The sequence below is a fragment of the Crinia signifera genome, chromosome 12, assembly GCF_055691185.1.
Source record: "Crinia signifera chromosome 12, ASM5569118v1, whole genome shotgun sequence".
Lineage (NCBI taxonomy): Eukaryota > Metazoa > Chordata > Amphibia > Anura > Myobatrachidae > Crinia > Crinia signifera.
In genome coordinates, this window is record NC_139228.1 from 43,188,902 (window position 1) to 43,333,080 (window position 144,179).

Consider the following 144,179-nt stretch of genomic DNA (forward strand, 5'->3'; position numbering starts at 1 on the left):
GCCTGCATAGCTCGTGTATAATAGAGAATGCACACACACCTGCCGATATTAAGGCATTTTGTAAGCGACTTTGCTAGTTTGGTAAAGTTGCTTAGAAAATGCCCCTACATCGGTGTGTGTACGGGCTATAGTGACAGCAATGTGTGTCCCCCCCGAAATTGGGCAGTGTCCACCAATCTCGCTGGTTGCCAGTGTTCTCCACCGGAGAATACAGGCACTGTCAGCTTGCACAGCACTGACAGCTCGCTCTGTGGGCCTTATTCTGGTTGAGTCGGACAGATGCGTATTTCGGACGGGCACCGAGTGTTCTTAGCCCCGCCTACCGTACGGATCGCTCATGCTGTCTGAGTGTAGTAAGTGAATGGACCGCGACCATTCACTTGCTACAGACCACTCGGACATTTTTCTGTGTGAAAGCAGGGATTTGGGCGGGCAGTTGACTTCCGGCTATGTCAGCTGTCTGCCCCCCACACATGCGTCACGGCCGGATTACCATACGTACGCCCAGCGCTTTCATGTTTTCATGAGAATAATATATCGTTAACAGTTCGTGCTCCCGCGCATAGTTAACGGCCTCCGTTGTCGGAACAAACAGGTACATTTTGGCTAAGTAGCCATTTACCTGCATGTTCAGTGGCCATAGGTGACTTCACTGAACAATATCTGAAACCGCACTCTCTAGTTTCACCAGCCGCACCGCCGATATAGTCAACTGTTTCGGCGGTGCCCCTAGTTGTCTAATGTGTATAAGACTTAATAGTGGGTTCATCCTGTGATTCACTCCAGTATCGTAGGCAATGGGGACCCAGCAACAGCCTTGCTGGTTTCTGTGAATCCTTCATTGCTCAGTCCCTGCCAGGTGACAGTCATGCACATTTGCAGACTGAATGACATACTTGACAAAACAGCTGGTCTCCTGCAGCGACTAGCCGCCATCGTTAGAGCATCAGAAAGAGGGTGATATCCAAGAGAGGATATCGAAAAAGTCTCCCGGGTGGGGCACATTCTTCTTAGTAGTATAGTATCAGTTAAGATTAAACTTTATTAATACTAAAAATGATCCTATAGGTGGATCAAATGACGGACATAAGACAAAGACATACAGATAACATATATTAATATATACAATGAGAAAAGTAGTGAAATATAATGTTGTGGAAGTCTGAAATGTGAGCTGGAATGCCTCTATGTTTTAAATATAAGGGTAAGTTTCAATGTATTTCCACATTTATCAGACAAAAACACGCCTTCACTGACCAGAATTGGTCTTCACGTAGATAAATATCAATAAGTAATTATATCAGAAAAAGGGGCTCCCTGTCAGACAACACAGTATTTCCTTGTATAAGTCAGATATAAAAAGAGAATAGGGTTTAGATAGGGATGAAGTATTTGAGCTGTTGGTACTCACAAAGTGGCTGCTGCCTGTGCATATGGCGGGTGTCAGATAAGTGCACAGTTGAGCGGACCCTGCGAGCGTCACAGGTACAGGAATCTAGAAAAAGGGGGTTTCTGCTGTTTTCAGGGGTGACCAAACTGGCTCTGTTATACAAAGACAGCGCAGAGTCAGATATTGGGTCCCCAGGGAATGCGAGAACCCTGATTCAAAGAATAAAAGGTAAAGAGAGCACGTTCACTCTATTCCTTGGTATATGCTGCTGTCCACTGTGTACGTGAATTTGCGTAGTGAACAGTCGTTAGAGCAGAGTGCCGCTGTACCTTACGGAGGGGTAAGTAATGTTAAATACCTACAGCCTGTGATACTAAATTAAATATGCTGCTGGGTAATAAGGATCAGTGTTTAATGGACATTTAAAATTAAAACTTTATTTTCACTACTTTCAAAATTACTATTGTTAATTTTTAACTTATTTTACAGCAGAGGTTCCCAAATGCAGTCTTCAAGGCATCCCAATGGCCCAGATTCTAAGTATATCCATGGCTCCACACAAATGATTAAATCAAATTGACTGAGGTACTAATTAAGCCAAATATGGCTAAGAATGGATATACCTAAAACCTGGACTGTTGGGTTGTCTTAAGGATTGGCTTTGGGAACCTAGAGTTTACAGTATCATTTGTATACAATACAAATGACAGAAAAGCTAACAAAAATCTATATAAATAAAGCCTGCTATACCAGTACATAGCTGGGTACAGCAGGCCAGGTGGGAAGAGGCAACCATCTAATTGCCGAATCAGCCCATAGAAGCTGGGGACCAGCACTGAGGAAGCTACTACTCATGTGCGGAGGTGGGAGTAATGGTGGCAGCGGCAGTCCCCCTCCTACATCGAGGTAGGAGCCGCCGCTGTAATAGCCCCTTGAACCTTTTCAGCACCAGGCCCATTAGGGCCTTAATCCAGCCATGGCTATCCTGTGGAATGTAGTACAGTCCCCGCTCTCCCTCTGCTGTCACTTGTCGTGGCTGGCATCGGCAGGTATGTATGCACTTGGCGAAGCTGGGTCCCTGCCGCTGTCTGTCTTGCTGGGTACATGTCATTCAGTGTTCCAGCTTTTATTTACACTGATAAATTGACTTTAAATGTTATCTCCTGTATCTGGGGTCTGGCATCTATGTAATATACTCTACTGGTCAAGATTTGCTGTGGCACAGGGGCACCAGTATTCGTTACACATTCCTCTTCACAAAATGGTGCTGGTCTTGAGGCCCCCATACACTATGTGATTTCTTCCCGATCGGGTGGTGAAATCGGGCCAAATCGCATGTCTAGACACCCGGTCCGACCCGATGCGCGGTCTCATGCGCATCAGATCGGAGTCGGGTGGTCGGACCGGCTGCACATAACATTTGCGGCATGTGCGGCTGGGCAGGGGACTCTGTGAGGTGGCTGGCGGGGGACACAGAGGCGGCGGCGGATCCGGAGCAGGTAGGCAGTGTCAGCGCTCCTGGCAGGTGGAGGGAGTAGGGGGGTGCGTACATGGAGGGCGGGGGACGCTGCTAGTAGGGCAGAGGCAGTGGGCAGGGTCATTAACTGTAAAGGTGGCCATACACTGCTGTGATGTCTCGCAGCAGTCTACAGCCAGCCAATACCTTGTGAGCCCCCCGGGACCTTTCCGGGTGACAGGGACACATGCGATCCATCACCATTTGTTGTCATGGATTACATGTGACCCTGCTCCCCAATGGGAGGGAGGTCTGAGGTTGGGTGGTCAGACGGCCAGCAGGACTGACCACCGGCTCAGGACCATGCATTGCACCTGAGGGGACATCAAACTGGGCCAATTTGACGGTCTGATTCGTCGAAATAGGCCCAGTGTATGAGGGCCTTTAGGTGAGACCTACGGCTATGGCAGTAGCAATACTAGTGCCAGGTTTTCTTTTATGTTACATCTCAAACATGGGTTATTGCCCGGTTGACCTGGGCTCATCTCTGCAATTGTGTGATTAAGTGCATTTGTGCCTCCACAATGCGGCCGTGCATGTGCGGTCTGCTGACGACATATGTAGCAGCCGTTTTGCGGTTTCCTGTAATCATTTTTACGGTCTGATGGGTTCCAGAGCAAAATAGTTTAAGAACCCTTAAGTTAATCATTTTACAAACACATCCTCCATATAAATGCTTTGTACACATAAAGCTGTGTAATACATTACATTGCATCTATCTGACTTTATACTACAGCCATGTACAAAGAAAGGTGACAATCACTATTTACAGACTGCATGCGTATCACATAATAGCAATATACACGGTGTATTGCAGGCGTATTATGAGGTGCGTATTACACAGCCTAATACACATTTACAACTCTGCGGATTGCAATTTGACGATTCAGCACGCAGGCCACTGTAGCTGTATCACGTGGTGCTGGGAAGTGATACACCATGAAGGCCGGTAACCTAGCAACAGTGGACGCTGCTGCAGACAGGCTGGAGGACGGCTGTGGTGGATTTTGCATAGTAGGTGAGTCCCGAGTGTGACTTACAGCTGGGCATGTGGACAGCTGTACGGAGTGACGTCACCGACGTTAATGATTAGCCCCTGAAGCATGCACGCTGTGAGTTGTGGTTCAGCAGCAGGTTCCATTGTAACATATGGAGGGATCTGGTATACATGCCTCCCAACATGACCCTCTCCAGGAGGGACAGAATGCTCTATTCCTGGACCTCCCTCTTAATTTAGGATTGCCATCACCTGTGGTGAAGCACCTTTGTTATCAATTAACCTGTTTAAAACGTGATGGTAATCATAAATTTGGAAGAAGTCCAGTAAAAGAGCAATGTGTCCCTCCTGGAGAGGGTCATGTTGGGAGGCATAGGCGTGCGCCCAGGGGGTGCCAGGGGTGCACAGGCACCTCCTAATGATGGGCACCCCCTGACAATTGCAGCGAGAGCCGACATCAGGGGGAGCGGAGCAAGCTCGGCTGCAGTGTGTGTGACAGACGTGGCAGAGCCGGGCTGCTGCAGCAGGATACAGTACAATCTGTATCTATTGAGGCCCCTGGCTGCCTCTAGGGGGAGCTGACGTACACAGCTTCGCTGCCTGGGTGAGGAGGGACTGAGGACTTCCTGCCTGCTGCAGGTCTGCTCTGCTCTGCTTACCTGGACTCAGGAGGTGCTGGAACAGGGGGGTTTGTATATCATCTGGCAGTCTATGGCTTTGTTTTATTGGGAAGGGGGGGGGGGGGGGTATAAAAAGTTGTTTTATATTTGTCTTTAATGATGCTGCCTGTTTTTTATTGTTATGCCAAAAGGGTGTGTGTGTGTGTGTGTGTATGTATCAGATTTTTGTATGTATACTGCATGTGTGTGTGCATAGAGGGGCTGTGTATATGTATGCTGTGTGTGTGTGTGTGTGTGTGAGGGGGCTCTGTGTATACTACAGTACATCTATGTGTGTGTGTGTGTGTGTGTGTGTATATATATATATATATATATATATATATATATATATATATATATATATATATATATATATATATATAATTTTCTTATGCAGGGTCCGGCACTCCTCATTCAAACGTGCGTCTATTTTGCCCAGGTGCCCATCCGGAGAGAAAGTACTTTCCACCATATACACTGCAAATAAGGATGTCACTCCGGGTCTTTCTTTGTGCAAAAAAAGGTGCTTTACTGCTGCCTACGGCGTTTCGGGACTAGCCCGTCGTGTACGTCCTGAAGACGGGCTAGTCCTGAAACGCCGTAGGCAGCAGTAAAGCACCTTTTTTTGCACAAAGAAAGACCCGGAGTGACATCCTTATTTGCAGTGTGTGTGTATATATGTATATATATATATATATATATATATATATATATATATATATATATATATATATATATATATACTGTAGGGGGCTGTGTATATGTATACTATGTGTGTGGGGGTTCTGTATGTATATACCTGTGTCCTGCGTGTGCATAGGGGGCTGTGTATATGTATACTGGATCCGATATGATTTCCCGGCGGTCGGGATCCCGGCGGTCGGAATCCCGACACTGGAATCCCGACCGCCGAAATCCCGACAAGGGGGGGACATGGATCGCCCCCCCTTGCGGGCTCGCTGCGCTCGCCACGCAGCGGGCCCGGTGCCTCGCTACGCTCGGCACGCTATTTTATTCTCCCTCTATGGGTGTCGTGGACACCCACGGAGGGAGAAAGTTTCGGGATTTCGGCGGTCGGGATTCCAGTGTCGGGATTCCGACCGCCGGGATCCCGACCGCCGGGAAATTAACCGCATCCCATCTATACTATGTGCGGGGGGACGGACGACTCTGTATGTGTATACTATGAGTGTGTATGTGTTGGCTGTTTGTATGTATACTATGTGTGTGTATCAGCTGTGCGTATGTATACTGTGTCCTACTTGCCTACAGTCTCAGAATGGATGGGAGGCTCATAAAAATTACAGTGTGTGGCATAACGTGTAATGGGCATTATGGAATGTGGTATACTATGTAATGGCTGTGTGATGTGTAATATGCATTACGGTGTAAATTTTTGGCGCGCACCGTCCCTATTATGCGAAGATTTGTCAAGTCCTGACATAATGTGGAATGGGCATAACTGTGAGATGGCATTACTGTGTGTGGCATGTGTGATAGGCATTATTGTGTGTGGCATTATGTCTAATGGGCGTTACAGTGTGTGGCATTATGTATAATAATACGCAATGATGAACACGCCCAGTAGGCGTGATGGACACGCCCTTCCAATGGTGCACGCCTATGTTGGGAGGTATGGGTATATACTGTACGTAGCATACTTGCCTACCTGACCCTCTCCATGAGGGAGAAAATACTCCTGGTCTTCTCTGGTAATGTAGGATTACCATCACCTGTGGTGAGCTAGGAAATTGATAAGAAAGTTTTTTCACCACAGGTGATGGCAATCCTACATTACCAGAGAAGTCCAGGAACAGAACATTTTCTCCTTCATGGAGAGGGTCAGGTAGGCAAGTATGGTACGCAGTAAGGTGTGCAAGCATGCAGTGTTGGCAGCCAGCCAGTCACTTTGTATGGGTTAAGGGTTTTACATTACTGGTATTTGACGGATGTGTGATACCATTATAGCTGCTGCTGTTATGTTATTTTTAACCATTTTATGCAACCTCTAATGTAGGACCTAATATATGGCCCATGTAATCAGGTACACAATGCTCTGCACCTGGACTTCTCCCTCCATTTAATGATTGCAGTCACTGATAGCGGGCCTTGCAACATGGCCCATTTAATCAGGTACCTTTAATGATTGCAGTCACCAGTGGCAGGCCCTCCAATATGGCGCATTTCATCAGGTACACAATGCACTGCCCAGGTGTTCCATTAATGACTGCAGTCACCAGTGGCAGGCCATGCAACATGGCCAATTACATAAGATACATTACACCATGCTCTGCACCTGGACTTCCGCCTCCATTAAATGATTGCAGTTACCGGTGGTGAAACCCCTTTCTTGTCAGTTGGTGAGTGCAATCATCAGTGGAGGGAAAAGCCCTGGTGCAGAGCATTCTGTATATGATGGAAGGGGATAATAACAGAAAATGCGTCCATTACAGTTATCACTTATATGCTGTACAGCTTTTTTATTTACATGTTGTTAACTTTTTTGGTAATATTCTAAACTCACGATTTTACCAGATCTATTATTTGTATCCAAAATGACACATTGTGCACCTGCAGCTGTTCCTCTTCAGGGCCCAGTCTTCCTGATCCCTTTTCATTCCAAATGATTATTATTGTTATAATTATTAATGGTTTGTAAGGCTCTGCATGACTTTCAGCAACAGACAGTGGGGGAAGCAACTGGGACATAGCGTTTAGACAAAATACTGTAAATTCTGAAATGAAAACAAAGGGCGAGGAGGGTTCCCAGCTCATGACAGATTCCAGGTCAGGCACGAATCACCAGTGTGGCTCCCGGTGGATATTTGGACAGCGAGTATGTACTAGGGGTGCCAGATGACGCTCCAAAAGTCGAGATTCCAGTGATTGTTTCTCCAATATTGGAATCCCAACTGCTTAATGCCCGACAGACGGGATCCCAACTGATGGGGGCTGTTTTTCCTCGTGGGAGTCCACAACCCCCATATAGTTAGAATAGAACCTGTGCCAAGCACAGCGAGCCGCCAAGCCTGCACCGTGGCGAGCCCAATGCGCCCGCAAGGGGCTCCGATGTGCTTTCACCCCCCCCCCCCCCCGTCGGACTACTGACAGTCAGGATTCCAATGTTGAAGGACCGTTGCAATCCTGACTGTTGGGTATGCATACCACACCCACGTACTAGAGTGAGCTGTATGAAGGTATTGATACTATATTATACCTTGGCATCAAACACCTAGAGTATGTGATGTTTGGACACACACGTGGGTGACCACACTGAATGGACCTGTAGGTCAGCTCAAAGTGGTGGATAATCATTGACCACACGTATGGGCAGATCACTGTTAAAGTACAAGGTAACAGATTATTTTGGAATTCCTATGTTGAAGTTATAACCAGTGACATAGCTACATATGTGGAAGACCCCGCGGCAGCTTGGGCGAGCGGTGCCAACGGGGTCTGTGGTGGCCGCCGCTGGCTGAACTGACAGGCAACCCAAGCAGCAGTGAGCGCTGATCTGGTCCCGCCCTGTACATAGCTAATGAGCGGGGACCCAGTGCAGTGCATATTGGGGGAGGGGGGGGGGGGGGGCTATATTTACTACGTGGTAAATTTTCAACACGATTTTCAGCAATTCTGGCTACCAAATATAAAATACTGAACGCAAAATCATAACATTTTATATTTTGCCATTTTCATTCCTGCAGGCAATGTTGCTGAAAATAGGTGGCTTTGCACTCTCAACACTTTTTAGTATATGTAGCCCAGGGCTGGGCAATTGCGGCCCACCAGATGTTGATGAACTACACATCCCAGGATGCTTTGCATTAGTTTTGCTATGTAACCATGCTGAAACTGATGCAAGGCATGCTGGGATGTGTAGTTCATCAACATCTGGAGGGCCGCAATTGCCCAGCCCTGATGTAGCCTGTAAACCATGCATATCCAAACTATAGCCCTCCAGCTGTTGTGAAACTACAAGTCCCATCATGCCTTGCCACAGTTTTGCTATTAGGGAATGCTAAAACTATGGCAAGGCATGCTGGGATGTCTAGTTTCACAAAAGTTGGGGGGCCACAGTTGGGACATGCCTGCTGTAAACTTTTCTTCATATAGATTTTTGTTTAATATATGTAGTTGCTGTGTCTTTCAGCTTTGGCGCTGCTACCTTGTGTGTGTTGTGAACATTCTAGTGTTCCAGTTGTTAGCTACAGGTTGGGCCATTGCTATAATTGTTCTAATGCGCTGGCTGCAGCGTGGTTCTCTTCTACCCAGTTTAATGTTACTTCGCTTATGACAGAAACATCTGGATCATTCCTTTCAGCTGAAGCCTGGTTGCTGGAGATGGATATAGTGAAAGGAAGTCTGGATGACATTTCCAGGCCCGCCTCAGTGTCTCGTTCCCGTACTGGAAGTCGCATCTCCGGTTCCTTTCAAGTGGATAAACCAAAAATATATTCCACAGTCCGATCTTTGGAAGTGCTGACTCCAGAGTCTGTGGTTTCACAGGTAAAGTGGATGTTTTATATACAAAGTATCTTGTTTGTCCTGTCATTGTGAGGTAATGGTTTGGCAAAGTATTGATGTTGAATGTCATTTTATGGATGGTAAATAGCCATAAATATCTGAAAAAAGTGTTATTTGCTGTTTTGTGTAGTTATCAGGACAGTAACTATAACAAAGCGTACAGGATCCTGGTGGTGGCACCATTACTGCTATATGATGCCTGCAGAGTGCCTGGAACAGTACATTCAATGGATGCTCTTGGCAGGTACCGTTCTGTCCTTAGAATGCTCTACTTCCCAAAGGAGGTGTCCAAAACCGTTAGGCATGATGTTATGATGTCACTGCTTAGGGGGTGAGCCTGGCACAGGATGCACTGCCACCCTGCTATGCCACTGATAGTTATAGCCAAGCCCCAAATTATAATAGTTGCTCAAGGTGCTAATATAAGCTTCTTCGAAGGGCTCTACTGAGAATGTGTGGTCCGGCATAGATAAGTGATGGCCTTAGCGTGTGAGGCCACTTGGCCAAGGTTGGGAGCCTTGAAACAAGCATAAATGACTGTGGTTGGGCACGGAATGTTGACAGTCATAGGAGGAAATTTACTAAGATTTGAGTTCTACTTCACATGGAATGTTGTTTTGGGCAACCAATCAGAAGCTACTGCTTATTTATTTAGCACCTTCTAGAACAGGGGTGTCAAATTCATCGGGGGCCGCATCAAAAGTACAAATGACAGAAAACTTGTACAAGGTGTACTTTAGAGCAGTATGAAACAGGACATGCATATAACAATAATGCGATAACAAAAATGGTGGGCCATCAAACACAGAGCTATGCTGCAGAAATTTAATTCCACATCCAGTACTAATTATATTGAGGTGCAGGGTTCAGTGGTAGACAGGGACAGAAGGTACAGAGCTGCCTTAGGGATGCTAGAGGAGGTGACACCATGTTGGGAAAGACATTTTAATGTGGGCTAGCAAGATAGACACGCAGTGACTAGAGGAGAGCATGGCCTGGTGTGTAAATGTCACCCTCAGTGACAGAGATCCCCACGTACAGCGACCAGCCCGAGCTATACACTACTAACCTATTTCAGTCAGCCGCCTCGCACACACGGTTACCGCTACTACCAGCAGTCCAGCACGGATCGCCAGCTGCGTGACGTCCCAGTTCCAGCAACCAACCCCGCAGATCCGGCGAGTGTGCGCGGGGTGGGGGGTGGGTGAGAGGAGGTGGCCTAGGCAGGAGCTGGGACACACTGCCCCTGCGTGCTGTCTCCTCGCGCGGGCCACATGACGAGGTCTGGCGGGCCGGATTTGGCCTGCGGGCCTTGTGTTTGACACCCGTGTTCTAGAAGTTAATTGATAGTAGCTGATTTTCTGGAGCCTGTACAATGTACCCATTGTATAACAGGAAATGTCACTGTTGTGTGGTTGCAAGTTCTGGCCTGTGATGTAATTGTAGCAGCTTTCTCTTCTCAGAGCACCCTATTCCTATATCCCTGTTTACTAGAATTATGATCCACAAAGACAGACTATTTATTATGCATTTTCTGCCATTCAGCAAGTAAATGACCCGCCTACAATTCGAATTAAGAAGCCCTTGGCTGAATTTTATAGGTACTTCACACGTAGCGAAGTAGGGGTGTTTTCTGAGCGGTGTACTTAAGTAAAATCACACAGAAAATGCCTGCATATCGCTATGTGTAGGCCCTATTATTCATTGGGTTTTCCCTCTAAATGCCCCCATACATTAGGCCAACCCTAAGGTCCCTCGGCAGCTCCCCGGGAGAGGTCAAATACAATTAGGAACATTTTATTTACATGTGATAAATCGCATGTGTTTTACCACATGCAAAATCCCGGGGAGCTGCAGGTGGGGTAAGCAGGGCGGGGGGACGGCAAGAGCCGGGAGCAGGCAGGGGGTGCTGGGAGCTGGGCTGCAAGAGAATAAAAAAATACCCATAGAAATGAATGGGCATCCACGATGTGCCACTGATGGCTGCACATAAGATGTATCTTATGTGCAGCCCGTCCGACCTCCGGACTCTGATCCGATGTGCACGGGATGTCAAACGCCTGAGATTTGTTCCGATTTATCCTTGATAATCATACATTTTAGATCGCTCAGCACACAGCGCTGCTGCAGTGATGTGCTGAGCGATCTGTCACTCAATTGAGAGAACACTGGTGATGACTAGATTTGTACTGCATGCAGCATAAATGTAGTCAGGCGATAGTGACGTGTGGGACCGCGAATCGCCATCGCCCATACAACAGGGGGATCCGTGCTTCATTTCTAAGTGATTGAGATTCTAGAGAGATCGCTTAGAAATAGGGCTGTATTTGCCCTGTGTGTATGGCCTAAAAGCCTAGGATGGAGATAAAGAACCAACCAGCTCCTGACTGTCATTTTTCATACACTGTGTTGTGATCCTGACTAATATTATTATGTGAATCTGCCATCTGTCCTGTATCTCAGGAGTTGTCTATTGGGTTTAGCCCAGATCACCAGTATCATGATTTTTCTGTCTACTGAGTTCTGCTCTGCATATAAACTGCAGTCTGTGCTGCTAGCTGCTGATTAGCCGTCTATGTTCTGAATTCAGCAAGTCTCTCCATGCTGTTCCTGCACATTTTATTTGAGACAGTCAGGAAGTGGGGTATGGGCAGGGCCGGCACCACCACTAGACGGCTTTAGGCATTTGCCTGTGGGCGCCAGCCACTGGAGGGCGGCACTTGGGAGCAGCCCCCCCCCCCCCCTGTGGAGTCAGGTGAGCAGCCGTGGATCTGGTGAGCGGCGGGGCACCCTTCCCCCGTGGAACGGCACGTCGGCGGCCGCATCCAATCATCTCCCCCCGCAGAGCCAGGTAAGTGCGCCCACCTCAATACCTCCCACGCCATGTGTGTGAAGCAGGTTGGCCACACACCCCCCACTCCCCCTGGACTGATACAGCGGTGGACGCATCCAACCCCCCCCCTCCCCGTGGAGCAGGACAGTGGGGCGCTTGCAAGCCCCCCACCCCTGGAGCAGGACATCGGCGGCCGCATCGACACCCGCTCCCCCTCCCCACCTGAGGTGTGGGGTAGTGATGGCCATCTGCCATAGATGGTTTATGGCCGAGTTCTTATGATTTTTCCATCAATGGTAGAGAACCAGATGGTTTCCCTCCATTGATGCCATAGATTTTTATTTTTAAAAAGGTGTTGGGACACAAAGCATAGCTCCTCACCTGACACCCATGAAGCCCTGTGCCCTGCTGCGATTGGCCTACGCATGGGCGGATTGGCCTGCCGGGAAACCGGGGATTTTCCCGGTGGGCCGGCTCAATTAACTAATATGAGGCCGCTCGCCCTCCCTTGCTGGGCCGCAGATCGCCATCTACGCGGTTTGCGGCCGCTGCAGTATGCCCACTTTGAAGATGGCCGTGGCCAGCCCGGCTCGCCCAAACTTAAAATGGCCGTGGGAGGCTGGTGCGCATGCGCGGCCGCACACAGCTGCTCCCGCGGCACTCAGGACAAGGATGACGCATGATCCTCCTGTCCTTAGTAGGTAGGCAGCAAGCGGCGGCAGCGCACAGCACTGGGGACCCAAATGGCGGCGGCGGTAGGCGGCGCTAAAAACATGAATGAGCAGCAGCAAGGGTACAGTAGTAATAATAGCCTGCTGTGCTGTGTGTGTATATATATATATATATATATATATATATATATATATATATATTGTATATGTGTGTGTGTATATACTACCACAATAGTGTCAGGCGCCCTGTATTACAATGATTATTTCTGTCTTTCCATACGCACAATACTATTCCATAAGAACCATACATATATTTACGTGTATAAAAATGCTGTTTATTAAAACATGAATTGCTTAAAATCGGGTTCTTTTTATCATAGGAGTACACTCTTTGTTTTTACAGATGAAACCCTATATATGTGTGTGTGTGTGTGTATGTATATATATACATACATACATACATACATACATACATACATACATACTTTGGGGTCCGGCACTCCACGTCGAATAAGACTTGTACTACCCTGGTTCCTTCCAGCACGGACACAAACAGTCCCTTTGTAGCCAAGAAATTTCAAACACACAGGATTTTTTGAAAAGCAAAATAAGTGTTTTAATCCGACAGGTTTTCGGGCAACACAGGCCCATCCAGGGATCAACATGAACATTACCAGTGATACACATAAATACCCCCACAAGAACCCGCCCCCACACAATAAATTAATACAGGTGAACGCTCACCTGCGGCGTGCGGCACAGGCTAATGACGTTGATTGGAAGGGCTGGGTATCTGGATGGATGCAGGGCCTACTGATGACATCAGAAGCGGCGCAGTGTGACAGCCAGCGATGGCCGCCGCCTGTATTAATAAATTGTATGGGGGCGGGTTCTTGTGGGGGTATTTGTGTATCACTGTTAATGTTCATGTTGATCCCTGAGGGCAGGACTGTGTTGCCTGAAACATGTCGGATTAAAACACTTATTTTGCTTTTCAAAAAATCCTGTGAGTGCCGTCTGAAATTTCTTGGCCAAGCGGGGGGAACGCCTGTGTCTCTGTGAAATTTCTTGGCCAAGCGGGGGGAACGCCTGTGTCTCTGTGAAATTTCTTGGCCAAGCGGGGGGAACGCCTGTGTCTCTTCCGGCTGCCGCTGAGTGCCCCAACAGGGAGCACCTGTGTCTCTTCCCTCACACCACCGGGCGCCCAGGTGGGGTGCACTCAGATCCCTTCCCTGCCGCCAGCAGGTGCTCAGGTGAGGTGCTCCCAGTCCCTTGCTGGCTGCCGCTGGACCTTGCTGAAATAGACCATGCCCCCACACCGCTAGGCCACACCCCCAAAAAATGCACGCGCCTTCGGCGCGCAATAGGTCCCCCCCCGCGCATTAGGGATGCTTCATGATATTTCCCGGGCTGGTTTTAATCTCCAATCCGCCCCTGGGCCTACGGGTCATTTACTGAAAGAACAGGGATTGCCAGTGATGGCCAAAATCATCGCTGGCATCCCATAGCATATTTGGTTACTATTGATGGACACTTGCAATTTCATCATCAATGGCAACTCTTGATGATAAACCCATGTCTAGCTGCAGTACTGACAGGTGGCCAACCTGGTATGGATAAGGGCCAAATATATTGGTAGTTCTGCACTCAGCTCCTAATGGGCGCTGCGTGGGAATATTATATGCAAATGTATATTAGTGTAACACCTTTTTCCAAGGAAATGGAGAATAGATGAGTGACAAAATGATTTTTATTAATGATCACACTATAATTCTAGGTCACAATGCCAAATTATGTGTGCAATGTAAATTTTTTAATTTTTTTTGGGGGGGGGGGGGAGAAGGGGGATAATATAGTGGGCTGTCCACTATTTGTTCCCAGAGGGGCTGTGGGTGACTGGGGGTAAACAGATTATCAGTTCGCCTCGACGGTGGTATAAGGGGTCTGTTTGTACAGACAGTCACTGGATGGAAAAGGCACAAGGTGGTGGTGCTGGGGGCTGGCGTCCCGTCCCCCCGCGATGCACCTCTCACCTGTGTTCAGTATTGTAGTCCTGTGGAGGGTCCTGATGCTATCAGCAATGTGCTAGATGGTCCTCTTCGCTCCAGCCGCGGCTCAGTCAGCATGGCAGCTGCACAGCGAGCTCGGCTCCACAGTGCGCGGCGAGACACGACTTCTAGGGGAATGGGATCATCAGACTGCATTTAGGTCTACAAGCATTAGGTCTACACCATTAGGTCGACTTGCATTTAGGTCGACCTGACTGAAGGTCGACATGGGTTAGGTCGACAGGGTCATTAGGTCGACATGTGTTAGGTCGACAGGTGTTATGTCGACATGGTCATTAGGTCGACAGGTATAAGGTCAACAGTGAAAAATTTGACATTTTTTTCCCTTTTGACTGTCGACCTTCCCCATGTTGACCTAATGACCCTGACGACCTTCAGTCATGTCGACCTAAATGCTTGTCGACCTTAATGCAGGTCGACCTAGTGGTGTAGACCTAATGCTTGTAGACCTAAATGCTGTAGACAATATGCCCGTATCCCCTTCTGGGTACCGTCTCCCGGGGTCATGATCTCGGCATCGCTGCTGTGAAGGAACTTCGGCTTGCTTAGGATACACTCATTGCCCTTTAGATTACAGCCAGGACACAAGGTTGTGTCCTGGCTGTAATGCTTTTTAATCTTTGGGATTAATTGCACCACAATGCCATATTTGCATCGTGTTATGTAGTTGTGTTTTGAGCAGACTCACCATTTAAAGTCTTTATGCCCTGATTTTTTAAATGGGAAATACTGTATATGTTTTACATTTACAATCCATTCTGCACGTATACCCGAGTGCCCCAAAACAGAATCATGTTTATTAGATTAGGCTGATTTGTTGACCAGCTGAAGTACCCAGCGTTGCCTGGTTTTAAATCAGGCATAGGGAACCTTTGGCCCTGCAGCTGTTGTTAAACTACACATCCAAGCATGCCCTGCAACAGGTTTAGCATGGCTAAATAGCAAAACTGTAGCAGGGCAGGCTGGGATGTGTAGTTCAACAACAGCTGGAGGGTCAAAGGTTCCCCATGCCTGGTTTAAATCTTCAAGTTAATAAGTGAGTTTAACTTAATGAGTTAGATGCCACTGTCATCATGTTAAGAATAATTATCAATTTAGCAGCTCTTCCAACACACCCGTGAGGTGGCTGCCTGGTGTCGTTTTTGTTTTTGGGGTGTCGCCAGTAGCCCTAATCCCCAGTTGTCATTCCTGTTCCGTCTGAGCAGGTATTATCACAGACGAGTAGCAGTCCCAGCATCTGAAGCAACCGCAGGATCTGAGCTATGGTATCGGCTTGCTGGAGTTAGAAGCAGGTGACCAGTCTCACCAATACCAGCTCTAGGAAGCCACAGCAGCACCAGGATTAAGATTAGAGATGTGCAGGCTAGGATTTACTCGGATTTACACGGATCTCAAAACGGGATTTTATTGGCTATATGCTGTCACATGTGACAGCTGGAAAGCCAATAATATCCTGTTTTGAGATCTGTGTGAATCAGGGTAAATCCAAGCCTATTCCGACTTCTTGGCTCTCTGTTTAGCGCCTGGATTTTTTGGCGGCTTTGGATTTCTTTGCTTTTGTCGGTTTCTTTGGCGCTGCTTTTTTTATGTGTTGCTTCTGGGCGGGCTTCTTTACCATCTGGCTTGTCACAGGCTTTTTTTCTTTTTTAGCTGGCTTTTGTTCTTTTTTGCCGCGCTCTGTGTGATGTTCTGCCTCGTGTTCTCTGTGCTGGTTCACTTTTTGGTGGTGTTCTCCGTGCTGGTAATCTCTATGGTGGTGTGCCACATCATGTTGTCTTTGGTAATGCTGCACTTCATCTTCCACATGATATTTATCTTCCGCATAATATTCTGCGTCATGATGTTTAAATAGAGAGTCCACCAGCATCGCCTCAATGTCTGTTTCTGGGCCTGCCACCTTTTCCGGCACTTCCTGTTCTATGTCATCCAGCTGTTGGCATCTTTCTTGGTAGCTGAAATATAACAATAATGAGAAGATGTTAGTTGATAATAGCGCACACAGCCCAGCCCAGAGACCTGTCCCCCCCCCAGTGTATCCATCACTGTAGTAAATATTTCAGGCCAGAGACCTGTGTAATGTGTAGAGAACGTTAGTAACTTACAATGCATGGATGCTCTTGTACAGTTTGTACAGTCCCACCAGGATCAGGATGCATACAAAGATATATCCACATGTTGATACTATGTCTAGGATTGATGTTGCTGTTCAGGAAAGAAAGAAAGACAGATGAGATAAGCACGTGATACATGTATGTATAGAAACATTTCATATGGGTAAGGCTGGGATGTCTGTACGGAGCTTACATGTGCTGTGATACTGCAGCCGCTATCCAGCCATTGGCCAGTATCACAGCATACGTAGTCTGAGCACAGCTGTGGGGAAGGAGTCAATGTGCACATGACTGCTGTCAGCCTATCACGTGCGGTTATCTAAGGTTGAGAATGGCTGACGCTTGTGTAATGCACAACCTGCCCAATATTCACAGGCCTGTGCGTGCGTGTGTGTGTGTGTGTGTGTGTGTGTGTGTGTGTATATATCTATAATCTATATCCTGTTGTGCTGATCTGTAGTGCATTATAGGCAATTCTGTTGTGTAATATACTAATATTACTATTAATGTAATTTCCAGCCAGAAATGTAACAATCTCTTTTAGACTTTTACATCAAAACATTTGTTACAGGAGAAACATTAAACAAGTTCTGTACCTGATCTCCAGCTCCTTTGCTCCATAGAACTGGTCTCTGTAGCACCTTTAAAAATAAACAAATACATAGAAATGTTACTTTCCTAATAAAGATGCACACATACATGTTATTGTATACAGTGCGTTTATAGTATTTTAATAATTAGACATAATTAAAATGCTATCACATAAAAAAAAATCCTAGGCCTGGAATAAAGCAGTGTTAGTCCTCCTACTCTGGCAATGACATTATAAGATGTTGCTACCAGAACAGGTAACACCATGTAATATGTAATAATTAAACGCTGTGATACATAGGTCTGTCTCATCAGCAATAGGAATGTCCTACCATAAATATACCTGTTATGTTCTATATATTCCTTACTAAATTAATAGAATTATTCCCCAGTCCCCATTACCTTCCGGTGTACCTGTAGTCTGGCCTTGGATTCTCATGGTGACCAATGTCACCAGAAGAAAATTCATTAAATGTAGATTATTCATCTCAAATCTATTCTCACTCCTCTCCTCTCTACCACTACTTCACCTATCAAAGCCTCCCCTCCCAGGAGCTGCAATTTATTCCCTTCTATTGTCTGTGACATCATAATTACATCATGTCTATGACCACAGACACCACTGCATGGTACCAGCTACCTGGGATTAGACCCAGTAGGTTTATATGGTTGGCTTTAAATTGCTAATAAAACTGAAAACATGTTTCACATCCATCTACTAATATTTTTTTTCCAATTTGCTAATTCCTTTTACAAAATTGTGGGCACTTTTCTTCCTCACTTGAAGGTGTAGAAAGAGAACAAAGTCACTATTATTAATATTGGATGCATTGTTTATGTATTATCATTGTGTTTATATTATTTAATAATTAAACATAATTATAATACTAACACAGTAAAAACCATCCTATGACCAGAATAAAGCAGTGTTCGTACTCTTTCCCTGGTAATGGCATTATAGATGGTGTTACCAGAGCAGGAATTACGGCGGTACTTGTATTGTAGCGACATGAAATGTGGGAGGCTAAACACTGTGATACAGCAGTATGGCTCTCCAAAGGTAAATACACCCGTTATCCTATATAAATTAGTTTAGCTATTCTTACTTATAGAAATTCATAGAAATAATTCTCCATTACCTTCCGGTGTACCTGTAGTCTGGCCTTGGGATCTCATGGTGAGCAATGTCACCAGAACAAAAATCATTAAATGTAGATTATTCATCTCAAATCTATTCTCACTCCTCTCCTCTCAACCACTACTTCACCTATCAAAGCCTCACCTCCCAGGAGCTGCAATTTATAACCTTCTATTGTTTGTGACATCATAATCCTGATGACATCACAATCACTGCTGCATGGAGCCAGCTAGCAGGGACTAGATTCAATAGGTTTCTATGGTGGCTTTAAAAGTGCTAAGAAAACATCCATCTGTTAAATTGTAGTCCCAAGTTACTAATTCCATTTTCACACTAAAGGCAACATTTCTTCCGCTCTTGGAGGTTTGGAAAGAAAATGAAGTAATTAGTATTAACTTTGGATAGATGTTTTGTGCCAGTGACTGTAGTTTATTCCCAGGATCCTAATCTTTCATGTAAATATATGTAGAAAAATTGATTTATATATATTTTTTTTTTTATGAAAACTACTTCAGCATAGCATTTTGTACGCAGATACAGCTCAGTCCCAAACAGAATGCAGGCATGCCTCATATAATTTAAATAGGCAAAAGCTACGCCTGTGTCATATTTGCATTGTTTTGTGAATAAAAGGGATGTTTAATGTGCTGGGATGCTGGATGTAAGTGGACACCATATGCGCACATAGGGGGGGTGTACTGAGTACCTGGAAACCCACCCCCCATGCATCAATCCATCAGCCTTGTTTAGGCCTCCAGATCAGTGGGCCCCTCTTGGGCGGCTGCCAGAGGTGTTTCTATTCAACAGCTTTTTAGAGCGGCCACCTGGACTGTACAAAAGGTTCTTCCGGCTTGACATCTTTGCGGCTCAGGCTTCTCAGTTTGGCCGAGTGGTGTTAGGGGACCCGTGATGGGAGCTCTGGACGTCCCCACTGTAAACTCCAGTGCCACCTGGTGGATGAAGGAGAAAATGGGATTTTGTACTTACTGATAAATCCTTTTCTCCGAGTTGTTAAAGTCGAGTTGCACACACGCCATTTTAGGATAGTATGGCCGCCATCTTGGTTCGCAGAGTTGCGCAAATAAAGTATTATACCGAGTCTGTGTAGCAAAGTGGACCATAAGCGCAGCCATACTAATACACATAAATTCATAATACCAAACTTACACTAAATAAAATATAGTTTATTAAAGGTTTATTGCACCACACATAGATTAATCAGCAATACACGATTGTTTCTGTACATGTTTGGTATCTTTATGTTCTGTGTCCCGTGCGCAGCATTCCGGTCGCAGCCAAATATTCGCATGTCCTATGGTTTGATAATTACGGACAAAATACTTATTATATGTACTTTTGCCATGTGTCCTGTGTAAGACAAAGGAATCAAGTTGTAACCAGTTCTTGTTGCTGATTTACGACCCTGGCGACGATGCTAACAAACAAAGGACACCAAAGTACCCTCCCCCCTGCACCAATCCAAACCAGGTGCAATACCTTGCCCCAATCACTGAAGACTGGACATTTGAACCCTTGACCAATTACAACGGCCTTTGACCCCCCTTCTTGGACCCTATAAAATAGCTATCCCTGAGCTGGCTCGGTCACTTTGGCACTGCATCTATCCCTTCACCATTGCCCGGGCTATAGTTCAATCTGAATATAGCGAGCTCCGACCGGACTGCGCTGCGATATTCTCTTTACGGTAACATTTGTATTCCTGTTTGTTCAATGTGGCTGATTATATTATGTATCTGTTTCTGTCCCCTTGTTAGTTTAAAGTATAGTTATTATTGTTAGTTTAACTGTATCAAGTGTAACGCTGTGTTCTTACTTTCTGTAATCCCCTTTTGTCCGCTAGGGACTAAATACACTATTTGGAGAATCTATCTCCTCACTTTGTTATATCTTTGTCTTGTCTATTATTCGCATCTAGCGATAAGGTATATTACGGACATTGTCCATAAAAGGTATTCTATACTAAGTACTGCGAAGGGATTTCTTATTACTGGAACTGATCCAGCGTGTACAACACACGGAAAAGGTCCGCTACATTGCGCTACGCTTTGTTTGCACGTAGCTAGAGATAAAGGGTACGCAAGTTAAGGAAAGAGTACGTAAACTGCGCATTTCACTTATTGTTCTTCTGGTTATATAAATATCGGTATTAACAGAGTCCACATGTGGCACTGGACGTCCTCCCGGTGCTGCCTCCTATCAGTTCAGGTTACTTCAGTTCAGTTACAAAGAAGTGGTAAAAGAACCTGCGCTCTAAACAAAGGGTGCAGCCTTATCATAAAAGATAGTCACAAACTATCCAGCAATAGTAGATAAAAAAACAGAAGGGTCTGATAGGGCGCTCCCACTTGAGATATGAAGGATTTCAATGTTGGTAAGTCCTGTAGAAATGCGAAACCTCAAAAAAAGAACAAACAAATCGCCACCTTCATAGTGTAGATATTAAAATAAACCTATAATAAAAATCTCTCTGGTCAAAGAATATTCTCCGTACCACAAATGAGCCTTTCCTTAGGCCACAAGATATCTCGTCTGATGTTCAAAATAAGATTCCCTTTCTCCTTCACTTGTATACCTCGGTTTAAGATTCAATATTGCACATAGCGTAACAATTTATTCAAAAACAATAATACACACAATAAATTGGCATAGTACCGAGTCTGGTGAAATCTGGCATACAGTTTGTGAATCTGAATACTGATAGGAAGTGGAGCACTACAGAGAAGCACACTTTGGGGCTGGCAGATAGTGATTGTTTAAGGGGGGAGCTTCCTGCTTTTCCTCAGGATGTACCATGCAAGTACATCTGCTGTCTCTCTGTGGGTGGGTTCTATCCATAAGTGGGCTTTCTCCGTAACCAAGCTTCCCATATACATGTGTAGAAAATGAAATACTGGTCTCCTTCACACTCATTTACATAAGAATAAGAGGATTGTGATTCTCAACTGTGGTCTGACTGAAAGCATTGTATGTGTAAATGCCAGATTGTCCTCTTATAACTTCATTCTTTACATACATTCTGAACAACAGTGGGATCTAGATATGGATTCAGATGATGATCAAATGAGCTTTCCTGAAGATGACGAGTCAATCATTATCGGAAATATGAAGCTGACCCACTCACGAGAGGAACCAGGTAGGAAATATTTAAAAAGAATGTATTGAGTGTAAACACTTTTTTGTTTTATTAAACCTTAATATATGGTCAGGACAAGCAGGACAGATTAAGGCGCTATGTCTCGATACCTGGCAGGCATCACTGGGTATGTATGAGCATGGGATGCCAACAGCTCTACTAGACCCCAGTAGAGGCACACCCTCTCAGGGAGAGAGAAGCGACAGGCTGCAGCTGCCTCTCTCCCAGCTCGGCACACAGCACTGAGCAGTTTGAGCTGGGCTGGGGAGAAAGGCTGCTGCTGTGGCATTTAGTTCACTCTCTCTCTCTCTGTGCCCAGGTATGAATCATTGGATAGGCAACAACTAGGTTGACATGACTGAAGGTCACCATGGGGTTAGGTCGTCAGGTTCATTAGATTGACATGGGCATGGTCGACATGGGATTTTTCACTTTTTTTTTCGACCTGAAAGTCAATATTGACACTTAAAAAGTGCACAGCTGCACTCGCCATGCTTCGGCATGGTGCCCCGCTACGCTTGGTACACTATTTTATTCTCCCACCATGCCCTAGTTGATGGTAGGACATGAAATACCGCCTGTCGGCACATGTCGGCTCAAGAAAAAGTGAAAAACCCCACGTGGACATTTTGACTGTTGACATTCCCAATGTTGACCTAATGCTTGTGTCGACCTAATGACCCTGTTGACCTTCAGTCATGTCGATCTAATGCTAGGTATTTCCGTGTGCCCAGCTATCTGCAATGGGAAGGGAGTAGTGGGCCCTGGGCCCCCATCGGGCCCTCCATCAGACTTGGCCTGAAGTACCAGAACCCCCCTTTCGGCACCACTGTGCACAAGATCTCATGAGTAACCCAAGATCTTCTTTGCAGCCTGCGGACGCCGCAGCGAGGGACAGCGCTCTCCCTGCTGTGGTGGATGGGCAACGATAACTGCAGCTGTCGATATTGATATCTGCAGGTGTCCAAACAGTCTTTTAGATAGCAGCGCCGATAATGACAGGCACCGTTCTCCTTCATACATGGGCGAGACGCAGTATCAATGCAGATGCTGGTGCTGATACTGCTTCGCCCCCATAACAATCCTTATTATGTACTAAGCCTTGGAGAAAAATACAATTTACTGAGAAAAAAGTACCATCCAGCAAGCTCCTAACTGCCATATTACAGGCTGTGGGGGAGATTCAATCGCCGTCGAGCATCTCCCGTGGGGGAGATGCTCGACGGGCCCTATTCAATGCTGTCTTCCCCGACAGCAATGAACAGGGTTTCCTGTCAGAACGAGCCCGACAGCTCTAGCTGTCGGGCTCGTTCTGCCGAGAACAGCCAGGAAGTGACGAGCTGCCGGCTGCAGCTCGTCACTTCCCGGCCGCAACTCGCAGCCACGCCCCCTTCTCACCGCTCGGCGGCCGGGACATTGAATCCTGACTGCCGAGCTCCAGGCGAGCTCACCGAGAACGGGACAGGGGCACGGCTGTCACGCTAGCTCGACAGCCGTGCCCCTGACATTGAATACCCCCGTGTATCTGAAAAATGACAGGAGCTGATTGGTTGGTATCTTCTTTATCTTCTTCCACTTTATCTCTCTCCAAGGGTTAGTGCATGGACCCCTTTGTGTCTGTTTAAAACTTGTGTGTGCGGAACATTGACACTCCGTTGGTGTAAGTACTAATTAAAGGGCTTATTTATTGAAGTAGAGCTGTGGTCTGCGCTCTGGAAAAGATTTGAAGCCCTTTAAGTGAATTTGTCAAAATAGGTGTGAGAATGGCCAAGTAAACCTATTTATTCATCACAATGGCCTGTAATGTTTATCTTATATCGGAAATATCTTCTTTTTTTTTTTTTACACAGCAGTTTTTTTCAAGATTCAATTTTTATTAAGGCTACACAGCAGTTTTTATTTTAATTGATATAACAAGTGTGAGCGACGCTGTCATTTTTAGCAGATACTTTGCACATTTCTCACAGAGATGGGGTTACATTTTTATTATGAGGGTGCTGCGCGATTTACCAAGCAATGAAAACATATCTGTACGGCATCTATGGGCTTTGGGATCACGGTCTCAATTAAAATAACGACTTCACATTCTTCTTTTAATTCAGAAATGGATGAGGAATTTCAAAACGAGTTGTATGGTAATCCTGTGACTGAGAATAACGAGAGAGCTGAGAGAGTCAGAGAACACTGTACAGAAGGTAATTAGCTTGATGGGCTTAGCATGGTGGTTGTAGTCCTTGATGTCCTGTATCAGTAGAATGTCTGTATGCCGGATGGTGAAGTGAGCTCAGATAAACCCTCATGGTTCAGGTGAACCCCCAAGATATATGTAGCTCTTTAACCCCACTAACAGTACATATGGGAATAATCTGTGCAGTAGAACGTCATAATAATGTATGGCAGTATCATTTCTTTCAGTTTCCGCACTCGTTGAGTCGGCAGATAAAAAATATCTGTAACTTTGAAATCTATAAAATATCCTTAGACTGCGTTCAGAGGGCTTTACACATTAAAGAAGGAATATGTTTGTAATAAGATGTTTGGCAGCTGGGTCACAGAATGAAACCTTTCCTAATGTTATCAGAATGTTCATTCAGTCTGATCTGTAGTGAACACATGTGATCTTCTAAATGTGGCACCAGACTGTTCTCCGCAGACCACATCAGGATGTTTGTGATAAGCGGCCTCCTAGGGAATAGTAATTGTTTCATTCTCTTTGTGGGTTGGGTTTAACTTCTTCATTGTTTTCCTCTTGCAATGTACTAGAACTGCTTTGCTCTCTGTAGAGTCCTCCAACCACAGCCAGAGACTTTCTAAGGTTTTCCTAGCATCAGATTGTGCGGCTTAAGATGACATCAACAGTCTGCTCTAGTTCATTTCTTTTAAACTCTAGGAATGGAAACAAGTGACCTTGTAGGTTTGAGTTCAATCGCTTTGGCTCTGGAGATATTAGTGAAAAAAACATAGTATGGCTCGGTTTAATTAGATACATATGTGTGGAAGAAATCCTATAGACAGTGACTGCCAATTGCTCAGATCTGACACAGCGCTACTGAGTACATATTGCCATAAATTCTTGTAGCCACTAGGTGGCGGTCCTGTCAAAAGTAAAACCTAAAACCACAGAATGAAGTTACACAACCATGAATTGTTTCACCTTTTTCAGTCCAATTTTTTTTCTGCGATTCAAACAGTCTGGTTTAAATGTTTCAAATCATAGTAATCTTTTTTTTTTTTTTTTTTTTATCAAAAATGGTCTTTACATTGGATGTTGAACAAAAAGTGGTATGTGGTGATAAGTAGTATCACCACCAGATGGCGCCGCTCCACTCAAAATACAAATTATAGTGAGTCAATCAATAAAATAAATCCTTCTTTTAATAAAAATTTACCAAATGTCACAATAAAATATGCAATACATATATAATCACACTCAAATATGACACAAGACCCACAATATATAACATAAAAAGGCATGGGCTGGCTATGAGGCTTGTTTGGCTATAATTGTGCGGTTATAAGGCAATAGTTCAACTATTGGGGCTGTAAATGAGCAATATTTACCAGTCCCGTATAGGTATAGTGGGTCTCTTTACGTGGAAGTTCATATAGGCACCATATCTTTTATCCGAGCTCTGCAATTATTCCCTTTTCAGGGGGTATAGCTTTCTCCTTTTGTAGCATTTTGTTTATAAGAGCATTACTAATGTGTGGTATAACAATACTGTGTGGCATTATGTCTACAAGGGTTGCTATTACTCTGTGGCACTATGTGCATGATGTGCACTATTGTGTGGTTTAATGTGTATAACGGACACTACTGTGTGGTGCAATATTAATAAGGAACAATACAGTATGGTGTGTTGTGAATAAGGAGCAATATGATGTGGTGTAATGTGATAAGAAGCATTGGGTCGGGGCAAAAAGAACGACGGCTCTAGGGGGACCAACCAAAATCTTGCCTAGGGCATTATATAAGCCAAAGACCGCTCTGAGCATGAGGGCTGTGAACCCATTTTAATTTTGCTCCTTTCTGGCTTAAATTTTTACCCCATCTCACTTGCACAAGTGCACATAATGCAGCTTCAAAACACTGGATTCCTCATATACAGTGTTTATTGTTTACATTGAAGGATATGTAGTGTATGTCCTTAAAAGTAGAGTCATAACATAATAGAAATGCTAATACCAGAGTTTCCTAATTATTTACCCTTACTGAAGATGCTGGACAACCCCATGGATGGACCATAAGGAGGATAAGCACCAATCATGACTTATTTACCCACTGGTCATCAATTCTACGTGCATTTGTGCATAGCCATATTATAGTTAAGCAGCAACGTCTGATTTGCTTATTTCTTATTTTAACTTTTTTATTCTATAGTAACTCACAATAGTACCCAAATTACTCCTCACTTCTATATTCATTGATTGCTGTACTAAATCCTATTTATTTTGTTTCCATACTTGTTTCAAATACTGTAGCAATACAGGTCGGGTCTCCCTTATCCGTGTATTCCAAAAACCAAAATATTCAGAAAACCGTGTTTTTTTCAGAATATTTTTTTTCCCCAGCCCTTTTTTTCATACTTACCTCATCCCCCAATGTCCACGGTGGCCTCCGGTATCCTCTCCAGCGGCATCTTCGGTCCTGGGAAGAGGATCCTGAAGACCACCGGGGACGTCGGGAGACCATCGGGGCACCAACAGGGGACTAGGTAAGTGTGTGTCTGTGTATGCATGTAGGTGTATGTGTGTGTGTGTGTGTGTGTGTGTGTGTGTGTGTGTATATATATATATATATATATATATATATATATAGTCCAGGAATCCACACACAAGGTGTAGAAAGGAGAGCACTCTCCAATCACAAATATAATTTTGTGAAAATCCAAATGAGTTAAATAATGAAATAAAGAGACATCACAATCCTTGGAGGTAAAGGTGATATAATAGTATGATAGCCCCGACGTTTCGGTCCAAATCAAGGACCATTATCAAGGAGCCTAAGGCATACAGAAAACATAGGTCATATACACATTAACATTACAGCAGAAATGTGCATGAATACAGCAAAGTAAAGGTAAAGTCTTACATTGTCATCAAAGTATACAGGTAGTCAGCGATGAGGTAATCTCTGCCTTGTAGGACAGGACAAGATCAGCTACCTAGTGAGTGCAGTCCGGGTCCCGCTATATATACCCATAGGAAGGGGTTAAGGAGCAGGAGATCGCGCCATAATAGCCTGCGTGTCAGGCTGCTGGAGCGCAAGGCGATTTCCGGAAATACCGGAAGTCAAGTGGTCGGTGGAACGCACTTGACCCGCACAGCTTCCGGGTAGCCGGGAGCTGTGTCATAGTTGCATGAGTACGGAGCGGCGAATGAAAATACTGCGCTAATGGGGACTTGTTAAACAATGCAAACGGATGATCAAGGGTCAATCAGGACCCATTAGAGAGACAATTAGTCAAATGGGATTAGGAGGGATCGCGCATGGCAGGGTAAATAGCGAGAGCCGGAGCCAGAAGCAGGAGAGTGCTGGGGAGGCAGATAAGACGGCGAATGGTTACAGATAATACTGAAGGGTCAAAGTTAGTGCCAGAGGGCACTGTATAGTAGTCTAACGAGTAACCAGGCAAAACTGGGTGGAAATTAAATGAAAATAAATCATAAATGTCCGGGAGTGCTAAAGGTGAGAGAGATAAAATTTTGAAAGTAACTTAAAAACTGAACAAGAGGAGATGGTAGTGTGCAAAAGAGGGGTACAATGGGGCTGACATGATATTGCAAAGGTGAATAATTACACAAACAAAAGGGCGTGGCTACACATATGGAAAAATGCTGAAGACAATTATGCGGTGAATACAGAGCATACATATGGATGGGATAGAGCATAAATGCATGTTGGTCCAGCGGCATCAACAATGTATACATAGGTGTCACAAGAACAACAGATAATATATATAGACATATAGGTAGAGGATGGATACATCAACATGGTCTCAGAAAAATGGACAGGGGGTTGTTTTCATTAAGACCCCTGGGTGCGATTGTGTCAAGTCTATGAATCCAGCGGCTCTCAAGTTTTTTAAGTCTCAGGCCCCTGTCACCTCCACGGGGTGATGGGGGTACCCAGTCAATGAGTCGGCATCGGAGGTTGGCGTTCTGATGACCTGCTGCAAGGAAATGTCTAGGGATGGGCAAATCTGCTTTCTTAGATTCAAGTGCACTACGGATGGAATTCCTGTGGTTCGCCATCCTCTCTCTAAATTTCCTGGAGGTCATGCCAACATAGGCCAGTCCACAAGGGCAGTTCAGGAGATAAATAATATGGTCCATTTGGCAATGGAGGCGGTATTTGATTTTTATTGGTTTACCCGCCCACTCGGGTAAACCAATAAAAATCAAATACCGCCTCCATTGCCAAATGGACCATATTATTTATCTCCTGAACTGCCCTTGTGGACTGGCCTATGTTGGCATGACCTCCAGGAAATTTAGAGAGAGGATGGCGAACCACAGGAATTCCATCCGTAGTGCACTTGAATCTAAGAAAGCAGATTTGCCCATCCCTAGACATTTCCTTGCAGCAGGTCATCAGAACGCCAACCTCCGATGCCGACTCATTGCCCATCCCTAGACATTTCCTTGCAGCAGGTCATCAGAACGCCAACCTCCGATGCCGACTCATTGACTGGGTACCCCCATCACCCCGTGGAGGTGACAGGGGCCTGAGACTTAAAAAACTTGAGAGCCGCTGGATTCATAGACTTGACACAATCGCACCCAGGGGTCTTAATGAAAACAACCCCCTGTCCATTTTTCTGAGACCATGTTGATGTATCCATCCTCTACCTATATGTCTATATATATTATCTGTTGTTCTTGTGACACCTATGTATACATTGTTGATGCCGCTGGACCAACATGCATTTATGCTCTATCCCATCCATATGTATGCTCTGTATTCACCGCATAATTGTCTTCAGCATTTTTCCATATGTGTAGCCACGCCCTTTTGTTTGTGTAATTATTCACCTTTGCAATATCATGTCAGCCCCATTGTACCCCTCTTTTGCACACTACCATCTCCTCTTGTTCAGTTTTTAAGTTACTTTCACAATTTTATCTCTCTCACCTTTAGCACTCCCGGACATTTATGATTTATTTTCATTTAATTTCCACCCAGTTTTGCCTGGTTACTCGTTAGACTACTATACAGTGCCCTCTGGCACTAACTTTGACCCTTCAGTATTATCTGTAACCATTCGCCGTCTTATCTGCCTCCCCAGCACTCTCCTGCTTCTGGCTCCGGCTCTCGCTATTTACCCTGCCATGCGCGATCCCTCCTAATCCCATTTGACTAATTGTCTCTCTAATGGGTCCTGATTGACCCTTGATCATCCGTTTGCATTGTTTAACAAGTCCCCATTAGCGCAGTATTTTCATTCGCCGCTCCGTACTCATGCAACTATGACACAGCTCCCGGCTACCCGGAAGCTGTGCGGGTCAAGTGCGTTCCACCGACCACTTGACTTCCGGTATTTCCGGAAATCGCCTTGCGCTCCAGCAGCCTGACACGCAGGCTATTATGGCGCGATCTCCTGCTCCTTAACCCCTTCCTATGGGTATATATAGCGGGACCCGGACTGCACTCACTAGGTAGCTGATCTTGTCCTGTCCTACAAGGCAGAGATTACCTCATCGCTGACTACCTGTATACTTTGATGACAATGTAAGACTTTACCTTTACTTTGCTGTATTCATGCACATTTCTGCTGTAATGTTAATGTGTATATGACCTATGTTTTCTGTATGCCTTAGGCTCCTTGATAATGGTCCTTGATTTGGACCGAAACGTCGGGGCTATCATACTATTATATCACCTTTACCTCCAAGGATTGTGATGTCTCTTTATTTCATTATTTAACTCATTTGGATTTTCACAAAATTATATTTGTGATTGGAGAGTGCTCTCCTTTCTACACCTTGTGTGTGGATTCCTGGACTATTTTTGAGTACCAGCCTTTTGGCCGGTGCTTTTGGTTGGGCACCCCACTGTTGCTACTTTGGGTGAGAGTGCGGTCATTTGTATCTGTATATATATATATATATATATATATATATATATATATATATATATATATATATATATATATATATATATATATATATATATATATATATATATATATACTGAAAAATCCCTTATCCAAAATGCTTGTGGTCCCAAGCATTTTGAATAAGGAATACTCAACCTGTACAAGCACATTGCATGCTCCTGACTAGCTACCCCCCCCCCCCGACCATTTGTACCTGTTAAGCTTAAGCACCGTTAACAATTCACCTGTCAACCTTTTAACCCTTCCTTCCTTTTGTCCATGATGACCAAGAGCATGTTGACCAAGTGGTGTCGACCTTTTTATTGTTTACCTAGACATTGTCGATATTCAGTATTAATCCACAAAATACTAACCTTAACCTTAAAGGCAACTCTAATGCTAGGTTGCCATTAGTTTATTTTTTTTTGAAAGGGGCAATAATTTACAAGGCATAGTTTTATTGGCTGTGTACGCAGCCAATAATTACACAGAACACTTAATAAAAACAAGTAAGAACACACATTTTATTTATATATTTATTTATAACACCAAGAAGTAATCACAAGAAGATTTCACAAAAGCTCTATAAAACGGGAGCCACAAAGACCACTATCACAGGAAAAAGACACAATAGGGTTAAGTAAACCAACACACTATAACTCCTCCCTAGTAGGTAGAGAACTACCATTGGAGTAATTTTAACATAAAATATATAAAGGTAACAAGAAATGCAGAAGGGAATAGAAATAAATAGGTGAAAGTGGTTAAGAAAAGGGTGAGGGGAAACAGATTAGTTAAACATAAGAGATGATTAAAATATCTAATAGTATTCCTAATTGTTTATATGAAGATGTATATTGTTTATGATTATATTGATTAAATTAAACTATGTATATAAAGAATGGAACAATGACCTGTAAACTAAGATAACGAATTCTGTTTATGTAAGGTTGCCTATATCTTTTGAAAAATAATAATAAAAAAAAAAACAGGGCATAGTTTTGCCATATAAATGAATGCTCCTTTAAATAAAACCTCAGAGTTCGACAAGCTACAGAACTCGGAGGCTATTATATTTGGTCAATAGTCTGCATTTAGAGTGAAACCACTATAAAGGCCCCCATAAACTATATGATTTGAGCCCGATTTGGGCCTGATTTCCCCAGATTCTGGCAGATCGGGCTGAGAAATTGGTTGAAATCGCCACAAATTGCATGTGTATGACATCCAATACGATGCGCGGCACTGTGCGCATCAGGGCGGAGGTCGGACAAGCTGCACATAAGATAAGTTGTATGTGCAGCCATCAGCGGCACATCGCTGGTGCTTTTTATCACCCGCAATGTATTGCATCCTATATGGTTTGTAGGTGTGTGCCAGCGGTGCTGCACCGCTGGCACACACACCTATCTGCAGAGCGAGGAAGAGGCTCTCTATCTGCTCTGCATCCCTGGCGAATGGTGGGTAGGAAATAAAAAAGACCTATACAGAAAAATCAGTGGCCGCCTATTCTTTTGAATGTTTTTTTAATTCTCCATCTCCCTGGGAGTTACATGCGATAAATTACAATCAAGTGCCAAATCGTACATGAGCCCCCGGGATTTTCCAGGGGAGCGCAAGAGAAATCGGGTCCGACTTGTCTTTAGGACAAGTTGGACTAGTGTATTGGGGTCTTTAGTTGTCTTGAGCTGTCCTTGCATATGATTTGAAACAGTGATTATTATTTATTGGATCTATGTCTCAATTCAAGCTATAATGGAATGGTGTATAATTATCAGGGCCGGCTCTACCACTAGGCAGCTTTAGGCATGTGCCTAGGGCGCCGGGATCTGGGGGCGCCACCAAGTCTGCAAATCAAAAAATCAAGGATGTCTATGAGGATCCTTGTAGTATTTAATGCAGGCAGCGGCTGTGGAACTTCTAAGACCTCACCTCTATACTTTCCCTTGAGTCATACTTCCTACATTGCTGCCCCTTCTCCTTGTACTCTGTTGTGGGTGCAGAGGACCTCCAGGAAAAGGGGGGGGGGAGTAGGTTGAAGTTTTGCCTAGGGTGCTAAGAAGCCTTGCACCGGCCCTGATAATTATACTTATACAGGTCACCCTAATTGCTACATTTATATTTGCATAATTTATTGTATCATTTTTGTCACTTGAAAGAAAAGTAGAATGTGAAGGATTACACCAGAAGGCAGATTAATATGCAAAGCCCCTGATTTATGATGGCTAATTCCAAATCCTGACATGTGACAAAATGATCCCAAAGCTCAAATGTAGAGGAAATGAGAATTTGTAAGGGGTTAATAGAATCTAATCTGCGAATAGAGATACTATATAAATTATATCACCCTACTGGAATCCCCGTTATGTCGTGGCAAATGTAAGTATGAGGCACATGGAGAGGGTGGCGTGAGGGACATTCTCAGAGAGCCTATCAAATGGATTGTAGCTTTAGGGTGGACATATAATACTATAATGCTATTTTCTGTAGTTTTGAACTCGGCTTTTCTATTTAAGATCCTCTTAGCGTCATTGTTGGTTTACAGCCTGGGAATTAGTTAAGGTTTGTATTTACAAAGACAACAAGTTAGTTTTCCAGTTCTGGTTCTCCAGATATCATAATTCCTCCAAGAGTTGCTTTAACAGCTAATAAGAGCAAGAAGCCAGTTTTATAGTACAATGGGCCTAATTCAGTCCTGATCGCTGGGCTGCTAATTTGCGAACAGGTATACTATGCCCAGCCAGTGTAAAATCCTGCCCCTTACAAGCCTACAAATTGCTTAGCACAGCTTTTTGCACTTTGTGCAGTCTGTGCATAGACCAGGACCTACTCAGCGGCTGCAATAGAAGTGGGCTGATCGGGGCCAGAGCTAACGTCACATGACTTCTCAAACACCTGGGCACACCTGCATTTTCCCTGACACTCCCAGAAATCATCAGGTTTCTGTCAATCAACTTGAGAAGGGGCCAGTGATCAAAAAAGTAGCATGATTTAATCACAGGATGGCTTTGCACATGTGTACATATGCATGCGCAGTCTATCGATAATTGCCCGGCCTGCAGATTTGCAACAGGTCTTAATTAAGTCTCAGAAGTGTCAGAAGCTTTTCTGTTCTCAGAGAAAGGCCTGGAGGTTGCGTACGGTTGGACGTCGAGGGTAGGTTAAATTGGGTTTCATCTCATAGGTGAAGTGAAACTTATTTATTGATAAAGGCACACATAAATGTAGAGATCTGAGAATGCACAGTATTACAATCACTGACATAGGTGAATCTAAGGGGTGGTCCAGGGGTGCACCGGACCACCCATTAGACCGCCAGTTGCATAACATTTAAAGAAATGACAGCCGGACAGAGAGAGAGAGAGCTGTGTGCTGCCCTGCTGTTTAGTCTAAGGGAATTGCTCATTGCCAAGGGGGATGTCTCACGGGATTCAGTATTGAATCCCGGCGGTCTGGATCCCGGCGTTCAGAATCCCGACGCCGGAATCCCGACAGCCGAAATGCCGACAAGGGGGGGACGTGGATCGCCCCCCCTTGCGGGCTCGCTGCGCTCGCCACGCAGCGGGCCCGGTGCCTCGCTACGCTCGGCACGCTATTTTATTCTCCCTCCAAGGGTGTCGTGGACACCCCAGGAGGGAGAAAGTGTCGGCATTTCGGCGGTCAGGATTCCGGCGTCGGGATTCTGAACGCCGGGATCCCGACCGCCGGGATCCCGACCGCCGGGATCTTAACTGCATCCCGTATCACGCCACTGGACGCAGCTAATTGAAAGAAATGACAGCCGGGCAGAGAGTGCTGTGTGCTGCCCGGCTGTAGTCTAAGCAGTGGCATCGATGTTTTCAGTTCTCCCTCTGGATCGCCGGTAGCCAATCAGGAGCGGCATAGGTGGTATTGGTAGCCGCTCCTGATTGGCTGCCGGACCCCAGCAGAAGAACTGAAAATATCGATGCTTAGACTACAGCTGGGCAGCGCACAGCGCTCTCTGCCGGGCTGTCATTTCTTTCAATTAGGTGGGTCTAGCGGCGTGAGACATCCCCCTTAGCAACGAGCAATTCCCTTAGACTAAGCAGCCTGGCAGCAAACAGCTCTCTCTGCCTGGCTGTCATTTCTTTAAATTAGGTGCCAGGAGGCAGTAATTGCAGTAACCTGGAGTGGTAAAGGGAATATAAGATCCTGCAGGTTCCATTAAATATTTTGGTACTGTATGTGGGGGTCAGTAATACAAGGGAAGAATAGAGCTACAGATATAAACCAAACTTTCTGTAGATGTTCTGCTTGTGCGGTAAGATCTACTCGGACGGGACAACTGCTGAGCGTTTTCACCCTAGACCACCAGGGAAAAATAATTAATAGATCAACTGCTCATTTTAAAACCAATTTAATATGCTTAACTAAAACCACACAAATTAATATATATATATATATATATATATATATATATATATATATATATATATATATATATATATATACACATATACATACAGTGTCGGACTGGGGCATGAAGGGCCCACCAGGGAAATGCACTCACAGGGGCCCACCAAGGGGGGTGGCTTTTTTGAAGGGGTGTGGCCACCTGACCAGAGAGGAGTGGCTATACACTATGCGATTTTGGGCCAATTTCATCCGATTTCGGCACTTTGGGCCGATAATCAGGCAAAATCGGGCCAAAATCGCAGGTGTGTTACATCTGATCCGTAAATCCCCCACCCTGATAATAAAGCACATAGGTCCCACAGATAATAATACAGCAAATAGCCCCCCCAGATATTACAGCACATAGGTCCTCCACACACAGATGATAGTAGAGCACGTAGGTCCCCCCACATATAATACAGCACATAGGTCCAGGGCCGTTTCTAGACAATTCAGCTCCCAGGGCGAAGAAATAAAAATGCCGCCCCCCCCCCCCCCCAAACACATAACATGGTAGTGAATAAATTGCGTGCGCCGCAGGCGCGCCAAAATAGGGGGTTTGGCGTAATTCTTGCACTTAAGTTGGCGGGCTGAAGGCCACACAGTGACTTAGTACGCCTCACAGATAAAGACCAAACAATGACATGCTACTTAAATCATTATACACTGTTTATCCCTGATACCAATTACACATTACGCCGCACTCTGTGATGACAATTACATATTACGCCGCACACTGTGATGACAATTGCACAATATGTCGCACACATGATGCCCATGACATACTATATAACACTCCGCAATGCCCATGACATACTATATAACACTCCGCAATGCCCATGACATACTAAATAACACTCCGCAATGCCCATGACATACTAAATAACACTCCGCAATGCCCATGACATACTAAATATCACTCCGCAATGCCCATGACATTATATATAACACTCCGCAATGCCCATGACATTATATATAACACTCCGCAATGCCCATGACATTATATATAACACTCCGCAATGCCCATGACATTATATATAACACTCCGCAATGCCCATGACATTATATATAACACTCCGCAATGCCCATGACATTATATATAACACTCCGCAATGCCCATGACATTATATATAACACTCCGCAATGCCCATGACATACTATATAACACACTGCAATGCCCATGACATACTATATAACACACCGCAACGCCCATTACACATTTGACACATAAGTGCCACTTACCTACATGCTCAATGCCAGGGGCTTCATGCTCGATGCCAAGGGGGTCTGAATTTGCTTGTTGCCAAGGTGGACAGAACTGTGCAGCGGCCTGCTCCCGGCCGGTATTTTCAATTCAGTACACCGCCGGTGGTGTGCAGCAGGGAGGGAGGATGGTGTGCAGCAGGGAGGGAGGGTGGGAGCGGTGGTGATGTGCAACAGGGAGGGAGGGAGGGAGGGAGCGGTGGTGGTGGTGGTGTGCAACAGAGAGGGAGGGTGGTAGCGGTGGTGGTGTGCAACAGGGAGGGAGGGTGGGAGCGGTAGTGTGCAGCATGGAGGGAGCGGTAGTGTGCAGCAGGGAGGGTGGGTTGCAGTCATGTGCAGCAGGGTGGGTTGCAGCAGGGTGGGTGGGTGCAGCAGGGTGGGTAGGTGGGTGGGTGCAGCTTGGTGCAGGGTGGGTGGGTGCAGCTTGGTGCAGAGTGGGTAGGTGGGTGCAGCTTGGAGCAGGGTGGTTGGGTGCAGCTTGGTGCAGGGTGGGTGGGTGCAGCAGGGTGGGTGGGTGCAGGGTGGGTAGGTGGGTGCAGCAGGGTGGGTAGGTGCAGGGTGGGTAGTTGGGTGGGTGCAGTGTGGGTAGGTGGATGTGTGCAGGGTGGGTAGGTGCAGCAGGGTGGGTAGGTGCAGGGTGGGTAGGTGGATGGGTGCAGGGTGGATAGGTGCAGCAGGGTGGGTAGGTGGATGGGTGCAGGGTGGGTAGGTGGGTGCAGCTTGGAGCAGGGTGGGTGCAGCTTGCAGCAGGGTGGGTGGGTGAGCCAGCCGCCGGTTAGCTGCTCACTTCACCTCTCCCCCTGCCTGTGCTGCGTGCTGCGCCCGGCCCCTGAGTCCCCCGCTCCCCACTGTGTCTGGGAGAGACTGACAGGGAGAGACGTGCTGCTGCTATGTAAAATTCACATCTCCCGCTGGACCGCTAGCCAATAGGCGCTCACGGTCCAGCAGCCACCAGTTGATTGGCTGCTGGACCACAAGCGCCCATTGGCTAGCGGTCCAGCGTGAGACGTGAATTTTACTTGGCAGCAGCACGTCTCACTGCCCGCACCCTCCGCCTCCAGCTGCCCACCCCGCCGCCTCCATCTGCACGCCCCCCACCCTTCGCCTCCAGCTGCCTGCCCCGCCGCCGGGTAAGTCATCCGCTAGCTTTTGACTACCCGGCGGCATAGGAAGCGTTAGGCCCCGCCCCACTGTAAAAGTGGGCGGGGTCTCAGATGACAGGGGCCCACCGGGGAATCCCCCGGTTCCCCCCCCCCCCAGGCCAGTCCGGGCCTGTATGTATATATATATATATATATATATATATATATATATATATATATATATATATATATATAATGTCCGTCATTTAAGTTTTACTTAAGCATATTAAATTGAAATTGTTTTTAAAGATACATTTATGTATATGTGTGTGTGTGTGTGTGTGTATATATACACAACAATGAGGCCGGCACTCAGGTCTGAAGGTGGATGCCAGTAGCTTGCTCCGGTGCCCTCTTTCAAAAGGGGTGTCCTTAGGTAATATACAGCAATAAAATAAGTGGCACTTTGAACAAGCCTCCGAGTGCCACTTATTTTATTGTTGTATATATATATATATATATATATATATATATATATATATATATATATATATATATATATATATATATATATATATATATATATATATATATATATATATATATATATATATATATATAGTGTGTGTGGAATAATATGTAATGGACATTATGGCAGAATATATATTGGTCATTACAGCGTGTGGCATAATATGTAATGGGCAGTATGACGTGGCATAATATGTAATGGGCATAACGGTGTGTGGTATAATGTGTAATTATGTGGCATTACGATGTGTGACATAATGTATAACGGGCAATAGGGTATACATTTTTGACGCACTATCCCTGGTTTAGTCTTGTGTGTGTGTGGGAAATGGAGTGTGGGAAGCAGGTACAGAGCAAGTAAAATCTCTAGATACATCATTGCGGCTACTGGGCACATTATTTGTATAAGAGGCACTACTACTATGGGCATATACATACTTTTATTCAGCCTGCACCTTTGGCAAGCGCTGTCTCTTTGTAAAGTATTGGAGGGCGCAAATTTATAGTTTGCAGGGGGGGCAGACACCCTAGCACCGGCTCCGGCTACAAGGGGCGTTAGATAGAAGCAGGGGCTGAACAGTAGCAGGAAGGGAGAGGTGTAGGGACTTTGAGCACTATATATACTGTGTGTGTGTGTGTGTGAATGTATATATATTATATATACAGTGCATATATATATATATATATTTAACTTCACAAAATGAGGAATGTGGTCTCCTTCTGACAGGATAATATACGTGTCTATGTGTGTGTTTTGGATCAGTACATGAAGTTCGGTTTTGTACTCTAATCAGATTCCGCTGCTGAGCAGACACAGAGCACAGAAGGTGCGATTGACCCTAAATTGGAAAAAGCCATCAAGAGGATGAAGGCTCTGGATGAAATTTTACATAAGAAGATTGAAAGGGAGAAGGAGGTCAAGGCTCAGAGCTTAGAAATCCGAAAACAACTGTGGGAAGGCCTCCAGGTAGAGGAATATGTAATCTGTAATATGTTGTTCTTTATGTCTCCTGGAAATTCTGCTATTTCTATCATTTAAAGCGTTTAGCATTCAAATATAAAGTGGGAAGGGGGATGACATTCTAGTTATCAATGTAAAGGTACCCTTGCGATATTAGTCTGTGATTAAGCAACTGCTGGTTTGGGTGATGGGGGTTCCTCTCTTCTTGGCAGCAAAAGAAAAAAAAAAGAATAATAATTTAAAAGAATCAATCATTCTGGATCATTGATCCCTTTACGTAACAACAGGGGGCATATGCCAGCGTGCCCTAACAGCAAAACTCTATCTTCTCTACTCTATTCTCTATATCTAAAATGCTAACACGCTGCTCCTCACCTCTGTGGAGGACCCAGCATGTCCCAGGTGGCACGTCAACAGGGCTATTTAATAGCACTTGTGCAAATAAACTTCAAAACATTACCCCTATCGCCTACAAGCCAGCATTTTTTGGTCACCATTCATAATAGGGTGTGGTATGGGGTTCAGACAGTTGGGATCCCGGCAGTCATTAGCCTCGCCACGCTGCGGGCACGGTGGCTCGCTACGCGAGCCACCTATTCTATTCTCCCTCTATAGGGGTTGTGGACCCCCATGAGGGAAAATAGCGGGTGGCCATCGGGCACCCGGCTGTCAGCGTTTTGACAGTCGGGATCCCGACGTCGGGTAAATGACTGTCGGGAACGCGTCCGGCACCGTCATAATAATACTTTTCCACCAGGACAGCTCTTCTGGAATAGAGGTGTTCTGGTAATGCAGTTACTCCTGGCTTTATAACCCAGGAGTTCAAATGTGCATGTGCAGCACTCATGGTTCCAAACCTACAGGCTTCTATAGACAATGCTATCTCTTGCTGGTGTTCCCTAGAAAGCACAAGCACACGAAAGTTTTCTGGAGCATGCTGCATGAGGGCATGATGGGAGGAATAGGGGAGCCAGAAGCAATAGGGGGGAGTGTCTTCTCCTGGCACCTCCTGTGTCACTCCACTGCTGGGATTACTTCTGCTTATCCTATAGAGCTGCCACCAATTGGCTGGAACCTTCAAAAGAGTAGCACTGACTGGAGCAGCATTAGCCTTACTTTTTTACTTTCCCGGCCGGACAGCACCCCCAACCTGCCTTCACCTGGAGCTTGTGCCCTAGGAGCTCCACACCCACTAGGGGGAAGTGCCACCCTGAGACACAATGCTGCATATGACACTGGACAAAGAAGTGACAGAAATATTATATGGCGCTATGCAGCCCTGTTGTAACAATTCACGTAAGTGTCACCACACTTGGATTACTATACAAACAAAAAAGATGTGAAATCGATATACAGTGAGGCGCAAATAATACTTAGAGATATAACAAGGTTAGATCTTCCTTTTTGCTAGTAGAATTCTTTTCAGTGGTCTTGGGGTCGTTTTTTTGTCCGATAGAAATGTTGATCCCAAAAAAAAAGAAGCAAATAAACAATTTTTTATAATGTGTACAGTGTCCCAATAAATTATTCCATTGGAAAATATGTGTATATTTAGAACAAGGTGACGTATGCGTACCAAACTCACGTTTGTATACGAAAATGTAAACTCATAAAGGTATCTTTCTTGGTAATTCTCCGAGGAGTGTTTGCTAGAAGCAGGTGATTTTTATCAATTTTTTCTTTGTTCAAAGTGTACTCGGAAAAAAGGAAACAAAAAAAAAGTGCAATGTGTAGATCTGTTGTGTAGCAACAGAAAAAAATTTTTTTTTTCTGAGGATTTGTGTGTGAGGGGCTTTAATTGGCGTACCTCACTCACCCAAAAGTGAAGAAGAAAACATGCATAAAGGTTTCTTTAACTAAAGGACGGGCGTACCCCAACTCACGGTGTTCAAAATGTTATCCAGGCGCATAAAGGTATCTTTTTCTCTCTCCCTTTCTCTCTTCCTCAAGCAATAATACAGATGTTTTCCAGTTTGTCTCGGAGAAAGAAGGTTTGATAAAGCATCAGAACTCCATCATCTCTCCACAGTTACAACCAAGAATATAAAATATAGTATTTATTAGTGGGCGTACCCAAACTTACACTTCGTGTGCTGGGCAGTCCACCTATAAAGGTTTCTTTCAAATCCACCAGGGTATGGGCCTATTAGATTTTCTCACCACATATCATCCGGGAAACATATAAAGAAAGAGAGGTATATCTCCAATGTAGATGTCTCTTTAGTATATATAAAAACTCTATTAAACCAAGAGATCTTGGCGTACCTTACTCACCACTTTAGGTGGTAACGCCAAGCCTGTAGCGGTTTCTTTTTATCCTCCCAAAGTGACAAATGCCAGATGAACAAATATTTTTATAAAAATATCAAAAAAGTTTTTAATCCAGTAGATACAAGAACAACAGAAAGGCCCACCATGGGCTCGAAAAAGTTAAAAACAGTCCAATGTAACAATCCAATCAGGCACCAAAACGGTGTAAAAACAAAATATAAAAGCAAAGAAAAAACAGAGCTAAGTCTGATACATACATCCAAGGTTTGTGTGGCTGTTCACTCCTCTCCAATTCATCATTAGCCTCGCCACGCTGCGGGCACGGTGGCTCGCTACGCGAGCCACCTATTCTATTCTCCCTCTATAGGGGTTGTGGACCCCCATGAGGGAAAATAGCGGGTGGCCATCGGGCACCCGGCTGTCAGCGTTTTGACAGTCGGGATCCCGACGTCGGGTAAATGTCCGGCACCGTCATAATAATACTTTTCCACCAGGACAGCTCTTCTGGAATAGAGGTGTTCTGGTAATGCAGTTACTCCTGGCTTTATAACCCAGGAGTTCAAATGTGCATGTGCAGCACTCATGGTTCCAAACCTACAGGCTTCTATAGACAATGCTATCTCTTGCTGGTGTTCCCTAGAAAGCACAAGCACACGAAAGTTTTCTGGAGCATGCTGCATGAGGGCATGATGGGAGGAATAGGGGAGCCAGAAGCAATAGGGGGGAGTGTCTTCTCCTGGCACCTCCTGTGTCACTCCACTGCTGGGATTACTTCTGCTTATCCTATAGAGCTGCCACCAATTGGCTGGAACCTTCAAAAGAGTAGCACTGACTGGAGCAGCATTAGCCTTACTTTTTTACTTTCCCGGCCGGACAGCACCCCCAACCTGCCTTCACCTGGAGCTTGTGCCCTAGGAGCTCCACACCCACTAGGGGGAAGTGCCACCCTGAGACACAATGCTGCATATGACACTGGACAAAGAAGTGACAGAAATATTATATGGCGCTATGCAGCCCTGTTGTAACAATTCACGTAAGTGTCACCACACTTGGATTACTATACAAACAAAAAAGATGTGAAATCGATATACAGTGAGGCGCAAATAATACTTAGAGATATAACAAGGTTAGATCTTCCTTTTTGCTAGTAGAATTCTTTTCAGTGGTCTTGGGGTCGTTTTTTTGTCCGATATAAATGTTGATCCCAAAAAAAAAGAAGCAAATAAACAATTTTTTATAATGTGTACAGTGTCCCAATAAATTATTCCATTGGAAAATATGTGTATATTTAGAACAAGGTGACGTATGCGTACCAAACTCACGTTTGTATACGAAAATGTAAACTCATAAAGGTATCTTTCTTGGTAATTCTCCGAGGAGTGTTTGCTAGAAGCAGGTGATTTTTATCAATTTTTTCTTTGTTCAAAGTGTACTCGGAAAAAAGGAAACAAAAAAAAAGTGCAATGTGTAGATCTGTTGTGTAGCAACAGAAAAAAAATTTTTTTTCTGAGGATTTGTGTGTGAGGGGCTTTAATTGGCGTACCTCACTCACCCAAAAGTGAAGAAGAAAACATGCATAAAGGTTTCTTTAACTAAAGGACGGGCGTACCCCAACTCACGGTGTTCAAAATGTTATCCAGGCGCATAAAGGTATCTTTTTCTCTCTCCCTTTCTCTCTTCCTCAAGCAATAATACAGATGTTTTCCAGTTTGTCTCGGAGAAAGAAGGTTTGATAAAGCATCAGAACTCCATCATCTCTCCACAGTTACAACCAAGAATATAAAATATAGTATTTATTAGTGGGCGTACCCAAACTCACACTTCGTGTGCTGGGCAGTCCACCTATAAAGGTTTCTTTCAAATCCACCAGGGTATGGGCCTATTAGATTTTCTCACCACATATCATCCGGGAAACATATAAAGAAAGAGAGGTATATCTCCAATGTAGATGTCTCTTTAGTATATATAAAAACTCTATTAAACCAAGAGATCTTGGCGTACCTTACTCACCACTTTAGGTGGTAACGCCAAGCCTGTAGCGGTTTCTTTTTATCCTCCCAAAGTGAAAAATGCCAGATGAACAAATATTTTTATAAAAATATCAAAAAAGTTTTTAATCCAGTAGATACAAGAACAACAGAAAGGCCCACCATGGGCTCGAAAAAGTTAAAAACAGTCCAATGTAACAATCCAATCAGGCACCAAAACGGTGTAAAAACAAAATATAAAAGCAAAGAAAAAACAGAGCTAAGTCTGATACATACATCCAAGGTTTGTGTGGCTGTTCACTCCTCTCCAATTCATCATGAATTGGAGAGGAGTGAACAGCCACACAAACCTTGGATGTATGTATCAGACTTAGCTCTGTTTTTTCTTTGCTTTTATATTTTGTTTTTACACCGTTTTGGTGCCTGATTGGATTGTTACATTGGACTGTTTTTAACTTTTTCGAGCCCATGGTGGGCCTTTCTGTTGTTCTTGTATCTACTGGATTAAAAACTTTTTTGATATTTTTATAAAAATATTTGTTCATCTGGCATTTGTCACTTTGGGAGGATAAAAAGAAACCGCTACAGGCTTGGCGTTACCACCTAAAGTGGTGAGTAAGGTACGCCAAGATCTCTTGGTTTAATAGAGTTTTTATATATACTAAAGAGACATCTACATTGGAGATATACCTCTCTTTCTTTATATGTTTCCCGGATGATATGTGGTGAGAAAATCTAATAGGCCCATACCCTGGTGGATTTGAAAGAAACCTTTATAGGTGGACTGCCCAGCACACGAAGTGTGAGTTTGGGTACGCCCACTAATAAATACTATATTTTATATTCTTGGTTGTAACTGTGGAGAGATGATGGAGTTCTGATGCTTTATCAAACCTTCTTTCTCCGAGACAAACTGGAAAACATCTGTATTATTGCTTGAGGAAGAGAGAAAGGGAGAGAGAAAAAGATACCTTTATGCGCCTGGATAACATTTTGAACACCGTGAGTTGGGGTACGCCCGTCCTTTAGTTAAAGAAACCTTTATGCATGTTTTCTTCTTCACTTTTGGGTGAGTGAGGTACGCCAATTAAAGCCCCTCACACACAAATCCTCAGAAAAAAAAATAAAAAATTCTGTTGCTACACAACAGATCTACACATTGCACTTTTTTTTTGTTTCCTTTTTTCCGAGTACACTTTGAACAAAGAAAAAATTGATAAAAATCACCTGCTTCTAGCAAACACTCCTCGGAGAATTACCAAGAAAGATACCTTTATGAGTTTACATTTTCGTATACAAACGTGAGTTTGGTACGCATACGTCACCTTGTTCTAAATATACACATATTTTCCAATGGAATAATTTATTGGGACACTGTACACATTATAAAAAATTGTTTATTTGCTTCTTTTTTTTTGGGATCAACATTTCTATCGGACAAAAAAACGACCCCAAGACCACTGAAAAGAATTCTACTAGCAAAAAGGAAGATCTAACCTTGTTATATCTCTAAGTATTATTTGCGCCTCACTGTATATCGATTTCACATCTTTTTTGTTTGTACAATGCTGCATATGGTTATGAAGCCTTCCAATGTGCCGTGGGCATATGTGAGTCAATGTCCTAGTATACTGGTGCACCACCTCCACAGTCACACCACAACTGTCAGGCAAAAGGCTGTAACAGGCAAAAAGTCTTGTATACAGCAATATAGAAGATACTCTGGGCCTATTTTGATGGAAGGCCTGTGACTGGGACTGCAGCTCCATCAGCCCCATTGTTAATCCGGCCCTGGTCAAGGGGCCCTGATTTGCTCTATCTATCTAGCTATCTAGCTATCTATCTATCCCTTAAATCAGGCATTCCCAACCATGGTCCTCAAGGCACACCAACAGTGCAGGTTTTAGTGATATCCAGGCTTCAGCACAGATGGTTTAATCAGAATCACTCAGGTACTAATTAAGTCACCTGTGCTCAAGCCTGGATATAACTAAAACCTGCACTGTTGGTGTGCCTTGAGGACCGTGGTTGGGAATGCCTGCCTTAAATGCTGCTGGTATAAACCTTAGTATAAGCTCCTAGCAGTAGATGCTCCTCCCACTGGCCACTTCCGCTGTATCCGCAGCTGTGTCCTGGAGAGTTGTACAAGTCACTCAGTTCCAGCAACCCACCGTCCTCTTTGAGTAGCACCTGCCTCCCCTATAATCCAACCCTGGTGTCCATCGGTTTCAATAGAATACATTATACAATATTCATTATGATCTGTTAACCAATACATGTTGTATAGGTACATAAAACAACACAAATATGCATTTAAGCACATAAATCAATAGTAATGTGGCTAGCTAAGACTGCACCATCTGCAGCCATGAAAAACAAGAGCTTATATAAAGCATAATTCAGTATTTCATTGTAAACCACAGGGAGAGACAGCTGTAATGTAAAATCTTATTTGGATTCACGTTACAGGACGGCTCTTGGTCTCCGCCTGGGGTTTAGGAGGTTTATTGAACATGTAACGCAGTATGATTCATAGCTGAAAAGTCCTGGCTGATCACAGTGTTACATCTACCCATCGCCAAGACTGTCATTGGCACAGTCTTATGTGTGTGTGTGCAGTCCGTGATAGAAGCAGATGTTTTCCCATTACAAAATAACCATTGTAAAGTGTCAATGGAATTCCTGTACCACATTGGTTGCAGGAACAGAGGGTTAGATTTATTCATCTCAGTGAAGTGATAATGTCGCTGATACTTTATCACAAGCAAATCAGCTCCCAACTGTCAAGTTACATACTGGACTTGAAAAATGACAGTTGTCAGTGAGGTGATAAAGTACCAGCCCCATTATCCCTCCTCTGGGCTTAATAAATCTGCCCCAGAGTTGGCTACAGAACTGTAGCTATTTGAGAAGTAAAACTTCAGGTCCACTGGAGATTTCCCTGATTTGCTTGGCAAAATGTTTCAGTGTATGGATTTTGAGGGTGGATACATTCTATAATCCAGTAATATAGTACAGTAATTATTTGTAAATTGATGAACTCCATGTTCTCTAGAAGATAATCCATAATGTTCTGAGTGGTGTAGTTACAAACCATTACAGTACAGTATGTCCTTTGGCTCTAAAACAAAACATATTTCAGTTCACAAATTAAGAGTAACTTTGAACTTATGCACATTTCATGAAACCGCTCTTTTCCATTTTGGTATGTCTAGAAGTCGTTGGATCAGCGTTGTCGACTTTTGGGCTGCCCTCTCCGGGAGAGGTCAGCCAGCACCAGGAAGTAGGGGGTAGGGCCGACAGGTGTGATGAGAAAGGGGCGGAGCCAAAGGTGAATCTCAGCAAAGAAACATGTCCGTTCAGTACAATAGCAATACGCTCATCGCTGCTCGTACCACTTCTCCCACTGCCACTGCTCATGCTGCTCCTGATCTCCATACTGCTGCCACTGTGTAATGAGTAGCTGCTGTATGCTGCGTTCATCACTACCCACAGAGCCCTGCAGTGGCTTGTATTTACATAATAGGTCAGCGACGCCATGACGTCATGCTTGTAGGACCCAGCACTTCATGATTTGCGCATGCACAGTCCGACTTTTCAGGCTGAAAATCCGTGTGGATCCTGGGTATTGCTGTGAATGAGTCAAAAAAGTGGGAGACTCCAGCAAAATCCAGGAGGGTGGGCAACCCTGCATTAGATCATAAAATATTACATTAAGTTACATTTGAAGGTCTGTATTGCTGGTTGTAGTTGAATACAAATCAGCCACAATTTCTTACCGCTTTACGTGTATGGAGATAATTGTGTGTATTCACTGTACACAGAGTGGTATGCTGCTGTGCTGCCTGTATACAAGAAGGGGGGTTACTACTCGCACAGGACCCTCATAGTAGTTTGAGGACTATGGGTGGACCCCCAATATTTTGTATACACTTGAAATTATGTAACGTATACTATAGGGGGTGTGCTACCTCTGGACATCAAAATTGACACATAAACAAGGAAGAGAAAAGTATGTCCTGATGTGGTGCACCTATTTAGGACTCAACGAATAAAAATTAACTTTTATTAAACATTCTTAAAGATAGCGAAGTATAAAAACACACAAACAAAAAACATGAACGTGTTTAAAAAACGGCGGCTCCCTAATCCCACACTTTGTTTGGGCTGTAAATAGTGTTGATACAGGAATAACGTTGCCGGCACCATTCGTAATATTGTAAATCTTAATATCTTGGTGTCTATCGGCTGTAATCCTCTGTGCATAGGCGCATCGCTGTAGTCTTAGTGTGATAATAATATTACCGTGAGGTGGCACAATATTGTGGTGCAAACCACACAATCAGAGGTGTTAACCTTGTATGCCTGTCCGGGTTACTCCTATTAGTACAGATGCAGGTATGACTCGATCTACTCTAAACGAGTTGACACTAGAGTCGACCACAATTTTGGCCCACTCTCATGCTTGAATTAAGGTAATGGCAGGTCATGTTCAGTGGCAAGATCAAATATCTAGAGCTCTCCAAGTACATGTGGGAGAGAAATCCTCTTTTTGAAATATGTCAACACCGATGTCGACCAAATATCAGCCAGCACTTTGTGTCAGTATCAAATGGCTATGACGAAGCCTGAGTCAATTTATAGCATCTATAGGATATCAGAGACAGAAGGAAAGCCTCTGATAAGATACACTTGTGTTATGTGTCCAATCCGAGGACTATTGATAATATAGAGTGTAATGGGGGGGTTTTATATATCGAGAGACAAGCGTTATAGATATTAGGCAGTAGATAACTGCTAAAAATACCAGTCTAAGTATAATCTGCACATACAATGCATAGAGTGTGTTAGCAAAGTCTCTTTATAGTTGTTCTGTATAAAGTATTAATTTGCAACAACAATAGTATAGTCACGTGGGAGTGATAAACCTGCCTGTATACCCCTGTACAAGTTCTTGATTTACTACCCTTCTTCTGGGTTGCGGTATATATTATATGTTGACATTCACAATATAACATGGTTGTAATGTTGACATTAGCCATGATGTGGACAGTATCTTCCCTGTATTCCAGTGATGAGTTACTTGCTCTTGCTCGCTGAACTGACTCCAGCTGTGTCTTCTGGGCCCCAGTGGTCATTTGACTGTATGTTGCAGCGTGGTTACCTCTAACCACCCCCGTAGTTTAAAGGTGGCCATATACTACTGCAAGAAGTCGCAGCAGTGTATTGCCTCCAATCCCCCTTGAACTTATTAGGACCTTCATGGGCGGCTGGACCACATGCAATACATTGGAGGTAGGATGCACAGCAGGTCCACCCTCCAACTCCAATCCGATGCACATGGGACTTGGATGGATTGGATGTCAAACACATGTGATTTGGCCACTTTTCACCCGATTTCTTGGCCCGATCAGTTGGAATTGGGTGAAAAGTAACAAATCGGACTAGTGTACGAGGGGCCTAATCCTCCTCTAATGTTTAAATCTAGTCCTCACCTAGAGCCTTAAGGACCATACACACTGGGTTATTTTGCCCAACATGTATGGACAGCGATGATTGGGAAAATCACTGTGCTGAAAATTGCTCAGTGCATACATGCTGAGCGATTTTTGGGTGCCTAAGCGATTTTCCCAGGGGAAGACATAGAAGAACGCTATCGTAAGACGTCAACCCCATCGCTCGTCTGCTGGTAAAACCAACAGGTGATCGCCGACCACTGGGGATGATGCGGGAGTGCTCATCGCTGGCCTATACACACTGGGCGGCTTTCTGCTCAAAATCTCCCTGTGTATGAGCCTTTACCCTTCCATCCCGAACCTATTCCTCATGACCACATTTTGAGAATGTTGGAATTTCACGTCAGCATTTCAGATTGTCGACAATGTGAACATGTCATTGTGTTGCCTGATGACATTTAAACATGTCTACACCATGACACACCAATATGGTACCAACATTATGAATATTGGCATAGCTGTTGTCGCCCTAATGACTGCACCCCGTTCTTCTATGTTGGAGAGCACTCACCTGTCATTGTTGCAGATTGTGCACCTGGAAACGTCACGCTTGTGTAACATACATACATAGTTGTTATGGCTGAAAAAAGACGTTAGTCTATCGAGTTCAACCAATCTAACTTGTAACTACTGACTTCAGTAAGTCCTATCTATAGGATTCCCTTAGTGGCCAATAATGCTTCCAGTTTTGATTTAAATTCATCAACAGTAATTGTTGTAACCACCCCCACTGGCAATGAGTTCCAGAATGTTACTGCTCTAATGGTGAAGAATCCTCTTCTTAATTCAGTATGGAATTCTTTTCCTCAAGCCTCAGTACATGCCCACGTGTCCTAAGTATAGGCCTGTTAGTGAACAAATCATCTCCCAGTTCCACGATTCCCAATCCTGTATTTGAACATACTAATCATATCACCTCTCAACCTCCGTTTCTCCAGTGAAAACATATTCAGCCTGGTTAGTCTATCTTTGTATTCTAGTGATTCAAGACCTTTTACTAGCTTAGTCGCCCTTCTCTGTACCTGTTCCAATTCATTTATGTCCTTCTTAAGGTGCGGTGCCCAGAACTGAACACAATATTCCAAGTGTGGTCTCACCAATGCCTTGTAAAGAGGCACTATCACATTGGCATCCCTTGAATCCATTCCCCTTTTAATGCATGCCAGTGTCTGGTTTGCTTTTGCTGCTGCACTTGAGCAGTGTGAACTATTACCCAATTTCTCATCTATGATGACCCCCAAGTCCTTTTCTACCGCAGAATTCCCTATAATAACTCCATTTAGCCTATAAGTAGCTTGTTCATTTTTGTTCCCATAATGAATTACTTTACATTTATCAACGTTAAACTGAATTTTCCACCTTTCAAGTTTATTTAAGTCACTTTGTTGTGCTGACATCCAACTCTGCATGGCCCATAGTTATGTCAGCTCACCTTTGCCTACATGACCATGCCCCATTGCAGCCTAGTTATGCCTCTTCGGCGGTGAATGGAAATGTGGCAGAAATGTGAAGCACTGTGCAGTGCGCATACGTGCATACTCCCGGCTGTCGAGCATGCTCTGTGTGACTGCAAATACACAAGTGATGCTCCGCCAATGGACATGTGTTCAGTGCTTGACCATTATGATGTCAGACTATTCATATGGCTTTATACAGTGTATGTTCTCCTGTATAGGGGACACCTTAGCGCTATGAAGAAGCGATGCTACACACATTATTTGCTTCCTAATTATTTTGCTGGAAGGACATTCTTAGTTCTCTGCCAAAGCTTTGTTCTGACTTTGGGCTTTCAGTAAGGGCATGATTCCGACCAAGCTGCATATAATCGGAGCATGGTGAGCAGGTTAACACCCACTGTGCCCCTCCCGGTGCCTGAATCCCCTCGCTACGCTGCAAGGGGATGTGTACACTTACACATCGGCTCGCATGTGCCTGCGTTGAGAAATGGCTACACACCATGGAATGATTTTTCCTCTGTTCGCAGCTGAAAGTAAGCGAAATGGTGTTCTGTGAACTAGGAGTGAGCGCTGACGTCGTGTGATGTCATCCACCCGCCCCGAGCAGGCAGGTAATGCCTGCATCTGCTGTGGTCCGCCAAGCTTTTCTATGGGCGTGCCCACCGTTTTTTACCTGCATTCCCATGAAACACCGGGGGCCCACCCCAGGAACGCCCCCTGCCTGCCAATCAGGCAGGGAGTGCCCCGGTGAATGACATTTTTGCAGAAGGTGCTCGTCTATGCGCAGTCCATCACCATCGGGGACTGTACCACATTTGGACCTGTGTACAGGTCTGAATAAGCCCCTTAGTGATACACAGCATAGAAATGGACTTGATTATCAGCATGTATGGTTCTCATCTGGTGTCCTCTGCGCTCCTTGGGTCTCTCCCCTGCTCCCACACCCTGTAAAGTCAGAGGTTTGTCACGTTGTGTAATACCCCATTGATTTTTGGCTTTTGTCTCTTGTCCAGCTTGTAGCTCCGTCTTCAGCCCGCAGCCATGAGGAAGATGTAAATACGATCACATTTCTGGCCCTGACCCCACAGCTGGATGATGGGAAAGGTAAGTTCTGCAATATTGCTCAATGTAGGAAAGCCTGGTGCACATCCAGTGCCGGTTACCTGAGTAGGGTAGTTCTATCATGTTCTATCATATTCTAAATGGCGATAAATACGTAGCTATCGCAACATCCAATCTTCAATAGAATTCCCATGTTAGTAAATGTATCTCTGTGAATACAGCTCTTAAATGTGACCACAGAATATGGAGCCAGGCTGCCGGCATATCACTGCCATAGAGGAGCAGTAGCCACTTGCTTCATATGTAACTGCCTACGTCTTCTCTATGTCAGCAGCCAGTGTGAGGGCGGTAAACGCATTGGGTGAGTGGCCTAGTGCCATGAAAACAATGGGAATAGAAAACCTTTGGAAATCTAAGATAAGAAAATAAAGGGGGTGATTCAGGTTGGTTTTCAAAAGCGAACTCCTTCTTTAATCGACACAACTATGTGCACTGCAGGTGGGGCAGATGTAACATGTATAGAGAGAGAGTTAGATTTGGGTGAGTTATTTTGTTTCAGTGCAGAGTAAATACTGACTGCTTAATTTGAACACTGTAATTTAGATTTCAGTTTGAACACACCACACCCAAATGTAACTCTCTCTGCACGTTACATCTGCCCCACCTGCAGTGCACATGGGTTTGTCCATTAAAGAAGGAGTTTGCTTTTGAAAACCAACTTGAATTAGGCCCAAAGTGTTGGTTTACTAAAACTTTTACAGGAAGGTGAGACCTTGAAAGATAGTCTCATGTTTAGCACTGGATTGTACAATTCTGGAACTAGCCCCACTAGTGAAATATATGGTCGGTACTAATATGCTTGGGTATTTACAATAGGTAAGTGGCTATATATAATGACAGGCCGGCTTCTATATGTATCAGACTCTTTACTTCTCCTAGTGGTAAGAGTCTAGGCAGGTCCGGATTTCTCACTTGGCCCATGAGGGACAGGCCTATGGGCGGCACCTGCTGGGGTGCGGCAAGCAGTGGCTTATTTATTTTTTGTATTTTTTTTCTTTTAAAAATACTGTTCGTAATACGGGAAGTTCCCCTTTGAGCTGTGCCTGCAGCATCTGTGAACCGGCGCCAGGGATCAAGTGCTGAAAACCCAGCGCTGTAGAGAGGCAGCCCTGTAATGACAGCGAGTCAGTGACAGGAGCTTTGCACTTCCGGTGTCGGGGGTCGAGTGCTGCTGACCTGTCAAGCTACAGGTTCCGGGGACCAGGAGATAGAGGAGCAATGGCAGGTGCCGGGGACCACAAGAGGTGCAGCAGCAGTTTCTAGGAGCAGCAACAGTGGCAGGTGCTGGGGGCCACAAGAGGAGCAGCAGCAGTCTGTAGGAGCAGCAGTGGCGGCAGGTGCCGGGGACCACAAAAGGTGCAGCGACGGCAGGTGCTGGAAATGAGGAGAAAGAGGAGCAGAGGCAGGCAGCCCTGTGATGCGTAGGGCATCGGGAATCAACTGCTGCTGAAGACCCAGCATAGGGGGGATTCCACCCTGCTATGCTGGGGAGAGGGAGCTTTTGTGCTGCCAAATATCGGGCGCTGAAGACCCGGGATCAGCAGTTCTGCTGTGCATTTGACGTTACCTGCGCTGCTTTGGAGTGGAGAAAGCCCCCCCCCTCTTATCCTCTACCCCCCTCTCTCTCTTTTATCTCCCTCCCTATAATAGGCAAAAAATGCGATGCCTAGGGGCGGTCTGACACTTAAATCCAGCCCTGGGTCTCTGGGGGATAATTTGAGTAAAGCTTCTAGAAATGTTTATCAGATGTTTGTCCGGCCCTGCATCTACAGTAGTTTCAGATTGGATTATTCATTCTTAACTGGGGCAGCTTTAAAATGATATACAACACTTTTGTTCCTTATATATATACATGCACTCCACTGAGCACAGTGTGGGCATTGCAGTTACAGTACATTTACATTTTGGGTCTTATTCAGGTGATCGCTATTTTGATATTTACACAGTTGAGCCATAATCATTGGCCAATTGCGCATGTGTCCTATTGGGAATGTGCGCATACAACATTTGAATTGCAAGAAAATATGGCTACTCTTGCAGTAAGAATTTATTTGCTAGACTTGGGTAGTTTTTTGGGAGAGGCAACTAAAATGTGGACCTGTTCATTTTTGGGACGCCTACTTCTGTGAGGCCATACACACAAAACATATCATCAGCATCTCCGTTCCTGCAGCCATTTTGTGTGACCATAGGGTTGCTTATATAGTCATTTATCTGTCACCATTGCTGCGTATTTGGACACTGTTGAATCGGTGAGGCTGCCGGTGGGCACCTTAAAACATTTCCAGAATATTTGGGCTATGGGGACAACTAATTGTGCATACAGTATGGTCGAAGTACGTACTGTAGCAGGCCAGACTTGGATTAACAAAATGGCTACCAGGTTTAAGCCAGGGCTTCCCACATCTATGGAGCTAGCAACATTTATGTGTACATATAGTGTATGTGTACACATTAAAAGCAAATAAAAGAAAGGGAGAGGCTCCTTGGGGTAATTAGAAAAGTGAAGCAAAATTACACCCTATAGTTGGAGGGGTGAAAATAGGAAGTTAATGTGCATTCAATTATACGGTGGAGCTCCCTAACGATTGTTTTAGAGTTGGAACTGGATAATGGTAAGTTGTCTGATAGTAGTAAAGTTCAGGTATATTTCCCAGCAATGGGGTCAGTATTTACCCAGTTAGCCAGTCACATCCCTTTGGAATAGTCTGTAAATTGGCAAGTGGTCCTCACAAAAGCTAGTGAATTGAGACGGTGAGGGTGGCAGCCCGGGTGGTAAGAATGCTGGTCTGGAACAGTGGAGAATGGTGACTCAACGCGTTTCAGTGTGTTAGCTCACACCGTCCAGACCATCCTGCGCACAATGCAGACCCCTGGCCAGAGCATCCCGCACGCCGTGCAGACCTCTGGCCAGAGCATCCCACACACAATGCAGACCCCTGGCCAGAGCATCCCACACACAATGCAGACCCCTGGCCAGAGCATCCCACACACAATGCAGACCCCTGGCCCGAGCATCCCGCACACAATGCAGACCCCTGGCCCGAGCATCCCGCACACAATGCAGACCCCTGGCCCGAGCATCCCGCACACAATGTAGACCCCTGGCCAGAGCATCCCGCACGCAGTGCAGACCTCTGGCCAGAGCATCCCACACACAATGCAGACCCCCGGCCAGAGCATCCCGCACACAATGCAGACCCCTGGCCAGAGCATCCCGCACACACTGCAGACCCCTGGCCAGAGCATCCCGCACACACTGCAGACCCCTGGCCAGAGCATCCCGCACACAATGCAGACCCCTGGCCAGAGCATCCCGCACGCAGTGCAGACCCCTGGCCAGAGCATCCGCACGCAGTGCAGACCCCTGGCCCGAGCATCCCGCACACAATGCAGACCCCTGGCCCGAGCATCCCGCACACAATGTAGACCCCTGGCCAGAGCATCCCGCACACAATGCAGACCCCTGGCCAAAGCATCCCGGACACAATGCAGACCCCCGGCCAGACCATCCCTCACACAATGCAGACCCTCAGCCAGACCATTCCATGCACAAGGAAGACCCCCGGCCAGACCGTCCCGTGCACAATGCAGACCCCCGGCCAGACCGTCCCGTGCACAATGCAGACCCCAGGCCAGACCATCCCGCGCACAATGCAGACCCCCGGCCAGACCGTCCCGTGCACAATGCAGACCCCAGGCCAGACCATCCCGCGCACAATGCAGTCCCCCGGGCCAGACCATCCCGCGCACAATGCAGACCCCGGGCCAGACCATCCCGCGCACAATGCAGACCCCGGGCCAGACCATCCCGCGCACAATGCAGACCCCGGGCCAGACCATCCCGCGCACAATGCAGACCCCGGGCCAGACCATCCCGCGCACAATGCAGACCCCGGGCCAGACCATCCCGCGCACAATGCAGACCCCCGGCCAGACCATCCCACGCACAATGCAGACCCCGGGCCAGACCATCCCACGCACAATGCAGACCCCGGGCCAGACCATCCCGCGCACAATGCAGACCCCGGGCCAGATCATCCCGCGCACAATGCAGACCCAAATAAATGGAATTCTCACATAGAGAGTTCCTGAGATGGGGCATGGTGTTTGAGGGGCTATAATTCAGAAGTGTTTGGACATACTGAGCTGAAATTTGGCAGGGGCACATGCAATATATGTATATAAATATACATTTAAGGGAATGGGGCATAACAATTATAGTAGAAAAGGAAGAGAATTTAATAATGGAGAGCGAAGGCTTCTTAACTGTTTAGCTAAAGATCTGTGTCTTCATGTTCGTGCCACAGCTGATGATATTCATACTGAAATTCCCATTTACAGCTACGCTATTCCATAGTGTTGCGTACACAGACCTTATGGCAGGTAAAGTGGTTTCCTCTGTCATACTTACAGCCCCACCTGCAGTGCATATGGTTTTGTCCATCTGAGAGTGAATTTGCCATTGCGAGTGAACCAGAATAACCCTCATAGTGTTAACTTTAGCAGTATGACTTCTTACCTCGTCACTGAATTGCCCCCAGATTTACAGTATGTTTTCAATTCCACAATGGTCAATATAATAAAGACAATGTCCAACAGGTGGCAGCATCTGGTTAAATAACAGCAAATGTATGAACTTTTGCAGGAGTCACAATTTTTGTGGCTTTTTTTTTTATCCCTTGTTTATTACAGATTTTTTAGTTGATCACAGCCTCCCTTTATATAAGCGTATACAGTATATGAGCTGTTTTTTTTTTATTGTATGTTACATATGCGATTTTCATACTAATTCTTCTGAGATATTTGAGCAGCTTTATTTTCGCCAAACAAGTTATTACTTCACTCTTGATTACTGCATTTTTTACATGCCTGCTATATACATTCCTTACGTACAAGCCACAAATTGTTGGTAATTAAACCTGAACATACAGTATTGCTTATTCAGCAAAGTGCGGTGTGTATGAAGCAAATGTTTGCATTCTTTTTGTTACTTTTCTTTTTTATTATTATTTTTATTATAATTTATTTATATGGCGCCACAAGGGATCCGTAGCGCTTGACAATACATAGATGAGCAAAAAAACAACAACAAGAAAATAACAATTTACAGTACAAATGCAAAATAGGACATGGTAAATAAAAGACTTGCAGCAGCAGACACTGACGCTATTAGCATCCTCTAGATCAGGCATGTCCAAAGTCAGGCCCGGGGGCCAATTGCAGCCCGTGCTGTCATTTCAAGCGGCCCGCAGCCTCCAGCTGGAAGTGGGCAGAGCATCAGATGTGGGAAGCACTGCACAGGACACTGAAGGTGGGGCCTTGGCAAGCGCGCCTTTACCTTGCTGTCTGCTGCAGTGAGGAGGTGCCGGCCACCACAGTCAGATGTTTTTGGTGTCCTACCCCTGCTGTTGCAATTGTATATCACCCTACTCCACAATCACAGTGACAGCAGTGTTTGGGGAGGGGGGCAGCAAGGGGGAAGCTTGCTCCCGTAACATGCAGAGCGGAGGAGGGCAGCAGCGGGAGCCCAAGCATCTCCTGTCCTTGCAGTGCCTGCTTTGCCTCTCCTTCCTCTGGCTCAAACAAGGGGCTGGGAAACATACAGAGAAGGGAGGGGGCAGAGTGGGGGACATACAGTGAAGGAGGGTCAGGCTGGGGGACATACAGTGAATGGAGGCAGTGATGGCCATTCAGAGAAGGGGGAGCAGGGTCAGGCTGGGGGACATACAGGGAATGGGGGCAGAGTGGGGTACATAGTGAATTGAAGTCATACAGTGAAGGAGCGTCAAGCTTGGGGACATACAATGAATGGAGGCACTGATAGACCTTAAGAGAAGGGGGGCAGGCTGGGGGACAGAGTGAATCGGTGCAGAGTGGGTCCCATACAGTGAATGGTGCAGGCTGGGGGAAATACAGTGAAGGGGCAGGCTGGGGGACATAGAGTGAATGGGGCAGAGTGGGGGACCATTCTTATGTGATTAATGATTCAAAGAATGTCCGGCTGAATGGTCGGCCCCCACACATTTACACTTCAACAAATCTGGCCCTCGTCGCAAAAAATTTGGACACCCCTGCTCTAGATCATGTAAGGACGGATGCTTTCTTTAGTGCCTGGAGATTGCATTGTTCGGAAATATCTTGCAGTAATGCTGGGAATAGAAGCCAGTGACTTTATGTCAGTATGATGAGAGTTCCTGCTTCTCTTCCCCTAGGAAGGCTCTTATTACAGGTTCTGAGAAGGAAATTATTACTAACTGAATTATCTAAAATACTTTAAAATAAAGCACCCCTAAAAGGGAAACTTATTTTAAGGGTACCATTGTGGTTAACCTCGATGGCATGGAACCATCCACAGAATCATTATTGGTTTCGTCCAGCAAAGGTTATCCCTACGCTATTACTCACTAGGCAGCAGGCCAATTACATCAGGGGGTGGGTCTAGGCTCTGTGATGATAAAACAAAAAATACCATTTGGGGGCATTGTGCCAATGATGGCTCTCCACTCTGGCAAAATGATGTAACATTTGTGGGTAAGCTTTGATGGCCATTCCTACATTTGGGGAGCGATTCAGACCTGCTATGTGAGCACCGAATTCGCTCCCCCGGCCGATGGTGGAAGTTTGCGCATGTGGAAACCCCCCAAGCGAATACCTTCAGCGAGCTTAACACTCACCAGGGCGTTCGCTCAATGATAGATGGGCAATGGTCGGCCGCTGGGGCCGGCCAACGTTTTATGGTTATGCCCACAAAAATGGAGGGTGCGCCCATAGAAACATTGGGAGGACACCTGTGGTGTGTCCATTCCTGCTTGGGGCAGGAGACTGACTTCACATGACATCGGGGCCCGCCTCCATCTTGGCCATCTACGTCCAGGATAAAAGTAAGTTTAGACTGGTGAGCGACTATTGAATGCTCTTTCCTCTGTGAGGCTGCATGCGAGCCGACGTGTAAGCATACACATCCGTTTGCATGGTAGTGAGGGGATTCGCTTGTTATGGGGACGGATTTGCTTTGGTGGGCAGCATTACCAGATCTGAATCGGGCCCTTGATGTGTTCCTTGTCAGTTAATGAGGAGCTTCAGCACCTTCAGAGTGTGTTCTCCTGCACAGAAAAGGAACCAAATGTTCTGCAGGGAGCCACCTCGCCCTTGCTTGCACCCTGAGGTGTGTTGTGCAGGTCATCAAGACTTTCCTAGACCAGACAAGCAACTCTACAGCAGACAAAAAGAACTAAACCATCCTACGAACACGTATACATAGCGCCTTACTGAGCTGAGAGACGGCAGACAGATGCCAGGGAAAGGAGTCGTCGCACTGTATACCTTCTACAGACGTTTCCTGTCTCTCTCTCTGATTAAGGGTATACCCATATATTATGGCTGACAGAGATTGAGAACTGAAAGTGTTTTCTCTTGCTGCTGTGAAATATGCTGGCTCTATGTAAATAAAAAAGTAAAAAAAAAAAAAAATAATGAATTTAAATAAAATGAAGCAAATGTTGAACATGATTACCATGTGAATTCACACTTTATATATATGGCTCAGCATTATAGTATGAGAGTGGATATGAGAGCAGTAGTTTATGTAGAATGTAACCTCAGGTTTTTTACAGCCGATGTCTCCAAATTCCAGCTCACCGTATAAGCATGTAAGCAGATTTTTGTAAAGGAGCCAGTCCTGGCCTTATACCAAAATGGTGCAAGTATGCTACTTTCAACTGAGGATCTGTTCTCCTAACCTAATATGTATTTGTGAGCAGAAACAGTGGTTTCTCATTTTTCCTTTTTTTTACAGCTATATTGCCACTATAGCTGGAGTGATTTTTTTGTATCCTTATAAACCCCAAAAATTTAAAAACAAAAACATTTCAAACTAGTTCTCTGAAAATTCCAATGCGTTGATCATAAAAGTGAGATTTATACTGCTAAATTTGGATCTTGATCACCCTCCTAAAACAGCATTACATACATTTCCTTTCTGCGTTCATGGCCTTCAATCAGAATTTTATTAGTTTTAAAGGTTGCAATTCCGTTCCAAGGTAATGCTCTGGTGAACAACACCACATTGTACAGCGGTACACATATTGGCCTATTACCGTAGGCTGAGAGGCCGTAGTTTCCATGTGCACCTCTATGGGGTGTGCAGGGAGAAGCAGTGTTGCTGCTTTTGATGTGCTGGGTCTTGGACAGAGGGCATTCAATCCCAGGCACTGGATGCAGAAATAGCATTCAGCCTAGTGTAATAGGAAAATATGTGCAGAGCTGGACATCATATGTCCTATGTAGACTATCACCAGAACATGTAGAAAGCTAATATTTCAAAATTGTTCCGATGTATGGCCAGCTTTATATTGCCCCATTGTATGACAGGCTGGTAACCAAGGCAAACGTGGTACTCTGCCAAAAAACAGAAGTAGGTAGAAGCAGCTTAGGGTCTGGTGTGCACAGAAACATTGGTACAAAATGGGGGTGTAATGTTGTAAATTCTCGTTCCATGGGTAAGGGCCAATAAACCGTTTCTAAGAGAGTTGCGTCATTTCGGCCCTTCACACTCTTCATAGACTCGTGATTCGCAGCATTATGCCGCTGGCTGACAGGTTCTAATGAGGAGAGAAAGGATTGGTACGTAAATATATTTTGGTAACCGCTAAAGTAACAAAATTGTATCAGTGTCCAAATACATATGGACCTAACTGTAGATCTTAGTTTGGTTTTTAGAAACGTTCATTCTTTGCATAGCTCAGTCAGTAAAAGAGGACCTGCTTCAGAGGTAGGCTCAGTGCCTATGTCAGAGCAGTTGCACGATTATTTGCCACTGCACGTGTGCAAACAGTTCTGAAAGCTACATATGGCTCATGCGCTACCCTGTTGGACGCCATATGCTGTTGAGTACGGGCTCACCGGTGTTAGGAATGGCATGGCAAAAACATGGGCATTCCTGGGTGGTAGCTGGAAGGCGGCATGAAGTGAACTCAAAATAAGGCATTCTCATGGGCATTTTATGGGTGTGTTGTCGGCGTGTTAAAGGAAGCTGTTGCATTCTCGGATGCATTAGTGCAGCCACAGAGACCATCTTTAGCTGAAGTTGAGAAGGAGTGTTGCGGGGACACACAAAAAGTCTAGATGATAATCGCTTGATCGCAAATTCACTGATAAGCAATCAACTCTGAATCAGGCCCAAAGCGGAGAATATTAAAAAACTAAAGAAATATTATATTAGTTTATTATGTTACCGTTTATGGCATGCTACATTTTGACCATCATGTTGCTTTGCTTAGGAGATATTGCTGTCTTTGAGAGAACATTTCTTCCAGTGTTTTCAACTCAACTTCCTCCTGAGGACTCTGCTGCTGACCCAGATGCCTTACAAGGTAATCGCCTCCATTTATCGGCCTGAGTAGCACTACTATATTTACTAATCTTATTCATTTAGAATATGTAATCTTTTTTGACCCTTTGCAGCAAGACAGATGTATAGACAATTCATTAATGTGAGTTTTACCTCACCTAATGAAAGAAGTGTAAAGGAAATCCAAAAATGCTACCAAACAAATTGTGTTATCCTAAGCTAGGCCAGTGGATCCTAAACTGGTTGGAGGTCTAGTGCCAAATGATCTTGTTTATGGTTAATATGATAAGCAAAATCCATTGGCTGCAGGTCTTAAAATGTGTGGACAGAGAAAATGTTGCCTTGTCCAAAACCACTTCACTCAACCTAATACTCCTTTCATATCGCTATACCGGGTCGGAACCGGGATCTCGATCCTGTGTTCAACTGGGCTCCGACCCGGGTCTGACGCGTTATTAAACCTGGGTCACCCATTATACAGAGCGGATTTAACTTTTCTTATAACCTGAGTCAAATTGCCGGGTTAGTCGACCCAGGTTATACACTTTGGTGCTTTCACCGTATGTCACCAACATGGCAATTACCCAAGTCTGAGGTGCGGTATGAAAGGGGTAAAAGGATGACAGGTAAGCACAATTTTTCAATAATAATGCGCACATTCAATAAATTTTTCATGAAGAAAATATATCGGATACTCTAGTGTGCCATGATTGAAGAGAGTCTAGGAGCCACTTGGCTGGGCAATTACCCAATGTTCCAAGTAGGGACCCAGGCTTCATTTTCCCCCGTATTATAGACAACTGCCAATCAAACCACCTGCATTAACTTAATGACACAATCCTACTCTTCCTCCAACAGATCTTTAACACAGCAATCAGTTGGGTCTATTGTACTCATTCAGCCAAAGGCTAGCAGATTATTCAGGGTCTTGGTGGTAGAATGCCTATCCTACAAGGGTCAGGGCCTGCAATTGGTTACAAATATGGCTGTGCATATTATGCTTGGCATATGATATACTGGGGGAAATTTACTAAGATTTGTGCTCTACTTCACATGTGATGTTGCTATGGGCAACCAATCAGTATCTACTTTTTATTTATTTTGCACCCTCTAGAAGATAGAAGACAGGATCTGATTGGTTGCCCATAGCAACATCACATGTGAAGTAGAATACACATCTTACAGTAGTAAATTTCCCCCGCTGTATCCTAAATTTTGGTCTGGTTCTAACTTTTAACATCTTTGTGAAGACCTGCTCATTCTGCAGGATCAAAAAGGAGCACCGGTGCCTGACCTGGTAGGTGTCTTCTAATCCTTTGCACTAAGATATTGTCTACAGCAGCGGTTCTCAAACTGTGGGTCCTGAGCCCAAAGTGGGTCCCCACCTGCTTAGCATGGGGTCGCGACTCCATGTTGGTGACCATCAGACTGATGACTTTTCTAATCTAATCAAGGAGTCTGAGGAGTCTGAACAATCTGTTGAATTGTCTGTCATATTAGACTCCTCCCATCATTTTGTGCCTCCACAATGCTGCCATGTATGTGCTGTCGGCTGCCTACCCATGTGATGTGATGACCTTCTGCAGTAACTTGCTGGGGTCCCATAAATATTTTTATTGTCTGATGGGGCCCCAGAGCAAAATAGTTTGAGGACCCCTGGTCTACAGTATAGAATCTCATTGTGAATAATCAAAAATCGACAGCAGGTCGTATTTTCAGGATTTCTGTCTGCAGAACAGATGAGCGCATTTATTTTTCTATTTCAGTAATTAATCACACTTGTTTCTACAGTAATCCTGAAAACATGTTTTGCTTGTCCTTATATTTGGGCTTCAGTATTGCATGAACTGCCTTTTCAATTGTCTCACTGCATTGGTGGCATAAGTAGGGCGAGAATGTTGATTTCTAAAGGTGCCCATACACGTTGCGATAAGCAACATGCGATGCATTGCGCGCTCCCGCGAGCATTGCATCGCACAGTACAAAAAGTTATGTGCTGCATATACTTTTTGTACTGCCCGCGGATCGCATTGCACGCAAATCGCATGCAAAACGCATGCGTTGCAATCCGCCCGATAATGCGTCGCATTGCACGCTGTTATTGTAATGTGTATGGGCACCTTAAGGCCAGCACAAGTTAACAATATACAAAAAAAACCCACTATTGTCAGGACTTATCCTTGCCAGTAAAAGCTGGTTTGTTCAAAATATTAAACCATATCGCATACAGTATATATTTATATATATATGTATAGTGTGCAAGTTACAGTCCATCATTCTACTGGCAGATATACACTCTGGGGCTGTTTGCGGCACAAAACAGATCCGACTTTAAAACAAGCGAGATCTGTTTTAATCGGAAACGACCATGGATTGGCAAAGTCAAGGCCGTTTCTCAACAATTCACAGCTGTTTTCGTTGACAAGCCCACTTTTCGACACTTGACAGACTTGTCAAGACCTGTCGATTTGCAAGCGAGCTAGCAGAAAACGTCTCGGGATTCTGACTGTCGCGACGTTCCGACAGTTGGACATTGAATATACCCCTATGCCTTTGCCATGCAACTGATCTCTTAAAAAAACAGCCAAGTTGAGCGTACTTTTTTTTTGGCCTTGCTTATTTAATATATAATCAAAAACAATAGGGGTCTGTGCAGTGGGTCAGGGCCCCACTTTGTCTAAGCTGCTGATTTACCTAAGCCTGTATTCTACTAATCTGAGTGATCATTATGAACTCTAAAATGCTCGCTATTGGCTGCAGCCTACATGATTGTTATACATCAGTCATGGGTGTTATATTTATATGCTATACTATATCCAGTGTAATCTGTGGGGTAATATTAGATTTGTTTTTTGCTGTTGAAATGGATTTGGAGTCATCTCGTTATCTGTCTTTTAGGTAATGTTTCTGGCAGTGATATAGGTGACTCATTAAATAGCAGTCAAATATCACATCAAAGTACGAAGCAAAAGAATAGCAAAAGCAGTAAGAAGGGTGTAAACTTCATTCAAAGGAACATTGAGGTATGTATATGTCAGAGGGTTCCATAAGCAGTCCGCAAGGCACCCCAATGGTCCATGTTCAAATATATCCATGCTTGGCTATGTGACTTATTTAGTACCTCAATCAATTTGATTTAATCATCTGTGCTGAGCCATGGATATACTTAGAAAAATGACTGTTGGTGTGCCTTGAGGACCATGTTACAGAACCTCTGGGTTATGTTAAAGGTCTATATCAAACAAAGATGTCACTATCTTATAGAATTATATAATTTGGACTTGCAGTTCCAATTAATTGCTAATTTAGTTGGGTCTATCTTTTTTTTTAAAGTTATTTCTAATTAATGAATAATGAATTTCACACAAGGTTTTACCTCCACGTTGGGTTCCGCTACAGAACGAGCGGACCCACGTTATGGAGGATGTGGCCTGGGTAGCCTATACCAACTATCTTAATTGTTGAGGCACTTGTAGGGGTCAGGTATCTGGTTGGTGGTGCTCCCTTGAGTCCAAATTTATTCCTTTTAGTCCAAATTATTTTGGAAGGGACAGAAGAAAAGAAGACTCTTTTTCTAGGCCACTCTTATAAAATCAAATATAAGTGTGTAAAATGTATTTAAATTTAAAATATAACTTTTAATATGTCATGTTAAAATATGTGACATGGGATGATCAAAGACATACAGTGAAATAGGAAACCAAAAGTGTATACGCAATGTGTTAGTTTCCTGCTTATATTTAGGGGTGAGATTTTTATTAATATACTCCCCCTTAAGGCTAGGAATATATTTACCCAGCAATATTTTTACCATGACATTAAAAGTTATATTTTACATAAAAAATGAAAAATTCACACTTTTTTAGATTTGATTTTCTAAGAGTGCCCCAGAAAGAGAGTCTTCTTTTCTTCTGTCCCTTCCAAATATTCAAGTGCTGCAAGTAATCCTTACTACAGATAACATTAGCAATTGCATAGGGATTATCCACTGCCCATGCAACACTGTCACAAGACAAAACTTTATACAAATAAACAGTAGCCACACATCTTAACGGAGTGAGTGACAGACAAGGAAAGTTCTTTGCTTACAGCTGTTTTGCGTAGATAAAACCACATATTTCAAAAGAGCTAAAGGATGAGTCGCCGCCTTTGTCTACATTTAAAAAAAGTCTTGTTTTATTATTTGAATTATTGTCTTATCCGCAAGGGACGACTTTCAGCCAGGAGTCCATACTGAGATCATAATTACTGCCTTGCTTACGACCCTTTCCGTTTGTAGCAAAATTTCCCGTAATGCAGTGTGAGGTTACCTCACATTCATCTTTTGCACCAAATGCCATATGTGGCCAAAGTCTTCTATATAAAAAGGAACAACTCCCTATAATTGCAATTCTTGGCAGCGTGCTGTAGACATGGTTTGGGGACTGGACTTTTTATTGCTGAAGAAGGTTAATATATTATTAACATGGACTGTAGACATTTTAGAAATATAGTGAGGAACAAAAATGCTGTTATTCTGTAGAATGGGCTCTGGTATCTCCTGCGTGTAAGGAGTGATTGTGGAGTTGTTCTGTGATTACTAATTTAGGCTGCGAGGAAGCAAATCGTGTTAGTGCTCCTGTTAAATGTGATGTAAAAAGCCTGTTATTGTTGGCAGTGCTTGCATGATCGTTCAATTGTAGCCAAGCACTAATGAGATCTGACTGACTGTTTATATTACAGTTAGCGAAAGACGCTGGCTCCCAAGTGCTTCTCATGGATGACGAAAAATTACGTCTGGAGCAGCTGCTGGGGGATATTCAAGATGGCTGGAGTGATGATGATGTAACGGTGAGTAAGTTATAGAAACTTGGAAAATGATTTTTTTAAATTTTAGTTAAAATCCAGATTACAACTGGTACTATCTTTTTTTGCAAGTTTTTTTAATTCTGTATGGTTTTTTTGGTTTGCATCATTTAATTGTGTATTATCCAAATACTAGGAAACATAGAAATTGATAAGCAAATAAGAACCATTCGGCCCGTCTAGTGTGCCCCTTTTTTAACCATATCGCAAACACTATTTGATCCTTATTTCTTTATAAGGAGGTCCTTATGTCTATCTCATGCATGTTGAAATTGATCTGTCTTAAGGTGCGTACACACAGATAGATTTGGCAACAGATCTGGGCGTTCCCAACCGATTGAAACGACCAATCGCTCAAAACATTCCGTGTGTATGAACGATATTGATGCCGAGGTCTATGGTCTTTCCTGAATGCAGAAAGATCATAGACCAATCTTTAGCAATGTGTACCAATCGTTTCATGTGTATGCACGATGAACGATTTGGCAAAGCTGATTGACTGGCTCCCACTCCCCTCCACCATCATTAAAAATCAATCATTCACAGGGGCGGATTGGCCTGGCGGGAAACCGGGCCGTTTCCCGGTGGGCCGGCCCATAATAGTCATTAAGGGGCTGCTCACCCCTCCCTTGCTTGGCCGCGGACTTTGCCCCAAACAAAAATGGCTGCGCCTGCTCTTAAATGTCCGCGGGAGGGCTGGTGCGCATGTCCGGCAGCACGCAGCTGCTCCCGCGGTTCTGTCTCTGCACTGTCACCGGCCGTCTGTGTGAGGATGGAGCAGGGAGCGGCCAGCCGTGCGAGTCGCTCTCCCTGCTGTATATCTCCGCCGATGCTGCCCTCAGTCAGTCTCTGTGGCTGCCGGCTGCCAGCTCACTGTCACAGTCACACTGAGTGCATGAGACAGCAGCGCCGGCAGCACAGAGCCGAGCTCCCTTCTGTCCCCCAACCCCCTTTAATGTCACTCATCATCACTCAGTCATGACAGCAGATCGTGGAAGGGGGCGGAGCCACATGAGTGGAAGGGGCGGAGCTACACAAGTGGAAGGGGGCGGAGCTACACGGGAGCATAGATAATGAAAGAAAGAAGAAGCAGATCGCCTGCCAGGCAGCCAGCCTTTAAGGTAAAAAAAAGTGGTGGTGGTGCTGGCGTTACACAGCACTACTACTGGTGCAGGCATTATGCAGCACTACTACTGTCGGCAACTGGTGTGGGCATTTCGCAGGGATACTACTGTAGGCAACCGGTGAGGGCGTTACACAGTGTCACTACTGTCGGCAACTGGTGTGGGCTTTATGCAGTGTCACTACTGTCGGCAACTGGTGAGGCCATTATGCAGTGTCACTATTGTCGGCAACTGGTGTGGGCATTATGCAGGGATACTACTGTCGGCAGCTGGTGAGGGCGTTACGCAGTTTCACTACTGTCGGCAACTGGTGCGGGCATTACGCAGGGATACTACCATCGGCAACCGGTGAGGGCAATACGCAGTGTCACTACTGTCGGCAACTGGTGTGTGCTTTATGCAGTGTCACTACTGTCGGCAACTGGTGAGGGCGTTATGCAGTGTCACTATTGTCGGCAACTGGTGTGGGCATTACGCAGGGATACTACTGTCGGCAACTGGTGAGGGCGTTACGCAGTGTCACTACTGTCGGCAACTGGTGTGGGCTTTATGCAGTGTCACTACTGTCGGCAACTGGTGAGGCCATTATGCAGTGTCACTATTGTCGGCAACTGGTGTGGGCATTATGCAGTGTCACTACTGTCGGCAACTGGTGTGGGCATTATGCAGTGTCACTACTGTCGGCAACTGGTGTGGGCATTACACAGGGATACTACTGTCGGCAACTGGTGTGGGCATTATGCAGTGTCACTACTGTCGGCAACTGGTAAGGGTATTAAGCAGCGCAGAAAAGAGAATAAATAGCAGAGCGCTGGGAAAAGTGCTGTGTCCTTGCTGCCGTCTAGGGGGGATACTCAACCCCTCTTAGAAAGGATACCAATAGAAAAAAAGTAGGCGGCGCTAAAGGACACCGAAGACACACAGTCTTAAAAAAGTACAAATTTATTTAACAATAATCACAATAAACAGTTAGTTATAAAACTGAAAACACCGGCCGGTGATTTGTAAGGTTAAGAAAACCTATTGGTGCATAAGTAACGATTTTTAAAGCATCTCCAGGTATACTGGATGCAATTTGCACAGCCCAGCAGAGGTTGTATGGTACTATTAGTATCCCATATAAAGCACATATATTATTGCAGAGCTTTATCAGCGATTAAAGCAGACATAGGATTAGTTACTGGCAGTCTTTTGTGCAAAGCAATGTTAGTCTGGTATCAAAGGCTTAGATAGCGTTTTAGGCAGACATACTTCTTTTAAGCACAGGCAAGGGTTAATTTCCAGCCAAACATTATCACTCAGTCATTAGAGCCACATAAAAGCTTGGAGATGTTAAAAAGCTTTGTAATTGAATGGATGCAGAAAAGGTATACTTATGCTCCGTTTGTAATCCACTGTTAGGGGAGTTGATTCTGTTGCCCACGCCTGGAGAGGGTTCACGGCTGTTTGCGCTGTCAGCCTTATCTCGAACACGCTGCTCCGGCTTCCAGGTCTCCCAGCAGGGTGCTTTCAGAGTGTCAATTGACAAATAAGGTTTTCCTGTGACGCGTTTCCCCGCCTCTTGGAGTGTCAGCGGCTTCCTCAGATGGCTTGTAGGTGCCCCCTTGCTCGTATTTATCGGGGCAGGCGCCGCCCATATGGGCGTTTTTATTTTTCAACATCAATTTGATCTGTTTGGCACATGCGCAGTTGTATTGAGATCCAAGCCTCGACCTCATATACGTTTGTACTTCCTTGTAAACTTTGCATATATGTGCAGCTAAGCCTCATTTATAGAACCTGCTGTTATATCTGCACCTTGTGGTTTTCAACATATTAGGAAAATATATACATCATAAAAACATCATTTTAGAACAGGTTTATTAGAAGCTAGCTAGGGGAAAAGGGGAGGGGGAGGGGGGGGAGGGGAAAAGGAGGGGGGGGGGAGGGGGAACGGGGCCAGGGGGGAGGGAAGGCAGGCATCTGATGAAAACAATGGGGGGTACAGTGGATATAATGGTGCCACTTTACATCATTGAAACCGGGGGGTGGTACTGAATAAAGGGGAAAGAGGTACAGTTAGTATATTCACACTACTATTTCATATCAGGAAGGAATATTATTATTTAAAGGGTAACACTTGATATAGGGATATTTTTAGCCATAGAGATATTTTCAGGGGGACATCAATATACATAACCAGGCAAAACCTATGATGTTGGAGATCTTATATGCAGATGATGGTTCTATTGGCCTTTCTATATTCAAAAAACTTCAGATATTATTTAGTTCAATGGAGTCGTTTAGGCCATTGGGGACCATTGTCCCTAACTGGAATATCCAGTATGCTTCCCTTCTGCACAAACGCCCAAATCGATCTCCCCCTCTTTCTGTAGGTTTGATGTGCTCTATTGCTCTAATCCGTACATCTTTGATAGATTGCTGCTGGCAATATGATACATGTTTTGATAGGGGATGGGTTCTAATCCCCGCTAGGATGTTCCGCCTATGTTCCATGTATCGAATGTGCAGACTCCTCGTAGTGCGCCCCACATATTGGAGGCCGCACCCGCAATCTATCAAATATATAACGTATGTGTTTTTACAACTCATAAAATCTTTTATTTTATACAGTTTGATTAGAGAAGGACATGAATTCTATACTTTTTTGGTTACCATACAGGCATGTTTGACATTTGCTGTTCCCGCATTTATGAAACCCCACGGGAAGATTTGATAGCCAGTTTTTGTTATCCATTTCACTTGTCTGTGAATTTTTGTTTTTATTTTTATTTCCCTTTTTACTGTCAAAATGGCTTTTTACTAACTTTGATTTCAAGTTTTCCCCCTTTCTGAAAATGACTTTGTTTTTTGTCCCCAGCGCATCTTTAAACAAATCATCCTGTTTCAAAATAAACATGTTATTATTAATTATTTTTTGAATTTTATGGGCACAGTTATTATACTGCGTTATAAATGCTATATTTCTGTCCTCTGTGCCTATTGCCTTTTGTTTCTTCTTAGGGGTCGTAATTTTGAGGAGATTTGTTCTTTCTATCTTTGTAACTTCTTTGTGGGCTTTAGTGACTAAACTTTGTGGATAACCTTGGTCTATGAATGACTGCATTGTGTTTTCTGACTGTTTTTGGAAGGATGCTTCTGATGAACAATTTCTTTTTATTCTGACTAGCTGGCTTTTTGGGATGTTTGTCTTCCAGCTTTTTGCATGAGCACTATCAAATTTGAGATACCGATTTTGATCGACTGCTTTTATGTATGTTTCTGTTTCTATCCTGTTATTCCGGATGGAGAGCGCAATATCCAAAAAGTTTATAGTAAACGTGCTGTGAGTGGAGGTGAAGTGGAGGCCAAAATTATTTTTATTTAAATTATTAGTGAACTGGTTAAGTGATTCTATATCCCCATCCCAAATAATAAACAAATCATCAATATACCTGCCATAGAGGACCAGGTTCCCCCCGAGCTCGTTCCCCCACACATGCTCCTCCTCGAAGGCACCCATGTATAGGTTCGCGAAGCTCGGAGCGAATCTAGTCCCCATGGCAGTCCCCCGTGTTTGTAAATAATAATGTGAATCAAACAAAAAATAATTGTGTTCTAAAATAAAAGTAATGGCTTGTGTAATGAGGTGACGTAGGGGGTCTGAGATCTCTACATCCGTTTCCAAAAATTGTTTAATCACCTCCACCCCTTGTTTCTGGGGAATGTTTGAATAGAGGGCCTCGACATCGCATGTGAGTAGATGGTAACTCTCTTTCCATTCGATATCTTTTATTTTGTTAAGAAAATGTTTAGTGTCTCTGATGTATGATCTCAGGCCCTCCACGTGACTCTGTAGGTAGTGATCAACAAATTGTGACAAATTATTCGTGAGGGACCCTACACCGGAAATTATTGGACGACCAGGAGGTGAAATAAGTGATTTGTGAATTTTTGGTAAATAATAAAATGTTGGAGTGATGGGATGGGTGTGAAAGAGAAAATTAAAAACTTCGGTACTCTTTACTTAGTTGGGCGCCCGTCGCGGGCATCGCGGGTACATTTATGTCTGGCCGCGACGCGACCGACGCGATGCCCGCGATTTCCCATTGAAACCCATGTTAAACATGGAAATCGTGTCGGTCGCGTCGCGGCCGGCCATAAATGTACCCGCGATGCCCGCGACGCGATGCTCCCGATTTGCCATAGGAATCAATGTTAAAAGGCCCGATGGACACGATTTTACTGTTAAATGCCTCAATGGACCCGATTTGGCCATAGGAATCAATGTTAAATGGGCCACAGAGCCCAAATAAGCACAATTAACCCTTAAATGTCCCCCCAAATTTTTAACGCCACCCCACGATCCACGCCAACCCGAAGCGTGGCGAGCGCAGCGGTACGCGTCCTCCGACCTTTTCATGCCCTACTATCCACTAGGGCGTGGAGTGAGAATAGAATAGTGTGGCGAGCGCAGCGAGCCCCGCGAGGGGACGCGGATACCTTCACAGTTATACGCGTCCCCTCGCGGGCTTCACAGGTGTCCGTGGCGACGCGGACACCTGTGAAGCCCGCGAGGGGACGCGTCTACCTGTGAAGGTATCCGCGTCCCCTCGCGGGGCTCGCTGCGCTCGCCACGCTTCAGGCTCGGTGGCTCGCTGCGCTCGCCACACTATTCTATTCTCACTCCACGCCCTAGTGGATAGTAGGGCATGAAAAGGTCGTAGGACGCGTACCGCCACCCCTCGTGGGGTCGCTACGCTCGCCACGCTTCGGGTTGGCGTGGATCGTGGGGTGGCGTTAAAAATTGGGGGGGACATTTAAGGGTTAATTGTGCCTATTTGGGCTCTGTGGCCCATTTAACATTGATTCCTATGGCCAAATCGGGTCCATTGAGGCATTTAACAGTAAAATCGCGGTCAATCAGCCTTTTTAACATTGTTCCCTATGGGAAAATCGCGGTCATCGCGGGCATCCCGATTTACCCGCGATTTTTACCACCGACGCCCGCGATTTCAATCGCTGGCGCCCATCTAGGTAAAGAGTACCAAAACTTCTTTGGATATTGCGCCCCCCACCAGGGCCAGGTCAAGCATATCTCTCATTTCTTTTTGATATCCCACCGTAGGGTTGCCTTCAAGGCGTTTATAGAATCTCAGATCTTGTAATTGTCTATAACATTCTTTGACGTAGTCGTCAGTATTAAGCACAACTACGCCTCCGCCCTTGTCGGCCATTTTTATTGTAATTTGGTGATCGGTATACAATAATTTGAGTGCCCTGCGTTCTTTTGGTTTTAGGTTGTCCTGCGTTCGTTTTGTTTCTGATTTTTTACACATGGTGTTAAACTGTTCAAGTGTTGTTTTATGGAAGCTCTCTATGTATGGCCCTTTATATTGAAGTGGGTAGAAGTCTGATTTCTTCCTAAATTTAGACATCCTTTCATAGTCATAGACTTTTACTGGTAGGAGAGATGAATCTTCCGGGTTTTGTTCCCGGCTAGATTCCCTTTCCAATGATTCAAGCATTTCAAGGACATTTCGGTCTTCACTATCCAAAAGTATTGGAGTGGTATCCTGATCTTTACTTTTTAATGCCTTAATTGCAAAGTAACGTTTCCTACTTAGTGTGCGAGTGAAATGGTTAAGGTCCACAAATAATTTAAACATATTTGGCCCTGAAACAGGCGCAAAGTTTAGTCCTTTTTCTAAAATAGATTTTTCTTCATCTGTCAATTTTTTTCGTGACAGATTGAAGACTCCTTTGTTATTAGATGTTACCTGATGCACTGGTTTTTTTGTTGTCTGTTTTCGTTTTCCTCCCCTGGTTCCCCGTCGTCTTTTGATCTTATTCTTTTTACTGGTAATATTTTGGGTCTTACGTCTTTGTGGCGCTGCTCTAAAAAATGATGATGGGGATTTGGTTGGGGTGATTGGTCCCAATCATCCTCAATTTCCGTTTGTACGCTATCTATTCTTTTTTGTCTCCCCATCAATCTTTGGCTTGGGGACTGGTAGTCTTGCAGCGCTTCATAACGGTTTGTACCCCTAAAATCATACCTTTCTGGATTATTATATGTCTGATGGTTATTTTTATTTTTATTTGGGTATGTCTGATAATCATTCCTATTTTGATAGTTATAATTTACCCTTTCTCTTTTATAACTATTGTATCTATTGTTACGTCTATTATTTGGAGTATATCTCCCATATGTCTGGTCACCCCTATTACTTTCAAAATCCCTGCTTCTATTTTGTTTCTGGGGTCTTTCATTTCTAGACCTAACTCTCTGTGTTGAATAATCTCTTTTGTTTTGATTTCTATTAAAATTATGGACCTCGCCCTTTTCATAATCATTTAGGTCTCTGTCCATTTTTGATTCTTTCCTATATATCAAGTCCTCCTCAAATTTCTTGATATTTTGATTCACTCTATTGTCTCTTTCTCTATAGTCCTGAGTTTTTTCAAAACCTTTTAGTTGTTCATAAACCTTCTCTATTTCACCCTGCATCTCCAAGACTCGTTTTTCCCTTTGGCTAATTAGTAGCCTCATCAGGTTTTTTGAGCAGGTGTCGAGATTTTCATTCCATTTTTTTGTGAACTCCTGATCATCCTGAAATGTGGATGATTTTAAAATTCTCAAGCCTCTGGGAATCAGATCACCCTCCAGATACTTCTGGAGGGTGATCTGGTCCCACCAATGACGAGTCTCGGACATGCACAGGTTTTCTAGTTTATTAAATAATTTATGCATATCTGGGCATTCTTTTATGGGAGAGGTTGCTCCCTTATTGGGATTTCCCTTTAAATTTTTTTTTTGTTTGATTCACATTATTATTTACAAACACGGGGGACTGCCATGGGGACTAGATTCGCTCCGAGCTTCGCGAACCTATACATGGGTGCCTTCGAGGAGGAGCATGTGTGGGGGAACGAGCTCGGGGGGAACCTGGTCCTCTATGGCAGGTATATTGATGATTTGTTTATTATTTGGGATGGGGATATAGAATCACTTAACCAGTTCACTAATAATTTAAATAAAAATAATTTTGGCCTCCACTTCACCTCCACTCACAGCACGTTTACTATAAACTTTTTGGATATTGCGCTCTCCATCCGGAATAACAGGATAGAAACAGAAACATACATAAAAGCAGTCGATCAAAATCGGTATCTCAAATTTGATAGTGCTCATGCAAAAAGCTGGAAGACAAACATCCCAAAAAGCCAGCTAGTCAGAATAAAAAGAAATTGTTCATCAGAAGCATCCTTCCAAAAACAGTCAGAAAACACAATGCAGTCATTCATAGACCAAGGATATCCACAAAGTTTAGTCACTAAAGCCCACAAAGAAGTTACAAAGATAGAAAGAACAAATCTCCTCAAAATTACGACCCCTAAGAAGAAACAAAAGGCAATAGGCACAGTGGACAGAAATATAGCATTTATAACGCAGTATAATAACTGTGCCCATAAAATTCAAAAAATAATTAATAATAACATGTTTATTTTGAAACAGGATGATTTGTTAAAAGATGCGCTGGGGACAAAAAACAAAGTCATTTTCAGAAAGGGGGAAAACTTGAAATCAAAGTTAGTAAAAAGCCATTTTGACAGTAAAAAGGGAAATAAAAATAAAAACAAAAATTCACAGACAAGTGAAATGGAAAACAAAAACTGGCTATCAAATCTTCCCGTGGGGTTTCATAAATGCGGGAACAGCAAATGTCAAACATGCCTGTATGGTAACCAAAAAAGTATAGAATTCATGTCCTTCTCTAATCAAACTGTATAAAATAAAAGATTTTATGAGTTGTAAAACCACATACGTTATATATTTGATAGAATGCGGGTGCGGCCTCCAATATGTGGGGCGCACTACGAGGAGTCTGCACATTCGATACATGAAACATAGGCGGAACATCCTAGCGGGGATTAGAACCCATCCCCTATCAAAACATGTATCATATTGCCAGCAGCAATCTATCAAAGATGTACGGATTAGAGCAATAGAGCACATCAAACCTACAGAAAGAGGGGGAGATCGATTTGGGCGTTTGTGCAGAAGGGAAGCATACTGGATATTCCAGTTAGGGACAATGGTCCCCAATGGCCTAAACGACTCCATTGAACTAAATAATATCTGAAGTTTTTTGAATATAGAAAGGCCAATAGAACCATCATCTGCATATAAGATCTCCAACATCATAGGTTTTGCCTGGTTATGTATATTGATGTCCCCCTGAAAATATCTCTATGGCTAAAGATATCCCTATATAAAGTGTTACCCTTTAAATAATAATATTCCTTCCTGATATGAAATAGTAGTGTGAATATACTAACTGTACCTCTTTCCCCTTTATTCAGTACCACCCCCCGGTTTCAATGATGTAAAGTGGCACCATTATATCCACTGTACCCCCCATTGTTTTCATCAGATGCCTGCCTTCCCTCCCCCCTGGCCCCGTTCCCCCTCTTCCTCCCTTCCCCCCCCCCTCCCCTTTTCCCCTCCCCCCTTCCCTCCCCCACCCATTTTCCGGTTTACCCTGATAGTAAAGAATATCGTCTAATGTATTATGCACCAATATAGACCACTAGAACAAACCAGATTAATAAAAGTAAAAATAAATAAAGGTTTATTAAAGTCTGTTAAAATAAACAAAAACAAAATAAAGAACAGACAACAAAAATTGTACATATTAGTATCTATACCTATACGTCCTTATTTGCGGATTACCCATTCCTCGATTTTTTGAATATACAGTATAATTTTGTGATTACACTGGATTAGATGAGTTATGACACTATGTCTCATAGACCTCCATTAATGGGTGAATGTCTTCTCTAAAAGCATATTATGTGTCTATATGTGAAATTTGACCTATCATGAGATTAGACATACACCCGTCTATATGTATTTATGTCCTACCTATTAAATATGCAGACGCATATGCTCATTAAATTTACCTCCTTTATGAGGGAATGATCTCTATTTCTATATATATATATATATATATATATATATATATATATATATATATATATATGTATATTTTTTTTATTACCTACAGGTATTCTGCCTGAATAGTTATGTTATATATATTGTTTTTATTTTGATTTTTATTATTATTATTTTTTTATATTTAATATTATTGTTTTTCTCAATAAATAATGGCGACATATTGAGTAATTGCTAGCTTCTAATAAACCTGTTCTAAAATGATGTTTTTATGATGTATATATTTCCCTATTATGTTGAAAACCACAAGGTGCAGATATAACAGCAGGTTCTATAAATGAGGCTTAGCTGCACATATATGCAAAGTTTACAAGGAAGTACAAACGTATATGAGGTCGAGGCTTGGATCTCAATACAACTGCGCATGTGCCAAACAGATCAAATTGATGTTGAAAAATAAAAACGCCCATATGGGCGGCGCCTGCCCCGATAAATACGAGCAAGGGGGCACCTACAAGCCATCTGAGGAAGCCGCTGACGCTCCAAGAGGCGGGGAAACGCGTCACAGGAAAACTTTATTTGTCAATTGACACTCTGAAAGCACCCTGCTGGGAGACCCGGAAGCCGGAGCAGCGTGTTCGAGATAAGGCTGACAGCGCAAACAGCCGTGAACCCTCTCCAGGCGTGGGCAACAGAATCAACTCCCCTAACAGTGGATTACAAACGGAGCATAAGTATACCTTTTCTGCATCCATTCAATTACAAAGCTTTTTAACATCTCCAAGCTTTTATGTGGCTCTAATGACTGAGTGATAATGTTTGGCTGGAAATTAACCCTTGCCTGTGCTTAAAAGAAGTATGTCTGCCTAAAACGCTATCTAAGCCTTTGATACCAGACTAACATTGCTTTGCACAAAAGACTGCCAGTAACTAATCCTATGTCTGCTTTAATCGCTGATAAAGCTCTGCAATAATATATGTGCTTTATATGGGATACTAATAGTACCATACAACCTCTGCTGGGCTGTGCAAATTGCATCCAGTATACCTGGAGATGCTTTAAAAATCGTTACTTATGCACCAATAGGTTTTCTTAACCTTACAAATCACCGGCCGGTGTTTTCAGTTTTATAACTAACTGTTTATTGTGATTATTGTTAAATAAATTTGTACTTTTTTAAGACTGTGTGTCTTCGGTGTCCTTTAGCGCCGCCTACTTTTTTTCTATTAAGCAGCGCTACTACTGTTGGCAGCTGGTGTAGGCGTTACGCAGCGCTACTAGAGTCGGCAACTGGTGTGGGCATTACATAGTGCTACAACTGTCAGAAACTGGTGTGGGCATTATGCAGCACTACTACTGTCCACAACTAGTGCGGGCTTTACACAGCACTTCTACTGTCTACTACTGTGGCCAACAGTGGGCATTATGTGTGAACCGCACCACTACTGTGGACATTATGTAAGTGTAAGGGTTCTACTACTCTGTATAATAGGCACTACTGGGTGTAATTTGTACAATAATGGGCATTGTGTAAGGGGCACTACTGGTGGCATTATGTGTATAAGCAGTACTTGGGGCATTACGCATAGCATAATGTGTGGCAAAATGTGTAATGGGCATTACGGCATATTGGCCCTCATTGTGGTCAACCCGGTAAGCTGCAAAGCTCGCAGCTTTATCAGTGTCTTTTAAATGGAATAAAAGTTTTTGAAAAAGCGTAATTGCACCAAGGAGCGCCTGTGCTTGTCTTACAGACAGACGGACAGACAGACAAACAGATATAGATAGAGAGATATAGATAGATATTGAACTATTTTTTTAGAGCCAAGAATATGACCAGGGATCAGGGCCGGCTCTACCATTAGGCAGCTTTAGGCAGCTGTCTAGGGCGCTGAGATCTGGTGGGGCGCCACCAATTCTGCCTATCATAAAATCAAGGATGTCTATGAGGATCCTTGTTGTACTTAATTCAGGTGATGGCTGTGGAACTTCTAAGGCCTAGCCTCCATACTTTCCCTTGGGGCATACTTTCCTGTTTTGCTGCCCTCTCCTGGGGGCCTCCAGGGAACGTGCCCACCTTCCCAGGGGGCTGCGAGGACCACCCGAGTTTTGGGTGAATCTATTCCGGATCGTTAAGCAAGTATGCCTTAAAGGGTTGAAAAGTGGGTATTGGCAGTATAGAAGGAAGGGGGGGGGGGGGGGGGTACAGTAGGTTGATGTTTTGCCTAGGGTGCTGAGAAGCCTTACACCGGCCCTGCCAGGGTTATATGTATGGGGAGGTTCTGCAATGAGCATATATGAGAGAGGCGCTCCCTTAATGAGCGGAGGAGCAGCATGCGGTCAGGGCTGAAGTGCTGCCCGCTGTGTAATGTAATGATGCGGGAAGCACTGAAGCTGCCTGCTCCATATGGTCCACCCACACCTCGTCTTCTGCAGGAATGTGCTGCTGGGCCCAGTGGTACAGGGATGGAGGGTGCCATCCAGTCAGCGGCGTCTAGATGTTTGAAGTAATTAGAAAAACCATCTATTTTTTTTAGGAAGTAAAAAATTTTTTTTTGCTGTTATGTATTTATGTTATTCCTGTGGGGGCTAGCGTTTAATGTTTTTTTTTTTGTCTGGTGTCATGTGTTTTTCTCCTGTTGGGGCCACCAATGTGTATGTATTGTTTTCTGTTTGGGACAATGTTTGTTTTTTTCTTTGGGGGCCAGTGTGTTTTTTTTAGTCGTGTGGGGGCATATGTTTTTGTTTTCTGTGGGGTTTTATATTTGGGGTCAGTATATTTGTTACCTGTTGGGGTTGCTGGTGAAAGTTTCAAAAATTCAGCCAACGGTGGCGGTGTAACAGCATTAGCATAAAGTTGCATATGCAACTGCATCAAAAATACAAGGCAGGCTGCAACTGCATGCAACTATAAATCAGATTCTATTATTAGGGACCGCCCCCTCTTATCAGACTCCACCCAGCAGACCCCGCCCCCAGGGCTGCTTCCATAAATTTCCCGGGCTGATTTTACATCCCAATCCGCCCCTGATCATTCATGTGTAATCGTTTGGACAATCGTTCTCTATTTGTCACCAAACCGTTTGTCCAGGAGTTCTGAAGAAAATCGATAAAGCGATTGTATCGTTGGCTTAATCTTTCTGTGTGTATGCACCTTTAGGCCTCTACCACCTCCGATGGGAGGCTAGAGAAGTAGTAGAACACGAGTACTTGCACTGAAATTGTAGGGAGGTTCAGGGGATGTCTGATTTTGTCTACCACAGAAACTGAGCTTGGTAGGATTTGTGGTGGTGTCTTGCTGTACCTTTGTGCTTGTTATTGGCCGATCCAAACATCCACCTTTTTACCTGCTGGGTGTGGGATTTGTGCCGCGGTGCAGATGCATAAATTGGTACCTGCGAGTTACCTGGAAGTTCTTGAACGCGTGATTCTTATAGTTCCTTGGTCTTGTAACCGTACCAGGATTTTTGTCAGCGATGACTGTAATACCGGTTCTGCCTGGCACCTCATCTAGGAAGATGTTACAGCTAAGGCAGATTAGCCTTAAATTTTATTCTGCAGCATTGTAGCACTTCCTGTACAGATTCAGATTCTCTGTTGTAAACCGATATGTGTCAGTTATCAAACTAATCAGCACAGTCTCCTTGTAACGCTGCATTGTGAATAAGTCACACCCAGCATTAGAAGATTCTCACACGATATGGAGTGCCTAGGGGATGATGGGTGCGACTACAGCAAATATGTATAAGGAAACATCTGTAGCAATTAGGCCCTGATGTAATATATAGAAAGACCCCTTGTGATCTTAGCAGTTTACTTCAAATAATTAGCCCTAAATGAAGGGTACGTAATTCATGCATAATGGTAACACACACCAAATGTATGCCCATCCCAATGTTCTAAGTCTTGGCTCAATCAGATGCAAAGTAAAAGCCAAGGTTTAACTTTATATGCAGCGTAAAGCTGTCAGATTTCCTTACATTACCTACAAATTATTACCATTTCTCATGTCATTAATGTGATGGAAAGGCTGTTGAATTTACTCACTGGTGAGAGTCTCTTAAGTGGTATTTTGGAGTAGTACCGTTGGCTGGGTAGCTTACATTGGGCCAGTGGAACGAAGCTTGAAGAGTGATCAAATGGAGAGTGGTAAACCACCAGCCAATCAGCACCTACCTGTCTTGTTACAGCCTGTTTGAAAAATGACAGGTAGGAGCTGATTGGTTTGTGGTTTAACACTCTCCATTTTATCACTTTTCAAGCTTAGTACATCTCACCCCTTGTTTTCATCTCATCCCAGGGGTATGGGTAAAAAGCCAGCAGATATTTAATATATCAGTATATTAACAGTATATTAATATTAAACAAGTACAACTATGGACCCTAACATTTCCACACCTTTTCTTGTGTATGCAAATAATCAATCATTTGTAAAATGATTGGTCATAAATTCACATTTCTGCAAAGAAGTGTAAAATATATTTTGTTTTATAGGCCGATTATTCTCTGTGCCTTGTGCCTGGTGAAGGGTATACCCCAGAACCTGGGGAACTCGAGGAGTTGGCAAAGATAGAGGCAGAACTGCAGATGTTCTCCAACAGTGAAGAGACCATGCCAACCAGTAATTGTGACCCTGCTGTAGCATCCAAATATTCAATACAGGTAAGAGTCAAGAGTTACAGCTGTGGGGGAGCCCATGGGGTTCCTTGGTCCAGGGGACACGTACCACACACACTGCACCTAGGACTAAAGGTGCCCATACACGGTACAATTATTGTATACAATATCGCATCTCATCACATCGCATCGCATAGGTTTTGCAATGCAATGAGATGATATCTAGTACAAAAAGTATGTGCATACTGTTTGAGCTATGAGATGTGTGACGGGGGCGCGCATCTCATCGCACCCAACAACTGTACTGTGTATGGGCACCTTTACTATGTCAATGCTTGTGATCACCCCTCCCCATCTTCTTTCTACACATCCAGTAGCAGCTTGTGTTTGGGGGTCTATCGCACAAGATCGGAAGAGTCTCAGTATTCATATACGGTGTGGCGGGTTATCGCGGGAACGTTCCACTATTTTGGGACATTCCCCCAGCCTGGAGTGCCCCCAGCCTATTCTTGCAGGCAGAGGGGCTGGCGAGCTGCTGAGCATGCCCCCACCGCGGCGGAAAACAGGGGTGTGGCCTCACAGCAGCGCCATGATTAGGGGCCACGACCCCTTCCAGGTAGGCCACACCCCCAAAATTTGCATCTTCGGCGCACACCCTGTCCCGCCCCAGTGTCTCCGAATGTTGGGAGGTATGTATTTACCTAGATTTTTTATTATTAATGTTAACCCGTGGTCTGTGTGTGATTAGTATATGAGTAATAAATGAGTAATAAATCAATCCTACAGGCTCGGTGGTCTGTTTTGTTACAATGGATTTAATTTCTATAAATTGTGTCACTTAGGGTCAGTTAAAGAGCTTGTGTGTTGGTTTATCAAGGATGAATCAATATGTTGCTACTTCAAGCTTACTGTGAAAAATGAATATATGTCCTGGTATGAGGTTCTAAATCTAGCAGGACACCGTCCGCATATTAAGTTGATAGGACATTTATAGATAGTCACACTTCATTTTAATTGCTACAATCCCTCTTATCTCATTATGTAGATTGATGCTTTAATATGACTTATTTGGTGTTTCAGTATAACAGTTGCTATTGTGCAGGATATGCCACTGAATGCTGGTATGTCGCTGCAGTTTGATTATTGCAGCTTTTTATAGATTGACTCAAGGTATGCACACTGAATTCATAGTACAAATAACAGCCGGGTTAGACACTGCCATCGTTCGCAGAATCCCTGTGTTGGGATGAGAACTGTGGGGTGGTGCAGCATCCTCTAATAGCCGGGTCGGTTACACTGAGTAGCCGTACAGCGACTGGCTTTGGACTGACTGAGACACTTAAATACAATAGTACATTAGAGTCCTGAAAAGCACTAGTAATACACGCACACACACAGATAACAAGCTTCTTCTTGCCCTGAAGAAGATCTGCGAAGTGCACGCCGGCTGACCTGCCATGCAGGCGTCTTCACAGTACTGCCTCCATTGTTATCTGTGTGTGCGTGTTACGCACTTACACATCGCCTCGCTGCGGGGCTATTGTTACGCCACTGTTCTGCAGGATCAGGCCACAGCGCTGAATGGGAAACACTTGTCTGCTATGTGTGACCCAAGCCTAATGCATCCTGGTTTGGGTTCCCAATGTACATGCAGGGTCAATGCCTAGTGTTTGTGTCAATGGGGGCTGAGAGAGAATGATTCTCATTTTCTTTCTGGAAGAATTTGTGACATAGTAGCTCATAGGCTACCATAGAGTAAAAATTTCCTATTGAGACTAAGCTTGGTATAAATGACCGATTCATAGCCCCCCCATATAAACCTATGGTTCTTCAACTGCTTTTGAAAATGAAAGGTTATAGAACATTTGTAGGATCCTTACAATTTGTGAGTATCCAGCTAAAACTGTTTTCTGGGAATAAACTGCAAATATTGTTTGCTAAATACCCCCATAATTTACTTGGCAGAATTCTAAATTTGGGTTTTCATTATATATAAGATTAGGCTGCAGGAGGGGTGGGTTAGAATTAGGCTTAGTAGGGCAAGAGTTAGGATTAGGATCAGGAGGGTGTGGGTTAGGATTAGGCTCAGGAAGGTGTGGGTTAGAATTAGGCTTAGTAGGGCAAGAGTTAGGATTAGGATCAGGAGGGTGTGGGTTAGGATTAGGCTCAGGAGGGTTTGATTAGGATTAGGCTCTAGTAGGGATCAGGTTAGGATTAGGCTCTGGGAGGGGTTGGGTCAGGAAAAGGCTGCAGGAGGGCATGAGTTAGGATTAGGCTCAGGAGGGGTGGGTTAAGATTAGGCTGCAGGAGGGGTGGGTTAGGATTAGGCTCAGGAGGGTGTGGGTTAGGATTAGGCTCAGGAGGGTGTGGGTTAGGATTAGGCTCAGGAGGGTGTGGGTTAGAATAAGGCTCAGAAGGGTTGGATTAGGATTAGGCTCTAGTAGGGATCAGGTTAGGATTAGTCTCTGGGAGGGGTTGGGTTAGAAAAAGGCTGCATGAGGGCATGAGTTAGGATTAGGCTCAGGAGGGGTGGGTTAGGATTAGGCTGCAGGAGGGGTGAGTTAGGATTAGGCTCAGGCTCAGGAGGGTGTGGGTTAGGATTAGGCTCAGGAGGGGTGAATAAGGATTAGGCTCTAGTAGGGATCAGGTCAGGATTAGGCTTCGGGAGGGGCTGGGTCAGGATAAGCCTGCAAGAGGGGTTGGGTTAGTATTAGGATCGTCTTAAAAAAAATGAAGGGATCCATCAGGATTCTGCTGTCGGTCTTTTATCGGAATCATGGGTCTGGGGATTTGTACCCTCCCCCTCCTTTGTTCCTGACTGTGTTTGTGGGGTTATGGGTCAATAATGAGTAAACCTTGAGGACAATGGGTACACAATACTTTAAATGGGGCCACTTTAAAATGACAAGTGATTTTAACTTCCATTGTTAAATGGCTTATTCTTTATCCAGGATATTTCCACATTATAAAAAAAATATGGGCGCTGAGGTTGATCATAATCCTAATTTCCCATATGAAGAATGTATACCTACTGTATGTGGAATTTTGTGAGTGACAAAAGTTGGTTAGCAGTGTGTCACCGCTCACATATGAACAATGGAAAACATTACACCAACACTGTACTAGACATGCTTTAAAGGTATTTTTTGTCCTGTGATGGAAAATAAGTTGACGTGGAAGTGTTACATACCTGAACGCTTTTTTCAGTAATCCCAGCACATAGTTCTCTGCTGAACAAATGCCTAGTAATGTAATATGTAAAACTCTAAAAATGTAAAGGTTCCGAGCTGGTACTGCTGGCACAGCATGCCGTGCAAATCCATACAGATGTCTCGCTGGCAGACACTGGGGATGTGCGACATGCACTGTAATTATAGGTAATTCCTCTCGCAGGAAGTAAACACGCCAATTCCTTGCTTTCCAAGTTATATTTAAAGCCATAATCTAAGCCTTATGGGTGTCATTTTGTGGCGAACACAAGTGTTTCAGAAAATCTGCACAAATATGCAATTAACCCTCGCCAAGTACTGTTTAACTTGAGACTTCCCGTTTTAGCAAACTTGATTTATGTCTGCGCGGTTCTAGCTCGTGTGCAGCCTACGACTTTAAATAAATCTCCCAACTCAAAGCACACGTTACATTGACTGAACAATGCTAAAAATGTATATTATCAGTGATTTATTTTCCAGTGCTTGGTTTACTCAGCATCCAGCCCAAACAGAGAGACGTTTTTTTCCCTGTGTGCGCCTTGGTAACGATTCGCATATGATGCGCATTATTATGTATCTGATACTGGAGTGCATTTCGTATATCTGCTCTTCTCACTTACATGCTTTCTAACCAGGAACAGATTATAGTGTGCTTTTCATTATATGGCCGGTATTAGTAAGGATCATGTATCACTGTTAAGTAGGATGTTAAAATACTGGCAGCTTTATTGATACATACCAAAAGGATCTGTTTTTCACAATTGCAGAATCTATTATATGCATGTATTTATCTCTGGAGTAAAACTAGAATTGTCACAGGGGGCATTTCACCTTTTGTCTTTTATGAGAATGTTAAAATTCTCCATTGACGTATATTAGATAAATCATACCTCCCAACTTTTGTCCTGAAGAAATAGGGAAACTAGCGCCCGAAAAAGGGGCGGGGCTTATGCTAATTAGCCGCGACCTCATTTTCATACAAGAATAGACGCTATGCGCACAGCGTCTATTCTACTAGATTGGGGGGTCTCCCAACTGCCACCCCCCGCAGCGGGACAATGCCTGCCGCGGGTGGGACAGCGGGACAGGCCCCGAAAATCGGGACTGTCCCTCTAAAATCGTGACAGTTGGGAGGTATGGATAAATTCAAGTTGTAGGATATACAGTTGCAAGAAAAAGTATGTGAATTGGAATTAACTGGATTTCTGCATAAATTGGTCATAAAATGTCTCACAACAGACAAACTGTGGGGCAGATTTATTAAGCTTGGAGAAGAGATAAACTAGAGATAAAGCGGAGAAAAGGTAAAAGGAGATAAAGCACCGACCAAGCGGAGAAAAGGTAAAAGGAGATAAAGCACCGACCAATCAGCTGTGTTTGAAAAAGACAGTTGGGAGTGGATTGGCTGGTGCTTTATCTCCTTTTACCTTTTCTCCGCTTTATCTCCAGTTTATCTCTTCTCCAAGCTTAATAAATCTTCCCCACAGTCTGCCTAATCGAATACCACACAAACAATTATATGTGCTCACGTTTTTATTGAAAGCACCATGTAAAGATGTACGTAAACACATCCCCTCACATGTGGCCGAAAGGGGAGAGAAATCATTCAATGGACGCCAACCTTCGAATGATTTCTCTTGCCTCCAGAAAGAAGTTAGTCTGAACTGACTTTTATTTCCTTTGATGTCCGCCGAAGAGGGAGCGGGCGCTGACGTCAGCCGTCCACCCCCGGCAGGCATCGGCCCATCCGTGTTCCCAGGGGAACGCCCATCATTTTTGTGGAGACGTCCCTGATCCTGCACCTTGTCCGTCCCCACCCGCCCCCCCCTGGAGCGAACAGCTCGGCAAGTTCACTCCTGGGATCTGCACATGCGCAGACCCCCCACCATCGGAACGGAGATGAATTCGGCCCCGTCTGATCAGTGTTGTATCACCCCCATTATATATGTGCCTTGCTCTAGAAAAGTCTGCAAATCGAATTACATTGTCTCATTTAGTTGGATAAATATTATAATATCACTGTTTAATGTCCGACACCCCTGTTGGGCCCCACTACTGAGGGGCCCACCTCCTCCTTTTAGGATCAGGTTCCAGACTGTGTACTTGCATTCCATCAGATGGCCTCCCGAACACTGGAATTAAACTGCATCCCCTCCTTGGTCCAGGGGAATCCACACTGCACACCTTGCCAACCCAGTTCCCTAGTGATTAGTGCAGTGTTGCTGATGTGGGACTAGGAAGAGGTGAGTATTAAAAGTACATGGCTGCAGTGTGGGCTTCTTGGGATCCAGGGGCCCATGTGACCACAGACACGCCCAGCACCCATTATAAAAACACCACTTCTCTTCTAGAGATATCTAGAATATGTACAAATCTCTGAAGATACTGCAGAAACTATATACATGCACTCATTATCTCCCATAATCGCTAGTCCGTTCTTACCAGCATATCTCTAACCAGACTTTACCCATACAATATATTTTGAATGTAGTGGATAGTCTAATTATACCGTACTTCTACTAACCTACTAAGTCATTATCAAACATTAACCTCTACCACTACTCATGTCTATGCCTCTCATTCTCAATGATTTCCTTCTCCCATTCCATGTTACAGAACTGCTTTCAGACAGAGCCCACTTGTGGACTTCCCTTGCCTCCAAACGTTTAATCATTCCCTGAAAGCTTACAGAATTCCTGAGCAACCTTCCGACCTTCCTAATACTCCAATAATGCTGAGCCTTGAACCTGGGATCTTGTTGAGGCTAGCCGGGCAAACACCATTCTGTGCCAGTGTAAAAAGCTCAACCTAGATCTGCTACCTGGGTCATGACCAGGCAGGGTTACACCTGGCACTCACAATTGGTATTCCTGGTCGGCATAGTTCCTGGTTTCCTGGTCGGCATATAGTGTCTGCAGTATCTTCAGAGCTATGTACATATTCTAGATATACAGTATGAATTCTAAGTACCATATTATGAAGAAAAGTGGTAAGGCTTTTGTGATGAAAGGGTTTTCCCAGGTAACTCCAACATTGGTTATGTTTAATGGAGCTCATAACCCAGGAACACCACTCTCACACTGCTGCCATAACCCTGGTCATGATCTGGGTCAAGGAATCTGCTCACTTATGCCTGGTAGACCCTTTCACGCTGACACAGGACAAGGGTTATTATTTTCCTCAATATAAACACTGTTCCGTAACCTGGGTCGAAGCCAAGGTGTCAGTCAACATTATTTAGCATGTGACAGTTATTCTCTTTTGATATTCAAAAATCCTCTATATCCAGACTGGATCACACTTTTTACCACTGCTATCTGGCAGTACCATGTGTAATAAGCACTGCACATCATGTATCAAACTCTTATTTCCCTGTGGATAGTAAGCATTGCCCTCTTACCACTTTTTATGTCTGTTATTACTGTCAAATCCTAGTATTGTGTTTGCCACGCGTGTAGAGCACTAAGCAGTATGTTAATGCTATATAAATGTATATTGTTAGTAAATTATTGAAAGTACAATGGTACACTTCAGGTGAAGGTTTGTTATATTAATAGCATCACCTTTATGCAGGGACAGACTGTGGTTGTGATTTAACCCCGACATTTCCCTGTGTGCAAGCTAATATTCTAGCACTCTGCACTTCTTAAAATCCTTGCACTTCCTCTTTCTTGCCTGGGGTGTCACTGTCTGCTGCGGTGTATCTAGCAGTCTGGTTTGTATCTTAATACAGACCACACTGTGTTTGAAGCACCACAGCAGACAGCGACACCCCAGGCAGGAAAGAGGAACTGCATGGATTTTGAAAAGTGCAAGGTGCTAGAATGAACACTAGTGTGCACACAAGAATAGTTGTATTCCTGCATGCCGGGGCATGTCACTAGTCCCGGGGTGACAGCCCTATCTCTTGGGTGGCTGGGCAGAGCAAATGGAAGCAGGACTGCTTGGACTTGCTTTCAGGCCAGAACAGTCCATGGGTCCATTGACCCTTGTGGCATTTGCTTTACAAAGGTCCTTGCTTTACAATTACTGTATTATACGAGCATGGCTGCATTTGTTACTGTACACAGCTGTTACCTCGAATGATGCCTGGAGAATAGTACCGTACGTTTACAGGAAGTGTATTACGTATGTGAATCATCAAACACCCCCCCATTATATTGTCATCTGTTCACCGCCTTTTCAGGAAGATTTCCTGGACAAGTTTGGGAATCCAGAGACTGCACCTGGGGAGAAAGTTTTACGTTACACAAGGGAGCTGCGGGAACAGAAGATCCGTCTGAAAGAAATAGACCAGCAATTGGAAGACATAGTGAGAAGCAGCACTACGCCAAGTTCTACATCTCGCTACAGCTCTCTGTTAAGTGAATCATATGTAAATATGTCGCCGTGTTAGCATTCTGCTTGGACATTTGTTTCACTAGTAAGACAGAGTTCCCAAACATATTAAGTGGTTCAGTCTAAAGTGTCGGAAAGATGATTTTTTTTTATTAAATAGAATATATATCATGTTTGAATTATTAGTATTTTTTTATTACATTGTGTGATTTTTATTAACGATTTAAAAGATTCCCACTCACAAAGACTGCGGTAACAAAGCATACAATAAGCATGGCAGGCAGAAATAATGGCTTGTGCAATGCAGAACCTCAGCTCAGATGGCAATAACATCAGCAATCCTGTATGCAATTGCCAATGCCGGTGCTGCGCTTGGTCCCAGACTCCATCGCAGTATTGGCCTCCATCGCTGTCCCTGCTGCTGGCGCTGAGCTGCGCTAGGATCTCGCGAGACTAGCGAGATCCCGCGCATGCGCAGTGAGCCGGCCGGGGGGGAAGGAGACGGCGCATCAGTATTAACTGATGCGCTGTCTCCAGGTGGGACATCGCCGGAGGGGGGAGTTAGCGCTCCCCCACTCCGGCGGCAAGATCTTAATAGATCTTGTCGGTGTCCCCTCCTGCTTCGCCTTGCTAATGAGGCGAAGCAGGAACTGTTATAGCGGCGCGATAGGCGCCGCTATAATAAATCTACCCCATATTTACAAGCAGCCAATGGAAGGAGTTAAATTGGGATAACTTCTCTTTGATAAAATTGTAAATGCCCTGATCTCATGGGAGCAGTACAGTTAAGCAGTGGCGGTTTTTACCTATGGGCTGCAGGACTGCAGACCCTCCAGGTAAAATCAGCCACTGTGCTCTCATAAGTGAAGCCAGATGCAGTCTGTGAGACTGCACTGGCTTCACTGTGACTGGCAGTGACGTCTTATTGGAAGTCAGACCTGCCAGTCACCCAAGGTAGTCCCACTGAGAGATGTTCCCTCCCTCCGGCATGCGCAGTACCCAGGCCAATACTGCGCATGTGCCGGTCCCGGTGCGGATCTAGCTTCTATGGGCTGCTGCCAGATCATATATAATATATATATTTAAAAGCCCATCACGATGAGGGCTTCTGCTATGTACTTTCACTTTGAGCTGTGACCGTTTTTACTTTCACTATAAGCTGTGACAGTTTTTAGCCTACAAACTCTCTACCCAGTCCCTATCTGCTCCTACCTTCAATCTCTGTCTTCAAGCTCCCTCTCTGCATATCCAGCAAGTTCGAAACAGATCAGTGTCCCTGCAAATATTGCTTTAACTTTAGTCCATCAAGTGGCAGTACTTCACCTCATCGAGGTCTAGAGTATTTAGCCTTTTATTTATATATCATAGATAGATAGATTATATACAGATATCTCAATGTACTGTATGTAGGGGCATCTGGAAAAGCCTACCCTCAGGGTTATCTCAAAACTGTTAAGATTTTATTGCTGAAGATGCCAATCAGACTTCTATTTCTTCTGCTTGACTGCCAGAAGTTTGTGCTAAATATACCATACATTTACTGTACTATAGATGCAGAAAAAAACATTAAAATCAGTTTCCATTCAGTTATGTCATTGACCGCTCCTGGTGTTTGTGAGGCCTGTGGTTGAATGTCTTGCTCCTGAAAGGACTGTTGTTGATGGCAGACTTATATAGACCCCTGCAACAGCAGAAGACCAAATATATATATATATTCTCAGTTCAAATGTGCAATAGTAAACACCAAACTTAATTACTGTCATTTTCATCATTAATTATAAAGAGGCAACTTATTTTGCAGCATTGTAGATGGAGGTGATCATGGTACAAACAAGTTACTTACAATGACATGAAGCTGAACCTATAGTTGGTTCTGATGAAATGAGCTTACTCATCTAAAAATGATTGGGGAACACATGATGGTAACATAGACTTGTAGTTGTTGGTGGACAACAGACGGTAAGCAATATTAAAGCTGCAATGGGCAACTGACAATTTTCTCTAGCGTCCAGAGGTAGGGTATGGCTCAAATGAGAAGAGTCAGTAATACTGTAGGTGGTGACAGGAAGTGCTGCCCCAGAGGGAGCTGTGGTCTTCTTCAAGAAAAGAGCTTGGCAACCCTTGGGTGATCTAATCATTAGGAAAGGGTTTACAGCGCTAGTGCTCCATGGATTCTGGTTAGTCCACTCGGGGGTGGTCATCGGGCTTGGGTAAGCCATTGACAAATGACATTTTTCTGCAGTGGTAGGGTATGGCTTGAATGAAAATTGGCAGTAGGTGGCAACAGGAAGTTGAAGAAGAGTTGTGGCTGCTGCCACTAATGGAGCTGTGGTCTTCACCAAGATATGAGCTTGGCCACCCATGGGTGATCTATTCATCAGGAAAAGGTGTACAGCGCTAGTGTTCCATTGATTCTGGCTAGTCAACTGAGGTGGTCATTTGGCTTGGGAAAGCCATTGACAACTGACATTTCATTGCAGCTTCCATTGGTAGGTATGGCTTGAATGAGAATCGTCAGTATTTGGCAACAGGAAGTGGAATAGTTGGGGATGCTGCCACAAATGGAGCTGTGATCTACATCAGGAAAGGGTGTACAGTGCACTAATTCTCCATGGATTCTGGTTATTCAACTGGGTGGTCATTAGACTAAAATTTGCTCTCCAACTGTTCAAAAGGAAAACTTTGCGTACTAATTATTTTTGTAAACAGTCCATTTAAGGGAACTAATACATTCAACACAAAAAAGAGCCACATTTCAATGTTTTGATGCTGTCCAGCTGCCTCAGTACATGAATGGGACAAAAATGTTCAAAAATAATTATTGTTGTGATTGAAAGGTTGATTTACAGTCAAAACAATCCTTGGAGAAAACAAAAACATTTCACGAGAAATTGTTTGTTAGTCTTATGAGATTACTAATTCCTGTTGATCCAGCGTAGCTGTAGGATACAAATAATAAATCCTTAATAACCCTTTATATAGATAGACGACAAACCACAGGAAGCTTTATGTAGTGGTTACTAAACAATGTTTTATTTGGCTCTTTACAGAATATCTGTGGGAAATCATTTTATTCAATGACTTCAGATACAACAAGGCCAAAATTATATAATCAGACAATGTTACATCATCCAGATTAATGGAAACATCTGCAGCATAGCAAAAAGATGAATATATTCATGTCTCTAAAGACTTTTCATGGATTTAAACAAAAAATAATGTGTGTGTATGGTATATGTGTGTGTGTATATATGTATATGTGTGTATATATATATATATATAGAAGAGTCTTGGTGGTCTGGCACTCACGCTTTGAAGTAGTTTTTAGGCCAGGTGCCTTCTGTTGCAAATGTGTAGATAGAAGAAGAAATGCAGCGGCACTCATGGACTTGTGAAAAAGAATTGCTTCTTTATTGTAGTATTTCTACGTTTCGGTTTGTCTCCAAACCTTCATCAGGAATACAGTTTAAAGGAACAGGTAGTGCTTTTATAGTGAATGAACATACAGTGAAAGAAACACATGGAAACGCCCGCCCACAGCAGGCTGGTGATGTCATAGACAATTGACTGTCTCAAGACAGTGACAGTGCATAATTAGCTGTGTGCTGAATCAATTACATACAGGTGTATATACAAAAAGTCAAGGGTAACTGAAATTACAACATGGAAACGCCCGCACACAGCAGGCTGGTGATGTTGTAGACAATTGACTGTCTCAAGACAGTGACAGTGCATAATTAGGTGTGTGCTGAATCAATTACATACAGGTGTATATACAAAAAGTCAAGGGTAACTGAAATTACAACAGTGCTGCATATGTTTTTAATGATCACAATAAATACAGTTGCAATTTAAGCGCAAGTGTTGCTACTGTTTAAGATAAATTGCGAACTTTAATCCAGTGTGGAATTATATGGTTAGGTCGACTTGCTCCGCTAGTTTTAGTGGGCGTGCATGATACTAGCTGTAAGACAGAAAGCAAACATGTCAATATATCATACAGTGTAGTCTATATAAGTCGCAACATTTTATCTAACTTTAGTGCATCTGGGTTAATCTGTGAAAACATAGCAAATACTTGACTGCATGAGGAAAAATAATATGATTAGTAAAAACTTGAAAAAGAAAGATATTCATTTAACCCATGTGGTTGTACTGTGTTGAGTTGGGCTATCCATTTTGTTTCCAACCTGAGTAGGGTTTTGTTCCTATCGCCTCCCATGGGATTGATTTTCACATGATCAATCATTTTGTATCTTAATTGTGCCATGTTATGTTTGTGAGTTTTAAAGTGATTGGCTACTGGTTGGTCAATCGGTGCTCCGCTGAGTGCTTTTTTGATAGCGCTCCTGTGCTGTGCCATTCTCTCTTTAAATGTACAGGCTGTTTTGCCTATATAATATAAATCGCACGGGCACCTGATAAAATACACAACAAATTGGCTGTTACACCCCAATACATGTTTGATTTTAATTCTTTTGCCAGTGTGGGGATGTAGAAAGGAGTCTCCCGTCTCTAGGTATGTGCATGTAGTGCAGAGTAGGCATTTGTAAATCCCTGGTTTCTTGGTGAGAAAATGTGAATCTACATTGGCATTAAGTTTAGAGATATCTGTGTGCATTATTTGATCTTTTACATTTCTGCCTCTTTTGAAACACGACAGTAGTCTTTTGTTTCTGAGGGGTGCAAGGGCAGGATCATTTTGTATTGAGGGCCAGTGATTTCTGGCAGTGCGGTTGATTTCCCTACTAGCCGTGGTGTATGTGTTTACCCATACAACTGCTTCTTCTGCTTTATTGGTGGCTTTAGGTGTTTGGGTTTTGGGTTTTGCACCTGGACTGCGGACACCCCACTGCATATTGATTTTGTGCATATCGCAGAACTGAAAAAGACTCAGCCGGAGAGCTGTTCTATTATTGTATCACCCTGGAGAATTCTAACATTCTTAAAACGTCATGATATATGATTAACGGCTGTATCACGACCTACGACTACTCTGACCACTATCCGAATCTGAACATCTGAGAAGTTTTTTTTCTCTCACATGAGTGAAAACTGCCCTAACAGATTGATCACGTGTATTACCCCTGAAGAAGTCCCTTAGGGACGAAACGCGTAGGGTAACTCAGACCATCCTTACCATTGGTCGAATCAGGAATGTATACACCTCTGTGAAGACAATTATTGGATAACCACTGTTTGTTGTATTTTATACATTTTATTGTTTGAAATAAACTATTTCGATTTTAATGTATTGTTGGTGAAACATATCGAAGCGCACCTCTACACCTTTCATGCTATCTCTTTCTATTGGACCTCTATTAACAGCGAGGCCCCAGAGTAGTGCTGCTTCCCAAAGAGCGCAGGATAAGGCCACAACCCCCCTTTTTTCTGAATATATATATATATATATATATATATATATATATATATATATATATATATATATATATATATGTCGGGCATCCCGTATCCGAATTATTCCAAAAACCGTGGTTTTTTGGAATAATTCAAATTTTTTTTTTGTTTTTTTTCCCCCCCTAACCCTCTTTTAATACTTACCAAGTCCTCCGGCGTCCACGGCAGGCCTTCAGCATCCTCTCCGGCGGTCCCAGGAGTGCTTTGCGCGAGTGCGCGCGCGCGCCGGTGACGTCACCGGCGCGCCTGGGAACTTGCGCAAAGCACTCCTGGGACCGCTGGAGACGGTGCTGGTGGCCTGCTGTGGACGCCGGAGGACTCCATGGACGCCGTGGGACCATCGGGGACCTACCAGGGGCAGGTAAGTATGACTAAAAAAAAAATTATTCCAAAAACCGGAATATTCCCTTATCCGGAATGCTCGTGGTCCCGAGCATTTCGGATAAGGGACACTCAACCTGTATATATATATAAAACAAGAGATCTGGTACAGGTATTGCGCTAATACAATCAAACAGCGAGCTGCAACTCCAGAACGTCTCCTCTGTTAGTGAGAGACATATAGCAAATGATATGGAAGGGGGGGGGGGGGGGGGTTGTCCAGAGTGTGCTCTAATGGTACCACCTAGCAGGCATGTACAATAGACATGATGGGGGAAATTTACTAATATGAAAAACCTAGTTTTTCGTATTAGTATTTCTCCTACGACCGTATACGACTGTTTCAGTCGTATGCAAAGTCGTGTTCCGGAGGGGAATGTACAAAGCAGTCAGATACGACTGCTTTGTAACCCTCCGATGGTGTAACCATTCGTATTAGCTGGCCAAATATATGGCCGCTAATACGAATTAGTAGAGGCAGTCTGCACGGATCAGTCAGTTCCGTGCAGGCTGCAAGGTGTAAAAAAAAAAATAGAAAATAAAATAAATAAAAAAACGGCGTGGGGTCCCCCCCACAACCGCAACCAGCACCAGGCTGAAAGAGCCGGGGCCGGTAATTAAAAATCAGGGAACCCGACAAATAGGGGTTCCCCGATTTTTAACAACCAGCCACAGGCTCCAGGTCCGGGGCTGGTTCCCAAAATACGGGGGACAAAATGACTAGGGGTCCCCCGTATTTTAAGAACCAGCCCCAGGCCAAACCAGCCAGCAGGGTAATCCCACAGCCGGGGGGAGACTTTTTATACAAGTCCCCCCGGCCAAAGCATTAACCCTCTGACCAGTCAGCCTGGCCAGGGGCCCTGGGGGAGTGGGGACCCCCCCCCCCAATAAAGGGGTCCCCCCCCTCCAGGACTTACCTGACCAGGCTGAAGCCTGGTGCTGTCCCCGGTGACCCTGGGCTGTGGTCACCGGGCTGATCTTGGTGTAAAAAAAAGATGAATAAACTATTGTTTTAAACTGTGGAACTATGAGTTCCAGCAAGCCTCCCCTGCAAGCTGGGACTTGGAGAACCAAAAGTCCCAGCCTGCGGGGCATTAAAGGGCCCGCTGGCACTTGTAGTTCCACAGTAAAAAAAATAGTTAAATAAATACACACTGACACCTGAAAATTAAAAGTTTAATACATACATTACACACACACTGATACTTACCTATCTTGATCCCGTAGGTAGGTCCCAGAGTCTTGATCCGGTGCCTTGTCCTGGTTCCGGATCCATGTCATCATTCTTCATCATGTCGATCTTCATGTCGGCGTTGGCGTCAGGTCCGGGTCCGAAGAAATCCATGGTGGATTTGGTGAAATTCTGGCTTGGTCCGACGTAGTCCAGGTCTTCTTCCTTCTTCTTCCATCTTCTTGCTTCTTATTCACGCTGCCGGCGACTCCAGCAAAGCTCCCCGACTGTCAGAGCCGCAGAGATCCTTCCTCCTTGGCGTCTGTACTCAGAATGAATTCTGGCCAATCAGGAGCCGACTTTCCTGGCTCCTGATTGGCCGCTAGGCGGCTTCTGATTGGCCAGAATTCATTCTTAGTACAGACGCCGAGTAGGAAGGATCTCTGCGGCTCTGACAGTCGGGGAGCTTTGCTGGAGTCGCCGGCAGCGTGAATAAGAAGCAAGAAGATGGAAGAAGAAGGAAGAAGGGCTGGACTACGTTGGACCAAGCCAGAAGAACTTCCATGGAGGACCTGGGTGAGTTGGATTTCCTTCCACAGGTCCACCATGGATTTCTTCGGACCCGGCCTGAAGATCGACATGATGAAGAATGACGACATGGATCCGGAACCAGGACAAGGCACCGGATCAAGACTCTGGGACCTACCTACGGGATCAAGATAGGTAAGTATCAGTGTGTGTGTAATGTATGTATTAATCATTTAATTTTCAGGTGTCAGTGTGTATTTATTTTACTTTTTTTTTTACTGTGGAACTACAAGTGCCATCGGGCCCTTTAATGCCCCGCAGGCTGGGACTTGTGGTTCTCCAAGTCCCAGCTTGCAGGGGAGGCTTGCTGGGACTCATAGTTCCACAGTTTAAAACAATAGTTTATTCATTTTTTTTTACACCAAGATCAGCCCGGTGACCACAGCCCAGGGTCACCGGGGACAGCACCAGGCTTCAGCCTGGTCAGGTAAGTCCTGGAGGGGGGGACCACTTTATTGGGGGGGTCCCCACTCCCCCAGGGCCCCTGGCCAGGCTGACTGGTCAGAGGGTTAATGCTTTGGCCGGGGGGACTTGTATAAAAAGTCTCCCCCCGACTGTGGCATTACCCTGCTGGCTGGTTTGGCCTGGGGCTGGTTCTTAAAATACGGGGGACCCCTAGTCATTTTGTCCCCCGTATTTTGGGAACCAGACCTGGAGCCTGGGGCTGGTTGTTAAAAATCGGGGAACCCCTATTTGTCGGGTTCCCTGATTTTTAATTACTGGACCCGGCTCTTTCAGCCTGGTGCTGGTTACGGCTGTGGGGGGGACCCCACGCCGTTTTTTATTTATTTATTTAATTTTCTATTTTTTTTTACACTGCAGCCGTCAGATCCGTGCAGGCTAAAGCCAAATAAGACAGGAACATCAAGGTGTATTTTCCTGTCGTATTTGCGTGGCTGTTTTACACCAATTAGCAGCCGTATTATCAATACGGCTGCTTAGTACATCAGGAACCACCATTCTTTTGAATGGTGATTCCTGTCGTATCCTATCGATGGTGTAGACATTTGTATTTGTAAATACAAATACGAATGTCCCATCATTAGGAATATGAATTGTTGTATTTTCGGGATTGTAAATCCCGAAAATACAAATGTGTAAAAAATAGGTGTATTTCTGCCTACGAATACACCTATTTTTTACGAATCCATATTGGTAAATTTCCCCCGATATCACAATCTTCTGAAGTAGAATTCAGATGTTCGACAATACAACGTAGACGTTGTTAAAAGGTAATAATTTATTAAAAAACCCAAAGCGTTTCGTCAACATGACTTCATCAGGGGCACTGCAATGCACAAGGTATATAACAAAGAGGGTATTCCTTATACCGAACAATGTATTTAAAATCAATAAAAGATATTGGGAACAAATTCTCTAGGGTAAGTCAGTATCCCTTTAAATGGATAAACAATGAGGCTGTATCAATGGAATATACGTCAATACAAAGAACCACGCTAGTGGATAATCTCTTTAGGAATTCAAATTTCCAGCAAGAAGGTAACCCACGATGTGGAGAGTAGTTTACTCCACTGCAGGCTGAAAGTATATGGACAAATAGAGTTTACCATCAGTCTGCGCTCAGTATGAATGGAGCAGCACCTCTGGGGGATCCCCTGTTAGGTGGGACCCAAAGTTTTAGAAATTAAAAGAAAGAAGGGTTCAGAGGGTGCTAGGAATAAATGAACAAATGTATACAAAGTATATTTTAATAAAAAAATTGCCCAACCCGGCATAACAGTGTAATTGCAATTGTAAAAAAGTTCAATACAGTATTGGATAACATTCTCTCAGATAATCGGTGATCACAAGTTCAAAGTGTGAATACCGGACCCAATGCGTTTCGTCATATCCATGACTTCATCAGGGGCAGTATGACAAGTCAACTGAGCAAGTGGTGCTCTGTGAGAGAATGTGTGCACTGCTGGGATCCAAAACTGGAATCCAGTTTCCAGTTTTGAATCCGAGCGAGCAGTGCACACATTCTCTCACAGAGCCACAGAGCACCATCTCATTTTGAGCTAATAGAACGATTGTTCTGAGGAACCGTCATAGGTGGATTTCGGCCAGTTCAACTTGGAACTGTCTATATTGAATTGTCGTCTCAAAACTTTAACGATCTGCACCTTTGACTAATATTTCACCACTTGCTCAGTTGATTTGTCATACTGCCCCTGATGAAGTCTTGGATATGATGAAACACGTTGGACCCTGTATTCACACTTCGTACTTGTCATCACTGATTATCAGAATTTTATCCAATGATTTATTGAACTTTTTAACAATTGCATTTCCACATTTTTTGTCCCAAATGTCGACATAGTCGACATGGACACCGTGAAAGTGTACGTGTCACCTTGCATGGCTTGCTGCACTCGCACCTGCTTCAGGCACGGTGCCTCACTGCGCATGGCTCAGTATTATATTCTCCCACCCTGCTGCAGTGGATAGGAGGATATGAAATATTGCCTGTCGGCACATGTTGGCTCAAGAAGACAGTGAAAAACTATTTGATCTGTCTCTCCTGCAAATCCATATTTGAAAAAAAATGTTTTTTTTTTTTTATGCTTTGATGTGCTGCTTTACTGGCATCGCACAGTTGGTACAGCTGCCATGTGACTGACATTCAGATCCTGATTGTAGTGTGTGTGTGACCACGCATCGCACATTTGGTACACCTGCCATGTGACTGACATTCAGGTCCTGATTGTAGTGTGTGTGTGACCACAGATCGCACAGTTGGTACAACTGCCATGTGACTGACATTCAGGTCCTGATTGTAGTGTGTGTGATCACGCATCGCACAGTTGGTATATCTGCCATGTGAATGACATTCAGGCCCTGAATGTAGTGTGTGTGCATACCTCCCAACATGACCCATTCCAGGAGGGACAAAATGCTCTGCTCCTGGACATCCTTGCCAGTGGCAGTTGCAGAGGTGGGACTGCACCACTCTCACAAATTCAAATAGGGGAGCCACACCTGCCAATGACTCCCGGACTGTGCTGTTTGGGGTGGCAGTTGTTTGGGCTCCCCTATCTGAATTTTGGACTGTGCTGCAGCCCTGCAACTCTGCAACTACCACTGGCATGGATGTCCAGGAACAGAGCATCTTGTCCCTCCTGGAATGGGTCATACTGGGAGGTATGTGTGTGTGTGTGTGTGTGTGTGTGTGATCATGCATAACACAGTTGGTACACCTGCCATGTGCATGACATTCAGATCCTGATTGTAGTGTGTGTTATCACACATCGCACATAATGGTTTACCCTTGCCGTGTGACTGACATTAAGGACACGATTGTAATATGCGTGTGTGATCACACATACTGTAGCACAGTTGGTACACCTGCCATGTGAATGACATTCAGGTCCTGATTGTAACAATTCTAGAGGTACATGTAGCTTAGCAGGTATAACAGTCTGGGGGTATACCTTACTGCTATGTTGATTTATGTCACTCAGAATGGCTTTTCAATGTTAGCATTTAAAAAGGTGTTCTCATTTTGCTGTTGAAATCACAGATGTCAGCATTCTAATTTACACAGCTATTTGTGCAGCCGTCCTGAGTATTTTACACAGCAGAAAGCAAATGTCCACAATAACTTGTCTTTGTCCCAGCATCATTCTCTGGCATCATGCCCGGAGTAATGTAACTAAATTGAATCCCTTGCTGATGATGGACGCAGTCTTCCCCTGACAGGTATGTTCAACCTCACACTGCCTGGATTACCTTATTATCAATGTTGATTGCAGACATTATCACCTGTTGATGTACAGTATACTGTTCTACTGAGCCTTTCAATTACTTTGTGAACAAGAGACTCCGTAAGCTCACATTAGTTACGTGGGTCTCATTTACAAGCTGTGTTTACTTTATTTCCTTGCAATGTATGTAGACACAATATAATAACTTACATTGCATTGTACCTTTGTGCGTGTCTGCCCTTAGAATTACAGTAAGTGTAAACTAATACATATTGAGTGATCTCTTGATGTTATAAATAGGACTTTTTTTAAATTTGTGTGCAAAAGACGTCAACATTTTTCCAGCAACAAGTAAGTAAATGATTGTGGCGGCTGAGCATTACTCAGCTGGTGATACTGGTGTGGAGCGGTAAGAGTTACCGTTCCACTTCACCAGTCAGTATCTGTTGTGGTGATCATACAGGAGTTCCAGATCTAGGTCCCCATTAATTATTGGATCGCAAGCGCCATGCCACCTGGGCATTGCATTACGCGATCCTGTCTCCCAAATGTATTACCCTGCAGATGCAGTGATGGGGCTCCTGCTCAGCTGGTCACCAGGGATCTGCACATGAGCGGTTAGTGCTGACCGCACTGTCGACGGGTCTGAAGCCCATAGGCTGCAATGGGCTACCGCTATCTCAGAATGGCAGTAGCCCAGGGACGTACTGCGATGCTGCGCGATGTTGATACATTGGGCAGCCTGGCATTCCAATAGAAACCTATTGGGGATTCAGCGACCGGCTGAGCAGGACGGATCACAGCAGGTATTGGAGATTCCTGCTGCGGTCCCTCCTACATACATTCGGGGGGATACTTAATATTTGAGGCTAACCCCTGAAAATGGGTGTTTTGAGGGAATTATCAGCAAATATTATATGATAAATGGGCACCTGGATGAGTTGCTTTATCCTGCGCACACCAATAGTACATATGCTGGTATTTCATGCAGCAATTTTCTGGAATGTGTGGGGCCTGGCACTTGCTGGATTGTGTATATGCCAGAGAAGACTGGCACTCCATTACAGACACGGCTAGTTCTAGCCCATCTGGAGCCCAGTGTGAAAATCTCCTTTGGCGTCCACCAGCAACCAGCAACCTACCTCCCTGACCTTACCAAACACTGACATCTGACCAGTTACAGGTCCTACATTACCAGAAACAACCAATGGAAGGTCCTGTGTGTAGGGCTGTGCATTGACTCAGCTGTGAAGAGACTGGGTGGCCATAGAGCATGGGAAATCCCCACAATCAGGGAGATACAGTGAAACCGAGATTACATTACATACTACACAGACATCTGTTAGCAAAAATGAATGGGATGTAATGTGCATCTGCCATATACTGTACTGCAACTATTACCCCTTGGAAAAGAAAAGAACCACAAAGCAACGAGTAAGCTCCCCGTTATTGTAGCCTTGCAGGGTGGTTTTACCGCCTCAGTCATATTGGTGCACCACTTGTTGTAGAATCCTCTGACCACCACTGTCAGAGGGAACCATTGTATCTGTTTACTTTGAAAAAGAAGGGTAGAGTTACCCCTATGGTACAAGCTCCATGCGAACAAAGGTTGGAAGACAATATAATAAAAAGATATAACGTTCTTCTCTACTTCGTTCTCACCTTCTTTTACCGCTGCTGCTCTCTACTCTGCTTCCAGACTTTTCCTTCTCCCCCTGTCCTGGCTGTAGCTTTCTGCCAATTTATTCCACTTTCCACAGTTTTCTGTCTCCTCTGTGTAAATGTTCCAAATTTGGGATAAGGGTGCTGAGCAGCAATTGTGTTATAGGCCTGATTCAGACTTGTTGGCACAGGTCCGAATTTTTACGCCCAGCAATCATGTTATCCTGCGTTCCGTACCTGCCAAATCCTGCCTTGCAAATGGATTTGCTTGGTTTGCAAATGGATGTGCACATGTGCAGAGAACGTTAAATTCTGGTGAGTTATTTTGTTTCTGTGCAGGGAAAATACTGACTGCTTTATTTTTACACTGCAATATAGATCTCACTTTGAAGTAAAACCCCACCCAAATCTAAATCTCTGCACATGTTACATCTGCCCCATTTGCAATGCACATGGTTTTGTCCATTTGAAAGAAATTTGCCTTTGCGGGTGAACCAGAATAAGGGCCTTAATGTACTCCTTGTATGAATGGATGTTTATGGGTGTGCATCCGTTTGCACCCATGCAAATATGTCCAAATTCCTGGCTACAAGTCATCACAGGAGGCGTGTAACCCAGGACTTACTAAGCGCTGCAGTGATAAATGGCATAACCTGGCTGGCGGTGAAATCACAAACACTCCCCTAACAGGCTTTGCCACACCTAGGAGGAAATTTACTAAGATCGAATGAGCACGAATGCAGGTATTCGTAACCCATATGATGTAAAATACAACTTGCAAATTAGCTTCAGCTAATTTACTGTCAGCTGAATTTGGCTGATTTGCTGTATTTATATACATCCAGCTCAGCTGAATTCTGGTGAACGAATGAATACACCATCGATAGAACTCCCGGTTGCAGCAATACAGTGGGAAAAATCAAATGGGGTCCCCCTGTATTTCTATAACCAGCACCAGGCTCTTGGCCCAGTCCTGGTTCCCAAAATATGGGGGACAAAAGGAGTAGAGGTCCCCCGTATTTTATAAACTAGCACCAGGCTCAAACAGCCAGCGGTGTCATGCCACAACTGGGGGACGCTTTTTACATAAGGTCTTCCTGACCAAAGCATGAGCACCGTAGCTGGCCAGCCCGGGCAAGGCCCCTAGGTGACTGTGGACCCCCCCAATAAAGGGGTACACCCCGGCCAAGGCTGAAGGATGTGGCTGTCCTCGGTGTCCCTCGGCTGTTGACGTCAGGCTGATAGAAAAAAAGGGTTAAAAGTGTAAAAATAGATATTGGGTTCTGTAATAGAATTACAGGGCCCAGCAAGCCTCCCTCGCATGCTGAGACTTGGAGAACCACATATTATTGTGCCTGTTGGGACTTGTAGTCTCTCTACAGAACCAAAAGCCCAATAACTGACACACACATACGGATTTAAATACAGATTGATTACACCCCACATACATCCATGCTCACCTATCTTGATCACGTAGGTTTTTATTTTTAATAAATGGGCTAAAATCTCCCAAAAACTTTTCACATTGTGTGTATAATTTTGAGGACAAAAATTTATTTAATCCATTTTGGAAAAACTGTAACCTAACAAAAAGTGGGTGCATATACTGTATGGTGTCACCCCCATTGAAGGATGGCACCCAAGTGCGGGACGCACCCCGCTATTGACACCACTGCCACCTGGTATTAAGGTGTTATATTTCTAAATATATTTAATTTCTGCTTTTGCAATTAAACTAGCTATACTGTATCTCTGATTACTTTTTACTTGTTTGATACCCATAAAGTTATTAATTGCTACTGTTGAGCAATTATGCACCATCTTACAATGCAGTGCCGGATTGACAATTTTGTTGTCCAGGTCCCTCACAGACCTTAATCCGGCCCTGTTACAACGGGCTGACAGAGAAAATATTTCCAATCTCTATTCTTATTTTCAATGGCCTTGTTATCCTGCCTATATATTACTTTCCACAGGTGTATAGAATAGATTACATTTAGAAGGCCAGATGCACTAAGCTTCAAAAAGTGATAAAATGGAGAGTGATAAACAACCAACCAATCAGCTCCTGCCTGACATTTTTCAACTCACGTCTGTGACATGGCAGGTAGGAGCTGATTGGCTGGCTGTTTATCACTCTCCATTTTATCACTTTTGAAGCTTAGTGCATCTGACAGTTAGTATGGTAAGTAATGAAATCTCAAATTTCCAATGGCATGTCTGTGGCCATTGATAAGGATTTCTTCATTTATCTTGCCTCAATACACCACCCAGCGGACGATACCTGACATGAGGGAGCGTACAGTTCCTGTGCAACCCTGTTAGGGTTGGGCATCTTTTTTTGCTTGAAAATGCGTCTTTTTTTTTTAGAGATGTGCAGGTTCTGATTCACTCTGATTTCAAAGCAGGATCTTATTGGCTATCCCAAATCACATGACAGTTGTTGACAGTTGATAGCCAATAAGATCCTGCTTTGAAATCAAAGTAAATCAGAGCCTGCACATCATTACTTGGTTTGCAACGCTATGTGAGTAAGCTGGTTTAATTGATATGCAGTATGCCTATAGTCTGTGTGCAACCATGTCTGTATTTTTTAGGAAAACACAGTAGTGCAGCATTTTGTATACAGATAGAGCCTTGGTTGCAAACAGAATATAGGCATGTCCCATATCATTTTAATAAGCAAAAGCTGCTTGTGCCTCCCTTTTGCATAAAATATTACATTTTTATGGAAAAAATCACAGAAAATTATATTAAGCGTTAATAAGTCACAGCATGGCATGATTATAATGCAGTTTAACGCTAAATGAAGGTGAACACATCTGTACGTCATATGTGGTGAGTTTGGGAAATGTATTTTACAAATTTCTAATGTTATTGAAGCCCTCATCATCAAACTCCTCATTAGTGATCAGAGGGCGTCCTTCCAAAAAATTGAATCGTGAGGGCCAAATAAACCAAGCTTTTCAGCCATTATAATGGCTACATTGTGACTGAAATGCTTGGTTTGGTAAACTGTGCATGTCCTTTTTAATATCCAGCATAGAAACATGCAGAAGGGCCCTAGAACTATTCCATCTTGCACCACTTTTCTTTTCATAATGGGCATTTGGGATGGTCTTTGCATTACTAATTTGCAACAAATGTTTAACCCCTTCCCACCGCAGCCTGTTTTTGCCTTCCTGACAGAGCCCTTTTTTTCAAATCTGACAGGTATCACTTAAGTGGGGATAACTTTTTTTTGCTTTTACTTATCCCAGTGATTTTGAGATTGTTTTCTCGTGACATATTGTACTTCAAGTTAGTGGTAAATTTGGGTCGATACAGTCTGTGTTTTTTTGTGAAAAATACCAAAATGTCGTAAAAAAATGGAAAATTTAGCAATTTTCAAAATGTTAAATTTTCTGCTTGTGAGACAAATAATCATACCACTCAAAATAGTTAATAACTAACATAGACCATATGTCTACTTTATGTTTCCATCATTATTTCAACATCCTTTTAATTTTTTTGGACACTAGGAGGCTTAAAATATGAATAGCAAATTCTCAAATTTTCAAGAAAATTTCAAACACTGATTTTTTTAGGGACCAGTTCAGTTCTGATGTGACTTTGAGGGACTTGTATGTGAGACACCCCCATAAATGATGCCATTTCAAAAACTGCACCCCTCACAGTATTCAAAACAGCATTTTGGAAGTTTGTTAACCCTTTAGGTGTTTCACAGGAATTAAAACAAAGTGTAGGTGAAATTTCAAAATTTCATTTTTTTTGCAGATTTGCAATTTTAATACATTTTTCTAAGGAACACAGTAGATTTTACTAGAGAAATGTGACTAAAAATTGATTCCCCCAATTCTTTTGTTTTCATAAATATCCTATATGTGGCCCTAGTGTGCACGTTGACCAAACCACAGGCTTCATAATAGAAGGAGCACCTACTTGATTTTGGAGCCTCCTTTTTATGAGATTATTTTTTAGGCACCATGTAGGTAGAAACCTACAGGCACCATAAGATGCTAAAAGTTAGGAACCCCCCCACAAGTGACCCCATTTTGCAAACTACACCCCTCAGGGAATTCATCTAGGGGTATAGTGTACATTTCAAACCCCCAGGGGTTTCACCAATTGTGGTACAACTGGGCAGTGAAAATGAAAAATTAAATTTTTTACACAAAAATACAGTTCTGGCTCAAAATTTTTCATTTTCACAAGGAATGAAGGAGACAAAGCACCCCAAAATCTGTGCCCCAATTTCTCCCGAGTACGGCAATGCCTCACATGTGACCAAAAAAATACCATTTGGGTGCATGGCAGGACTCAGAAGGGAAGGAGTGATATTTGGATTTTGCAGCACAGATTCTGGTGGAATGTTGGTGGGTGCTATGTCGCATTAGCAAGACCCCCGAAGCACCAATACAGTGGAACCCCCCCACAAGTGACCCCATTTTGCAAACTACACCCCTCAGGGAATTCATCTAGGGGTATAGTGTACATTTCAAACCCTCAGGGGTTTCACCAATTGTGGTACAACTGGGCAGTCAAAATGAAAAATTTAATTTTTTACACAAAAATGCAGTTCGGGCTCAAAATTTTTCATTTTCACAAGGAATGAAGGAGACAAAGCACCCCAAAATATGTGCCCCAATTTCTCCCGAGTATGGCAATGCCTCATATGTGACCAAAAAATACCAGTTGGGTGCATGGCAGGACTCAGAAGGGAAGGAGTGATTTTTGGATTTTGCAGCTCAGATTGTGGTGGAATGAATGGTGGGTGCTATGTGGCATTAGCAAGACCCCCGAAGCACGGTGAAATGATGAACCTAATAATCCATAGATGTGTGGTATATTTTAAAACACTCCTTTATACATAGGCCGGGTTTGTCGGGGCAAGTTTCACAGTGGAAAATAGTATCCTTTCTTATTCCCTTTTTATAGCAAACTTTGCACCTTTTTTGTGTCCTGCCCTTTTTTTGCAGTGGAGGGGATTTCGTTAGGAAAATGCTGCCCTGGTACAATACGGGGCCAGTACTAGAAGTACTGGGGCCCTCTGCCTGCTGGTTCCCAAATATTAGGCCCTTTATGACTTCCTCTTGAAAGTGCATAAATGTCCCCCTCTGGCTGGTAGAACGGAATAGCACGTAAGCGTTATACAGTGCCATCTGGATGATATACACGGCCAGCTTCTTGTACCAGATTTTTGTTTTCCGCAGGGGACTGTACGGCTTCAGTACCTGATCTGAAAGATCCACTCCGCCCATGTACTTATTGTAATCTAGGATACAATTAGGTTTTGAGGTGTGGGTACTGGTACCTCGTACAGGGACGGAGGTGGTACTGTCTCCATGAATTGTTGTCAGTATAAGGACATCCCTCTTGTCCTTATATTTGACCAACAACATATTTTCGGTGGATTGTGCCCTGCTTTCACCCCTTCTCATTACTTGGGCAATGTGCGTTTTTGGGAGGCCTCTTTGGTTCTTGCGCACAGTACCGCAAGCTGCTGTACCTCTTGAACCAAGGGCCTTAAACAGGGGGATGCTAGTGTAAAAGTTATCCACATAGAGGTGATAACCTTTATCCAGGAAGGGTGCACTAAATTCCAGACAATTTTTCCACTAACACCTACGAGGGAGGGGGGGCATTCTGGCGGTTCAATTCTTGAATCCTTCCCTTCATATACCCTAAACCTGTGGGTGTACCCTGAGGTGCTTTCACACAGTTTATACATTTTTATGCCATACCTTGCCCTCTTACTGGGAAGGTACTGGCGGAATTTAACCCTCCTTTAAAATGTATAAGGGACTCGTCGATACAAATAAATTTTTCAGGGATGTACATCTCTGCAAATTTGGCACTGAAATGATCAATGACCGGCCTGACTTTGAATAGCCGGTCAAAGGTGGGATCATCTCTGGGTGGGCACTGTGCATTATCGTTGTAATGCAAAAATTTAAGGATTGTCTCAAAACGAGTCCGAGTCATGGCCATACGGTAAAGTGGGGTGCTGTACAGAACATCTGTACTCCAATATTGCCTAATTTCTGGCTTTTTTACTATGCCCATATGTAACACCAGACCCCAAAACGTCATCATCTCTACTGCATCTACAGGGGTCCACCTAGCAAATGATGACGTGGGGTTTTGAGCAATAAACTGCTGGGCATATAAATTACTTTGGTCCACCATTAAATTTATAAAATCATCAGAGAAAAATAATTTGAAAAAGTCAATTTCTCTGAGACCTGTTGAATCAAATTGGATTCCTGGGGTGGCCAAAAACTCAGGAACCTGGGGCTCAAAATTGTCTGGTGGTGGGGTCCATACGGGATCAATCATTTGGGGGGGGGGTCTCAGCTGCTCTACGGGGGCATCTTTGAGAGGGTCCCTCATCACTAGAGGAGGAAGATGAGGTTAAGACGAATCCTTCAAATTCCCCGCTTGCATCACTGGCTGTGTCAGTCAGAGGCAAGCATGGCATATGCCTCCTCCGCTGAATACATTCTTCTGGATGACTGGGATGACATTTGGGATGCCATTTTTATTTTTGTGTTTCTGTAAGTGTAATGTTTCAACACGTGTATAGTGTAGGGGGGGTACAAACTTTATTTCAACACGGGGGGTATGTAGTGTGTAGTGTGTATGTAGTGCAGAAAAAAAAATACTTTATACAGGAATTTGATCCCAATAAAAAAAAAAAAAAATTGAAGGGGTTAAAAAAAAAAAAAAAGGTCCTGCGCCAAAAATTGAGCACAGATGTTGGTCAGTAACGTCCGTCACTGAACAGCGCTCAAAGGCAACAGGAATTTGATCCAAAAAAATAAATAAATTATATCAACCCTGTGCCGAAAATGCTGATCAGTGATGTACGTCACTGATCAGTGCTTAGCGGCCACAGGACACCCACAAAAGCAACGTGGGTGTAAAAACAATTTAAAAAAAATAAACCACAGCACTCTCCAAAAAAAAAACAATTTTAAGAAACTGCAGAAAAAAAATTATATCAACCCTGTGCCAAAAATGCTGTTCAGTGATGTACGTCACTGATCAGCGCTCAGCGGCCACAGGACACCCACAAAAGCAACGTGGGTGTAAAAACAATTTTAAAAAAAAGAAACCACAGCACTCTCCAAAAAAAAAACAATTTAAAAAAACTGCAGAAAAAAAATTATATCTACCCTGTGCCAAAAATGCTGTTCAGTGATGTATGTCACTGATCAGCGCTCAGCGGCCACAGGACACCCACAAAAGCAACGTGGGTGTAAAAACAAAACCCCACTGCACTCTCCAAAAAAAAACAACTGCAGATCAGTGATGCAGTGATGCAACACTGATTAGCAGTGAGGGGCAGCAGGCACACAACTGTGGGTGCAACCTGACAGGGTATATATAAAAAAAAAAACCTGGACCCCCAAAAAGTTGCTGATCAGTTAATTTATACTGATCAGCACAAAAGGGGGGGCAGCAGGGGGGGCAGCAGTCAGTTGCACAGGCAGCACAAGCTTTGGTGCAACTGACAGGTATGTATATAAAAAAAAAAAAACCCTGCACCCCCAAAAAGTTGCTGATCAGCACAGATATACTGATCAGCACAAAAGGGGGGGCAGCAGACACAAAATATAGCACTCTCTATCACTCTCTGTCACTATCTCTCACTATCTCTGACTATCTCTCACTATCTCACTATCTGTCACTCTATGACACTGCAGCAGCAGCACACAGGAAGTGACAAGATCCAGGAAGCATCCAGCTGCTGGCAGCACGCTACCAGCGGTGATCAGGTAAGTATCAGGCAAGGATCAGGTATGTATATCACGACAGATTGGCACGGTGACCGCTCTGCACGCAATTCCAGACCGGAATGGCGTCTGCAGCGCAGTCACCGTTAGTTTAAATCACGCGCCATGGCTGTGATTGGTCCGTCAGTCCGACGGACCAATCACAGCCTTGGGGGCAGGTTAGGTGAGGTGGGGTGAGGTGTGGTCATCACCGGTGACCCCCTCACACCCAGCGGTGATTGACACCTGTGTTACCGAGCGTCTGATTCGCCGGTAACACAGGAAAACGCTGCGACTGGCTGTTCACATTGAACAGCCAATCACAGCGATCGCCGACGGGGGGGAGGCATCGCCGCCCCCCCTGGGCATGCAGGGACAGCAGACATGTTTAAACTGTCACCGCGTCTATAGACGCGGGGACAGTTTAAAGTCATGACGTATATATACGTCATGTGTCGGGAAGTACATCCCGGCCATGACGTATATATACGTCAAATGTCGGGAAGGGGTTAAACAGATATACATGCTATGTGTTTTGTTGCATAGTTTAGCCAGCCAAACTTGTTACACATGTTAGATCTGCCCCACCTGCAGTGCGGCATTGCTTTACCCATATTAAGAACTAATTTGTCATGCAATCAAGTCTGAGTTATGCCCGTTAGAACCAAACTCCAACTTGCCTCTGGGAGACAGGGATAAACTTATGCCTCTGTAACCTGTATACATTAGCACTTCTTTAGGGCATAATATACCTTTCATACATTGACACATAGCATGGACAGTCTAGAATTTACATGATAATTAGTAGATGAATGCTATTGCATCACTAATCCTTTTGAATCCTATGCTCTTATTGAGAAAATTAGCTACACAGGATGTTGATGTCTTAGTAGAATGAGCTTTAATCAAATAAGAGCCAGCTTCAAAAATCTGACAAGATGAATTATTAAACTTAAAACCACATGTTGAGCTGCACAAAGGTAGTAAAGTCTACAAGTATGTAAGTACTGTAACTGCAAAGAAAATAACCACGACCTTCAAAACTGTTCAGGTAGTAAGGCTGTCATTGCAGTCGTAAAGCAGGAAGTGTGCTAAGGAAATATTTACTGAGTGGTCACTATTATGTGCTCCCAGAGGCATGGGGGAAATTTACTAGAACATATGTTGCCCATAGCAACCAATCATCATATTCTACATTTTTATTTATTTAGCACCTTCTAGAACAGGGGTGTCAAACTCAAATTCATCGGGGGCCGCATCAGCAGTTTGGTCACCCTCAAAGGGCCGGTTGTATCTGTAGGACTATGTGTCCACTTTTTATTATCATAAATTATTGTCACTGCATTCAGTTATTGTATACTCAGCAGTAGCATTTCCCTCCTGCTATTGCTGTGAACTGCAGTGCATTAGGCCACACGCTGCCTGCGCAGGGGGGCAGCGCTCAGTCTTAGGGCATATGTCCTGCTTATTATCATGGGACACAGCAATTAATGATGGGCTGCAATGTGCCAGTGCACACACACACACATAGGCCATACTTGCCTACTTTTGAAAAGCAAAATGAGGGAGATTTTAGATGATCGCAAAATGCACTGAGAGCAGCGTCGCGCATCATTATATACATACATATATAGAGATCAGTGGACCGGCACTCTGTTTCTGCTGTCGGGGTCAATATGCTTGCCTGGGTGCCTGCTTCAGTGTACATGTGTTCAGGTGCGCCAATGTAGATTGCTGTAGAAAGCGTCACTCCAGGGCTTGTGATCAAGTTAACATTTATTGGGTCAACGCCGTTTCGGGCCTCCTGATGACGGGCTGAGGATAAAGTCGGAGTATGGAACAAACCAGAGGACTTAGTTCTGCGCGCGCCGAAGGCGCGCGCGCTCTGCAAAAGGGGGTGTGGCCACGGGAAAAGGGGCGTGTCTTTATGTGAAGTGTACCACACCACATACCACTTATACACCACACTAGTCGGACTCCTTATACTATCTAGTACTAGTGCCCTTACACATTGTACCACACAGTATGAGACAAAATTCAAGGACAAAGGGACAGGGAGAGTGACATCAGAGAGACAGTGGGAACACAGAGAGAGTGACAGCAGGGACACAGACAGCCACATATGTACTGTATATTGGGCATCATGGTATGTGGCATATGCTCATTATACATATGCCACACACCGTGATGCTCCATTATACATATATGCCACACACCGTGATGGCCATTATACATATGCCACACACCAATGCCCATTATAAATATGCCGCACACCATGATGCTCATTATACATATGCCGCACACCGTGATGCCCATTATAAATATGCCACACACCGTGATGCTCATTATACATATGCCACAGACCGTGAATCCCATTATACATATGTCACACACCCTGATGCCCATTATACATATGCCACACACCCTGATGCCCATTATACATATGCCACACACCGTGATGGCCATTATACATATGCCACACACCGTGATGCCCATTATACATACGCCACACACCGTGATGCCCATTATAAATATGCCGCACACCGTGATGCTCATTATACATATGCCGCATACTGTGATGCCCAATATACATATACCACACACCGTGATGGCCATTATACATATGCCACACACAGTGATGGCCATTATACATATGCCCCACACCGTGATGCCCATTATACATATGCCACACACAGAGATTCACATTATACATATGCCACAGACCGTGAATCCCATTATACATATGTCACACACCCTGATGCCCATTATACATATGCCACACACCGTGATGGCCATTATACATATGCCACACACCGTGATGCCCATTATACATATGTCACACACCCTGATGCCCATTATACATATGTCACACACCGTGATGCCCATTATACATATGTCACACACCCTGATGCCCATTATATATATGTCACACACCAATGCCCATTATACATATGCCACACACCGTGATGGCCATTATACATATGCCAAACACTGTGATGCCCATTATAAATATGCCACACACCGTGATGCTCCATTATACATATGCCACACACCGTGATGCCCATTACACATATGTCCCACACCGTGATGGCCATTATTCATATGGCAAACACTGTGATGCCCATTACACGTATGCCGCACACCATGATGCCCATTATACATATGCAGAACACCGTGATGCCCATTATATATATATATGCCACAGACCGTGATGCCCATTATACATATGCCACACACCTTGATGCCCATTATACATATGCCACACACCGTGATGCTCTATTTTACATATGCCACACACCGTGATACCCATTATACATATGCCACACACCGTGATACCCATTATACATATGCCACACCATGATGCCCATTATATATATATGCCACACACCGTGATGGCCGTTATGCATATATGCCGCACACCGTGATGCCCATTCTAAATATGCCGCACACCGTGATGCTCATTATACATATGCCACACACCGTGATGCCCATTATAAATATGCCGCACACCGTGATGCTCATTATACATATGCCACACACCGTGATGCCCATTATACATATGCCACAGACCGTGAAGCCCATTGTACATATGTCACACACCCTGCTGCCCATTATACATATGCCACACACCGTGATGCCCATTATACATATGTCACACACCCTGATGCCCATTTTACATATGCCGCACACCGTGATGCCCATTATACATATGCCACACACCGTGATGCCCATTATACATATGCCACACACCGTGATGCCCATTATACATATGCCACACACCGTGATGCCCATTATACACATGCCACACACCGTGATGCTTATTAAACATACCAAAATAGACGGCTCCGGTAGTCAACCACATGTTCTTGTCAACAGCTGCCCTACTGATTTGAGAAGTTTAGCGATATAGTGACTTAGACCGTGCCCGCCCAAAAAGCAGAAATGACAGAATGACTATAGTAAGCTATCCCATGTTCATTATTATTTCACATAACAGTAGTCATGGGAACATGACAAACAGGTGACAAGCTGTATGAAAGCTTGTCAGTGGCACACACTGCAACCTACATACACTTACACCGCATATATATATATATATATATATATATATATATACACATATACATACACACACGTATACATATATATATATATATATATATATATATATATATATATACATATATATATATATATATATACACACTTATACATAATATATATATACATATATATATATATATATATATATATATATATATATATATATATATATATATATATATATATCTTTTAAGTGCCCCTTGTAGGAAGGCAGGCAGCTAGAAAATTAATGGGGCATGACGACAGGAGTAGTGGAGCATGTCTTGGGACGGAAGCCAGTCGGGGACCAGTGGTGGGGGGAGAGGTGATCGATAAGAAGCAGGCTTAGTGAGTGGGGGAGAGGAATGCAGCTTACAGTCAGAAACAGTCAGTTAACTTTAAGCTTTTACTTACTGGCTGCTGCGGCTGCTGCTCCATACACAGCTGAGACGTGTCTGACTGTGACACTCTTGTGTGCTCCCGGCTCCCGCTGCCCGACTCACTGTCTGCCAATGCCTCAGTCCACTGCCGCTGCCAGTGCCGCTCCTGCACGCTCAGGCCAGCGCTACCCACACAGCCCCGCGGTGGCCTTTCTAATTACGTCACGGCGTCGCGCATTTAGGCCCCGCCCCCACAATGACGCGTTCGCGCATGCGCATTACGTTTTTATTGGAAAGGGGACAAAAAAGCGGGAGAACCCCAGGGATTTGCGGGGGGCGGGAGAATGATTGTAAAAACGGGAGACTCCCGCTAAATGCGGGAGGGTAGGCAAGTATGACATAGGCAGAGAGTTTGACACTTACCCGCTCTGATGCGTCCACTCCAGTCTGAGCTGCTCCACCACCAAGGACACAGCTGCGCTCTCACACAGGCGCATTTCCCCCTCCCTCCTGTGAGTAGCGCTCCTCACACTATCTATCCAGGAGTGGGGGGCAGCGTGCTCCCGGTCACTGTGCAGTGCACACTCAGCAGTAAGTGACCTGGAGCGCACAGCAGCAGCAGCACCATTTACCATGATGGACCTGCTCTTTCCTCTCTCTGGCTCCTATACAGCAGGTGGGAGCGGAGGAGGGGTTGACGACCGGCGGCACTGCGCTAGAGGGCAGACGTTCTCTCGCTTGTAGGCTGCCGCGCATGCGCTGAAGAGGCGGCTTTCTTGTTTAAAAAAAAAATCGAGAAATAAAGGTGAAGGTTGGCGGCGGCTGCGTGGGCCACATGAAGAGGTCTGGCAGGCCAGATTTGGCCCGCGGGCCTTGTGTTTGACACCCCTGTTCTAGAAGATAATAGACTCTGTTTGGTTGGAAATAGCGGTGGGTGATTGACTACCCCCCATAGTGTCTTATATTTTTTAGAAACTGGTGGAAGTGTATTGAGAAGTTTATCAAATCTCACATGTTCTTGATTTTGTAACTAGAAAGGCATAGGGGGGTATTCAATCTCCCGCCACCATTTCCGATGGGGAAATGGCGGGCCATATTCAATGCTGTCTTCCCCGACAGCATTGAACATGGATCTCAGCAGAACATGCCTGACTTCACGAGCGGGCACATGTGAGAACGGCCGGGAATTGTCGAGCTTCCAGACGCAGCTCGATGATTTCTGGCCGCTTCTCACGGCCACTCCCCCTTCTCAGCGCTTGGCAGGCGGTGCATTGAATCCCGCCTGCAAAATCACAGTCAAGCCGGCCAAGAACGGGACAGGGTCATGGCTGTCGCCCAGCCTGACAGTCGTGACCCCACATTGATTACCCCCCCATAGTGCTAATTTTAAATCATATTCACAGATTATTTACCTAATTCGCAACAATGGGCCTGATTCAGGATCATTTGTAGTTTTGCTTAAATAATTAAAACTGCGACTTGAGCCTTCCACATGCTGAGTATAAGCTGCCTACAGATGGGACAGGCTACATCCTGGCTGGCGGATCGCCAGAACGTCCCCGCCGGCGATCCGCCAGCAGCCTCGCCATCCATCAGACTGAGACGCGTGTGGGTCTCACACGCACGCGCATCTCAGTCTCCGTCAGCGGGGCGACGGAAACCCTGTCCGTCTCCGCCACAGGGAGACGGACAGGGTTAGGATGGGACCTGCTTCATCTGTATGTATTTGCAATTGCAAAATGAGTTCCGGTGGGCTCCCCTTTTAATTTCTAGGGGCAGCTTTACATTCAATTGCGAGGCTGAGAAAACCGCACTTGCAGCTGCATTCGCATTCATCTCTGAATCAGGCCCATTGAGCATAAAGTGGCATTTGAACTTGACATTTCAGAAAAAATGCTGAACAGAATTCTTTCATCAAACATTTATTTTCGCTCTTAAGAGTGAGGTCATTCTGACTTTTACAATGTTTGCTTCCTGTCAGAAAGAGTTGAGATTGTAGCGCTATCTGTCTTGGAAATGTGAGGGGCAATCATTTACCAGGCATAGTTTTGCCTGGTAAATGATTGCCTCTTTAAAAAAGTATGAGATAGTCCGGCATCCAGCGCGTCCAGCCAGTGGCGTAAGTTTGTCCCAGCTGCCCGGAAACAAAACGAATATTGGTGCCCCCTCCCCCACACGTTTTTCAATATATATATTCTATACTATATGTATAGAGAGAGAAAGAACACATATATATTTCAGAACTCAGCCACAGAAGCGATTTTGATGGCTTTCATTTAATGGTTTTAAACTGGCAGTGGTGGAGAGGTGCCCGCTTGAGAGCAGGAGCCCGACGGCAGATGACTTCATTGCCTCCCAGAGTTCTGCCTCTGCATCCAGCGATCTCAACCTGCATTACATCCTGCCAATAGAATTTGATGGCAAATAAGAATCATACAGCCAGAGGTGTAACTAGAACTGTGTGGGCCCCATAGCAAACTTTCATAAACGGGGGGAGGCAGAGAAGATGGAGAGTAGGGGCATGAAAGCCATCAGCGCCGGGTCTCACCATTCAATAACACCGGCAGTGGCACTTCTCTCTTAGCCCGGCCCCTGGCTTGCTCTTCCGTCTCCAGTCTCACTGATGCACAGGCAGCTGCCGCTCTACTGTGTGCGGCGTGCCTGCAAGTGACTCCCATGCGCTGGGTGTCTGTGCCGCCGATCTCTGCCCTAAGTGTGCTGTGCGCAGGGGCTATAGCCTCCTGCAAGCAGCCAGCCGCTGATTTTGTGCTGAAGGTAGACCGCCCTGCAGCAGTATATGGGGAAAAACAAAAGGGTGCAGGGGATAGCCTGCTGGGCCTTTGGGCCCCCCAAAGGCCCGGGCCCCATAGCAACTGCATCCCCTGCACCCACGGTAGTTACCTCACTGCATACAGCTCAATTATACTTACAATTTGTATTCCTAAAAACCCCTGTTCTATTTGTTCTTTGGCACTTTTACACATTTTTATACTTTTAGATCTATCCCAATCATGCCCAAGTGACACACACAGGGATTTAAATAATAATTGATTACACCTCACATACATCCATACTCACCTATCTTGATCACCTAGATTTTTATTTTTAATAAATGTGCTAAAATCTCCCCCCAAAAAACTTTTAACATTGTCGTTATGGGGTACTGTGTGTAGAATTTTGAGGACAAAAATGGGTACTTATGTAGTATCTGGGCGCCCGATTTTTTGAAGTTAAGGCATACAATCAGATGCGATGCGATGCGATGACCCGATTTTTCCATAGGATTCAATGTTAAAATGGACTGAGTCCATTTTAACATGGAATTCAATGGGAAAAAGGGGTCCTTTTCATACCCCTACTATCCAAGTGGGCATGGAGTTGGATATAAACCTGTGGCGAGCGTAGCGAGCCACCGAGCCCGAAGCGTGGCGAGCGTAGCGAGCCCCGCGAGGGGACACAGAATACCGTCCCCTCGCGGGGCTCGCTTCGCTCGCCACACTTCGGGCTCGGTGGCTCGCTACACTCGCCACAGGTTTATATACAACTCCATGCCCACTTGGATAGTAGGGGTATGAAAAGGACCCCTTTTTCCCATTGAATTCTATGTTAAAATGGACTCAGACCATTTTAACATTGAATCCTATGGAAAAATCGGGTCCATCGCATCGCATGGCATCCGATTTGGTCGCATGCGATGCGATGTGCCCGATCCGACCCGATTTTTAAATCGGGTGCCCAGATACTACATAAGTACCCAAAAATGAATTTAATCCATTTTGGAATAAGGCTGTAACATTACAAAATTTGGAAAAAGGGGGTGCAGTTATGGTGTCACCCCATTAAAGGATGGCATCCAGGTGTGGGGGTATGTGGTCATAAGGTTGACAAGCATTTGGTCGACACCATTAGGTCGACATGGGTCTAGGTCGACACAAGAATTAGGTCGGCATGGAAAAGGCCAACAGACCAAAGGTCGACATGCAGTTTTTCACTGTTTTTTCGAGCCGACATGTGCCGACAAGCAGTATTTCATGCCCTACCATTCACTAGGGCATGGTGGGAGAATAAAATAGTGTGCCAAGCGTAGCGAGGCACCGTGCCCGAAGTATGGCGAGTGCAGCGGTGCTCTTTAACATTCGGGTAAAAAAACTGTGAAAAACCCCATGTCGACCTAATGCTTGTGTCAACCTAATGACCTGTCAACCTTTCAGCATATCGACTCAATGCTTGTCTACCATCGTGCTGTAGACGTAATGATCCAAACCTGGTGTAGGACGCACCCCGCTATTGACACCACTGCCACCTGGTATTAAGGTGTTGTATTTCTAAATATATTTCATTTCTGCTTTTGCAATTAAACTAGCTATATCTTGATGTCTCTGATTACTTTTAACGGTACTTATGTAATATCTGGACTCCCGTTTTTCTTATGAGACCGCGTCCCCTCGCGGGGCTCGCTGCGCTCACCACGCTTCGGGCGCGGTGGCTCGCTGTACTCGCCACACTATATAAAATCAACTCCATGCATAGTTGGATAGTAGGGGTATGAAAAAATGGGGTGCATTTAACATGGGAGTCCAGATAATACATAAGTACCCTTTTAACTTGTTTGATACTCATAAAGGGCCTTATTCTAGTTCACTCTTTCTGACAAAATCCTTCTTAAGGCCCATACACACTAGTAGACTTTCATTTCAAAAGACTTTGCCAAAATCTTTGATAGATAAATCTTTCACCAAAGTAGTGTGTACACACTGATCTATTTTCCTCAAAGAGCAAGAGATTTTCAGGAGGCGAAAGACTTTGCTGAAAATCTTTCATATACAAGGCTATTTACATAATGGGCTGGATTTGAATTCCAAGGGTGGGAGCAGGGGCCCTTTTAATCAGTGCATTAAACACAGGGGACTAAACACATCATAATGCCCATTACACATTATACCACATACTATAACGCCCATTACACAATATGCCACACATCATTAGGTGATGGGCAGTGGGTGATAGTGATGGATAGTGGGTGGCGACATCAGTGTGAGGGTGATGAGCAGTGAGTGATAGTAATGGATAGTGGGTGACAGCAGCATAAGGGTGGTGGATGAGGTTGATGGGCAGTGGGTGACAGCAGCGTGAGGGTGACGGGCAGTGGGTGATAGTGATGCATAGTGGGTGACAGCAACGTGAGGGTGATGGGCAGTGGGTGATATTATTATTATTATAATTTTATTTATAAGGCGCCACAAGTGTTTCGCAGTGCCGTACAAAGGAACAATACAGGGAGACAAAACTTGGCATAACAGGGGTGCAGCACGGGCAAAGTCCTGTACTCTAGCATGGGAAGCAGTGATCAGGGTGGAGGAGAGACGACAGTCGTCAGCTGACCGTAGAGGGCGGGAGGGTGTATGAATGGAGATGAGGTTAGAGATATATGGAGCAATGGAATTAGAGATGGCCCTGTATGTGAGTGTGAGGTGTTTGAAGAGGATTCTGTAGGGGAATGGAAGCCAGTGCAGATTTTGTTGAAGGGGAGTAGCAGAGTTAGAGCGGCGGGAGAGGAAGATAAGCCTGGCTGCAGCATTGAGGACAGATTGGAGAGGAGCTAGTTGGGATTGAGCGAGGCCAGTGAGAAGAGCATTACAGTAGTCAAGCCGTGAGATGACTAATGAGTGGATGATCAGCTTAGTTGCACTCTGTGAGAGAAAGGGCCTGATGCGAGCAATGTTGAGTAACTGGAACCGGCAAGAATGGGCCAGGGCTTGGATGTGGGGTGCAAAGGAGAGGGAGGAGTCAAGAGTGACACCCAGGCAGCGAAGTTGGGGAACAGGGGAGATGATGGTGTTGTTAACAGTGATAGAGATATTAGTAGGGAGCATAGCTCTGGGTGGGGGAAAGATAATAAGTTAGGTTTTGTCCATATTCAGCTTCAGAAATCGCTCAGACATCCAGGTAGAGATGGCAGCGAGGCAGTTGGAAACTTGAGAGAAAACAGTGGGGGACAGATCAGGAGAGGAGAGGTAGATTTGGGTGTCATCTGCATAGAGGTGATATTGGAAGCCAAAGGATTTAATGAGTACACCCAGAGAGGAGGTGTACAGAGAGAACAGAATGGGGCCAAGGACGGAACCCTGAGGGACCCCGACAGGAAGGAAAGAAGGTGGTGAGGTAGAGCCAGAGGCAGAGACTGAGAAGAAACGGTTGAAGAGGTAAGAGGAAAACCAGTTGAAGACTGTGCCAGAGAGGCCAATGTTTTGGAGTGTGTGGAGGAGGAGAGGGTGATCCACAGTGTCAAAGGCAGCAGATAGGTCCAAAAGGATAAGCAGGGAGAAGTGACCCTTGGATTTGGCTGACAGCAGGTCATTGGTGACTTTCACTAGGGCAGTCTCAGTGGAGTGAAGTGGGCGAAAGCCAGATTGAAGGGGATCTAGGATGGAGTGGTCAGACAGGTAGCTGGTGAGACACCTGTAAACCAGCCGTTCTAGTATTTTAGAGGCAAATGGGAGAAGAGAGATAGGGCGGTAGCTTGTGGGAGATAAAGGGTCCAGGTTAGGTTTTTTAAGAATAGGCGAGACCAGAGCGTGTTTGAAGGGTGAGGGAAAGATGCCAGTAGAAAGAGATAGGTTAAAGAGGTGAGCAAGGTGGGAGCAGCCAGTGGGGGAGAGGGAACTGAGGAGACGGGAGGGGAGAGGGTCCAAGGGACAGGTAGAGGGGGGAGAGGATGAGATGAGGGAGCGGACTTCCTCAGCTGTAGTAGGGCAGAAGGATGACAGAGTGGGGTAGTTGGTAGGGGAGGATGATTGGGGTGGGTGGGCAGCAGAGGGGGTATGGAAGGAGATATCATGTCGGATTACCTCAATTTTAGAGAGGAAGAAGGAGGCAAAGTCAGTGGCAGTGAGGGATGAAGGGAGGAGGGGTGGTGCAGGGCGAAGTAGAGTGTTGAAAGTATCAAAGAGACGTCGGGGATTGGAGGAATGGGAAGAGATGAGAGATTTGAAGAAAGATTGTTTGGTATAGGAGAGAGCAGCGCTGTAGGAGGAGAGAATAAACTTGAAATGGAGGAATGATAGTGATGGATTGTGGGTGACGGCAGCATGAGGGTGGCCCGGTGATGGCAACGGATAGTGTACTGCCTCGGGGGGGCACATGCCATCCTGCCACCCAGCACTGTCCGCCACTGGAACTTAGGCCCCTAGGATTATGGAGCCCTAGGGCAACTGCCCATTAAGCCCTTGCATTAAGACGGCCCTGAATATACAGATGTAGCCGGCCACATCTTTGCAGGGGATGGCGATTCTATTGCAAACCCCACCAGCGGCCGACTACCGACAGGGGCGCGTGCGCACGAGACGCTCGTGTGCCCTGTGCCAACGGAGCTTGGCGGGGGTCCCCGCTGCCTCCCCTGGTCCCACTCGCCACCCCAAAACCCCCCTCCCCCCGAACTGGGCAGCGTCTCCCTGAAGCGGAGACGGACAGGGAGACGCTGCCCAGCCGCCGCGATACTGGGACGCACGTGCGTGTGAGAAGCACGCGCGTCCCAGTCCCTATCGCTGGCGCTCGCCAGTGAAAGGGATCTGGCGGGCGCCTGCCAAGGATGAGTGGCGCTACATCTGTATACATTGCTGGCCTGTTCCAGCAATGTATATATTACTAGCTAATACGTAATCATTGGTGCCCAGTGGTACCAATAATATATACATTGCTGGTCTGTGCCAGCAATGTATATATTACTGGCTTATTAATAACATTGGTGCCCAGTGGTGCCAGTAATATATACATTGCTGGCATGTGCCACCAATGTATATATTACTGCATTATAAACATTATTGGTGGCCAGTGGTGCATCGATATATACATTGCTGGCATGTGCCAGCAATGTATATATTAATGGCTTCTTAATAACATTGGTGCCCAGTGGTGCCAGTAATATATACATTGCTGGCCTGTGCCAGCAATGTATATATTACTGCATTATAAATATCATTGGTGGCCAGTGGTGCCAGTAATATATACATTGCTGGCTTGTGCCAGCAATGTATATATTACTCCCTTTAAACATTGGTGGTCAGCGGCTGTGGAGCAGGGGAGGATGCGGCCAGTGAGCCGGGGGGCGGGGCGTTCGGATGGGGGCGGGGCGCTCCGGCGCGCTGTGTAGTCGAGTGGGAGAGGAGGCTGTGCTGCGTGCAGGTCTGCAGCGTGTGACCCGGACAGCGTGGGAGCGAGGAGGGGTGAGTATGAGCAGGGGGAAGGGAGCGGGCGGTCAGCTGGGCTGAAAGTCTGTGATCTTTCAGCCTGGCTGCCGTACACATTTAGCGATGATGGCTAAAAAAACAGCCATCGTCGCTAGATGTGCTGGTAAAACCAGCAGACTGCCCACCTCGCTAGCTGTGATGCGGGAGCGCGCATCATCGCTAGTCGGGGATCTCTGGCCCATACACACTAGGCGATTTTCAGCTGAAAATCGTCAAGTGTGTATGGGCCTTTACATGGACAAAACCATGTGCACTGCAGGGGGGCAGATGTAAAATGTGCAGAGAGAATTAGATTTGGGTGAGTTATTTTGTTTCTGTGCAGGGTAAATACTGACTGCTTTATTTTTACACTGCAATATAGATCTCACTTTGAAGTAAAACCCCACCCAAATCTAATTCTCTCTGCACAAGTAATATCTGCCCCACCTGCAGTGCACATGGTTTTGTCCATCTAAGAAGGTTTTTGTCAGAAAGAGTGAACTAGAATAAGGCCCATTTGTATTTCGTACCCATCTGAGGTACGGCCGTATATTTCCCCTGAAATAAATGGGTACTTGTTTCCTATCTGGGCGCCCGCTACGTTAATTGCGCACCATGCTATTCTCCGTATAAAAATCGGATCGCATCGCATCGGATACCACAAATGCACATACACGATATTGAACGATGCGATGCGATCCGATTTCTTTACCGCTTTTATGGTTGGCCCATAGGATATATAGGAAACCCCCCCCTGATGGTTTAAAATGCTCCTCCATTGTTAACGCCACCCCAGTATTGACGTCAACCCGAAGCGTGGCGAGCGGCGGCGGTACGCGTCCTCCGACTTTTTCATACCCCCACTATCCACGTCGGCGTGGAGTTGAGAATATAATAGTGTGGCGAGCGCAGCGAGGCGAGCGGACGCGGATACTTCACAGGTATCCGTGTCCCCTCGCGGGCTTCACAGGTATCCGCGTCCGCTCGCCACGCTTCGGGCGCGGTGGCTCGCTGCGCTCGCCACACTATTCTATTCTCAGCTCCACGCCGACGTGGATAGTGGGGGTATGAAAAAGTCGGAGGACGCGTACCGCCGCCCCTCGCGGGGCTCGCTGCGCTCGCCACGCTTCGGGTTGACGTCAATACTGGGGTGGCGTTAACAATAGAGGTGCATTTTAAACCATCAGGGGGGGGGGGGTTTCCTATACAAATCGTGGGTTTGCGGGGTTATTACATTGAAATCAATGTAAAATCGGGTCTCAGGGACCATTTAACATTGATTCCAATGTAAAAATCGGGGTTGATCGCGTCACCGCATGCGATGCGATCCGATTTAAAATGAAATCGGATCGGATAGCATCGTATGCCATCGTACATCATCGCGTACCGAATCCGATGCGATGCGATACGATTTCATTACGGTGCCGTACGTTGAAAACCTGGGCGCCCAGATAGGAAACAAGTACCAATAAATGTTATTGAGGTTAATAATACTATAGGAACAAAAAATAAATAAATTCTGTCATTTTAGCTGTTTTTATTATTTTGTTTTATTTTAAATGCAGATCGACAACCAAAACCTAGAATTATATCTTCCTTTCTTGGTTAAAGCAGTCATTGGTTTTACTCTACATAAAGTGAGATTTAATAAACATCCTTTAAAAGTAGGTGCTCCCAAGAACCTATGTACTGCTTTAATATACAGTAGATCGGAAACTCACAATCAATGGCCCTTATTCTGGTTTACTCGCAAAGGCAAATTCCTTCTCAAATGGACACAACCATGTTCACTGCATTTGGGCGAAGTTTTACTTCAAAGTGAGATCTATATTGCAGTGTAAAAATAAAGCAGCCAGTATTTACCCTGCACAGAAACAAAATAACTCACCCAAATCGAATTCTCTCTGCACGTTACATATGGTTTTGTCTATCTGAGAGTGAATTTGCCTTTGTGAGTGAACCAGAATAAGGGCTAATACAGTATTTCTACTTTTGTAGCATCCATGGAAAACTCATCTTTTAGAGATTTATATAATCCATAGGAAGTAGAATCTCAAAAATACTTTTTTTCTAGCTCGTTAAAGTAGATTGTGTTTTATGGGCCACAGTACTTTCCCACTGAACTCGATGGACTAACGTCTTTTTTTCAGCCTTAATTACTATGTTACTATGTTAATGTGTCTGGGATGGAGGAAATAAAATATTATTGAGCTTTGTTCATATAGCTTTGGAAGACTCCTGGGGCATTGCTGAGCCCAAGGTGCATAACCAGATATTTATAACGGCTGCTGCTGTTGAAAGCAATTTTCTACTTGTCTTCCGCCAGGATCCGTATGACGTTGTAGGGCTGATGTGGTTCTATCTTGGAAAAGAGGGCTTTTCCCCTAATTTGGTCAAACAGCTCTAATATTACATATAATGGATAATTGTCTTAAATAGCCAGCTTATTAATAAAGGTTCAGATTTCCTAGTTGAACCAAGTCCCTACTTTTATCTTGTTGCCAAATTCTGATCTCGGGTCTAAAAAACCCCCAAATCTTACATGTGCTAGATGGCATGTAATTACCTCCCTTGGGATTTCAGATATTTCACACTGGAAATGATTGATATTATTGTTAATACATTTGTAGGAATAAATATTGATCCAATTTACGTAATTTTAAACGTTTTTATCAATGTTTACGATTTCCAGCCTCAAAACAACCAAAAAAAGAAACACTTGAGGGTGGTTTTGCCAAAACCAAAACACAATGGTGATCGAGAAGAAAAACCAAAGATGGGGTCTCTGAATATACTTAAAGTCCTAATAGTCTATACAAGGGGATACATCCAGATAACTGGAGGGAATGGAGAGAATTCTGACAGGGGTCAGGCAAGTATACTAATAACACCTTATTGCAAGGGCATAACTATCATAGGTGCATGGGGTGCAGCTGCTATGGGGCCCAGAGCTGAAGGGGGCCCATCATTACTGTTTAAGTAATATGTTTTACATATATTTATCACCATCAGAGTATGAATATCTAGTTACGCCCCTGCCTTACTGGGATTTATTTTCTATACCATAATTTTGGGTAGCACAGAGTTCTGGAAGGGAAGGAAGCTACAACTTATCCTAAGGAAGCACGGCACCAACGTTAAGTTCTATGGTGCAATGGAAACACCTGTGTGGCTGTAGTACATCAGCAGCTTTTCATCTAAGACATAATTGTAAGGTCAGGAGTAAGAAGGGGTTTGCTACACAGGAAGCTGGAGCTACGCAATCAAACTATATACTCGGACACTTAAACAGTACACAGAGTGTGCTTATATAGGCAAGCTTAATATAATCTTTGGCACCAGTGTGACAAAATAAACAGGAATTGACTCACCCACCAAGTGCAAGAACCATGATGAATCCATGATGAGCTCCAGAGAGACTTGGTAGAAGAGAGTTTGTAGGGGTCACCCTAAAGCACCCTTAAAGCTTGAGGACTGCAATTATACTGGGAATGGGAGAATGTAAAGTGTATACAAGGAGAACATGTGTTAACAATCCCAGCCGTATGTTCTACACAGTTACCTGTGGCCAGGGTAGGTAGAGGCTCACCTGTCACACTCCACTGTACTAAGTAGTTTGACTATAAACATAATAAGACATGATTCTAAAGGAATCATATCTTATTGGGCCCACCCCCTCCTGGAACACCTGCAAATCGCTGCCAAAAGGGTCAGGGCCTATTCAATGGTGCCAGGTCCTGCCTGCAGCTGCTGCTTGTGCTTGTTCAGTGAAATGAGAATGGGGAGTATGCGTGTGTGTGACATACTGTATACATGTGTCCTGCCTGAGTGTGTGTGATGAATGCGTGAGATATACGTGTGCTCCCTGTGTGTGTGTGTGTGTCTATAAGAGAGGATGTGTGACATATACATGTGTGCTTTGCGTGTGTGATGAATGTGTGACATACTGTATACATGTGTGCTCAGCGTGTCTATGTGTTATGGAAACCCCCCCCCCCCCCCATAAAAGTCCTGCGTTTACCTCTGTGTAATTGATAAACAAGGACTTCGGCCTGGTCTGGGCAGGGGCCCAGCTATACTTTTTTTGGTACTTGTGTATTATCATGGCGCCCACTAAGCAAATTTCTTAGTGGGCTATTCTGCGTAAGAAAATCGCATTGCATGCGGTTTTTGTGTGCGACGTGATCACATGCGATGCGATTTCCCTATGTAATTTATTCACTGCTCTCTGACTGTGGGCGGTGCGATGCGATATGCGATTTTATAGGGTGCGGTGCCATTTACTTTACTATACACTTCTATGAGATGCAATGAGATTCTAGGCACCCCCCCCCCTCCCACTATCCACGCCACCCCGAAGTGTGAAGAGTGGCGGCGGGACGCGTCCTCCCGACCTTTTCATATCCCCACTACCTACGTTGGCGTGGAGTTGATTTTATATAGTGTGGCGGGCGCAGCGAGGGGACAAGGATTACGTGACATGTATTCCGCTGGGGGGTTCAGTTTAACAATGAATCCTGACTCCTCCCCTTTTCAGACCCAAAAAACAAGGTTTTGCAGGGGGAATCTGTGACTTTGAATAGAAAAGCCTATGCACTTGCAAGTTTACACAATTGCTAATCATTGCTAAGATGCTGCCACCCAGCAATATATAGAGCTGCCCATTGGAGACATTGCAAGGCAGTGGCGTAACTAGAAACTTAGCACCCCCATGCCAAAAAAATTCCTGGCGCCCCCACCCCCATACAGATGGAGCCCCTGTCATCTTTGAGGGGATGTTCTGGCGGGTGACGGTGGACAGGGACTCCACTGAACTGGGACACGCGTACGTCTCATGCGCACGGGCGTCCCAGTCTCTTGGCGGATGGGCCCATTCTGCCCATCTCAGCTTCAGGGAGACAGGCAGGGCTAGGGGGGTGTCGGGATGGTGAGGGGGACCGTCGGTGGCGGCAGGGGAGGCGGTGGTCGATGGCGGGGAGCTCCGTTGCCACGGGGCACGCCAGCATCTTAGGTGCATGTGCCCCCTGGTGGGAGCTGAGATTTATTTATTTATTTACAGTTTCTTATATAGCGCAGCAGATTCCGTTGCGCTTTACAATAGTAGACAGTGATAAGACAAACTGGGTAACAACAGACAGACTTGGAGGTAGGAGGGCCCTGCTGCAAGCTTACAATCTATAGGGATATAGGGGGGAAACATAAGGACAGGCACCAGTAATAGCATAGCAGTTACAAGTCCAGAAGGGAAGCTATATAATACATAAGTGCCTCGGAGGGTTATGCATGTAGAACTTAAATATGATAGGCTTGCCTGAAGAGGTGAGTTTTCAGGGAACGCTTGAAAGTTTGGAGACTGGTGGAGAGTCTTAATGTGCGTGGAAGGGCATTCCATAGGATGGGAGCAGCCCGATAAAAGTCCTGTAATAATGAATGGGAGCTAGTGATCCATGCAGAAGAGAGACGCAGATCTTGTGTAGAGCGTAGTGGTCGAGATGGGAGATATTTTGTGATAAGTGCAGAGATATATGCTGGTGCAGTATGGTTAATAGCTTTATAAGCAAGTAGAAGTGTTTTATATTGAATATGGTAATATACAGGCAACCAATGGAGGGAATTGCAGAGCGGATCAGCAGACGATGAGCGTCTTGCAAGGAAGATCAGCCTAGCAGCAGCATTTAAAATTGATTGCAGTGGTGAGAGTCTGTTCTTGGGAAGACCAGTTAGGAGACTATTGCAATAATCAATGCGGGATATAATGAGTGCATGGATAAGAGATTTGGTAGTGTCTTGTGTGAGATAGGGTCGTATTTTGGATATGTTTTTTAGATGCATGTAACATGATTTGGAGACAGATTGAATGTGGGGAAGAAAGGACAGTTCAGAGTCGAGGATGACCCCTAAGCAACGAGCTTGTGGGGTAGGGTAGATTATCGAGTTGTCAACAGCGATGGAGATGTCAGGATGGTAACTGTTCTTAGTTGGCGGGAATATAAGTAATTCCGTTTTGGAAATATTGAGTTTGAGTTGGCGACAAGACAAGATGAGATGGCAGAGAGACAATCAGAAACTCGACCCAAAACCACTGGTGACAACTCTGGGGTTGATAGATAGATTTGAGTATCATCAGCATACAAGTGATACTGAAATCCGAAAGAGCTGATTAGTTTGCCAAGAGAGGAGGTATAGATTGAGAAGGAGGGATCGTCCTTCTGGACAAAACTGATTACATCGCAGAGGCCCTCAACATCTTGGGAGACATCCAGACATACACAAAACTCAAAAGTGATCCCTTACCACATTTTAAAACAGAATTGAACAATCTACTCAACCAGGGCAAACAAATAGGCATTCTGACTAAAGCAGAGCACAATTTCCTCTATCCATCCAACCCTGTCACACCTGTATTTTACTACCTGCCCAAGGTTCACAAAAATCAAACAAATCCACCTGGCCGGCCTATAGTATCAGGAGTAAACTGCCTGACTGCCCCCTTATCACAATACATTGATCACTTCCTGCAGCAATATGTAATACAACAAAGGGCATTCCTCAGAGACACCACACAAGTATTGAACATTCTCAATCAGACAAAATGGCATGAACACTACTTTATCGCCACTAGTGATGTTACTTCACTTTATACAGCCATTGATCACCAACAAGGCCTAGAGAGCATTGAATACTTTCTAAACCAGGATTCCACACTCGCATCACCACAAAAAACATTCATACTACAAGGGATAGAGTTTATATTGAAACACAACTACATGTGGTTTGAGGGTGACTTCTACTTACAGCGTAATGGGACTGCCATGGGGACCAAATTCGCCCCCAGCTACGCCAATCTCTTTATGAGCCACTGGGAGAATGTCAACATCTGGGCGCTGCTGGAGGCGAATTTGGTCCTATGGGTCCGCTACATAGACGACGTGTTGTTCATTTGGGGCGGGGACGAGTCCACATTGCTGACCTTTCTTGAACACATCAACAACAACACTAAGAACCTCAAATTTACAACCCAATATAGTCACACACAGGCAGAATTCCTCGATCTAGAAATCATCATTCGGGACAACCAAATACACACCAAAACTTTCCACAAAAAGGTCGATGTTAACAGCTACATCAGGGCAGACAGTAACCATCACCCCAGCTGGATTGCCAGCATTCCACGCAGCCAATTCACACGTATTAGACGCAATTGTTCTACTCTAACAGACTACGAGACACAAGGACAGGACCTTCAAAAACAATTTTTAGAGAAAAAATACAACACCACCTCTGTCAATAAAGCATACCTAGATTTGAAACAAAGAGATAGATGCGAACTCCTTAAGTATAAAGAAAGCCACCCCCCTCCTCCCACCAATGACAAAGTTTTTCTGATAACTGGCTACACTGATGCAGCACCACAATTCAAAGCCATTATCCACAAACATTGGCATCTTCTTCACTTGGATGACAAACTACAAACCTTTCTCCCACCAAAACCCGATATTGTCTTCAGAAAAGCCAAAGATAAAGGGAGACAAGTGATCAAAAATCACTTGACAACCAGTGACATATCAACACAAATCACCCTAGAGGGACACCCCGTCAGTAAAGGATTCTTCCATTGTGGTAAATGCCACTGCTGCCAAACACTCAAATACAGACACACCAAACCCACCAATAACTTCACATCTAACCAAACAAAAGAACAGTTTTCCATTAACAAAACACTCACCTGCAATACCAAAAACACCATCTACCTCCTAGAATGCCCCTGCCATAAACAATATGTGGGCCGCACTATCCGTAAACTGCACACCAGGATCAGTGAACACATCCGCAATATAAAAAATGGACGGCAACAACATAGTGTCTCAGAACACTTTAGACTTCAACATAACAGCGATCCCCAAGGACTAAAATTCACTGCCATTGACCAAGTCACCCCACTCTGGCGTGGAGGGGACCACGTCCAGAGGATCAACCGAGTGGAAAGCAGGTGGATCTTTAACCTGCAAACTTTGATCCCATTAGGTCTGAACATAGACCCTTAGGGTCAATAACCCAGAAGATCTTATACCCTTCTCGTTCAGAAACAACAAGCTGCATCATTTATTATTATTAGTAGTATTTTTTTACCATTTTTATTTTTTTATTTTATTTTATTTTTATTTTTAGTTTTTTATTTTATTTTTATTTTTATTTTTAGTTTTATTTTTAGTTTTAACTTTATTTTTATTTTTACTTTATTTTTTATTTTTAATTTTAATTTTATTTTTATTTTTATTTTCATTACTATTATTTTCTTTATTATCATCACGATTATTCGTTCATTTTTTCATTTTCCCCCTCTTTTTCATTCATTAACATTTTTTATCATTACCATTGTCATTTTGCATTTTTATCCAGTCTGTCTGCTACTTTTAATCATGACTCTTTCTGGGCAACATGGCCTCACCATGATCATTTTTTCACCCCTCAATTCCTGCTCATCGATCCAACCAAAGGACACCTTGTAGTCGATTTACCCACTACATCAATATCATCGTTTCACCCCCTTCACTACAAATCCCATCTACCTCCGCTCCACGCAGGCGCACCACTAATCCCTGCCTATTCTGTTATTACTAGTGGCCGTGGGACTACATTTCCCAGCACCCTCCGCCGTCCTTATACACCCCACATCATATCCGCTGCAGTCACATCACTCTTGATACGAGGAGTGACCGGAACACTACAAATCCCGGCATCCTCCGCCCCCCACAAACGCGCTGATCGCATCCGGTCTGCTGGTCATCAGCAGCCGCCGCGTCACAGCGTTCGGGGCATTACTACAAATACCGGCATCCCCGGCTCCCTCCGCCCCCTCCATACGCTCCATCCGCCTCCAGTCCTTTCCCATCCTCTCCTCCACTCCCGGACGTTCTGTCCGCCTTCCACGCCTGCGCAAATTTCGCCCATACCAAGTATACACCTCGGGCTCTAGCGCCCGGCCTTCGCACATGCGCAATTTCAGCCACACCCCCCCCCCGGAAGTGATCAGGACGCCGGGCACCGCAGCTGCAGATCATACTATTTAAACCACAGGACACCAGCACATCATTCTGCCATTGAAAAAGTCCTTAAACAGGATGAAACGCGTTTGGCTACAGCTCTCATGGTAACTATTTGCTACCCCACTTTGCTTTCATTTGTTCCAGTTGCTACTGGTAAATTCTTTCACTAGTAATACTTTATTGTTACTAACTATCTGTAATAGTCACAATAAATGCTATCTGTGTAAATATACCAGTCCACTCCTCATTATTGATATACGTGCACCCCCTAGTCCCCTTTCACTCACCACACGGACACATTAGTCTCTGAAACCTTACCAGCACATCGAGACTAAGGGAAATCACGCATCATCGATATCGGCCGATACATCGGAACCATACGGTAAGCTACTACTACTTTTCTACTTACCATCTGCATACCCTGAACCACTTACGTTATCTTCGGAGGTACATCATCTATTCCAGGATTGACGTGAAGGGATCTGGGTACGGCGACACCACCATTCGGTGAGACAACAGGCATTGCCTCACCGCTGGACAGGTTACCTTAACATCTACCTCAGTCAGGGATCACCTTCCCATTACCTTCATTATCAACATCCTGCCTACAGTTATTGCTCCCTGTTTATACATCATCCCAACACCCAGCCTACAGTTATTGCTCCCCGTTTTTATCATCACAACACCCAGCCCACAGTTATTGCTTCCAGCCTCCCATTTTTTCTTTACATCAAACTATTCTCACCAAACCCCCGAGCGCCATCACTCCCCTCTCCTACTCTCTAGATTGAGAAGAGCAGAGGATCAAAGACTGAACCTTGCGGAACTCCAACTGACAGAGGTAATGAAGAGGAAGTAGAGTTAGAGAAGCGAACACTGAAAGAGCGATCAGATAGGTAAGATGTGAACCAGGAAAGGGCTGTATCATTAAGACCTAGGGAGTGTAGTGTTTGTAAGAGAAGAGAGTGATCGACGGTGTCAAATGCAGCAGAAAGATCAAGAAGAATAAGTAGTGAGTAATGGCCTTTAGACTTAGCCGTTACCAGATCATTCACCACTTTAGTCAGTGCTGTCTCAGTGGAGTGTTGAGAGCGAAAACCTGACTGAAGTGGGTCTAATAGGGTGTTAGAGTTAAGAAAGTTTGTGAGGCGAGAGTAGACAAGTCTCTCCAGTAGCTTGGAGAGGCATGGGAGCTGAGATATAGGACGATAGTTAGAGAGAGAGTTAGGGTCAGAATTCTGTTTTTTTAGAATAGGAGTTATCACTGCATGTTTGAGCAGAGAAGGAAAAGTACCAGTAGTAAGAGAGAGATTGTAGATTTTAGTTAAGGTTGGAATAATCACAGGAGATAGATTTTTAATGACTTGCGCAGGTATATGATCGAGAGGAGAGGTAGTAGAGAAAGAGGATAAGAAGAGTGTGAGATATATATGCTCATTGCCAGGGGTTACACATTCATTGCTATTTGTTTCATTTTCATTGCCAGGGGCGTCTAATTAGTGGCCAGTGTTTTTTTGCTTGTTACCAGTGGGTTACATGCCAATTGCCAGGGAGTTACGGTACATGCTAGGGATTCCCCTACAGGCATCATTATTCTAACAGTACCCAGCTCACCCAATTTGGATTAAAATTGTGCCTGGCCACTCACCCTGCCGCATCTATTGAGGACATCTGCTGCAATGCCATCCTATTTGGATCACAAGCCTCTAGTGGTCGTCTGGTAACTATTTACCCCCTGTGGGTACCGATTATCCAAGCCTTTATTACGCATTTGGTTTTCACTTGAATATATATGGCAGCAACATAGGAATGGGACTTTGATTGATATTTTGAAATTTTACGGTCTGTCTCCACTTTATTTTATTTTATTTCCATTTTTATCAGTACTTTTTATTTTTTTTTCAAATTACATTTTTATTGAAAATTTTAAAGCATCATATACACATTAATGACAATGATTCAAAAATATGCACAAGGCATACGATGCGATGCTATGTGTGCTAGTTAAGCCCACAACGCACGCCGGAATCGGTGCGTGTGTGGGCTCCCTAACAGTTATCAGCTTCCGAAACATTTGGGCAGGTCTGTGAATTGTGTTAATGTTGGTTGGGGCCCAGAAAGGGGAGCATGTGTCTAGGAAAGCCATATTCCGAGCACTGAAACTTTATCAGTATTTTTATTGTTCATTCAATTCAATGTTTAATAAATTGTTTTTATAAATTTTCTAGCGCCACTTGTCTATTTATCTTTTTTGGTGTGGGACTGACTATCCCACCTGTAAGTGGCTGCACTTGGCAACACACCCCTGGCAGCAGCTACTAACGCTACTCAGGTAGCATCTTTACAAGCCTGACAGTCAGGATCCCGACTTACATGGCCTATTTTCCCTTGTGGGGGGTCCACGACCACCATATACCCCTTTCCCACTGCAGCTCTTAAACGGTAAATTACCGTTTTTTTTGCCTTTTTAAACGGGTAAAGCTGCAGTGGGAATGCTCCATTAGCTTTATCCGTTTAACAAATACCGGTATTTGTTAAACAGGTAAAAAGCAGTGTTTTACCTGTTTAAAAGCAGTTTTTTGGCAGTGGGAAAGGGGTATCCCATTCTACCCGGTAAAAAAAAACCGGCGTGAGGTCCCCCCCACTGCCGTAACCAGCACCAGGCTGAAAGAGCCAGCGCTGGTATTAAAAAATCAGGAAACCCAGCAAATAGGGACTCTGCTGATTGTTTTAAAACCAGCCCCAGACTCCAGGGCCGGTTCCCAAAATATGGGGGACAAAATGACTAGGGGTCCCCCATATTTTAAGAATCAGCCCCAGGCCCAACCAGCCAGCAGGGTAATGCCACAGCCGGGGACACTTATTATATAAGGTCCCGCGGCCAAAGCATTAACCCTACCGACCAGTCAGCCTGGCCAGGGGTCCTGGGGGAGTGGGGACCCCCCCAATAAAGGGGTCCCCACCCTCCAGGACTTACCTGACCAGGCTGAAGTCTGGTGCTGTCCCCGGTACCCTGGGCGGTAGTCACCAGGCTGATTAAATGGTATATAAAAAAATAATAAACTATGTCTTATACTGTGGAGCTATGAGTCCCAGCAAGCCTCCCCCACAGGGACCTACCTACGGGCTCAAGATAGGTAAGTATCAGTATGTGTGGGCTTTGGATGTATTAAAGTTTTATTTTACATGTGTCAGTGTGTGTGTGTTATTTAACTATTTCTTGTATGTGGAACTACAAGCGCCAGCGGGCCCTTTAATGCCCCGTATGCTTGTACTTGTGGTTCTCCAAGTCCCAGCATGCTGGGGAGGCTTGCAGGGACTCATAGTTCCACAGTATAAGACACCATTTTTTTTACACCATTTAATCAGCCTGGTGACCACCGCCCAGGGTACCGGGGACAGGACCAGGCTTCAGCCTGGTCAAGTAAGTCCTGGAGGGTGGGGACCCCTTTATTGGGGGGGGGGGCCACTCCCCCAGGACCCCTGGCCAGGCTGACTGGTCGGTAGGGTTAATGCTTTGGCCGCGGGACCTTATATAATAAGTGTCCCCCGGCTGTGGCATTACCCTGCTGGCTGGTTGGGCCTGGGCAGGGGTGGGCTGGGCCGGGGGGCAGGGTGCCATGTGCCCCCAGGCCGCTCTGGCACGAGTGCTGCGGGCCGCGGACGCATCCGCGGCCGCCTTACCTACGTTGAACTGCCGGCGGCCATGTTCCTGTAGTCTTTAAAACATGTCTGCGGGCTGCGGCTACAGGAACATGGCCGCCAGCCTCCACAGCTACGTGGAGGAGGGCCCGGGCCGGAAGCCTGTTCCCTCTGCAGTGGCAGATGCTGGGTGTGGACGGACGCCTGCCACCCATGCGTCTGCAGAAAAAGGAAGCAAGCAGGCACGCTGGAGTCTGGAGGAGTCGGGGGACTGATCTGTGGCCGCAGCAAGAAAAATACAGTAAGGGAGAATCAAACTCACTGAGGTGTCCTGAGGTGTCCCCCTGTATAATAATAATGTCATGACACCACAGGCTGCTCCCCCTGTATAATAATTTATGTGTCATGGCATTACTTTTATTATATTATACAGGGGGAGCAGCCTGTGGTGTCGTGGCATTACTTTTATATTATACAGGGGGAGCAGCCTGTGGTGTTTATTGTATTGTGATTATTGTGGCATTATTATTATTATACAGAGGGAACAGCCTGTGGTGTCATGGCATAATGCCATGACACCACAGGCTGCTCCCCCTGTATAATAATAATGCCATGACACCACAGGCTGCTCCCCCTGTATAATATAAAAGTAATGCCACTACACCACAGGCTGCTCCCCCTGTATAATATAATAATAGTAATGCCATGACACAAATTATTATACAGAGGTAGCAGCCTGTGGTGTCATGGCATTAATTTTATATTATACAGGGGGAGCAGCCTGTGGTGTCATGGTATTATTATTATACAGAGGGAGCAGCCTGTGGTGTCATGGCATTACTTTTATATTATGCAGGGGGAGCAGCCTGTGGTGTCATGGCATTATTATTATTATACAGGGGGAGCAGCCTGTGGTGTTGTGGCATTACTTTTATATTATACAGGGGGTCAAGTAAGTTATACAATAATGCCATCACACCACAGGCTGCTCCCCCTGTATAATAATAATGCCATGACACCACAGGCTGCTCCCACTGTATAATAATATTAATGCTATGACACCACAGGCTGCTCCCCCTGTATAATATAAAAGTAATGCCATGACACCACAGGCTGCTCCCCCTGTATAATAATTTATGTGTCATGGCATTACTTTTATTATATTATACAGGGGGAGCAGCCTGTGGTGTCATGGCATTATTGTATAATAATAATGCCATGACACCACAGGCTGCTCCCCCTGTATAATATAAAAGTAATGCCATGACACCACAGGCTGCTCCCTCTGTATAATAATAATGCCATGACACCACAGGCTGCTCCCCCTGTATAATATAAAAGTAATGCCATGAACACCACAGGCTGCTCCCTCTGTATAATAATAATGCCATGACACCACAGTCTGCTCCCCTTGTATAATAATTTGTGTCATGGCATTACTATTATTATATTATACAGGGGGAGAAGCCTGTGGGGTCTTGTCTTTTACGCAATTGTGCAGCCTGTGGTGTCCTGTTTTTTTACACAAAGGTGCACCCTGTGGTGCCGTGTTCTTTATTTATGCAGGAGAGCAGCCTGTGGTGTCCTGTTATTATTATAACACAGGGGGAGCAGCCCGTTCTGTCCTATTATACAGGGGGAGCAGCCTGTGGGGGTCCTTATTTTATACAGGGGGAGCAGTCTGTGGGGATCCTAATATTATACAGGGAAGCAGCCGGTGGGGTCCTACTTTTGGGCCAGTGCTCTGGACCTGCCCTGCAGGCTAAAAGTTGCCAGCCAGCTGCTGGGGCTGGTTCTTAAAATACGGGGGACCCCTCATCATTTTGTCCCCATATTTTAAATCCCCCCCCCCCATCTTTACTATAGTTTAAACGGGTAAGTGTGAATGTTCCAAAAATGGCTTTTAAATGGTAATTTACTGTTTAAAAGCTGCAGTGGGAAAGGGTCTTTATGGCTCTTACCCGTTTAAAGACTCGTTTAAAAATATCAGGTCATTACCCGTTTTCGCAGTGGGAAAGCAGCAATAGAGAGTGGAGAATGAAAGAGATGGCGAGTGCAGCGAGCCTGCAAAGGGCTTGAATGCGCCCGCCCCCTGTCGGTATTCCGATGTCAGTGGAACGAACATCGAATCTGGACTGTCAGGACCTCTTACCATAACCATTGTAAACTCCAGCATCCCCCGCTGGTCATCTGTCACCTTTTGTTCTGAATATATTCCATATACTACAACTATTTGTCGATAATCCTTCAACCAATATTGTATGCACTTAGCCACTTTGGAATCAGGAGTGCACAAGTGTATTTTATCAGCCCTTGCTGTAAAACAGTATCCGAGCTGATACTAACATACTAACATGTAGATAAGACACGTCTACTGCTCCACCCTTATCTCTTATCTTAGTCACCCAACATATAGAAGTGTTTTACTTTGTTTCTACAGAGAACTTTCACCTAGGGATTTGTAAGCCCCAGCAAGGGATGAGTTAATGCCCCCAGCAGACTTTGACCAGCGCACGCAGGGTTAACACAGCCCGGCCGTCAGCAGTGACTGACAGGCCAGGAGACACCCTGATTGGGGGAAACAAGGAGGAAGAGGGGGTTCCAACCGGGGACTCACGTGGTGTCCCGGCGTGGAGTGAGAGGGAGAAAAGCCAGGAGAGCAGCGTGTGTCTTGCGGGGCAGAGAGAAGTGCCCGCCGCTGCCGGAGAATAGACCGGAGCAGCGGGTGACGTCAGAGGTGACCTCCGGGAGGGGAGAAGAGACGCAGCACGCCTGCACTGCCGCAGCCGGGCAGAGAGTAACAGCGCGGGAGAGCCGTGACCCCCGCCGACCTCTAGAAGGGGGAGGGAGAGATCGGAGACGCAGCGCGCGTCCTCCCTTCTCAGCCAGCCACGGAGATTTGTGCGGCACTGCAGTGTCGCCCTCTAGCCTCCCCAGCAGTCAGCCACCTCCAGCCAGAGAAGGACGGGGCGGTCAGAGACCATGACCCCCGCTGACCCACCCACAGTGAGTAGGCGCACATACCGCGCGGCCAACCCAGTGGCCCCCGCTGACCCCCGCTGTTCAGCCGCATGCACAGCGCGGCAAGGACCAGTGACCCCCGCTGACCCCACCACAGTAGGCAGCCGCATATAACAGCCCCCAGAGGCTGTTCACCCCGCTACCTTACACAGACAGCCAACGTGATCAAGAGGGCAGAGAGGCATGTGGCCCCTGCCCGCCACAGTATCCACCAGCATCCAGGGTGCCACCAGACTAGTGACCCCTGTGTACTTCCCTGCCCAGCAGCCTCAGACCAGTGGCCCCATGCAGCAGTGAAAGCCCAGCAGACAGCAGAGCCTGGGTACCAGTGACGATCGGAGGCCGAGACTGGTTGGAACCAGCACCTGCAGCAGCTACAGGTACACTCTTGCTCGCTGTTCCCCGACTAGCACACCCTATTAAGTTGTCCAGCACCCGATCCAATCAGTTGCCCTGTGTAGCTGATTGCGGCAACGCCTCGGCGCCCGCAATAGCAGTCCCTGGAGGGTACACAGTCCGGGCGAAGACTCCTTGATCCCAGCCAGAGTCAGGACTTTCCAAGCCTTACCCATTCCCCATAGTAGCTCCCAGGATTGCCAATATAGTGGACTTTGCTTGGGACAATCCTGCCACCTAGTGGTTCACGCACCAAATTGCATCCTCCTATAGGATATCCAGGAACAGTAACCAATTACGATAAGTCCTATGCATAGGCCCCTCACCTGGACTGACCGGTCTTAGTGGTGTAAAGTGTACCCGGGTACTTGAGGTTAGCCGAGTATTATTGTGATCTAATGTGCTAAAGTGTATTAATGTTGTTTGTGCACTGTGTTAGGTATATTGTATCTACTGCCTTGTGAGATATTGAAGGTTCTGTTAAACCGTTATTACGTGAGAGGTTGACATTTACAGTGGCCGTTTGTAATAAAAGGTCAAACTAATACTATTGTCGCTTATTGTGTCATCATCCTGCATCAAGAGAAGACTCCAGACTGTGATCCGTGGGTTCGGGGAAACACGACCCTCACCGCGACCCACAAGGTAAACCCCCTTCAGGTGTCTACAATTCAATGGCGTCACGAACAGGATATAGTCGACGCGGAGTATAATCCGATCCCAGGATGGACACACCACAGGCCAGGGGTGGACAGGCACCCGTTGTGCCCCCCAACGCCGAACAGCAGGTTGCCGCCCCAGTGGTAATACCTGCACCAGCAACGACACCTCATGCTCCCATCACACTACCCTACTACTTCGGGGCCCCGTGGATGCTGACCTACAGTGGGGACCCCAACAAGGGCGCCACCTTCACGGCATTCAAAAACCAGATGAAGTCGGTGGCCGAGCTATACACCCCGAGCGAAGAACAGAGGGTACAGATCCTAATCGGCCAACTCACGGGCTCCGCCCTCAGTGAGGTCGAATCGTGGGATGACCACCAAAAGAAGGGCACCGACCAGATTTTGAATCGGTTGGCCACGATCTTCGAGACCGCCACTCTCCCGGAGTTGAAGATGCAACTCTACGGTCGAAAACAACGACCGGGCGAGACCCTCCGGGACTTCGCCCTAAGTCTACAGAAGGCACTGAAGCTCATCCAAGCGGTTGACCCAGCTGAGGTTCGTAACAGCGACGAGGCGCTCACTCTCCAGTTCGTGGAAGGAGTGTCGAACCCCACCATCAAGACCCAGTTGCGAATCCTGACGATGCAGATGCCGGGGAAGTCCTTTGACGACTTTAAGCACACTGCCATCCTGACCATCGGGAATCACGCCGACCCCGAGATAGAATATCCGGAGATGGTGGGGGCGCGAGGACCTGTGGCCATGAGCTCTGAACAAGTCGGCCGACTGAAAGACCGGACCATCCAGAGTGGCCAACCGCCAGCGGGACATCCAGACCAATCCCTCCAGCGCCAGGTGGAAGACCTGGCCCTCGGGATGGCTGCGATGCAACGAGACATGTGCCAGCTGACGCAGCAAACCGCGTCCAATCGCGGGGGGGCCAGATGGAAGATGGAAGGACAGCAGTCGAACCGAAATCGATGGGACCCACCCCGAGAATATGAGAGGCGAGCCTCAGACCACTTCGACCATCAAGGCCGGCCCAGCTGTCGATACTGTCAGGAGGGCCGAACCTCGGGGAGAACACCGGGCGTAGACTCAGACACGGAGGAATGGTGGGCCCAATACGTAGGACAATGCCCGAGGACCCCAGTAGTGATCAACGGGATAGAGACAGTGGCCACGATCGACACCGGGTCACAGGTATCCATGATACAGTTACCCACTCTCCAAAAGTATTGGGGAAAAGAAGTACCGTTTAGACAGCCCCCCACGGAAGTGAAGGTGGTTGCTGCCAATGGCCGAGAGGTTGTCTGCAACGGGTACTGGGAAGCCGATTTGCAGATTGGACGAACACGTTTACCCAGGCAGGGGTATTTAGTGATCACCTGCGGGGAAGGGAGAGTTGCCCCCATCATCCTGGGCATGAACATACTAAGGAATTGCCCTGAAGAGCTGATTGCAGCGTTAAGACAGGAACCAGTTAACCAAGACCAGGCTGGGGAGATCACCCAACAGCACATAATCTGCGTCCAAGGGAGCCAAGTGGAGAAGAGAGTGCTGGCCCCGCGTACCCAAGGGACGGTCAAGTGGTTTAATGTCCGAAAGGGATATGGCTTTGTTAACCGGAATGACACGAGAGCTGATGTTTTTGTCCATCGGACGGCCATGAAGAGGAACCACCCGAGGACGTTCCTGCACAGTATCAGAGAGGGCGAGGCGGTGGAGTTCGATGTGGTAGAAGAAGAAAAGGGTGCCAAAGCGGTGAACGTAACAGCTCCAGGTGGGGTGCCGGTAAAAGGAAACCGGTTTGTCCCCGACAGGCGTCTTTCCCGCAGGCGCTCTTACCGGTATCGAGGTGGGCGCTGCCGCACCAACGCAGACGCCCCCTCCCGCTGGACTCTACACCCAGGGGAAAAGGCGGAGGATGGCGGTAAGCAGATAGGAGCACCAATTTCCATCAGCCCAGTACCACGGCATCCACCCTCAGGAGTGAACACTGCCTCCGCCAATAGAGGAGAGACGCCGGCTGCTGAAAAGGAATGGACACCCCTCACCCCTATCGTTAACAGTCGTCTACGGCGTAAATTCCACCATACATGGGAAACCGAACCCTACATGGTCACCAAGAACGCGACGGCAGCAATCAACGTCCAAAGAAGCGGAGAACCGGACGGGACTCAACTGTACCGTGGGTACGCTACCAGCCCAATACCAAGAATAAATTCCCAAGCCTCAAGGGCCTGTCAGTATTGTATATAAATATGTTCCACTGCTATTTATAATGCCGTTCTAATGTTACATGTATATAAGTGTATATGTATATTGTTTATTTAAATGACACTGTTATAACTGCCGGTAGGTTGTTCTTCTTACTGCAAGTAGGTGAACTGTGAAAGAGACTTTATTGATTCAGAACTTTTTGAACGGTTCGGACTTACGTCTCGGATAGTGTGGCGTGAGGACACGACCACGAGAAAGTAGGGGCGGATGTAAGCCCCAGCAAGGGATGAGTTAATGCCCCCAGCAGACTTTGACCAGCGCACGCAGGGTTAACACAGCCCGGCCGTCAGCAGTGACTGACAGGCCAGGAGACACCCTGATTGGGGGAAACAAGGAGGAAGAGGGGGTTCCAACCGGGGACTCACGTGGTGTCCCGGCGTGGAGTGAGAGGGAGAAAAGCCAGGAGAGCAGCGTGTGTCTTGCGGGGCAGAGAGAAGTGCCCGCCGCTGCCGGAGAATAGACCGGAGCAGCGGGTGACGTCAGAGGTGACCTCCGGGAGGGGAGAAGAGACGCAGCACGCCTGCACTGCCGCAGCCGGGCAGAGAGTAACAGCGCGGGAGAGCCGTGACCCCCGCCGACCTCTAGAAGGGGGAGGGAGAGATCGGAGACGCAGCGCGCGTCCTCCCTTCTCAGCCAGCCACGGAGATTTGTGCGGCACTGCAGTGTCGCCCTCTAGCCTCCCCAGCAGTCAGCCACCTCCAGCCAGAGAAGGACGGGGCGGTCAGAGACCATGACCCCCGCTGACCCACCCACAGTGAGTAGGCGCACATACCGCGCGGCCAACCCAGTGGCCCCCGCTGACCCCCGCTGTTCAGCCGCATGCACAGCGCGGCAAGGACCAGTGACCCCCGCTGACCCCACCACAGTAGGCAGCCGCATATAACAGCCCCCAGAGGCTGTTCACCCCGCTACCTTACACAGACAGCCAACGTGATCAAGAGGGCAGAGAGGCATGTGGCCCCTGCCCGCCACAGTATCCACCAGCATCCAGGGTGCCACCAGACTAGTGACCCCTGTGTACTTCCCTGCCCAGCAGCCTCAGACCAGTGGCCCCATGCAGCAGTGAAAGCCCAGCAGACAGCAGAGCCTGGGTACCAGTGACGATCGGAGGCCGAGACTGGTTGGAACCAGCACCTGCAGCAGCTACAGGTACACTCTTGCTCGCTGTTCCCCGACTAGCACACCCTATTAAGTTGTCCAGCACCCGATCCAATCAGTTGCCCTGTGTAGCTGATTGCGGCAACGCCTCGGCGCCCGCAATAGCAGTCCCTGGAGGGTACACAGTCCGGGCGAAGACTCCTTGATCCCAGCCAGAGTCAGGACTTTCCAAGCCTTACCCATTCCCCATAGTAGCTCCCAGGATTGCCAATATAGTGGACTTTGCTTGGGACAATCCTGCCACCTAGTGGTTCACGCACCAAATTGCATCCTCCTATAGGATATCCAGGAACAGTAACCAATTACGATAAGTCCTATGCATAGGCCCCTCACCTGGACTGACCGGTCTTAGTGGTGTAAAGTGTACCCGGGTACTTGAGGTTAGCCGAGTATTATTGTGATCTAATGTGCTAAAGTGTATTAATGTTGTTTGTGCACTGTGTTAGGTATATTGTATCTACTGCCTTGTGAGATATTGAAGGTTCTGTTAAACCGTTATTACGTGAGAGGTTGACATTTACAGTGGCCGTTTGTAATAAAAGGTCAAACTAATACTATTGTCGCTTATTGTGTCATCATCCTGCATCAAGAGAAGACTCCAGACTGTGATCCGTGGGTTCGGGGAAACACGACCCTCACCGCGACCCACAAGGTAAACCCCCTTCAGGTGTCTACAGATTATTTTTGGAAACAGTAATTGTAGCTGTACACGAGTTTCTTGTTTGTATAAGGGCACATGTACAAGGGCTCTTGTTATGTCCGCACCTGCTCGTGTCATCTGGATTTCTTATTTACGGGTAACACATTTGTAAGATAACCATTCAGTGAAAATCGCTAGCTGGAAGTGTGAAATAGACGTTCGGGAAGGAGCCTTGTTATAGGAAGAATTACAAGAATTAGACACCTTCCTTATTGCACTTAGAGTAGTTGTGGTTTACAGTTATTGTATTGTTACTACTAGAGTTGTGTTGGATCTCCACGGGAACACAAAGTCTTCATTGTTCACCCAGTTTAGACAAGCAACATAGCATTAATACTGTAGAATAATGGCTCTGATTCACAGTCGCACGTAGTCTATTGGTTAATTGGAGAGTTTATGCAAATGTAATAAAAGCTCCTCCCCTTATGTACATCCATAGGACTGAATGTCCAAGGACATTTCTGATACTGTTTTCATACATCCTGTGTGCAATAGGCAATGGTGTAATTAGAGGCATCTGGCAAACTCTCCAGGTGTTATATATGTAAATACTTTCAACTAATTATTTATGCTTGGAAAAGGCAGGGGGCTGGCATAGGAAAAATGCAGGGAAATATATTGGCGGATGCCCTCCAAAAGGTGCACCCGCAGGATGCCGATGTCCTAAGATACTTGCGGGGTGAGGAGGAATTCCAGTCATAAAAAAATACTGAAAGCCGAAACTTGGTAGACAATATTTCAGCACCTTTTATGTGGTCACCTAAGTTTACTGCACCATATACCCCTTATGCAAATCATGCAACACAATAGTAACCCCCTTATACTGTACTTGCCACATGGAATGAGCCAAAATTCACACTGACTGAGTCAAAATTCACATTATGCCACACAGATTAAGGCAAAATTCACATTTTGCCACATGGATTGAGCCAAAATACACACTATAACAAACAGATTGAGCAGTAATGCACAATATGCTTCAGAAACAGGGGCGTTGCGCGCCAAAGGTGCGCATTAAAAATTTACACTCTAATGCCTATTACATGTTAAGCCACACACCATAATGTCCATTACGTATTATTTCAAACACCATAATGCCTATTAAAAATTATGCTACATAAGTGCTGCTTACCTACATGCTCATTGCCAGAGTTTCCATGCTCATTGCCATGTGGGATTACATGCTCATTGCCAAGGGGCAATCTGTCCTCAAACAACATGAACAGCCATGAAATTACATTTCAGAAATGAAAAAATTAGTTTACCCGCAATATCTCTAGAACCAATGAACCCATATGGACTAGCCTGGTATCAGATTGAAGGCCCAGTGATTTGGGTACGACTGAGATCAACCTCGAGGTTCTGTGATGCCGGAGGGGGAACTGGCAGCTGTGGAATTAGCGGGTCCCATGTTATCCTATGGGGAAAACGTTCCAGCTTTGCCTGGTGGTATCTCCGGTTCCTGGGGGGCTAGCGACGCAGGGCTGGGTTTATTGGAAAGCCCTGGCCCTCAGCTACATAATGGGCCTACTTGGAGGGTGGGCCTGGAGCTGTAGCTCCATCAGGTCCATTGTTAATCCGGCCCTGCTTATGCCACTGGCTGTAGACGTTTTCAGAAACTTTAATGCATGTTCACAATGAATCACCCAACTAGTACCCAACACTGTGTTGTCCTTTTTCTAACACTTGTCCAATCTACATATCCATTTATTATAAACAGCCTTTTATAACACACACATATATCACAAATCAGGAAATACACTGCATAGTTATTCACATCAGTCCCTGAACCAGTGGAGCTTACAATCTATATTGTCTATTACATGGTTACATTTTTTGTCATAAGCCAATTATGCACCAATGTGCTTTTGTATTGTGGGAGGAAACCAGAGCAAACCCATATCAATATGGGGAGAACATGCAAACTCTGCACAGTCTTGGTCCGGAATCAGTGCTGTGGGTCAGTAATACAAAAGGTACCCATACACTATGCCATTTTGGGCCGATTTCACCTGATTTCTGCAGTTTGGGCCATTAAATTGGGTGTAATCGGGCCAAAATCGCATGTGTGTTACATTTGATCCAATCCGATGCGCAGTCCGGTGCGCATCGGACCGGATCAGAAGGTCGGACGTGCAGCATGTACGATGATGTCTGCCCTTCGGCCGCGGGTGGGCAGCGGCAGCTATTCGAATTTTAAAATAATGTGTCACATGACTGGCCGGCCTCTGATTGGCTCTTTCAGCCAATCAGCGGCTGCCCGGAAGGGAGGACGGCCAGTCATTTGACACATTATTTTTAAATTCTAATAGCCGCTGCTGCCCGTCTGCTGCATTGATCACCGTCGCTCCGCCTGCCTCGCTGCTTCTCACTGCAGCTGCACCCGCCGTCAACCCCACTGCTCCTCACCACCCTTCAGCTTCCCAGTTTTACATGTGATAAATCACATGCGATTTATCACGTCTAGAAAATTACACATCAAATGCCAAATCATATGTGAGCCTCCTGGGGAGTTGCTGGGCAGCTCGCAGGAGAATTGGGTCCGACCTGTGTACCTGGAGAATGTCTTACCTTAGCATGTAAAAGGGTCTGTCTTATCAACAAGGCTCCAAGGGTAGGTCCAATTGTGGATTTTTCTTAGCACATAGGACTACATCTAGAGCTACCTGTACAATTTCAGCATAGAATGGATTTTTTTATTGCCTAATGTGCTATAGTAGCTCCGATGTGAACAGCAACACTGGCAATGAGTACTCTGATTACTTTGATGTGTTTAACAAGTGTAAGACATTATGAAATGAACTGATTAACAACATCACTGAATCAACAAAGGTGACAGCAATCTAGTGGTTTGGCAGAAGAGCAAAGTGCCTCTTGTGTTATCTGGCATAGTTGTTGTCAGTGGGCCAAATTCAGAGATGAATGCGCAAACCCAATGATTTGTGTCCATCTTTGTTGTTCTGAGATCTGCACAAGCTCTGTACTGCGAATGTGCAAATCTCTGGGTGTGAGGTCGCTCGCAGTACTCCCTAAGCCACAGCACAGGGGTGTAGAGAGTCACGCCGTGCCCCAATAAGGAGGGGTGGGGTGT

General features: G+C 45.0%; 1 protein-coding gene across 8 annotated transcripts; it reads left to right on the forward strand.

Moving 5' to 3' along the window:
• Positions 1-3,796: 3,796 nt before the first annotated feature.
• FSIP1 (fibrous sheath interacting protein 1) lies at positions 3,797-86,951 on the forward strand. 8 transcript variants are annotated; one of them, XM_083167226.1, is made up of 11 exons: positions 3,797-3,924; positions 8,884-9,068; positions 21,548-21,653; positions 23,756-23,848; positions 37,836-38,008; positions 50,248-50,338; positions 59,638-59,730; positions 62,607-62,731; positions 64,431-64,538; positions 79,111-79,278; positions 86,629-86,951. In XM_083167226.1, the coding sequence occupies exons 1-11, from the start codon at positions 3,846-3,848 to the stop codon at positions 86,836-86,838; spliced, it is 1,431 nt and encodes a 476-aa protein (XP_083023352.1). In that variant the 5' UTR covers positions 3,797-3,845; the 3' UTR covers positions 86,839-86,951. The 8 variants fall into 8 exon arrangements, with proteins under 8 accessions (XP_083023352.1, XP_083023359.1, XP_083023354.1 ...); XM_083167228.1 differs by having other exon boundaries at positions 3,888-3,924; positions 8,860-9,068; XM_083167230.1 differs by lacking the exon at positions 3,797-3,924 and adding an exon at positions 4,002-4,018 and having other exon boundaries at positions 8,860-9,068.
• The last annotated feature ends 57,228 nt before the right edge of the window (positions 86,952-144,179 follow it).

Bases quoted from the DNA above. Each gene is read 5' to 3' on its own strand.
- FSIP1 (XM_083167226.1), top strand. From the start codon at position 3,846: ATGAAGGCCGGTAACCTAGCAACAGTGGACGCTGCTGCAGACAGGCTG. The intron at 9,069-21,547 runs GTAAAGTGGATG...TCTGAACAACAG, and splicing joins CAGAGTCTGTGGTTTCACAG to TGGGATCTAGATATGGATTC. The intron at 59,731-62,606 runs GTAATCGCCTCC...TCTGTCTTTTAG, and splicing joins TGACCCAGATGCCTTACAAG to GTAATGTTTCTGGCAGTGAT.